The following is a 114,447-nucleotide window of genomic DNA, read 5'->3' as shown; positions in this document are numbered from 1 at the left end:
CCCTCCAGGTCATCACAAAGCATCGAGCTGATCTCCCTGTGCTATGCAGCAGCTTCCCACTAGCCATCCATTTTACATTTGGTAGTGTATATATGTCAGTACTATGTTTAAAGTTTTATACTTAAGGCACACCTCAGTTTGTGCTCTGAGATTCATTTCTGTCACAGTATTTGTTTAGGATATTTCCAAGTGTTTTGCTATGATAAACAACACTTTGGGAAACTTCTTTCCACATACATTTTTTTCAGTTAAGATATGATTATTTCCTTAGATTAAGTTGCTGAACAGACTTGCTGGGTCTAAGGTTTGTGGTATCTATCTATCACCTATTTATACTTTGTTTTTTTATTTTTTAAAATGTCCTTGATATATGTTGGTAAAATCATCTTAAAAGTTGAATAAATTGATCATTCGGGGTTTTTTTCATCATTTTGTTATAAAAGCTGCAAATATAAAGAAAAGTTGAAAGAATCATACAGTGAACACTCATAGCCACCACCTAAATTCTACTATTAACATTTTGCTATGTTTGTTCTATCGCGTGTCTATCCATCTAACCATCCCTCTATCCCATCCATCAATCCATTTTATTTTTCTCACTGAGGTACAATTCTCATATTATAAATTCACCCGTTTAAAGTGTACAATTCAGTGGTTTTTAATGTATTCACAATGTTGTGCAACCATCATCACTATCTAATTCCAAAACATTTTCATCACCCCTAAAAGAAATCTTATACCCATGAAGCAGTCACTCTATGTTGCTATCTACTTCCTGTCTCTATGGATTTGCCTATTCTGGACATTTCATACAAAAGGAATCACAATCTGTGGCCTTTTGAGACTGGCTCCTTTCACTTAGCACGGTGTTTCCAAGGTTCTTCATTGTTGCATGACTCAGTATGTTGTTCTTTTTATGGCTGAATGATATTCCATTGTATGGATATATACCACCTGTATTTATCCATTTATTGGTTGACAGACATTTATGTTTTTTCCATTTTTTAGCTATTATGTATAGTGCTCCTGTGAACATTCATGTACGAGTTTTTGTATGGACATATGTTTTCAATTTTCTTAAGTATATACCTTAGGAGTGGAATTGCTGAGTCGTATGATAACTCTGTGTTTAATATTTTGAAGAATGTTTTTCCATGGTGACTGTACCACATTACATTTCCAACAGCAATACATGAGGGTTCTAATTTTTCCACATACTTGCAAATACTTGTTATTGTCTGTCTTTTTTTTTTCATTATACTTATCCTAGGAGGTGTGAAGTGATATTTTATCGTGGTTTTCATTTGCATTTCCCTATTGAAAAATGATGCTGAACATCTTTTCATGTTCTTATTAGGCACTTGTATATTTTCTTTGAAGAAAAGTCTACTTAAATTCTTTGTCCGTCATCTTATTTTTTTGATATTGCAATGTAAGCTGCAGATAGTATACTTTAAAGACTTCAATATGCATATTATTACCTATAGTTCAATATTTGTTTATGGCTTTTTCATTTTTAGGAAAAATTTACATACAATATGTTAAAAACAACAGTCCTCAAATGGAGTCATTTAGGCTAAAACCCATGTCACTAAACCGAGATAGATATAGTTTCAGCATCTCCCAGAAACGGAATCTTCAACCAGTCAATCAGGAATCACTTGATCAGCACTAGTTAGGTAATCGGCCTGCTAGACTCCTGCCATCCCCTAAAGAAAAGTGATCTTGCAGTAACCAACCTGCTTTTTTGCCTAGTATAACTTCCTTGTTCCCACTCCCTTCTGCTTATAAAAGTCTTTCATTTTGTACAGCTCCTCGGAGCTCCTTTCTGTCTGCTAGATTGGATGCTGCCTGATTCATGAATCATTGAATAAAGCCAATAAGATCTTTAAAATTTACTCAGTTGAATTTTGTTTTTTAACAGGTGAAATGCACTAATTCTAAGTGTAACATTTGATGAGTTTTGACAATGCATGAACCCAAATCTCTATCACTCCAGAAAGTTCCTTCAAACTCTTCCCCCGTAAATCCCTTCTCCCATCCCCAAAGGCAATCACTGCTCTGACTATATTCATCAAATATTAGTTTAGCCTGCTCTAGAACTAAAAAAAGAATCACTAGAATCATACATTATATACTCTTGTGTAATACTCCTTTCACTCAGCATAATGTTTTTTAAATTAATTCAGGTTGTTGCATGTATCAGAATTTATTCATTTTTTTTTCTAAGCAGTTTCTTTTTTTTTCTTCTTTTCTGTATGCGGGCATCTCAGTGTTGTGGCCTCTCCCATTGCGGAGCACAGGCTCCAGACGCGCAGGCTCAGCGGCCATGGCTCACGGGCCTAGCCACTCCGCGGCATGTGGGATCCTCCCAGACCGGGGCACGAACCCACGTCCCCTGCATCGGCAGGCGGACTCTCAATTACTGCGCCACCAGGGAAGCCCTAAGCAGTTTCTACTGTGTGAATATACCACAGCTTGTTTATCCATTTTTCTATTGATGGGCATTTTAGGTTGTTGCCTATTTGGGGCTATTATGAGTAAAGCTGCTTAGGACATTATCTTAGTCTTTTTGTGGACATATATTTGCATTTCTCTAGGGTACATAGCCAGGAGTGAAATTGTTGGGTCATAGGGTCATTATGAAACTGCCAAAACTTTTTTCCCAAGAGACTGTACCATTTCACACTCCCTTAAGCAATGTTTGGGAGTCCTGGTTGTTCCATGCCCTCGCCAACGTTTAGTGTTGTCAATTTAAAAAATTGTACCCATTATATGCCCATACAGGGTGTATAATCCTATCTCACTGTGGTTTCAATTCTCATTTCTCTGATGACTAATTATGTTATTTATGTGATTATTTGCCATTTGAATATCTTCCTTTATGAAATGATTGCCCAAAAGTTTGTTAACTGTATAGCGTTTTAATATATGTAAGGGTTGTATGCCCTTCAAGGTAGTAAAATTTTAAAAAGAACACAGAATTCTGAGAATTCAGACACATATATCTGAAGAGCCAAGGAAATGCAAAATGCATTTGGCATGAGGGGCCCATCTAGGTGGGATGTCAGAGTTCTGCAGATTGATTTAAGAATTAGGTCCTGATAGAACTCACACACAGGGAAGTGTGCTAAGTGACTAGAGTGCCATTATGACTTCATAGACTCTGGGCACTTTTGCCTTTATAGAAAAAAGATATTAAAATTTGTATTTTACTACTGCATTGGAATAAAGATGAATATAATCCACGCTTGATTTGATATATATTCATTACTGTTATACTAATATTTTTCTTCTGATTTTAAAAGATATTAAAATTAGAATATATTTGTGGGCACCTAAAAGTATTGTAGGTCCTAGACACTGTGCCACTCAGCTTAATGGATAATTCAGCCCTGTTGTTCATCGCCCCTTCCTTAAATTATGGCATAAAACACCACAGTGATTACAGATGGGAACTCAGCCTAGGCTGGGATTGTAAGAAAAGCTGGTCAGGTTGCAACTTCTGGTTGTTCTGCAACCTCTCAAGCATCTGAGAAGATAATTCCCTAAGAGTGTGGAATGACATCTTCTTTTCCTTGGTGGGTAAGCACCTCTCAAGCTCAGAAAGCATTAAGTATAGGAGTTTAGGAAAATCACACCTATACATGAATATCTTTGGGTTAAAGAAATTGTACATATTTGATATTTAAGTGTTTAAGGGAATTTGGCCTCTTTTCTTAGTATTTTAGCTTTGTAACTCCCAGTTAAATGTATAACTGAGCAACTGATTTAGCTCCTGATTTTAAGTTGAGGTGTTATATAAATTTAATTTATTAGATTTTAACTCACCTAAGAACATAGGAAGGTTTTGTTTGTTTAAACAGTACGTGAAAGGTAAATCCAATATGTTAAAAGTATAAATATAGTTGGAAATATTTAAGGGAATCTACTCCCTTTAAAAATCCATCTTTAAGGTGAGTGTTAAAATTGTCTAGAAATATAAAGAGAATTATATGTTTTAAAAAAACTGTGACTTCTTGTGTGGTGAATCGGGAGATTGGGATTGACATATATACGCTAATATGTATAAAATGGATAACTAATAAGAACCTGCTGTATAAATAAATAAATAAATAAAATTCAAAAACAAACTGTGACTTCTTAAAAGCTTAGGAAATAATCAGGTTTTAAATAAATGAGATACTAATTTTTTAAATGAAAATACCTTTCTGTGCACAGAAACTACCCATGAGGACATTAAAAAAAAAAAAAACGTGTTGACAATATATATTGCCACAGTGGAGGAAACTTGCTTTAGATGAGTGGTGAGGAGAACAGGTTGTATAAAGCGGGGGATGCCGGGAACACAGTGAGAATAAGAGCCTGCTCCTTTTACCCAGATCTCAGACTTGCCATTCTGGGGGCTTAGTCCTAAGCTCAAACATGTATCTATGAAGGCATATGTGCTAGATAATGACACCCCAATATCAAAGCCTCGTATCAATCAATTTGTATGGTCACCCTCCCACAAAACACACTTTAAATCTTTCCATCATTACCCGATCTCTCAAATATGACTTCCACCTTGGCCCAGACTGTCTGCTTTTGCTTATTTTTCTGCTTATTAATCTAGCTATTTATTCTACCCAGATTCTTCTTTGTACTCCCTGGGTGCAAATTAGAGCTTTTGGAAGCAGCCTCAAATTTTTCAGTCACTAGGGTCCTATTTACCCTCACTTCTCAGAATAATAATTCCTCAAATGGTGCCCTGGTGGCCTGAATAAATGGAGGCCCCTTCCACATGGCCTAATTTGCATCCTGAGCATGATTTAGCCACCCAGCAACATCTAGGATTCTGTTTCTATTTATCTCATTAGTTAACTTTCTACTTACTTTGATAACTATTCTCAGAGTAGCCATACCACACTGCTTGGATAAGAGAAATATTAAAGCCACAGAGCTAATCTGGGTCATTTTAAGTTGCCGTATGTGAATACACATTCATATGCAAAGAGTATCATTTTTTAAAAGTGAAGCATGATATTCCTATATGCGGGCAGTTTAAGAGTTACATCAATTCCACATTAAAGCTACAAAGTCCTTGTTCCCTGGGACATTGTCATGTACATACGACAGTGTGTTTATCTGCTCTCCATCCTCCAAGAGCTTCTCCTCCCACCCATCCACAGCGTTGATTCTGTGCAGTAAATTTGTCCTGTGTGATGGCCACTGTTTCCCGCCACAGTTGATTGACCAAGGATGGGAATGTAAACTAAACGTGGTCATTCTGGGAAATTAAGACTTAGAGAGCCAGGAAAGTGTCTACTGGTCTGCAGACGAGAGGTCCTAGGAACGAGGTTCTGAAGCTATGGCTGTGGGGCAACCATCCTGCACCACACATCTGTAGAGACCAAGGACTCTGTTTGCAGAGTGAGAGAGAGAGAGAGATGCAGAAGTGCTGAGCAAAGCAAAGGTAGATATGCGCTATGCAGCATGGGAGAGACACAGAGCAGCTGTCTGATAGCTTTCTAGCCCCTGGTTCCGTCCCTTATGAACCTGAGGGCACATCCCGTCCTTGGAGTCTGTAAAGTGACCCTGCATTTTATAACAAATCCCCCCCCATTCACCCTACATTACTCTGCTTGGGTTTCTCTTACTTGTAACACAAAGAACTTTGACTAAGAAATAAAGGCCACTTACTGGGACTTCCTTGGTGGCACAGTGGTTAAGAGTCCATCTGCCAATGCAGGGGACACGGATTCGAGCCCTAGTGCCAGAAGATCACACATGCCGCGGAGCAACTAAACCCGTGCACCACAGCTACTGAGCCTATGCTCTAGAGCCCATGAGCCACAACTACTGAGCCCATGAGCCACAACTACTGAGCCTGCGCTCTAGAGCCTGTGCTCCGGAACAAGAGAAGCCACCGCAATGAGAAGCCCGTGCACCGCAATGAAGAGTAGTCCCCGCTTGCCGCAACCAAGACCCAACGCAGCCAAAAATAAATAAATAAATAAATAAATAAATAAATAAATAAATAAAAAAGAAAGAAAGAAAAGTCACTTACTAAATAGTAGTCACAGAATCTGAATATCATTGTAAAATTAACTTATTTGGTTAATTCAATCTTAAATGAAAGAGGTGTCACGGTTTCACCAGTTTAATTAGGTTCTACTGTGTAAGGATTTCCATTCTCAGCTTAAAGTAAATATGTGTGAATTCTGTAATACACCCTGTTCAACAGCTCAGTTCAGACCTTTAACAGACATTTGATGAGCATATAATAGATTGTGCCAGTATTAGGGATACAAGATGAATAAGAATGGTCTTTTTCTTCTAGAGGAGTGTCCAACACAGAGGGACTGTCAATAAATATAAGTTCCCTTCCTTCCCCTTCTCTGCTGTCGGCTCCATGGGGAGGTGGGGCGTGATCAGCAACCCACCTTGGATCAGCTCCAACCATCCTTGGAGTCTGATCCAGCAGAAAAGCATTGAGCAGGACACCGGGTTTCAGGCTGGGCTTTACCCAAACTAACACAGCTCTGTGACACCTTCTCCTAAGCCAGTTTTCCTGTTCATTTTCACAACTGTAAATGGGAAAAGGGAGACTGAGAAAGGGGCTCCCGTGGGTAGATCACTCAAGATTCAGTTGTGGGAAACAGATGCCACTCCATGTACACTACGCTGGGCCTCTGCAATGAATCTCAAAAGCATGTTGCAGAATTGGCCCACCAGGGAATCAGAGGCTGAAGCAGGACCCATTGACTTCAAGGACACACTTCCCCTGCCTTGATCCATGACCAACTGCCTCAGGACACCTAGGAAGCTAATGATGGACACCAGACCCAGGCTGTAGAAAACCCAGGGCAGTACTTGGCAGAGAAAGTCAGTTACATAGCAGGAAGGTGGCCTGCACTGCACTTCCACCTTCAAAATAACCACAACAAAGATGATAATAGAGCTAACATTTATTGATACTATGTGCCAGACTAAGCAGTTTATAGGATTTAATTCACTAGTTCTCGTAACAAACCTAGAGGTAGATGCTGTTATTTCTATTTTACAGACAAGGAAGCTGAGGTAGAGAGAGTAAGCATCTCCTGGTCACGCAGGTAGTAGTAACAGTAGAGGTGCGCATGCATTTTATGGTGTAACCTCTTTCATGTCTAGGACCCTAGTTGCAAAGAAGTCTAGGAAGCAAAGCATGATTTTTGTTTTCCCACCTCTGGAGCTTTCACGATCACACTGCAAGGCAGTCAGGCTATGCTGCTTCGATGTCCACGACATCCATGCCTCTGAGACAGCTGCAGACCCAGGGCTGAACTTGGTAAAAATGCTGCAGCAACAGTAATTCAGTGCAAATTGATTCAATACACCTAATCTCTTTGTCATCTGTTACCCTAAAATTATCTCACCACAAAACCCTAGCAAAGCAATACAGACAGCTTCTAGATTGTATCTGACCTGCATTCCTGTTTGAATAAGGCTTAAATTAGTGTGTTGCTTGTGTTTATTTCACTGATACAAAATTACAGCCTTAAGTTTGGTGCTTCAGATTTACACATTTTTTTGGCAAAATATGAAGTGTTTTTCTTTAAAAACAAGCAGACCAACTCTGAATAATGATTACAAGCTCATTGGGTGTCAACAATTCCCCTTTATTTTTCAGAACCAAAGTCAAAAGTCATCTCTTTTGTGAGGATTTCCATTCTGGCTTTGCATACTTTTATTAATTGTATTATTTTCTGTAAAATACCTGTACGTGTATGCGTTAGTTTGCTAGGGCTGTTGTAAAAAAGTACAACAGACTGGGTGGCTTAAACAACAGAAGTATATTTTCTCACTATTCTGGAGGCTAGAAGCCCAAGATCAAGGTGTTGACAGTGATGGTTTCTATTGAGGCCTCTCTCCTTGGCTTGTAGACCGCTGGCTGTCTTCTCCCTGTGCCTTCAGGTGTCCTTCCCTTTGTATGTCTGTGTCCTAATCTCCTCTTCTTATAAAAACACCACTCATGTTGGATGAAGGTCCATCCTAATGGCCTCATTTTACCTTAATTACCTTTTCAAAGGCTCTATCTCCAAATATAGTCATATTCTGAGGAGGAGTTAGGGCTTCAACATTTGAGTTTAGCCGGACACAATTCAGTCCATAACAAATCCTTTGCCAACTAAACTATTTTGCTCTCAGCATTTTTCATACCAAATACATTTTTTTTCCAAATCTAATTTTATTCTTCCATGTAAGGGATAAAACATTTTATGTAGTCAAATATGCCCATCTTTCCTCCAATTCTTCAATTACAGTTTATTTTTTGTTCCATTTATTTATATAACTTTAAAGTATCTTGAGCTTATTCAAGTGAGAACCTAGTTGTTATTCCTCTAAATTTTAAACTAATTATCCCACCATCACCTTCTGAATATGCCTTCCTTTACTCAGTTGAGTAATAATAACTAAATAAATAATAATAACAAATGAATAGTAAAATAAATAATAAATAAAGTTGTATTTTTATGTAACTCTGTTGTTTTGCACCCAAGACCTGTATATAGGTTCAAACCTTCATCAGAATGAATGGCAGAATGCTTCTTTATGTTTTCAGTCGGCACATCCCTCTGTCTGTCTGGAGGCAGCTGAGGATGGTCATTTGCAAGTGGCCCTACTTCCCTCCTTGCCTGGTCTCCTCTGCTGCCCCCCTGGGGTCCAGACTCCACCTCACTTCACTGCTAGCTGCTGGGGTTGGTGGAGCCATTTGCTCTTGGCATCTGAGACAGGTAGGATGGATTTTTTTCCCCATTGTCCTGGAGGGCGATGCATCTTTACAACCTTCAGAGATCTGATGGGTACGGAGGCTTGAAATAGCCGTTCTGTTGAGTGCAAGAGGGAGTTGATCAGAGAAATGCAGTGTGATTTCTGGGCAGGGCTGAGACCATTTGAGGTTGGTGATCATGAATTTAGAGTGGAAACCAGCAACTCCATCCTGTGCATCTCTTCAGTGGGGACTGGAGAGCTTTGAATTCTTTTGTGTGGGGATTGAAAACAAGCGGAGTGGAGAGGTTGAAATCAGAGGAGAGATGGAGACAGTGGACAAGAGAGAAAATACTTCACCCTCTTTGAGGAGAGAGGAGAGGAAAGGGAGTGTGCATGTACATGTGTGTACGTTTGTGTGTGTGTGTGTGTGTGTGTGTCGGGCAGGGGGCATGTGCAGAAACTGAGGGAGTCCCTGCCTGACATGTCACAGTGCCCTCCTTCTGACAGGGGCAGCTGAAATGGGAGGATACCTCTCTCCCATCCCTTTGCAACCAGGACCAGGTCATATGTTCCAGGCTCCCTCCATCTGATGCTGACCTGGGACTTTGAATCTGGAACAAGCAGCTGTTCTTTGCAACTGCTGTGATGTTCTGCTGAGGTGGCAACAGTGTCTGGTGTCACAGTGTCTCTCCCAATTGTTGCGGCTAAAAGATGACTTTATATACTTTCTTTTTTGTTCCCCAGAGCTGCCTTGGTTCCAGCTAATTTTCCAAGTCTGGTCCTCAGGCCTGAAGCCAATATCGTAACCCCCCACTATCCTTCTGTTATAATAGTCAGTGTCAGTTTCTGTTACCTGCAACCAAGAACCCTGACTGTTGCTTGGGGGTGGGCTTTGGAACTAAGCACAAGTTTTCATCTCAGCCCTGGTACTAGCTTTGCAGCCTTGAGCAAGACACTTAAGCATTCTAAGCCCCAATTTCTCTCATTTTGTAAAATAAGAATATGTATCTTACAGAGTTGTTGTTAGATCAAATGAAACAATAAGTGTAAAATAGCCTCAAAAATACCTACATTTCGGTAAGGCCTTGATGAAGAACAGTTGTTTTTTCACAACGTGCTTTTATGTGTGTAATCTCACATGACCTTCATACAAGGCACGGTAGAAATCCCCATTTCACAGATTTGGAAACTGAGTTTCAGAGGGGCAAGGTGACACCCTCGAGCTCACACAAGGAGTGAGTGAATCTGAGGTTTGAGTCCAGGTTTTCTGATTTGTGGACCAGCTGTCTAAGAGCCCTGGCTGCAGGCTTGTAGATGGATAGGAGAGTTTCATTGGGTGTTCATGGAGACCTTTGGGCAAAGGTAATTTGGGGCTAGGAATTTGGAACTTAGGACAAGCAAGAGGCATTGTAATCCTACGATTATAGTGAAGAGGGGGAGAGTGAGTTCTATCTGGTGTGCACCAGCTCAGAGGGTAAAAAGTCACAAATAGAAGGTATGGAGTAGCGCACAGAGAAAAGAATCGGCGTCTTTACAAAGCCTGAGAATAAATAAATAAGACAATGGGACTGCTTGACAGAATCAGGCATTTCAAAGAGGTCAAACAGAATGAGGACTGAGAACAGGCCATTTAACGCAGCTACCGAGACGTCACTGGTGTCCAAAGACTCCTCAATGTTCCCTAGTTTACTCACCAGACTTATCTATACCATCAGATCAACAAACATTTTTTTTAATTGAAGTATAGGTGATTTACAATGTTTCCAGTGTACAGCAAAGTGATTCAGTCATACATGTATATTTACATATTCTTTTTAAACGGACATTTTAAAACATTTGTTTCATTCACAAAAGTAGACAGAAATAAATAGAATAACATCAGTGACATCTTTCATTAAATATACTGTATTATGGTTTTCATTAATTACCATTAATCTTCTAAATATTAATGTTCCCAGAAATGGAAGAATATAATAATAATAATTTCTAAAATCACTCCATTTGCTGATTTTCAGTACATTTTTCTATTGGTCCCTGGAAAAAAATGAATAGCTTTTCTGATACATGTAAGTGCACAATGAAAACATTTTAAAAAGCCAGCTATACAGGTAATGTAAATCTATCTCCTAGTATCTAGAAATAGGAAGTATGTAATACCAATGAGCAGTTTGGATTTTTTTTGCAAGGTTCAGGAATACAAATGAGCGCCGAGACTGACAGGTTCACTCAGCTCTAAAGTCATAAGTTAAAGACTGAGTGCAGTATTTGCAATTGAGTTTGGAGGTCAATCAACACAGACAAGCAAGAGGATGTTAAAAAAAAAACCCTTCTCTGGTGCTTCGCATTGTCTCCTCTATATCTTCTGGGGATAATAATGACACTAGTTTCTCTTTATGACTATGAAAAAGACATTATTTGGAGAATATAGTGTTATTCTATTTTCTTTTGCTAGTTTTAGAAAATCTATTTTCAAATATATTTTAATATAAAATATAAATATATTTTTACGAGAATGTATTACTCCCATGTTTGCATCATCAAAATTTACTATCTTTGGGCTTTGTTTAAGGCCAAAAGAGACATTGGCTACTTTGACAGCCTTAGACTCCAGGAAAGCCATCAACATCGCGGCCTTTGAGACCAAACACAGCAACCTAACTTCTTCGTTTTCTTCAATACAGTTCAAGCAGCCATCACTGTTAGGTCTGGTAGAATTTGGCTGTTTGGCTTCAACCCTACTTTTCCCAGCACCTCCAAAGGGCCTGGCTTTCAGGGCTGTGCCAGACGGTTTTCTTGTACTGTTTACCGTGCCACTTCTGCTCCTGTGGGTGGCTCAGAGCTTCCTAGCAGTGGGAAGACTGCAACACTGGCCCATCCTGCCAGCACTGCAGGCCTGAGCAAAAAGGCGAGGTAACGCAGGCTCTTTTGTGAATTTGAGGGTAAATATTATAAACACTCAGAAAGAACAGAGAGGGCTTCCCTAGTGGCGCAGTGGTTAAGAATCCGCCTGCCAATGCAGGGGGCACGGGTTCGAGCCCTGGTCTGGGAAGATCCCACATGTCACAAAGCAACTAAGCCCGTGTGTCATAATTACTGAGGCTGCGCTCTAGAGCCCATGCACCACAACGAAGAGTAGCCCCCGCTCACCTCAACTAGAGAAAGCCCGCGTGCAGCAACAAAGACGCAATGCAGCCAAAAATAAATAAATAAATAAATAAATTTTAAAAGAAAAGGGATGGAGAAAAAGAAGAAAAGCCCAGGAAGGTTTAGTGTCCAAATGTGATCTTAGTGTGTGTGTGAGTTATCAATTTACTGCCCATCAGCTCGAAAGCTACAGTTATCTGTTCTGTGATAATGGGCTCGACCCTTGCATCACTTCTCGTTTGCAGAGTGCGCATTGTTAGGCTTTGTCAAGAAAAGACACACGGGAGGGACGCGCAGGAGGAAGGGGCTGCTCCTGGTTCTGGTTCTTCCATTTTATTTCCCCCAGTTACACATATTTGCTCACTCAGGCAGAAGCTGCCCGGACTGCAAAAGGCTTCCTGTGGTGGAGATGGCTGTGGGACCCAGATCCGCTTTGCCATCAGGTGCGCCCGCCCCCTGCTTGCTGGCAGTGGTGGCCGATAACACCCCACACTTGCTGCCTTCACCAGAGCATTGCCCTCGGCCACATAGGGCTGCCTCAGCCTGCCCAGGAGGCTCTGCTATCCTCTCACCTGCCCCTGAGCTGTCCAGTGACTGGCTGATGAAGGAGGGTACAAACGGCCTCAAAACGACGAATCCTGTGTTGCCATCTGTGCTCCCGAGCTGCTCTGTGGGATTAGACTGAGCTAGGCTCCAGTGGAGACCACATGCTTGCCTCGCTTTATTCCCCTCTCCTGCCCGGCTCCCCTCACTCTGCCTCTCCTGAGAGCGTTGCCCCCATACAGCAATTGTACGTGAATTCGCAACTGAGGTTCTGCTTCTGGAGAACCCTACAAAAGACCCACCTCCAAAGGGAGGTCAGCCTGATACCATTCACAGCCTGCAAGAGCTGAACAGGATGGAGGCTCCCTGAGGGCAGGATCATGCCAAAGAGGAAACTGAGAGAAGACAGATGTGGGATCCCAGCCCTGTTCCTTATGCCAAACTCAGCAGGGGGAAGAGTGAGTAAGGGGTGGAGAAGGCAGGAGTATTCAGGAATGTTAGAATTTCAGTGCTCCCTCCTTCCACGGGAAGAGGAGACCAGGTGTGAGGAAGAAGCATCAACACCAACGTCATCAAACTATTATTTATTATTATTATTATTATTGGCCTCGCCAGGCGGTTTGCGAGATTTTAATTCCCTGACCAGGGATTGAACCCCAGCGTGGCATTGAAAGCGCCGAGCCCTAACTGCTGGACCGCCAGGGAATCCCCAAACTATTATTTTTTAAATGTTACACTGTTGTATTCGTTTCCTAGGGCTGCTGTAACTGAGTACCCCAGACTGCATGGCTTAAACCACCATAAATTTATTCTCACAATTCTGGAGGCTAGAAGTCAGAACTCAAGGTGTAGCAGGGCAATCCTTGGATTTCAGACGCATCATTCCAACGCCTCTGTCACAGCGTTCTCCCCCTGTGTCGTCACATCATCTTCTTATGAGGACATCAGTGATACTGGACTTAGGGCCCAGCCTTCTCCACTATGACCTCGTCTTAACTAGTTACTTCTGCAATAACCTATTTCCAGATGAGGTCACATTCTGAGGTACTGCAGTTAGGACTTTAGCATATCTTTTTGGAGGACACAGTTCAACCTGTAACAACTGTATAGGTCAAATAAGATGCACATGAAGGCCAGATTCAGCCAGAAGGCTGTCAGCCAGCTGACAGGTACAGGTGTTCCTCCTCCGTGTTACTACAGCACCTGCCTGTGTGTGCAGGGTACCCGTCTCTAGCACAGCACCTGGTACACTGTACAATAATCTTCACTCTGCTTTGATTTCCTCTTACACTGCAATGCCTTGAAGGCAGGAATAATTTATTATTTGCATCCTCAGCACCAGTATGAAACCTGCCACATAGGATTCACTCACCAAATGTTTGTTGAATAGAAGAAGAATGGTTCTAAGACCCTCTAATATTACACTTTGGCTCAGATCATTGGGCCCATTACTTAACTTCTCTTAGTCTCTAGTTTGCTATTTTGTAAAATGGGATTAATCAAATCCAACCGGGTAGAACTTCTGTGAGTAAAGAACCCAGCCCAGTGCCATGATTCAGAAAGGGTTGGCGTACATCCTTTTGCTGCTTTTCCATTTCTGAAGGTGTGGGGACCCACTCAGAATGCTCAGAGTCGTTCTAAAGATTATTTTAGGCTGAAGACATTTGAGATTTAACAGATGTAGAAAGAAGCCTTCTCCAAGCTTCCCCTTATCTGACTAAAAGAAGAAACTTCTGAGAAATGAGGCTGCCCTAAAATCTTTCTTTGGCTGCATAAACAAACAGCACAAACTTTCTTATCTCCCATTTGATTTTTCTCCTAAAAATCCATTTGTCTGTCCTAAAGAAATATATTTGTTCTTCCCATAGAATCTGTTAGATATACAAGCCTCTAACTTTAACCACTTAACTAGACAGCTGCTTCTTTTATTGGCTTCTATGTGTATACCAATAAACCTTTTTTCTCCTGTTAATTGTCTGTCAGTTTAATTCACAAGCCCCAGGCACTAAACATAAGAGGGTAGTGAAAAAAACCTTTTCCTTCCCTATAAAGGCTTTGGAAAAGAGCTATTTTTTCATTTGTGGCTGTGTGGCTTGACTATGTATAAATGCAAACATCCCAGCATATTATCTTAACAAGGATGGACGATTCTGCCAAAATAAGTGTGATCATTATTACTCTCATCAGCTTCTAGCAACTGCTAGATAATGTCTTTTTTTTAACATCTTTATTGGAGTATAATTGCTTTAAAATGGTGCGTTCGTTTCTACTTTATAACAAAGTGAATCAGCTATACATATATGTATATCCCCATATCTCCTCCCTCTTGCATCTCCCTCCCACCCTCCCTATCCCACCCCTCTAGGTGGTCGCAAAGCAGGGAACTGATCTCCCTGTGCTATGCGGCTGCTTCCCACTAGCTATCTATTTTACATTTGGTAGTGTATATATGTCCATGCCACTCTCTCACTTCGTCCCAGCTTACCCTTCCCCCTCACCATGTCCTCAAGTCCATTCTCTACGTCTGCGTCTTTATTCCTGTCCTGCCCCTAGGTTCTTCAGAACCATTTTTTTTTCTTTTTCTTTTAGATTCCATATATATGTGTTAGCATACGGCATTTGTTTTTCCCTTTCTGACTTACTTCACTCTGTATGACAGACACTAGGTCCATCCACCTCACTACAAATAACTCAATTTTGTTTCTTTTTATGGCTGAGTAATATTGCATTGTATATATGTGCCACATCTTCTTTATCCATTCATCTGTCGATGGACACTTAGGTTGCTTCCATGTCCTGGCCATTGTAAATAGAGCTGCAATGAACATTGTGGTACATGACTCTTTTTGCATTATGGTTTTTCTCAGGGTATATGCCCAGTAGTGGGATTGCTGGGTCGTATGGTAGTTCTATTTTTAGTTTTTTAAGGAAACTCCATACTGTTCTCCATAGTGGCTGTATCAATTTACATTCCCACCAACAGTGCAAGAGGGTTCCCTTTTCTCTACACCCTCTCCAGCATTTATTGTTTCTAGATTTTTTGATGATGGGCTGGACCATGTCTGAACCACAGATGTCCACAGTGACACCTCTCTCCTTTACACAGGACTAATAGGCAGCACATTCACTAACAGTGTTAAAATGTAGATGCTTGCAAGGGAAAAAGAAAAGAATACATACCAGCATGAGTTATTTCTGGATGAGACCATTTTTAAATTTCCTTTTTTGGGCTTTATTTTCTAAATTTTCAGCAATGAATATTAGTATTATAATTTTGAAAAGCTATTTTCTCCACAATAAATATTTAAAAAACAAAAGTAAGTGATCGGGACTTCCCTGGTGGGCCAGTGGTTAAGACTCCGTGATTCCACTGTAGGGGGCACGGGTTCGATCCCTGGTCAGGGAAATAAGATCCCACATGCTTCGTGATGCAGCCAAAAAAAAAAAAATGATAGTAAAATTTTATAAATAAATAAAAACAAAAATAAATGATTAAACATGTAAGATAGGCAATGTCCTCTAGATCACTCTTGTTTGCTGGTTTTTTATTGTTGTTTTGTTTTGTTTTTGTTTTACCTTCTACCCAGATTTGACATTGTTTTTTAAGCATTTACTGCATATTCAGCACTCCTCACTCTTTGGATAGTTACATTAGTAGTAGAAGGTAAAGTCATTTCCTCTGGGATTTTGCAGTCTATGCAGAGGTTCAACATTTACCTCCCAAATCTGAAACTAGAGCTCATTTAACTTTATTTTATTTTTTTTTTTGCAAAAAAATACGCCAGCTAATCACTACTTCTTTCTAGAGCTCAGCTATGGGAATTATTTTTATTAAGTATAGTTCCTATTAATAAAGAAAAGGAGAAATTTTAAAAAGAAATGAATAGAATGATTTCTTGGAAAGGAATATGAAACAGTAAAACTTCCTTTTGAAACAAAGGTGATTGTAAGACCACATATAAGTTATTTGAAAATAATACTAACATTATAATTTGGTTAAGGACAGCTTATAAGAACATTTAAACAACAGAGAACTTAATCTTGAATTGAATCAAGATGAAAAGAAAATCACAATGAATTGGTGTGAAATATCCTTATTAGAAAACCACGGAGAAATGTGTACGTCCACATGTCTGAGTTTTAAATAGTTTGCCCTTTAATCTCACTAATCAATTGGCATTTATTGGGGAAATATAATTAAAAACAAAATATCTTCACAGCCCAGAAAATCCGTCTACAAAGAAAAGGAAGAAAACAATTGTTATTATTGAATAAGCATCAACCAGAATGCGATTCACATGTCGGGCCATCCGCTAAGAGATGGAGACCGAAAGTCACCTCACATTCACAGCAGAGAGGGTGCAGCCCAGGGTGTTAGGTTGGGTTTGCAATTTGCAGTCAGGGACAGCTGACGTTAGGCCCACCTCCTCCTGGGAAAGTGGGAGATGGGGTGATATCTTCCTTGATGCAACTTTCTTAGATACGGCTCCCAGGTTGGGAAATACTCCCGAGTTGTGAGACCAAGAAGAGGTTTATCTTAGCCATTAAAAGGATTTACATACAAAGTGTAGTGGAAAAACTGAGGACATGGAAAGGAGACGTGACCAATAGACCAGAACCCCTCTGCAAGGCAAGGGGCTGGCACCCCTTGGCAAACCGAGGGCGGGCGAATAAGCCAGGACTGCAGGCAGTCCTGGATACTTTGGGCACTGATCCATGAAATGACCTCAGTATAATCAGAATACAAGGAAATGTCCGTGTGCTACTTTAGTATAATCAGAATGATGGGAACACAAGGAGATGTCCTTGTGCTGCTTATGAGCTCAAGGACGAAGCACCGGCGTGTCTTCAAGAAAGCCCATTGTTGCTTGTATAATAAATAAAAGCATATGTTGCTGCTTTGGCATTTCTGGAATGTTAAGAAAACTAAGTCTTAAGATGTAAACATAGATAATGCTTAAATAAAAGCTACCACTGCAGGACAGATGGCGCTGTTTTGCCTGAGCGAGCGGCAGCCCTCTACTGCTGTGCTTCGGCACAGTTCATCTCGAGTGATGAGCTTGCTTTCGGAAACCCTGTCATAAGATAAACTGCAACAACAAAGCAAGAAATTTTTAAAGAAAAGGGAAAGTAGGGGGGTCTTTCCAGCAAGAATTAAGCCTCTTATTTGCCTTCACACATACTATGGGGTAATTTACCAACTCAATTTACATCCAGTAATGAGCAAAATTAAATAAATAAATAATTCAGTAATTCTGGTTTATAGTTTTTCCTTTCTTGGCAAAACAGAAGAAATACACTCTTTTCTGATTGCCCGGACCAGGGTTTTTAAAGTGTGGCACTATTAACATTTGGGGGGCCAGATAATTTTTTGTGGTAGGAACTGTCCTGTGCACTCTAGAATGTTTAGCAGCATCCATCCGTGGCCTCTACCCACTAGATGCCAGTAGGACATCCCCTCCCTCCAACCTATGACAACTAAAAATGTCTCCAGACAGTGGCAAATGTCCCAGGTGGCGTGGGGATGAAAACCATCCTCCATTGAAAAGTCCTGGCCTAGACAAATTATCAAGACACACAGCCCAGATAGTTGAGCCCAGACTGGGCTGGGATGCCAATTGAAGCCTTCTGCTCTCACTCCATGAGCCACACCTGTCTGATTCATGTTGCAGTAATGTTTGCTGTGGGCTGAGCACTGCAATTCTTAGAGGAACTTAGAGTCAGTCCTCTTAGTGGAAGACATCTCTGACCAGCCCAGAGTCAACCTCTTTTTTTTTTTTAATTAAAGTAAAAACAACACCTTAATTGTCTTTCTCAGTTAGTCCAGGGAGGGGGGTTATGACCCAAACCATTGTAGCTTTAGGGGTTGTCTCCTATCCAAGGCCTAGTCAATTGCTTATCCTTCTAGCCACCATGAAAAAGTGTGAAAGAGGAATTCTTTTTCTTAGCTGTGAGGATGAGCCTGACTGAGAATGGAAGCAATTCAGGGGAAAGCAGAATTAAGATAAAAGGAGACAGTATCCTGGGGAGAAATTTTGAGTCCTGGATCTAGCCATGCCTGAAGGCATCTTCTGAATTGTTTGTTTATGTGAGCCATCAAAGACATGGATTCAGTAAGCAGGTGGCACACAGCACTCACAGACTCTCCATGCTTTCCTCTTTTCCCAAATGAATCAGGGAGGTGGAGGTGGAAGAGCTTGGGTTCTTAACATCCTCTTCTAATCTAGCTCAGAAGTGTGCTTCTATCTCTGCTCTGAAGTTCCTCTCCTAATCACTTTTGTAATAGTTATTTACACAGATGGCTTCTCTCTGCTACTGAGCTACATGTTTCTTAAGGACAAGATCCTATCAGATTCACCTTTACATCCCCTGCAGCACACAGCTGCCCCTCAGTAGAAAGTACAGATTGTGTAAAGCAACTTCAGCAGGTACCAAACTCTGTGATCAACATGTCTCTTAAATTGATGGCCTTCTGGTTTCCACAGTAAGATTAGAGGGAAATTTTCAGCAGTGTTCAGATTCCGGAAGCTGGGCCTGTTTATTCCCCCTTAGCCCTCTGGACTCCATCTTTCCTTTCTGTCTGTCTTCCTTACTCATAGTTATGGACAGACACAATGGCCAAACAGCTCAGTTGTCACTTTCTTTGCCAGCCAGTCCATGTTTCTTTGCATTTGAGAGACCTCCACCATGCATGAAAACTATCAATATAATTTTATGTTGGTTTATAAGTAACATCAAATTGACGTGCTTAAATAAAATACCCAAATAACACTTGGAAGCCTCTTAACTCACAGTATGGATGTGACAAGTGGCCCCAGAAAAAAGGAATAGAGCTCATTCTTTTCCAAACAATTTGAGTTACCTATGGAACTGTTACCAACCAGGGTTCTTGGCCTTCCCCAATCAATAGAAATTGATAAGAGGCTGGACAAGACATTCAGGCGAGGCTTTAGTGGGGCCCCTGCTGCAGCAGTGGGGAGCGAGAACAAACAACAGTTTCCCTTGCTTGCTAGCTCCCTGGGGGAGGGGTGAGGCAAGCTTCTTTCTTATATGGGGTGTGAGTAGGGGTGTGTCCAGGGGTCAGGCCAGAGGGGTGGCTTAGGTGTTTTACCCACCCCTTAGGTGGTGTTGTGTGCAGGGGGCATGAGAAGTACCTTGCTTTTGCTCCCAACACCCTGTTTTTGCTCCAGGCTCTTCAAAAGCGGCAGTTGGGTTTTTTGGTCTCTTTGCATTTTTGGGGTCCAGAATTTGGCATGCATGCAGTTGCTTTTAGTCCCATAGAGTTTCTTTGTATTTTGTTGCTCAAGGAGAGGTGTGTCCAGGTCCAAGCACTGCAGCACTGCAGCAAAGGGTCCCAGGTCCCAGGCTGTCTCAGAACAATTCCCTACAGTTCCAGCAGAGGCCAGTCAGGGCACCTGTTTCCAGGAGTAGAATTCAAGCTTGTCATTCAACAGAGATCACTGAAGTTCACTGTGGAGGAGCAGAAATCTGGGATGGGATGCCTTGATCTTAGCCTGCTTGGTGGCCTGCCTCAGACACAGGAACCCAATTGACCACTGTGTATGAATGAAACCACTAGCCATTATGAATCAGGAACATGCCAAGTATGCATTTGGAATAAATAATGGGAAAGATGCTTTCTCTCTGCTGAATTGACAAGAAAGAGGTTTCAGCAGCATCTGCTAGAATCTGCTCATTTCGCAGGAAAAGATAACAAAAAGGTCACCACAAGTCAGCCTCCACCGGAAGTACGCAGTGCCCTTGGTAACAGAAGGGCAGACGCAGCCACAGCCGAGCTTGTTCTTCTGCATGTGGGACCATTTGGTGAGGCAGCACATCATGCTCACCTTTTTCTATGTGTGGATTCATGTCCTCCTTATGTGCTTCTCTCAAGAACTTTCAGCTTCTCCTGCAAGAACACGTGTTCCTCCAGTGAACATCTTGGCAAAGGTGAGTCTTTTTGGCAGCGGGGCCATTAACGATAGTAGGTGCCGGCGTAAATCTAGGAAGCCAGGGCACAGGGGAAGGCTATGACCCAATTACTGACAGCTGTTAGAGCCTCGTTTCTCTGCATTTTAGTTTCCCCAGCAGAGTGGCACAGACACCACCATCATTAACATTTAATTTTGATTTAGTACATCTGCACAGGCTGGAACAACTAAAGTGCAGCCTGTTGCCTATAAAAGTTCAAGCCCCCTTGAGGTCGTTCTGGACCGCACCTGCTCAAACCCAAGTGGTTGGCAGACAAAGCTTTTCAAGGTCGCTCCAGTTTCTGAAGGCTTCCTTCTGCTGCAGGAGTTCTGAAAGGTGAACTTAAGAGCTATGTGAAGAGCTGGAATAACTCATGCAAAACCCCCTTCCTACTCCTCTGTGATCACGCTGAGAAAAAGAACCAAGAACTAATATTAAAGACCAAGGTCTAGGTTTCATAACGTAGATTGAAGGAAACCAAATATCAATCTTAGTGATGGCATGTTTTAAAGTGAGCTAAGTGGTGCATGTGGAACAAACCTTGGAAAGTGACGAAGATTCTCTTCTTGACCAAACTTTAAACAGGCTCATCTGAGCCCTCTTTTCGACCAGGCCTTAACTCTGGCCTAGAAAAACTGAAGCCTCTCAGCACAAATGATTCCGTCCCCCCACCCCCCGCCCAGTCCCAAGCCCCCACTAAAAGATTTGAACAAACACTAACATAGCTCCTAACAGCTCAAGGCTGCACCCCTAGGATGACTCTACTCCCCCCTTAAACTGTCTGCCTGAGAAAACTGCCAGGAGGATTACTGTTTGTTCCAGCCCAAACCTGGTAATAGACAGGCCTCTGCACAGCCCCCATTCCCGTTTAGTAGGCTCTGGGGGGCTTGCTCTGACTTACACCACTACCTCCTGTCATACAGATACTAGAAGCTTGCTTCTCCTCTGGATAAGCACCAATCAATAAACCCAGTCTCTGCTGGAGGGCCCGCTCTTTCCCCTCCTGTCCCCCATTCTTCCTTGAAAACGCCCATCACCTCTGCACTTAGTACTGAATAAAGTCTATCCTTAACGCTTTACCTAGTGTCCAGCTTATGTTTGACAAAGCTCAGATCTACATTTTCTATCTGTCCTCGGCAGCGAGGACTAGACAGACAGATCACAGTGCTAACAAGGCCAAGCTTATGAACTTGATCTCCATATGGCTCTGTCCATATTGTGGTCACACGTGTCCACCCGTCAGGTGTTTCACCAGGGCCTTTCATTGATCACAAGGTGAACCAGATGAGCACATAGAGATGGCTCAGCACAAATCATTTGCTGCTGCTTTTTTGGTTCCTCATTACTGCTTTAAGAGTGCAAATATACAGATGGTGCTTGCAGCCTTCACTCTGTATAGCTCAGCTAGAAGAGAACCTTCCTGTTGTCGATCATGTTCTCCCCTCTCCCACCCACCCTTCTCCCTCTGTCTCAGACATTCCCATCACCTCCCACTTCTGTCTCTAGTGCCTATAAGCATTTATCTTTTGTACACTGTGCTTCATGATGTAACCATCAGTGGCTCATGGTTCATGTATTTATGCTTTACTGCTCCTAAAAGCAACAAGAACCAAATATTCCCTCTTGTTTTCCACCAGCGTCTAGCATCAGGCTAAGCACATCAAAACTATTCACTAAAATGCATGTAAATATTTTCATTGAGCTTTCAGATGACTTTGACAAATTTCAGCAAAATGATATTGAATTCCTTCATCATTTCTAGGATGGGCAGTAGACTCTCAAAGTGCTTACACATTTATAAAGTAAACTAGTGTTACTGTACTTCATGTAGAGTGAGTAGTCTTGTCTGTAGATTTTTTTCCAATTTTCTGTGTGATCATACAGTAATACTATATTTAACTACAAAGAAGGATCGTTTAGCATGCAGCATTACAATAGCTAGTTCTTTATACTTACATTGCAGTTAGCCTACATTTTCCTAGTTTTATACATATCTCTTTATCATGATAACATACTTTTATGCCCCTTTGAAGACAGAAAACAAGGTCTGGGGAAATATCATAGACTAGATGGCTCATAAAACTCCTCAGAAGTTAGGGATTCAAACTTCCAATCTCTGTGGTAATTGGATCTTTTTTGTTGTCATTTTGTTTTAGTCAACTAGGGATAGGACTTTTTTACTTAAGTTGTTGAAGGGAAAAATAAAAAGAAATCTTTTTACTGGAGAAAATGCAATTAATAAAAATGGTAGGGGTACTTCCCTGGTGGTGTAGTAGTTAAGAATCCACCTGCCAATGCAGGGGACACAGGTTCGAGCCCTGGTCCGGGAAGATCCCACATGCTGCGGAGCAGCTAAGCCCGTGCGCCACAACTACTGAGCCTGCACTCTAGAGCCCACGAGCCACAACTACTGAGCCTGAGCTCTAGAGCCTTCGTGCCACAACTACTGAAGCCTGCACACCTAGAGCCCGTGCTCTGCAACAAGAGAAGTCACCACAATGAGAAGCCCGTGCACCGCAACAAAGAGTAGCCCCTGCTCGCCGCAGCTAGAGAAAGCCTGCACACAGCACAGAAGACCCAACACAGCCAAAAATATACAACAAATATATTTATTTAAAAAAAATGTAGGCATTCACCACAGTTAATTTCTATAGTTTTCAGGAACACAAAATAATCCTGTCAATGGGCCTAACACATTTAACTGAGATTGCTCATATGCTAAGATCCAGAAGGGGTCCTGCAGAATGGTAGCTCCCCAATTGTGTTCCAGGCTATTTTCAGATGTGTTCGTTTCCTATTGCTGCTGTGACAAAGTACCACACATTTAGTGGTTAAAAGCAACACAAATTTATGTTACAGTTCTGGAGATCAGAAGTCTCAAAGGGTCTCAACGCGCTAACAGCTGGTGTCAGCAGAGCTGAGTTCCTTTCTGGAGGCTCTAGGAGAGAATCTGTTCCCTTGCCTTTCTCAGGTTCTAGAGGCTGCCTGCATGCCTTGGCTTGAGGCCCCTTCCATCAGTGTATTAACTTGTGCCGCCAGGTTCACATGTTTTAGCGCAGCCCTTAGACTAAAGCTTCTACTGCCCTCTCTGTGCATATGGATCATTTTGGGGAGGTTTAATCATCTAATACGTTTGGTTCAGCTGGAGCAAAATCACTCATTTCCTCTAAAGTGGTAGTTTTAATTCTAATAGCAAATTTTTTATACATTACAAAAATCCTGAAAGAGATGTATGTAATTCTCCTGAAAGAGAATTATCACATCTTAAGTTTTACTCCAAGTGACCACATATCACTTGGGAAACCACTTATTGAAGAAAAGGATCAAAAGACTATTTTAAAAATGAAAAATGAAGCATGCTAATTCATCACAGCAAATTTGTATTTTTAATCACTTCACAGGATTTTAGGCAGGACGAGGGGCTATTATATTGATACATGCTGTCTGCCATCTTGATCAACTCCTTTCCAAACACACATAGGGTAGCTTATAATGCAAATAAACACAATCAGAGAAAGAATTATCAGCATGACCTAGGTGTGACCTAGGCTCTGTCTCTTATTAATGGAGTGATCCTGGGCAAGCCACACTTTCTTCATTTGTAACATAGGGTAAAAAACATGTATCTCAGATGGCTGTAAGGAAAACAGTGTGGAATTAAAAAGCTGTAGTGATTCTTGTGTGGGAAGGTTCTTACAAATGGAAGCAGAAAGCCCAGGAGAGTCTTACATTAGTCCTTCCTGAAAGGACTGAAGAAATATCAGTTTTGATATTTGTTGAGAGGATAGCTGGGTTTGAAACACTTAAACTTGACCCAAAATTTGATGTACCCAATAGAAAAAAAAAAATCCTTTTTTCTTTTTTGGTGGTGGTTATTTAAGCTTATAATGCAAATCCAAAGAAGCCAGGACATTATAAAGATGTTGGTGAAATTAAACATTCTAGAAATGGGCAAGCTTGAAAAAAATACAAAAAGGAAAATTTTTTTCCTTTTTCCTGGACTTGCTGAAATTTTAATGTCTTGAAGCTTGATACAAAGGAACTGTGGGTACACTCCTTGATGCTTCATGCAGTCAGATGATACCATCAAAAAGTCCACATTCAAATCTTTTCATTTACCTAGAATTTAACTTGGTTTAGGAACATAGGTAGAGATTCAGCTTAATATTTTCCTAAAACATGAGATAGCCACTGTTTGAATTCCATTCACTGAGTTATCCATCTTCTCCACTGTGACTCAAGTGTCACCTGTAGTAGCTACTGATTTCTCTGCCTATCATCCCTCCCCTCCAGCTTCTGAAAAAACTAACACAAAACAAAAACTCTACACCCTGGCCACAGAGGTGGGCAAAGGACCAATTAGACCAATGAGAATCCCTCCCAGCAGCTTCTCTACCTGGAATGGCAGCAGAGAGCTCATTTTGCTTTGATCTTGAAGCTCTTGAGTCAGTCTAGAGTTGCCTGACAAAGAAGAGGTGGCAAGTCCTGAGGTGCTGAGTCTCTGGCTCCAGTTGCTCCAAGGCCAGTTCTATGACTGCTATCGTTTGAGAATGTGGCTACTAAATTTTCTTTTTTGTTTAAGCTAGATATACCTGAGTTTCTATCAATCAAAACTGAAAAACCATGTTTATTATATATTATATATAAGTTCTTAAATGTTTTTGAATCTATTTTTACTCTCCACTCTGTTCCCACTAATCTACTTTTCTCTTCTTCTCTACAGCTGAACTGTTTCAATTTCTTTACGTTTTAATATCTTTCAGGGCTAATCGCCCATCATTACCCTTGGTTACAGCCTTTCAGTTGGATTGACCTAGAGAGACACTGATTGGGGGAGGGGGAGATGGTCCCAGACTGCAGGTACAGGTTTTCTAGTTTCCGTAAAGGTACCCCTCCAACTTGCCATCTCGAATCTTAAACTAATAAGTTGGGATTATTGATCAGTCTCTTATAAACTGGTTAGCAAGAATCAGGGCTCACTTAGAGACTTGCTCACTTGAGCAAACTAACCATACTGGGGTTTCTAGATTTTAAAACACCGAAGGCTTAACTATGGACCTCTGGGGCACACCTCAGTGGCTGTACCCAAGCAGCCAGTAGGTGGGCCAGCTACTCTTTTACAATCTTTTTAGTTGCAATAAATGGAATATGTGCAGTACAGCCCAGGATTCTACCAGGACATTAGGATGCCATACTGTGCCTCATATGGAGGGGTGAGGTGTGACAATGTGATGTCATGCTAGGGACAAAATCAAGCAAGGTGAAAGGGACATTCAGGAAGGACAAAATGGGAAAAATTATACGAAAACAATACTGTATATTGGTTAAGTAAAGAGACTTTAGATTGGGATTGGCTGGGTCTGAATCCCTGCTCTGCCACTAACAGTACGTGACCTTGGGCAAGTTACTCTAATTTTATCGGCACCACTTTTCCAACAGCATTTGCTCACTTTGTGTCTTTATGTCACATTTTGGTAATTCTAACAATATTTCAAACTTTTTCATTATTATTATATTTGTTATGATGATCTGTGATCAGTGATCTTTGATGTTACTACTGCAAAAAGATTACAACTCACTAAAGGCTCAGATGACGGTTAGCACTTTTTAGCAATAAAGTATTTTTTATTAAGATATATACATTGTTTTATTTTAGACATAATGCTACTGCAGACCTAACAGACTACAGTAGAGTGTAAACATAACTTTATATGCATGGGAAAACCAAAAAATTCATGTGACTTGCTTTACTGCAATAATTGCTTTTTTGTGGTGGTCTGGAACCGAACCCACAGTATTTCTGAGGTGTGCCCATATCATAATGGTCTATAATGGTAAGGCACAAAGAACTTAGACTGTGGATCTATTTGCAAAGTTTCCAATGGATGTCTCTCAGATAGGTGAGGAAAACTTTAAACCAGTTCAGTACTTATAAATATTGCTAGTTATTACTTTTTTTCTAGTTTAACCAGTCATCTACATTTGAACTATTAATCTGAAAAGGGAGGGGGGAGAGCCAATATTTAAGTTGTGTTTAAAGAGAATCTTTAAATTATTAATTTGAGTAGAATTCCGTTTTCACAGAGGTTCTTACTTTGTGCGATAAACTGGGGTAGGTGCTGTGTGGATACAAAGATGGTAACAAAGGTCTTGGCCCTCCAGGAGATTTCAAACTAGTCACATTAAAAAAGACATGGGGAAGGAGGAACCAAGACGGTGGAGAAGGACGTGCTCTCACTCCCTCTTGCGAGAACACCAGAATCACAACTAGCTGCTGAACAATCATTGACAGGAAGACACTGGAACTCACCAGAAAAGATACCCCACATCCAAAGACAAAAGAGAAGCCACAATGAGACGGTAGGAGGGGTGCAATCACAGTAAAATCAAATCCCATAACTGGTGGGTGGGTGACCACAGACTGGAGAACACTTATACCACAGAAGTCCACACGCTGGAGTGAAGGTTCTGAGCCCCACGTCAGGCTTCCCAACCTGGGGGTCTGGCAAGAGGAGGAGGAATTCCTAGAGAATCAGACTTTGAAGCCTAGTGGGAATTGATTGCAGGACTTCGACAGGACTGGGGGAAACAGAGACTCCACTCTTGGAGGGCACACACAAAGTAGTGTGCACATCAGGACCCGGGGGGAGGAGCAGTGACCCCAGGCGAGACTGAACCAGACCTACCTGCTAGTGTTGGAGGGTCTCTTGCAGAGGCAGGGGGTGGCTCTGTTTCACCGTGGGGACAAGGACACTGGCAGCAGAAGTTCTGGGAAGTACTCCTTGGTGTGAGCCCTCCCAGGGTCTGTCATTAGCCCCACCAAAGAGCCTAGGTAGGCTCCAGTGTTGGGTTGCCTCAGGCCAAACAACCAACAGGGAGAGAACCCAGCCCCACCCATCAACAGTAAAGTGGATTAAAGTTTTACTGAGTTCTGCCCACCAGAGCAACAGTCAGCTCCACCCACCACCAGTCCCTCCCATTAGGAAACTTGCAAAAGCCTCATAGATAGCCTCATCCACCAGAGGGCACACAGCAGAAGCAAGAAGAACTACAATCCTGCAGCCTGTGGAACAAAAACCACATTCACAGAAAGACAGACAAGATGAAAAGGCAGAGCTATGTACCAGATGAAGGAACAAGATAAAACCCCAGAGAAACAACTAAATGAAGTGGAGATAGGCAACCTTCCAGAAAAAGAATTCAGAATAATGAGGGTGAAGATGATCCAGGACCTTGGAAAAAGAATGGAGGCAAAGATCGAGAAGATGCAAGAAATGTTTAACAAAGACCTAGAAGAATTAAAGAATAAACAAACAGAGATGAGCAATACAATAACTGAAATAAAAACTACACTAGAAGGAATCAATAGCAGAATAACTGAGGCAGAAGAAAGGATAAGTGACCGGGAAGACAGAATGGTGGAATTCACTGCTGCAGAACAGACTAAAGAAAAAAGAATGAAAAGAAATGAAGACAGCCTAAGAGACCTCTGGGAAAACATTAAACACAACAACATTCGCATTATAGGGGTCCCAGAGTTGAAGAGAGAGAGAAAGGACCAGAGAAAATATTTGAAGAGATTATAGTTGAAAACTTAACTTAATGAAAACATGGGAAAGGAAATAGCCACCTAAGTCCAGGAAGAACAGCGAGTCCCATACAGGATAAACCCAAGGAGAAACATGCCGAGACACACAGTAATCAAATTGGCAAAAATTAAAGACAAAGAAAAATTATTGAAAGCAGCAAGGGAAAAATGACAAATAACATACAAGGGAACTCCCATAAGGTTAACAGCTGATTTCTCAGCAGAAACTCTACAAGACAGAAGGGAGTGGCATGATATACTTAAAGTGATGAAATGGCAGAAACTACCACCAAGATTACTCTACCCAGCAAAGATCTCATTCAGATTTGATGGAGAAATCAAAAGCTTTACAGACAAGCAAAAGCTAAGAGAATTCAGCACCACCAAACCAGCTCTACAACAAATGCTAAAGGAACTTCTCTAAGTGGGAAACATAAGAGAGGAAAACCCTCAAAAATTAAAGAAAATGGTCAAAGGAACATACATATCGATAATTACCTTAAATGTGAATGGATTAAATGCTCCAACCAAAAGATACAGGCTTGCTGAATGGACACAAAAACAAGACCCATATATATGCTGTCTACAAGAGACCCACTTCAGCCTTGGGGACACATACAGACTGAAAGTGAGGGGATGCAAAACGATATTCCATGCAAATGGAAATCAAAAGAAAGCTGGAGTAGCTATACTCATATCAGATAAAATAGACTTTTAAAAAAAAGAATGTTACAAGAAAAAAGGAAGGACACTACATAATGATCAAGGGATCATTCCAAGAAGATATAACAATTATAAATATATATGCACCCAACATAGGAGCACCTCAATACATAAGGCAACTGTTAACAGCTATAAAAGAGGAAATCTATAGTAACACAATAATAGTGGGGGACTTTAACACCTCACTTACACCAATGGACAGATCATCCAAAATGAAAATAAATAAGGAAACAGAAGCTTTAAATGACACAACAGACCAGATGGATTTAACTGATATTTATAGGACATTCCATCCCCAAACAGCAGATTACACTCCCTTCTCAAGTGCACACGGAACATTCTCCAGGATAGATTACATCTTGGGTCACAAATCAAGCCTCAGTAAATTTAAGAAAATTGAAATCATATCAAGCATCTTTTGTGACCACAACACTATGAGATTAGAAATGAATTACAGGGGAAAAAAACATAAAAAACACAAACATATGGCGGCTAAACCATATGTTACTAAATAACCAAGAGATCACTGAAGAAATCAAAGAGGAAATCAGAAAATACCTAGAGACAAATGAAAATGAAAACATGACAACACAAAACCTATGGGATGCAGCAAAAGCAGTTCTAAGAAGGAAGTTTATAGCTATACAAGCCTACCTCAAGAAACAAGAAGAATGTCAAATAAACCACCTAACCTTACACCTAAAGGAACTAGAGAAAGAAGAACAAACAAAACCCAAAGTTAGCAGAAGGAAAGAAATCATCAAGATCAGAGCAGAAATAAATGAAATAGAAACAAAGAAAACAATAGCAAAGAGCAATAAAACTAAAAGCTGGTTCTTTGAGAAGATAAACAAAATTGATAAACCATTAGCCAGACTCATCAAGAAAAAGAGAGGACTCAAATCAATAAAATTAGAAATGAAAAAGAAGTTACAACAGACACAGAATACAAAACAGAAATACAAAGAAATACAAAGAAATACACAGAAATACAAAGCATCCTAAGAGACTACTACAAGCAGCTCTATGCCAATAAAATGGACAACCTGGAAGAAACGGACACATTCTTAGAAAGGTATAACCTTCCAAGACTGAACCAGGAAGAAATAGAAAATATGAACAGACCAATCACAAGTCATGAAATTGAAACTGTGATTAAAAATCTTCCAAGAAACAAGAGTCCAGGACCAGATGACTTCACAGGTGAATTCTATCAAACATTTAGAGAAGAGCTAACACCCATCCTTCTCAAACTCTTCCAAAAAATTGTAGAGGAAGGAACACTCCCAAACTCATTCTATGAGGCCACCATCACCCTGATACCAAAAGCAGACAAAGATACTACAAAAAAAGAAAATTACAGACCAATATCACTGATGAATATAAATGCAAAAATCCTCTACAAAATACTAGCAAACAGAATCCAATAACACATTAAAAGGATCATACACCACGATCAAGTGGGATTTATCCCAGGGATGCAAGAATTCTTCAATATATGCAAATCAATCAATGTGATACACCATATTAACAAACTGAAGAATAAAAACCATATGATGATCTCAATAGATGCAGAAAAAGCTTTTGACAAAATTAAACACCCATTTATGATAAAAACTCTCCAGAAAGTTGGCAGAGAGGGAACCTACCTCAACAAAACAAAGGCCATATATGACAAACCCACAGCAAACATCATTCTCAATGCTGAAAAACTGAAAGCATTTCCTCTAAGATCAGGAACTAGACAAGGCTGTCCACTCTCACCACTATTATTCAACATAGTTTTGGAAGTCCTAGCCATGGCAATCAGAGAAGAAAAAGAAATACAAATTGGAAAAGAAGAAGTAAAACTGTCACTGTTTGCAGATGACATGATACTGTACACAGAGAATCCTAAAAATGCCACCAGAAAACTACTAGAGCTAATCAATGAATCTGGTAAAGTTGCAGGATACAAAATTAATGCACAGAAATCTCTTGCATTCCTATACACTAATGATGAAAAATATGAAAGAGAAATTATGGAAACACTCCCATTTACCATTACAACACAAGGAATAAAATACCTAGGAATAAATCTACCTAGGGAGACAAAAGATCTATATGCAGAAAACTATAAGATACTGATGAAAGAAATTAAAGATGATACCAACAGATGGAGAGATATACCATATTCTTGGATTGGAAGAATCAATACTGTGAAAATGACTATACTACCCAAAGCAATCTACAGATTCAATGCAATCCATATCAAATTATCAATGGCATTTTTTACGGAACTAGAACAAAAAATCTTAAAATCTGTATGGAGACACAAAAGACCCCGATTAGCCAAAGCAGTCTTGAGGGAAAAAAAAATGGAGCTGGAGGAATCAGACTCCCTGACTTCAGACTATAGTACAAAGGTACAATAATCAAGACAATATGGTACTGGCACAAAAATAGAAACATAGATCAGTGGAACAAGATAGAAAGCCCAGAGATAAACCCACGCACCTATGGTCAACTAATCTATGACAAAGGAGGCAAAGATATACAATGGAGAAAAGACAGTCTCTTCAATAAGTGGTGCTGGGAAAACTGTACAGCTACATGTAAAAGAATGAAATTAGAACACTCCCTGTCACCATACACAAAAATAAACTCAGAATGGATTAAAGACCTAAATGTAAGACCAGACACCATAAAACTCTTAGAGGAAAACATAGGAAGAACACTCTTTGACATAAATCACAGCAAGATCTTTTTTGATCCACCTCCTAGAGTAATGGAAATAAAAACAAAAATAAACAAATGGGACCTAATGAAACTTCAAAGCTTTTGCACAGCAAAGGAAACCATAAACAAGACAAAAAGACAACCCTCAGAATGGGAGAAAATATTTGCAAATGAATCAACGGACAAAGAATTAATCTTCAAAATATATAAACAGCTCATGCAGCTCAATATTAAAGATACAAACAACCCAATCCAAAAATGGGCAGAAGACCTAAATAGACATTTCTCCAAAGAAGATATACAGATGGCCAAGAAGCACATGAAAAGCTGCTCAACGTCACTAATTATTAGAGAAATGCAAATTAAAACTACAATAAGGTATCACCTCACACCAGTTAGAATGGGCATCATCAGAAAATCTACAAACAACAAATGCTGGAGAGGGTGCGGAGAAAAGGGAACCCTCTGGTACTGTTGGTGGGAATGTAAATGGATACAGCCACTATGGAGAACAGTATGGAGTTCCTTAAAAATCTAAAAATAGAATTACCATATGATCCAGCAATCCCACTACTGGGCATATACCCAGGGAAAACCATAATTCAAAAAGACACATGCACCCCAATATTCACTGCAGCACTATTTACAATAGCCAGGTCATGGAAGCAACCTAAATGCCCATCGACAGATGAATGGATAAAGAAGTTGTGGTACATATATACAATGGAGTATTACTCAGCCATAAAAAGGAATGAAATTGAGTCATTTGTTGAGATGTGGATGGATCTAGAGACTGTCATACCTAGTGAAGTAAGTCAGAAAGAGAAAAATATCGTATATTAATGCATGTATGTGGAACCTAAAAAATGGTACAGATGAACTGATTTGCAGGGCAGAAGTTGATACACAGATGTAGAGAACAAACGTATGGACGCCAAGGGGGGAAAACCACGGTGGGGTGGGGATGGTGGTGTGCTGAATTGGGCGATTGGGATTGACATGTATACACTGATGTGTATAAAACTGATGACTAATAAGAACCTGCACTATAAACAAACAAACAAAAAAACAACTAATACTAAACTTTTTTTGGGTTATTTGTATGGAAATATGTCAATATAAATGTTTCAGACAGTACATGAAATTTCTAAAAATCTTATATGTTCTGGTATAATAAGTCATAATTCTAGTTATTACTTTAAAATGTACATCTCAGAAATAACTAAATTTCCTTGTCAATTGCATTATCATGAACTTTCATCAAATCTTTAACCGTGGTCATTTTTAAGTCTTTTGTCATTTGCAGACAGTTCTGGGTGTACTCTGATGCTTTTGCAAATATATTCCTATAAAAGGGTTTCATGTTCAAGGAATTCATGGAAAAGACTCTAACAAGTACAGGTTTCTGGTAACTGACTATATTGCTGAGCTGAATGAATAAGCATTTTCAGAACTCTAATGGAAGCTGATGAATTCATAAAAGTGCTAACAAAATATTAAGATGAAAAAAAATTAATTACATGGGACTGAGTGAACTGATGAGGATGATTATAATTTTTGTGATTTTCTGTTTGAATAAAAAAAATGGGGATTAAAAGAAAATAAAAATAAAAAAGACATGGGCATAAATGAGGGACTCACAATACTTATAGGAGGGTAAGAACCCATGATGTATGGGGTGGGGAGGAGGTTGAACTTGGACAATTTCTTAGAGGAGATAGTATTCTAGCATTCTTAGTTGAAACTTGAAGTATTTAGTACATTTTAAAGATAATTTCCCATGCATGGGGAATAGCATAAAGCAGTTAGGAAAGAGAGAGTTTGGAAATCCCAGGGAAAATTCTGGGATTTTAAATAGTCCAGTTTGATGAAAGAAATGGGTAAGAGGATAATGAAAGATCTGGCTACAAGGGTAGGCTGGGGATATGTTAAGAAAGTTGGATTTCATTTTGTGGTAAACCCCAGATTTTTGAGCAAAGAAATAATGCATAATTATGTATGCAATTATGGGTGACAGGAATATTCAAACATCATCCACAGTTCTTAATATATAATTAAAATATATTTTTTCACTCATAAATTACAGGGAATCTTTAATAAAACATATGTACAATAAATAATTCACACTTAAAAATGTTCATGTGACAGTTTCATGCCTTTTCAACAGAAGAGGCCACAATACCAGGGAAATCAGAAGGCAGTCTCAATAACTCTTCTACTTCTTCTTGCAAAGCCTCTGCCTTCTCATGCAACAGCAACTACAATAAAAAATCAAGACATGAGGCAAAAACACCGATTTCTAGAGAACTGCTAACATTTTACCACCATCTGTTTGACACCTGAATCCTTACATACCACCAAACTAGACATTAAAACTAATAATGAGATTGAAAAATGGCCACTTAAGAACAAGTGATTACAATTAATGAAGCTAAGACATTTAGTTAAAGCCATTTTAGCTGATCACTGCATTTGGTATACCAAAAATAAGGGAGCTTTAATACTCTCAAAGATTTGTTTTATTGAAGACTCAGCCACTTAAAAATTAACTTTTAATCTATAAAATTTAAGACAATTGTGCAAAAATTTAATTAGTTCTTGAAAATGTTATCCTTTATATATGGATTTTACTATTCCTCAAAGTTTAGTATGCTATCTTTTAAAAGCTTATCAGTGTTTCAAAGAAAAGTTTTATTCAAGCTCCTAAAATTAATATGGCTAATTTCAAAAGAAGCATAATGAGCAAAGAAAGTATTTCTAAACCCAGTGCATAGTGGATGTCAATGAATATTTGCTGAATAACGATTTCTCCCCTTTCTTTAAAAAAGCCAGAAATAAAATATTCGTATTTGTTGCATCTGGGTTTTGAGTATATTGGTGTGAAATATTTGCACTATTTCTCTTATAACATTTTTATGATAAAAAGGTCAGCAAAATCACACAGAGGAAGAAAACCACTCTCTACCAATTTGATATAAAGCATAGCATTATTTAGCACTATATAAAGGAGTCTAAAATGTAATTAGGATGTATATGTATAACTGACACTTTGCTGTACAGCAGAAATGAATACATTGTAAATCAACTATACTCCAATAAAAATTAATTAAAAAAAGGAAATTTCAAATATAAAAAAAAATAAAGCAATGAAGTCAAGGAAAAAAAAATGTAATTAGGTAAGCTTTCCAGTAACTGAGGTAATGGTGACCCTGCAAAATGAATTTGCCAACACATCCTGTAAGCACTCTACAGATCACAAAGGACAATAAGTAAACCATACAAAACTCACATGTCAACATTACTAGAATACAGAGAACACCACCAACATCAAATGACTTGAAGTGTTCTGTTTACCCCTCAGAGGCCAACTAGTAACCTCTGTTACTAATTCTTTTTTTTTTAATTTATTTTATTTTTATTTTTGGCTGTGTTGAGTCTTCATTGCTGACTAATTCTTTATATTAAGCTTTCCTGTTCAAATTACTGTGTGGTTTCTGTTCCTAATGATTAGACCCTGACAGATACAACCAGAAAGTAAGAAAGTACACCAATAATGATGGGGACACGCCAAAAAGACACAGGAGCCAGTCTGCAGGGGCTCTTCCTGGCCAACTCTGAGACCATTTGAGTATCAAAATAAGTATGAACCCATCATTCACTCTGATATAAATAAATGAATTAAAAGATAAATGAGGAAGGAATAGCTTTTCCTCATAGTAAAATGCCAATAAAAAATATAGAGGGAACAATGGAGCTAGAAAATCACCACTTGACAAACATCATAGAAATAACTGAGGCAAAAATCATCAATGAATGCTAAAACAAGTGTGTGAAAGTTTAATGAAGAATAGGATATCTACATAGTCTCAAAGTATCCACTCCAAAAATACTAATAAAAAGGGAAAAATAATAATTTTACAGTGGAAAAGCTTGCCAGATGACACCTCCTTAACCAAATGATCAAAGTCATTATCAGTAATGTGATAAAGTGACATCCTGTGGCTCCTGATCTGATGTACTAAGGACACACAACTTTTTTGTGGCATTCCTGCAAAAACCTGTTTAACCTCAGTATAATCCTAACTGTTTTCCTTACTTCCATCCCCTATTTGCAACCTCTAACCCACTCTTCTACTCAAAATCCTGCAAGGAATATCCATTTTACTCTTTCAAGCTTACTGGAAAAGCAGAAGGGATGGTGGGAAGGAGAGCGTGTACCTCAGTCCATAAGATGGAAGCTATATATTAAGACTGGCTGAGCAATGAGACAGGGGCAGTATGGGTCCTTGGACACACAACTGATTCCTCATATCAGCTGTGAACACTAATAAACCTTTAACATTTAAAGTCACTTATTTTGGCCATCGTTACCGCAGCTCCATTTGTATCCTTAATAACATATAGTGTAACTCTATAGTCCTGCTCTACTACTTACTGACTAGCTGTGTTTCCTTGGGTAAATCAATTTCTTTAAATCTTATTTATTTATTAATAGATTTAATTTATTAATTTATTTATTTATTTTTGGTTGCGCTGGGTCTTCGTTGCTATGCACGGGCTTTCTCTAGTTGCTGAGAGCGGGCGCTACTCTTTGATGTGGTGCGAAGCCTTCTCATTGCGGTGGTTTCTCTTGTTGCCAAGCATGGGCACTAGGTATGCGGGCTTCAGTAGCTGTGGCTTGCGGGCTCAGTAGCTGTGGCTCGTGGGCTCTAGAGTGTAGGCTCAGTAGTTGTGGCGCACAGGCTTAGATGCTCTGCGGCATGCGGGATCTTCCCGGACCAGGGCTCAAACCCGTGTCCCCTGCACTGGCAGGCAGATTCTTAATGACTGCGCCACCAGGGAAGCCCCAATTTTATTTATTTATTTATTCAAATATTTGCTAAATATCTACTATAGGCTGAATACTGTGCTAGGTGCTACAGAAATGGAAATAACTATAACTTCATCCCTATCAACCCAAAGAACTCCTAATCTAATGGAACAAGTTTTAGTGTCTTCATTTGTAAATTGAATGTAACACCAACTCTGCCCACCTCAGAGGATTGTTGTAAAGATCAATCAAAGCAACACAAACAATGTGAGCACTATTCACAAAGTAAGATGGAAATTTACTTTTCAGCCATTTCTGATCTATATATGACAATAGTATAACGATGAAGTTAAAAAAACAAAAACAAAAAACTATGAGATTTCAGACCACAAGGACAGAATTATAGTTGAGATCAAGAAGGAAATAATCCAAACTGTTGTGTAATGGATTTACCCACATGGAGCAGGAGGGTAATGACAAACTGGATTGCATCTAGCGAAGGGTAACCAGTATAGTGAATAGCCTAAAACTAGGTTATTTACTACAGGTGAAAGAAACAGAAAAGAGAAGCCCTTGGAGGCAAGAAGAGCCATTTTCAAGTATGTGAAAAGCTACCAAATGAACAAAGCAACAGTCTAGTTCCACAGGGTAGTACTCTATGATGCCATGGTAGACATTCTAACACAGCCTCATTATATTGGGATGCTCTTTGTAACACTAGGGGTCCAAAAATAGAACTACTTAATTTTTGAGGTTGTAGGCTCCTTGTCAGTGAAGGTGTTGGGGATGCTGAGGAAAGGACTTCTGTGTCAAGAGTAGCGGGAGGCAGAGTTCAGCGAGTTCCAGAGTTCCTCGTACTTCAATGAACTCTTGAAAGCGTCTTTATTTTTTAGGAGATCCTTTTCCTCCTTTTAGCAAACCTTGTATCATAACACGTGTATTATTTTTATCCAAATATTATGAGTATAAACTTTTGCATATATAGTTAAACGTTTTTGCTTTTATATCTAAAGTATAAGGAGATTACACTACAAAATATCATAAAGATTGGGCTTCCCTGATGGCACAGTCGTTAAGAATCCGCCTGCCAATGCAGGCGACGCGGGTTTGAGCCCTGGTCCGTGAAGATCCCACATGCTGTGGGGCAACTAAGCCTGTGCGCCACAACTACTGAGCCTGTGCTCTAGAGCCCGTGAGCCACAACTACTGAAGCCCAGCGCCTAGACCCCGTGCTCCACAGCAAGAGAAGCCACCGCAATGAGAAGCCCGCGCACCGCAAAGAAGAGTAGCTCCCACTCGCCGCAACTAGAGAAAGCCTGCACACAGCAACAAAGACCCAACACAGCCAAAAATTAATTAATTACTTTAAAAAATATATATATATCATAAAAATTAAAAAATAGTTTGCTTACCTTGGCTGATGAAACAATTTGCTTGGCCTGGCGTCTTGATAAATGATCAATTGTTTTTATCAGCACTTCAGGATTTGCATTAGCTAAGTGCATTAGACTTTTATAACCTGCATTGTATAACTGTCTTGCTCGACCCTGAAAAGTATTACAAAAATCATTAGGATCAGAATTTGGGATTAGGAAAAAGTAATTAAGTGTCTTACTGAAGGGAAAAAATTCACTTGCAGAGACAGGAATAAACTAAGATAATAAATACGAAGAGATAACACATCAGAATCCCGAGGAATTTTAAAAGACGCATTTGGGTGGTTCCAATCTGACTGCAAGATAGCTAGTTTTCTGTGTAGCTTAAGTGAGCTGATGTGTGCTGCAATCAGAAATAAGAAACCCATTAGGGCACTTAGGCTAGGGGCATCCCCAATCAAATGTTTTAGTCCAGTACCCCTAAAATGTTCTTACCATCTACTCAGGGGACCTGAGGTAGGGGTGTGTGTCTGCATTCCCAAACAGAACTCCTCTGATTTAAGAACTGAATAACAGAGGATAAACTGAAATCAAGGGTTGGTGAAAAATAGAAAGCTAAGAAACCAGCTGAGGATACTTTCTCCTCACTCCCTTAGAAAACGTAAATGACCCTCACTGCCACCAAGTCACCACCACCTTCAACAAGCACTGTTTAAACTGACAGAAGGTGATTCTTCACTGGAGTAGAGGAAGGAAGGGATGTTAAGAATGACACATATACTTGGGAAGAGTCACCCCATCCCTACTGTTATTTTTTCCCATGAATGTGATTTTTCATCAGAACTTTTTCCAGATTAACAGGGATTTCTGGGAGACCATGGCAGCAATTAATTAAAAAAAAAAAGATTCCCATGATAAATGAACAATAAGGCTATTGTCACTTACCCTGTGACATGACAGTAAAACCTGATTTTTCTGTTAGTTGAAATCATCTCAGGTGGGAAACTGGGAGGCTACTAACCTCTAAAACTCCAGTCACTTCCATGAGAGGGATTAGCTCTGCCTTTACACAGTAAGTCAACTTCTTGGTAAGTTCTACCAAAAGGGCTCTATAAACCCAGAACTCCTCAAGTTCCTGCAGAACACAAAGAAATATGCAGAATTTAAATCTGGTAAGTTATTTCAAAATCTAGTTTGCATGGTAGAGGGCTCAGAGAGGACGCTCCCTTCTGTAAATTCTGGAAGTTGGGTTAAGCCAGAGATGAACAATGACTCCAAGCAAAATTGTTACAAGGAAACATGGCAGAGACTGAGGAATTTGATGGAATGGTTTTAGGATGAGGAAAAAGATAGAAAATTGAAAAATAAACAACTATACCCCAATTAAAAAAGAAAAAGAAGTCAATAAGAAGAGTTCTATTCATTTTTATCAAAACATCAGCAAGTGATTGCATAGTTTTTCTTTCCCAAATGATTGAAAACAATTCCTACCTCTGGAAATTTATCCTGAAGACAAAATACTGAATATGGAAGGATTCAAATACAAGATGATGCTCAGTGCAGCAATATTTAAAATAGTATTAGAAACCATGAGTTGGTAATTCTTAAAGCTGGGTGGGTAAATGGGTATTCATTACATTACCTTGTCTTTTTAAATATAGGGTTGAAATTTTCTGTAATAGTAGTTTGGTTTTTTCTTTTTTTTTTTTTTTTAAGTTTCCTTTCTAACCTTTGGGTATCACTGTGAGCATTTGTGATGCATGGAACAACATTAGCTAGCTACTTTGTGACCTACTACTTTCCTACTAGTAGGAAAGTAGTCAATGCACTAGTATGGCAGCAAAAAAAGAGGAAAAGAAAACCTTGAATAGAACTACTGAATCAATCAATCCTAAACCGCCTTAGCTCTGGCTTTCCTGCTACATAAGATATTCATTTTTCCTTATTGTTTAAATTTCTATGGAATTTTTCTGTTACTTGCAGTTAAAAGTATCTTAACTAATATGATCGGTGTACTATTTTATTCCACTTACATAACTTTTTTTGTTTTTATTTATTTATTTAATTTATTTATTTTTGGCTATGTTGGGTCTTTGTTGCTACACGTGAGTTTTCTCTAGTTGCAGCGAGCAGGGGCTACTCTTCACTACAGTGCATGGGCTTCTCAGTGTGGTGGCTTCTACTGTTGCAGAGCACAGGCTCTAGGCGCACGGGCTTCAGTATTTGCAGCACGCAGGCTCAGGAGTTGTGGCTTGTGGGCTCTAGAGCACAGGCTCAGTAGTTGTGGTACACAGGCTTAGTTGCTCCATGGCATGTGGGATCTTCCCAGACCAGGGATTGAACCCATGTCCCCTGCATTGGCAGGCAGATTCTCAACCACTGAGCCACCAGGGAAGTCCTACATAACTTTTTATAAAGAAAAAAATGCTTTAAAATATTGAAAATACATTCATGAGAGTTGTCGGGTAGACTGACCCTAGGATCAACCATCAAATTATAGTTGCTTTTGAAGTTCAACCTATAGATTCTTTCACTTGAACAATTCTGTAAGGCTCACATCCTTATAGTTCTAAGTAAAACAAAGGGATAGAATTATCATGGAACACCTTTTTAAATATGAAGAACAAACACAGTAAACTTAAGAAAATACATTTTAAAGGCCAGCTTCTCCTTATTATCCATAATGTTTGTGTACTGATTAGCTACCATGTAATTAGGGAATATACGCTAAAATTTAAAAATCAGCATAAATAAAAGGTATTTAAAAGGTAAATTTGCTAAAATAATTATCATTCAATCCAAAGCCAAGTAGTTTTGGATTATTTACTCCATTAGCATATATGATAGAACTAATTGCCCTATACACACACAGAATATGGAGGCTTAAGATAGGGCAAATGAAGTAGATTTTAAGTTTAAAAGTAGAATTCATTGTGGAAAAAATTAAAAAAAAATAAGTACAGAAAAAAAAAGTACAGAAACAAATATTACTATGCCACCCCAAAACAATAAATTTCAATGCAACAAAAATGGCTTATCTTATAAACTCATCAAAAACTGGGTAGAAAACTCTGGTAAGCTTTGTTGTGTTATTTAAGGAAATTCTGAAAGCTTCTTTTAGTAAAGTCTTAAATAAATCGATCTCAAATGCATATGGCCAAAATTAAGTTTTCTTCTTTATTTTATAAAACACACATTTGATGTAGAAACTGACGTAGCTGCTTGACACTGGAAGCAAAAATGGGAAATTACTGTGGTAATCAAAAGAACATGGTACTGAGTAGTCAGGTATCTGCTGGATATTGGTAACATACCAATCAAACACTTTACATAGTTACCACTCAGGAGAAAGACACTCACACAGAATCTACATCAATGGAGAAAAGTTATTTTAAGAGTTGATTCCAGGGACTTCCCTGGTGGTCCAGTGGTTGGGAATCCACCTTTCAATGCAGGCAACGCGGGTTTGATCCCTGATTGAAGAACTAAGATCTCACATGCCACAGGGCAACTAAGCCCTCATGCCGCAACTACTGAGCCCTCATGCCACAACTAGAGAGAAGCCTGTGTGCCACAACAAAGAGCCCACATACTGAAATGAAAGATCCTTCATGGTGCAACTAAGACCCAATGCAACCAAAAATAAAGAAAGAAAGAAAAGAAAAAACAACAACAACAAAAAGAAAGAGTAGAAAAAAAAAGAGTTGATTCCAAATACTTGAAACTATTAATGATAGCTCTAAAAGTAGGGATAACTAAGGACTTCCTACTTGTTCATTATGTTTTAGTTGATTCTGTCATTCTGTAATACCTTTATTACATGCATGTATATAGTATTTTTGTAAGTGGATAAAAACAAAGATATATTTTAAACAAATTTTGAGTGCTTTGTAATAACAGAAGAAACAAGAGAACATATTGACTAACTGGCTTTTGAGTTCAGTAACGGTTAAAACAGAAGATGCACACAGCATATATCATCTATTTAATGGAATTACCTCACAGAAGTGTAACACACAAGAGGAGAATGCGGCAGCTCCAGAGAGAAGGTTTTGTATATATCCTCGAGGCATATTGAATTTTTCAGACACACTCCAAATGTTGGTCTCTTTGAGCAAGGTATAAAGAACGAAAGACAGGTATAGTCTGTTGACAATATTCTTGTCCACCTTCTAGAAAGACACAAATAAGTTTATGTACTGGACCTGCTAAAAAATGTACATTACATTCAAAATGGACAAAAGGTAAAGAGCATGAAGTTGTACCACAGGAGAGCAAGGATAGAATGGTTGCACAGAAATAAATCTAAGTTCTAACAAACGTACTTTAGATGAGTTCAAATTACCGTTTTTCTGAGTGTAAAAAAAGAGATATGCCAAATTGTTCCCAATTTAAAGTTCCTTCTATAGGGAGTGTAGTGAGTTGAATTGTTCCCCAAAAAAGATATGCTCAAGTCTTAACCCCTGGTACCTTTGAATGTGACCTTGTTTGGAAATAGGATCTCTGCAGATGTAATTAGTTAAGGATCTTGAGATGAAATCATCCTGGATATACAGGGGGCCCTTAAGGGCCCATTATTCAATGACTGTCATCCCTTACAAGAGAGACGACACAGAATGACACAGAGTAGGCAATGTGAAAATGGAGGCAGACTTTGGAGGGATACATCTACAAGGATTGCCTGCAACCACCAAAAGCTAGGAGAGAGGCAAGATGGTTTCTTCCTCAGAGCCTCCAGAAGGAACAGCCCTGCCAGCATCTTGATTTCAGATCTCTGGCCTCCTGAACTGTGCCAGAATACATTTCTGTTGTTTTAAGACACCTGGTTTGTGCTAATTTGTTATGGTAGCCTTAGGAAAGAATACAGGAAGGAAAGGAATTGGGGAAACCTTTACATTTACTGTAGTATTTATAGGTGGTATATATATGTGTGACTGTGATTATAAATTAGACAAACGCATTTGTTTAGATAAATATGTTAATAAGTCTAAAAAGTAAACACTAGATTCTATGATTTCCACATGGTCATGGTAAATAATTAATGTTTCCAAAGTTAAAACACTGAAAGAAAAATGCTTCCTGTAGTTGACTATTTCTATTCTGTTATGTGCTTTTGCCTGTGCTGCCTAGTGATTATTTTTTGGGTAAAGCATTTCATAGCTAATATTAAGCTAACTCAGAAACTGAGTAACTCATGCTTAAAATCAGAGGAAAAAAAAGATGAATTTTAAAGAGAAAAAGTAGGTTTAAAATATAAAATTATATCCTTTACTACAGTAAAAGAATGTTTAAGATGAGAACTTAGGGTGGCACATTGAAGGATATAAGAATTACAGATTCTGCATGTTGTACTGGATCACCCTTTTAAAAAGCATTAAGCTGAAAAGCATGATAGCTGAAAAACAAGTAGGAAAAGTTTACCTTTTAATTTCCCAATTTTAGTGCATCTTCATTATTAACTATAAATTGAGTCAATGTAGATTTTGCTTAGAATGTATTTTCTAAGCCAAGAAAAACGATGTGATTATATTACATGGCAAGATAAGCCACATCATGCCAATTTCAAGATTTTTACAAAAAATGTTTAAAGGTCTTTTTCAATGTGAAGACATCAATTAGATTCTAAGTAAACATCATGTTCTGCAGAAGTTTTTTAAAAAGATACTTCTAAAGCACTGAACTAGTAACTAACCCATTTGTAATTAAGACAAATCCATGCCCATACTATTTTAAATATTTAATTATCAATTGAACAAACATTTATTGACTATATTTCATAAAGTGTAACAAAAATAAATTTTGATTCAAGTTTTAAAAGATACATTATTCTAATAAGGTTTTATAAATGTTTATTATTTGGTAATGAGTTGCAAACTAATATGATTTTGTTTTTATTTTATATTTTAGAGTTTGATACAAAAGGCTTGTTTTAAGAAATATCTTTAGTCAACATTTTGAAGGCCTAAACAACATAGCCATTTCTGAGGTAAAAGACCCAATTTAAATATTGACAACATGAATACTGAAGTGATATATATTTATAATTTTATGATACATCAATACAGGGGACAGCTGCACAATTCAATTCAAATATAAGTAAACACCACCTTCCATTTTTCAAAATGAAATCAGTAAAATCTATATAAATTTTAAAGATACAGGGGAAATGGTAGGTAAGATAATTACGTTTCAAGGAAGATTAGATTACCAAAGAAAATGAAAAATGAAAAAAAGTGTATTATGAGGTGGAAGATTATATGAACTTAAGGATTCTGAATGCATGTTTGCCACAGAATTATTTCCACTTCTCTCAAGGTTAGTGTGTACATTCAACACTTGCTTCATGTTTGTTGACTAAACTTTAAAACACAAAAATATAAGATATCACACAAGAGTATTGGCTTTTCCACTTCAACCTTCTAAAATGCTTTATGTACTTCAAGTACATTGGGAGTTCTTTGGGACAACAGCAACAACAAAAACAAAAATCCCAAACTCGTCCTATCTTAGAATCCCTGATACCAAGTAGAATGCTTAATAAAAGGTTTCTAGAAGATTTTTTTCTCCCTTTAACTGCACTTATTTCAGGATTCCATAATACTGTGAAAACATTTTACAAATATTTTACAATTTATATAATTTAAGCCATAATAAGTAGCCTAAGAAAAATAGATAAAATAAGGTTTACCTTTTCCTATGATACTTACATGTGCATGACTATTTTAGAAATACAAAGGTACACAAAAAAAGGGCCATCACACCACCCAGAAATAAATACTGTTTAAAAAAAATACCTAAATTTCTGGTCCTCAGATGTTTTAAATAGTAAAATGGGAATTATATTAAAGAGAAAAAAAGTGAACCAAAAGGATCAAGTCAACAAAGGAGATGATACAACAGCATTAATTTTGTTTTATGAACTTAAGTTATTTAGGAAGGAAAAAAAGACTATGGTACCTTCCTGATAGCTTGACCTGATGCTTTCTTCCCAATAAAGTTCTCAGAGACTCCAAGCAGAACAGCCACATTTTGTTCTGCTGGGCTGAGCTGGCTGAACTACAGAGAAAAAGAGCATAAATATATTGAAAAATTAAATTGTAACTTTAAAAAGTCTGCCATTAATCAAATCCAGTATTTAGTCATATCACACTTTCATTATTATAAAAGATATGAAAAAACCCACATATTTTGTTTACAAATATTGCAAGCTTAAAAGATACAGTATTAAAATATTTGGGTTGGCCAAAAAGTTCGTTCGGGTTTTCCCGTAAGCTGTTACAGAAAAACCCGAACGAACTTTTGGGCCAACCCAATATAACAAACTTTAGTAGAATGACTTAAAGACATGGCCACAAATACTGTGACCATGGACTATGATTTCCATGGACTATGGGCTCATGTTTAATATGGGAGATGTCTGTGGGAAGAGAGAAGAGGGAAAGCTTTTGAAAGTAACTGCATTGTATAATACCACTTAGAAAAACTTAGAGTAACAATTTTAAAAAACGACATTAAAAAGACAGTTAATTTCCTGCAATTAAAAGCTGCATATTGCTTCTGCCTAATATGTGTTCATGCATCTAGCCTGTTCACAGTAAAATCATAATAGACTGTACTCTACCACTTGGTTTTGTAACAAGTATGGCCAGTTCCACCTTGCTACTGTTGATAAAGATGATATTCCTTCTCAGGTATTAACATCACCGGGTTTGGTGTGACATGATGTGACATCACGTGTGACTGTAATAGAGCTTTCATGTAATTAAACTATCAATCATCAGGGATGGCTTTCATGGTTTTCTTTATATTCCAGGCATTATAAAATGTAGTGGTCACCAAATCATACGAGTAAACTACCTTTGGGGAAATGGGACCAGGGATGACCTTTTTTTCTTTTCTGCACCTTTCTTTATTTTTTTGATAATGAACATGTTTATATTTAACAGAAAATATTTAAGTGAAACAAACAAAAAATGTTATTGCCATATTACTACTTTAAAAACTCAAAAACAAAGGGCCCAATTTCAAATATATTTTAATAAAGAAAAAATGTGAATAATCACTTGACAAAAATCAAATCCTGATCCATTATTGTAGCCTGTATTGCAGAATCTTATTGTCTCACCTGCCTGAAGTATATCATCCAATCAGGGTGACACTGAGAAGCCATATCATAGGGAGTTGTTAGGTAAATTAGATGAAGGAGGCTTTCAAGCACAAGTCCTTCAAGACCTTTCTTCAAGTCTCTGTAGAGACTGTCACAATAAGCCAAATCTATAGCGCCTAAAAGAAAGACACAAATAGTTCATCTTTCATAATCACCAAAGGGGGAAGAGGTGACTTTAAAGTAAGTCTAGTTTAGGAGTTAACTACAAAAGTCTTTAAAATCTCTTACTATGTAACTTAACACAACTATTTTGGAGGTCATTTTGATAGTATCCATCAGCATTTAATAAGTACATACCTTCTGACCCAACCCCTCTAATCTTGGGAATCTAACCCAGAGAAACATTTCCACACAATTCCAAAAATACATGAGCAGAGATGCCCAAGCAGCCTTGTTTATAATGGAGAAAAATCAGGAACACAGTAAATGTCCATCAATAGGGGAGTGGTGAAATAAATTATGGTATCCATACTATGGATGACTATTGTAGTAAAAGAAAAATGAGGTAGATTTAAAGGGATTAACATGTGAAGATGCTCATGATATTTTATAAGTGAGAAAAGCAAGCTCTGTGTGTGTGTGTGTGTGTGTATATATACATATATATGTATATGTATATATATATACACATATACACGTATACATAAAAATGTTTGGAAGGATATATGTATCAAATTGTTATGAAATTTACAGATAATGTCTGCAAAAATATATACCAAATTGTTATTCTTGGTAAGATATTATGATTTTATGACTGCTGAGGGAGGGGAGCATGAAGGAGGGATGACCACCCTTTTCTCCATATACCTCTACAGTACTCTAAATTACTTGTTTCAAAACACTTTTCAACTTTTTAAAGTTGAAGTAGTCCAACAGTTTGTAAGATAAGATTAATATTATTAATATGAAATTACAAATCCAACTTAACATTACATAATAATTTCTATTTTTTCCAATGCATTTTCTCAGATTAGTAATGAGATTTAGGTAAACTCTTACCCTTAAAAGAAGCTCGTCCCAACTTTGTAATGTGAAAACTATATTGGAACTCTTCTTCCGACCCATGAATAGTGTCTTTTTGTAGAAGTCCTTTTTCTGTCAAAATAGTATCGTTTTGTAGGAGTCCTTTTTCTGTCAAGTATCTAAGTGATTCGACAGTTATTTCCCAGAGACTTCTTTCTTTCAACAAAATCTTCTGCTGAACACCAAAAAATGTACCACTCATAAAGTGATATATGTCACCGAGATTTGTTGCAATCTGAAACAATTCAGGACATCATTAGAGCATCTTCCCTAATTCAAGGTAACATTTTGAATGAATAATTAATCAAGATGATGACTCATTTCCATACCGCAAAGCTATTTAAATAAAAAACTATTATAAAATCTACATAGTTGCATAAAGGTAATTTTATAACAACATTTTAAAATCAAAAGAAGAAAACAATTTAAGGGAAAAGATAGTTATCATATTCCTACTTTTTTTTTTTTTTTTTTTTAATTTGCGGTACGTGGGCCTCTCACTGCTGTGGCCTCTCCCGTTGCGGAGCACAGGCTCTGGACGCGCAGGCGCAGCGGCCATGGCTCACGGGCCCAGCCGCTCCGCGGCATGTGGGATCTTCCCGGACCGGGGCACAAACCCGTGTCCCCTGCATCGGCAGGTGGACTCTCAACCACTGCGCCACCAGGGAAGCCCCATATTCATACTTTTAATGAAAACATCTACACATTTCTCATTCAAAAACCCCTTAGGTTTTTGAATAATTTTTCACAATACCTCCAAAGCTGTGCTCTCTGTTTACTCCTCAATTATCACTAATTCCCACTTAGCCTCCTTCAGAAATCCTTCCTCCACCCCTTTCCAGCCACATGTGAAAACATTCTTTAGCTTTAAAAATTGTATTAAAAAAACAAACAAACATGGAAAACACAACTGAAAGCCTCCACTAAAACAGGATCAGGCAATACTTTCCCTGACATATTACCTAAAAATAGACAGCAGTTTTTTACTGCTTTTTGTCTCTCTCATTCCCATCTCCTTTTCCTGTTCTTTTGCTGCCTTTTTTTCTCCCCACTTACTCAGTATTTAAAACTTATAATGGCAATCATAAGTAATACTTAACTCACCACTTGGTATTCAGATGTAGAGCTGTCTCTGAATTAGAATAATTTATATTAGCCAATTTCAATGAAATCAACAAGTTATACTAAAATATAGTCAATCAATAAGCATATTTTTCTCTCTCACAACTCTGACGATATTTCAACTGGAAAACTTAACTAGTAATTTCATATTAAACCATTATAAGCGATAACAGAAAATAAAATGGAGCACAGACATTTCCTATTGTTTCTCCTTTTAATAAAAATCATTCTTAATATAGTATTCATTCAGGCCAAATTGTACTTTTAAGATACTCAGTTTGTAGATTATCAGCATACTTAGTTTCTATATTGTTTTTTGGTTGGCCGATTACAGTTAACCGTGGGAGTAAACAAACAAACAAAATCCTTTACTTGATCCTTCTGGCGACCAACAGGTTACCTTTCTAGCCCTCTGAAAACTTACAGACATAGTGGTTTAAACCCACTGGTAGAGACTCTGCTTCTGGCTTCTCAAAGCTGGGTTCTTCACTGTTGCCCCAACCTGCAAGTTCAGCCATGACCAACTCCAAAGTCAACCCATTCATTAATTCAAGTGTTTACCAAGTGCCAACCACATGCCAGGCACTGTGCTAGTCACTGGGATTCAGTGATAAATGACAATACATGTGGATCCTGCTGTCACAGGGCTTACATTCCACTGGGGTAAAGTTATTAGCCAAATAATGGCACTAACAAGAATACGACTACAAACTGATAGGTGCTATTAAAGGAAAGAATGTGTTTCTACAAAGCATACAATAGACTGACTGGACTCAGTGGCAAAGAAAGGCTTCCCTGAGGAAGTGGTGGTGAAGTGAAAGTCTGACCGTTAAGTGGGAGTGGGTGAGGGTGAGACTGGAGACGGGGAGGTAAGAAGGGCGAGTCCCAGGCTTACAGAACACTGCAGTAGGAGCAAGTATAGAATGTTTGAGAAATGTAATAGAAGGCCAGTATGTCTGGAGTACAGAGTATACGAAGGCTGGTGAGAGATGAGGATGAAAAGACAGGCAGAGGCCAAATCTACCACAGTAGACCATGATAAGGAATTTGGGCTCAATCCTAACAGCAACGGGAAACAACCAGTGACAAATTTTAAGCAGAAGGGGGTGATACATTCGGATTTTATATTTTGTGAAGATCAGTCTATTGAAGAATTACTTGGAGGGGATGTGGGAAGGCAGGGCAGACAGAGTGAATGCAAAGAGACCAACTGGGAGACCATTACAGTGATCCAGGCAAGACCGCAGTAGTATGCACCAGCGTGTGCAAGCAGCCTACGTAACCTACCTTTTTGCCTTGGATTCTTTTTTTGTGAAAGCACAGTTATATTACTTTATTCAAAGGTATGCAAAGATCAGAGATAAAACATATAAAGTGTCTAGCAGAACATCTGAAACATAGTTGTGAGAAACAATAATTGGAGGCTCCCTGTATCCCATGGCCCAACAACTATTATGATCTCTTATTAATTCCTGGAGTTTCCATCTCTTCCACCAAACCCTGGACCTAGTCTCTCCAGGGATGCCCACCTCTACCTTCTGCCTCCTGACCTCACACTGCCCTTCTTGCCTCTCACCCCTATCCCACCTGGTTGTTCCTGTCCAGAGGACTTGACTTCTGCTTCAGTTCTAACTCTAAAGATTTTCCCACTTCTCCACCCGGTCTGTAATTCCGGCCTCTTTCCACAACTAGAGCCCTGTTGTGAAGCCTTACCCCAAGGAGTAGGAGGAACCCTGATGGCCTGTCCTCCTCAGGACGGGGCCCCATAGTCTCCTATGGGCAGGCTTGAAACAACAGCTGCCTATAGGCTAATCTCCTGAGCTGACTCTGCCTGGACTTCTTGCTGCTGTACTTCAATTGTTAAAACAGAAAACAACGGTTGCATTGCCAGGCCCATAAAACCAGACTTTTGTGGCCAAGTCAGTTCCCCCAGGAGTCCTGTACCTGAGAGCACTGGTCTCAGTGCACAGGGAGTGCACTGAAGTCCCAACTCCCTCCTAATTCCACTGCCTTTTGTGGAGTCCTCACTCATGACATACTCATATTTGTCAGATGTATAAACATTTTCCTCCGCCTTTTCATTTGTTAAGCAGGGTCTTTTGAAGAGAATTTTAAAATAATGATGAAGCCTATTAAATTGATTTTTTTCTTTCATGGTTTACGGTTTTTGTTTCCCACGTAAGAACTCTTTGCCTACCCCAAGGTAACAAAAATTTTTTCCTAGATTTTCTTCTAGAAGTTTTATTTTAGCTTTTAGGTCTAGGTCTATGATCCATTTTGAGTTAATTTTTTTGGACAGTGGGAGGTAAGAGTTGGGGTTAATTTGTCTGTGGTTGTTCCATATTGGTATCTACTTGTTTCAGCACCATTTATTGAAAAAAAAATCCTTTCTCCATTTAAATACCTTGGCACCTTTGTTGAAAATGAATTGATCATATATGGGCCTAATTCTGGACTTACTGATCTATTGGTCTATATGTCAATCTTTGCACCAATATCACACTGTTTTTAATTATTGAAGCTTTACAGTAAGTCTTGAAGTCAAGTTCTTTTACAAAACTATTTTTGGCTATTCTATTCCTTTGCATTACCAAATAAATTCTAGTATCAGTGTGAAATTTCTACAAAAAAACCTGTTGAGATTTTGATTGGGATTGCACTGAATTTATAGGCCAATTTGGGAAGAAGTAACATCTGAACAAAAGTGAGTGTCCCAATTCATGAACATGCTATCTCTCTCCATTTATGTAGGCCTTCTTTAATTTCTCTAAGCAGTGTTTCATAGTTTTCAGTGTATAGGTCTGACACATATTAGTTAAATTTACCCCTAAGTATTTCATGTTTTTTTTGAATTTACTGTAAATGGAATTGTTTTTCCAATTATTTGCAGTAAGTATATAAAAATATAATTGAGTTTTGTACATTGACCTTGTATCCTGTGACACCACTAATTACACTCTGGTTTTTTGGACATTCCTTTGGATTTTTCTTGAATTCAATGCCATCAGCAAATAAGACAGTTTTACTCTTCCTTTCTAAACTGTTTGCTTTATTTTTTCTTCCTGTCTTATTGTATTGGGTACAAGTTCTGACATATGTTGATTAGTAGAGTGAGAGCAGATTTCTTTTCCTGATCTTAGGGGAAAAAACATTTAGTTTTTCACCATTAAGTGTGATGTTACCTGTAGTTTCCTTTTTTTTTAAAATAAACAACCTTTATCAGATTGAAGAAGTTCTTTTCTACTCCTAGTATGTTGAGCTTTTATCATGAATGTTGAGTTCTGTCAAATGGATAATTATCAATATACTGATGAACTTTGAATGTTAAACCAACTTTGCATTATTGGAATAAATTCTGATTGATCATGGTATATTGTTCTAATAATGTATTGTTGTATTACTAGTACTTTGATATGGTTTTTTTTTTTTTTTTTTGCAGCACGTGGGCCTCTCACTGCTGTGGCCTCTCCTGCCGTGGAGCACAGGCTCCGGATGCGCAGGCCCAGCGGCCACGGCCCACGGGCCCAGCCACTCCGCGGCATGTGGGATCCTCCCGGACCGAGGCACGAACCCGCGCCCCCTGCATCGGCAGGCGGACTCTCAACCACTGCGCCACTAGGTAAGCCCTGCTATGGGTTTTTATATGTATGTTTACCAGAGACATTGGCTTGTAGTTTTCTCTTCTTGTAATATCTTCGTCTGGTTTTGGTATCAGCATAATGCTGGTCTCATAAGATAAGATGAGCAGTGTTCCATCTTCCTCTACTTTCTGAAAGAATGTGTGTATGACTGATATTATTTCTCCTTTAAATGTTTGTTAGAACTCACCAGTGAAGTCAGTTGGGCCTAGAGTTTTCTTTGTGGGAAAGTTCTAAATTATAAATTCAATTTCTTTAATAAATATAGGACTATTCAGATTTTTTATTTCTTCAGTCAATTTCGGGAATTGTGTCTTTCAAGAATTTTCCCCATTGGACTTCCCTGGTGTTGCAGTGGTTAAGAATCTGCCTGCCAATGCAGGGGACGTGGGTTCAAGCCCTGGTTCTGGGAAGATCCCACATGCTGTAGAGCAACTAAGCCTGTGCACCACAACTACTGAGCCTGTGCTCTAGAGCCCGCAAGCCACAACTACTGAACCCACATGCCACAAATACTGAAGCACGCATGCCTAGAGCCCGTGCTCCACAAGAGAAGCCACAGCAATTAGAAGCCTGAGCACCTCAATGAAGAGTAGCCTCTGCTCGCCGCAACTAGAGAAAGCCCACGCACAGCAACGAAGACCCAACACAGCCAAAATTAAATAAATAAAATAAGTAAATTAAAAAAAAAAAAGAATTTCCCCCATTTCATCCAAGTTGTTGAATTCATTTTTCAGTATTCAAGGATACAGCTATTCAAGGGTAATTCCTTACTACCTTTACTATCTCTGGGATATCCAGTGATGACCTTCCTTTCATTCCTGATATTGGTAATTTATGCGACTCTCTTTTCCTTCTGATCAATTCAATCAATAATCTTACTGATCTTTTCAAAGAACTAGCTTATGGTTTCATTAATATTTTCTCTTGTCTATTTTTTGTCATTGATTTCTGCTTTTATCTGTTATCATTTCCTTCCTTCTACTTACTTTGGGGCTTTTTGTTTTGTTTTGTTTTAGCTTCCTAAGGTGAAACTTAGATCACTGACTTTGGATCTTCCTTGAATTTTAATAAGCATTTAAAGCTATAAATGTCCCCTTAAGCACTTCTTTAGCTGCCTGCCACTAATTCTGATATATGTTTTCATCTTCATTCCATTCAAGATATTTTCTAATTTCCCTTGTGATTTCTACTTTGACCATAAAAGTATGCTGTTTAATTTCCAAATATTTGGGTATTTTCCTGATACCTTTCTATTATTTATTCATTTTTAAATACTTATTTATTTATTTGGCTGCATTGGGTCTCAGTTGCAGTGTGAGGGCTTAGCTGCCCCGAGGCATGTGGGATCTTAGTTTCCCGACCAGGGATCGAACCTGTGTCCCTTGCACTGGAAGGTGGATTCTTAACCACTGGACCACCAGAGAAATCCCTACCTTTCTATTATTGATGTATACTATAATTTTGTTGTCATTAGATACCATTCTTTATATGATTTCAATCCTTTAACTTTACTGATACTTATTTTATGGCCCAGAATATGGCCTATTTTGGTGAGTTTTCAAGTGCACTTAGTGAATGTTCCACATTCACAATGGCATTCTGGAAAGAGTACAGGCCAGCAAGGCAGGAACCTGAATTATAATCTCATCTAAACAGAACACACTGAATGACCTTAAACCAATCACGAATTCTCTGTTACCTTATTCAATATATAAATGTAATAAGACTCAATGATCTTCATGATCTCTTTCCCTTCTTTATTAATTCCTTGGCAACCCTCCAATTGCAGGTCTTTATTACATTATACATGGATTACTACAGTTGCTTTCAAACTAGCCTTGCAATACTTCTGCATACTATTATTCCCATTTTACAGATAAGACAACTGAGTGAGGTTTAAGAGAGCGTTAGTAATTTACACAGGATAACAAGAGACAGAGCTGTGACCCAGACACAGATATGTGTGATATCAGAGCCCCTGCTTGAAACGACCACAGAACACTTTGACTATTACTCCACTGACAAGTGACTGTGTCACAACTCTTGAGTCTACATTTAAGCACTCTCTCCTGTCTTCCCCAATCTACAGCACACACTCTGCCCCAACTTTTTCCACCCAACCTTCTACTCTTTGGTATCTTCAGCCCTACTCTACAGCTATAATATCTATTGACTGTTACCCCACATCATCTTAAAGTTTCTCATCTTTCATTCTATTTTAAGTACCTGGAATGGCTCATTCCTTCCCTCTGCTTATCTAAAACCTCTATCTCCTTCAATACCCAGCATTAATTCCTTTTCTTTCTTGTAGCCTTTCACTCTTGTAAATGGCCAGGGGATACTGCAACGTTACACCATTCATCCGCAAGGTAATCAAAACCTGTCTCATATCTTTTATTTATCAATTAAATTTTGGATTTTCCCTTAAACCATTCAGGTTGATGAAGAGAGACTACATGATAGGTTAAGAACATTGGTTTTATCATTAAAGAAAGCTGAATTCAAACCCTGGCTTTGCCACTTTCGGGCTGAGTGATTTGGGCACAAAGTTAAAATTTACTTAAGGATAACCCTAAAAAAAAGGTTTAGCTCAAGAGATATCCTAAAAAAGAGCGCCAATTTCTAATCTTAGGAAAAAAAGAGTGTTTTCCCATTATGCCCCACCCAACTATTTTTTTTATTTTAATTTTCTGCCTGATAAAGGCTATACTGATCTGACAAATGTTTATGGTCACAGGACTACAATGAACCTTATTCTTAACAGTGGCAGAGATGCAGGATTATCCCACATCAGGACCCATGTCTTTAGAGCTCCTTCTATCCCCCATAGTATACACCAAAGTTTCTTACTTGTAATGGATGCCCAGTTATGATTTGTTGATTTTTCACATTCTTTATAATTCAAAGGATTAAAAATGCACATATAAATCCAGACTCAGATTTATCATGTCACAGACTGTTCTTTTCCACATTAGATTAGAAGTTAACATTTTTTTCATACCTTGTAGTTTTCAAAACTTTTTAACTTCCATTATCTCAGGTAACAGCAATAAGATATAAAAATATTAAAAAATACCTTCAAACCAATCAAAGAGAGAAACAAAGTATGGATTCCCTTGGTGAATTCTTGAACAAGTTGGCTATAACAGTTTTCCAATGGTCTGCTTATTAACTCCAATACCTACAAGAGTTAAAGCATTATTATAAAAAATAAATTTATGTTTTGCATTACTATAAAAAATAAATGGTGTTCCATATAAATTTTATATTTTGCATAGATTGTGTGAAGGCTGGGGGAGATAAAAAACATAAAGACAAAAAAATAAGAATTTAGCAGGTGTTCTCATGAAAATGGAAGAAGATAAATAAGGAAAATACTTTTCATTGTTTGCCTGAAATAGAAAAGTATTTGAACTACTCTTTCTAATTCTTAATCATGGGAGAGAAGGAAACATTAGTTAAAGGAATATTAATAATTAATTTTTAAAAGACAATCTCATAAAAAGGCTAGACCAAAGTCCAAGAAAAGACAACAAAATGACCAACCATCCACCAGATTATTACCTGTTGCTTGTCTTTTTCTTGCAATATAAGAATACTCTCCCCAGTAGAATCTATTCCAGCACGGCCAGCCCTGCCAATCATCTGTTTATATTGATTCTTCTTTAAAAATTCTTTAGCAACATAGGGGGCTCTTAAAATAACTCTATGGAATTGATAAAATTAATTAAAAGTGGTATTCCATCTATAGCAATAGCTTCTATTTTTTAAAGTTTTCATTATATTTATGTGATATTAAATTTAGTAACATATTAACTCAAAATAATAGGCAACTACTGTTTACCAAGAATCTATGATGTCCTAGGCTCTTTATGTACATTATTTATAATCTTACAAAACTCTTGGTGATAACATTCTTTCTTACTTATTTATAAAGGAGTTAACTAAAGCATATATATACGTTAAGTCATTTAGCAAAACTCACAAAATTAGTAATTACCAGAACCATAACTTGAACTTAAGTCTGCTTAGCTGTAAAACATATGGTCAATCCACTAGAGCAATAATCTCAAAATAGTTTTGATTTGATACTCCATAAATGAAAAATCTGACCATGGACCACCAACATATGCATATTCATTTATGAGCTTACAATACTGTCAACATAAAATTGTAGATTTCATCTGATTTTGACCTACAAATATGGTGATTTCAATCCTGTTCACATATACAGAAGTTTGTAGCCAGCTTTCCTATTCAAAGGTGAGAGAAAACCTGTCATTTACCTAAAACAATCAGCCTACCTCTTTATTTATAAATCTCAATGGACAGCCAAGATTACCAAATACATGAAGAAAACCAATGACATAAAAGAAAAACAATGAGAGCATACAGAAAAAATGTCTGACAGAAGCAGATAATATGCAGAACAGAAAAGAACTTTAAAAAATTCTAATTAGTATCCACAGAAAATTCTAAAGGGTACTGTATTCACACTATGAGAGCAGACTCTTATAAAGAAAGGACAATAAAAGAGAGTTCTTAGAAATTAAAAAGAATTAATTAATTTAAACAATTTAATAGAACAACTGAATAATGAATGAAACACAGTTAACGGAATACAATTAAAAACTGATTTTGTTATATAGAAAGTAAAGATGGGCTTCCCTGGTGACGCAGTGGTTGGGAGTCCACCTGCCGATGCAGGGGACGCGGGTTTGTGTCCCGGTCCGGGAGGATCCCACATGCCGCGGTGCGGCTGGGCCCGTGGGCCATGGCCACTGGGCCTGTGCGTCCAGAGCCTGTGCTCTGCAGCGGGAGGGGCCGCAGCGGTGAGAGGCCCGCATACCGCAAAAAAAAAAAAAAGAAAGTAAAGGTGAAGAAATCACATAGCTCATATAGATTGAAAAATGTGTAAGAACAATTAAGAGATGCAAGCTCAATTTAAGAGGTTTCAACTGTCTAACTGAAGTTACAAAAGCAGACAACAGAGAAAACAGAAGAAAAGAAATAATAAAATAACTGAAAAAATTACTCTAAGATGAATAAAGGCATAAAACTTTAGACTGAAAGCATGTACCAAAGGGCTAAGCCCTATGAATAAGAAGTAGCTAAACTGGGAGAGTTAGGATTGCAGAATTAGATTTCTCAGTTTCTTCAGTTTCAAACCTTGGCTTTGAAACTCATTTGTTGGCCGTGAAGTTGGGTAAGTTACTTCATTATTCAGTGCCTCAGTTTTCCCTTCTATAAAATGTGGATAATAAAATACGACCTTTCTCACAGAGCTGTTGTAAGGATCTATTAAGTCAACGCATGTAAAGCTGTTATGACATGAGTGAGGGCATGTAATAACTGTAATTATTATTATACACTATGACAAAATGTTAAGGTTAAAGAGAAAAGTCTAAAAGCTTCTGGAAAGGGAAAAACAGCACGCCTATGCAAAAACAAAAATGACCAACACTAGCGCCTAAAAGACATGGAAGAATACTACAAGGGCCCCAAAGAAAAAAAACTGAACCTAGAATTCTGCTCCTAGCAAGGTGTTCAAGTGTGAGGCTAAAATAAAGACATCTTCAGCTATGCAAAGATTCAAAAATTTTTACTCCCAATGCAGCGTTTAAAAAATAATTACCCAAGGATGGCAAAATAAAAAATGGATCATAGAAGGAAGATGTGAGACACAAGAGGCAGTGGTAGGCACACACACACACACAAAAAGTATAATTTACAGGTAAGTTTAAAGAACTATTGATTATAAGATGAAAGAAAATTTAAAATCTAGAACTAAAATTCCAGGTAAATGCAACAATACATGAGGCAGTGTAGAAAAACACACAAATGCTAAGACTCTTGTTATGTTCAAGCAGAGGATATAGTTATTGATTAATTCTAAAATGACAGAAAAACACAGTTGCGTTTTTTAACAGTTTTACAACTGTTAAAAAATTTAAGAGTAACCATTGAAACAAGAGAAATAGGATACATAACTTCCTTTTTTATTTCAACAATTGTCTGAAAAAATAGAAAACTTAACCAGTGACAGAGTTTGAAAATAAAAGAATAGAAAAAAATATACTTGGCAAAAAATGTAGTCCCAGCATTCAAAATAAAATCACTAAATGAGGAAAACAAGGATGTATTCTATTCATAAAAGGTATAATTCAGCAATAAGATATTTGCAGTAAACCTTTATATACCTAGTTTTGAAATACAAAGCAAGAACTTTTAAAAATGTAAAAAGGAGAAGTTGACAACTCCATCATTACAGTGGGAGACTCTGAAACTGACAAATCAAAGAATCACAAAGAAAAGGGAGGAGCTGATGACTAATAACTGTTATACATTGAGCTATATGAAACTACATACTCAACAGAAAATACATATTTTTTTAAATCTCATGGATGATTTATAAAAACTGACCATTTATTTGAAAAAATGTCACAAATGACAAAGAGTAGAAATCAATTATACTGGTAATAACCAAAAAGATAATCAAGGATCTACTCTTTAAAAAAAGATACTAGACTCAAAAGTCTTTCTGGATGAGTTCTCTAAAGTTTCAAGGAAATCTGTTAAATAAACTCTTTCAGATCATAAAACATGGTCAAAAACTTGCCAACTGTTTCTACACAACCAGGATAATAAACCATAACATCAAAACCAGATAGGGAGAGTAAAAAAGAAAGAAGGAATTCTAACAGCAAGAAATCTGCTAGTGTTATTTTTCATTAAAATATTAAAGTAAATAAACCGAACAATCAACTAAGCAAATGCTGAAAAAAACATTTGATAAATTCTCACCCACTACTGAGAAAGAATAAAACAACAAAAAAAACTGTTGGCAAGCTAGGAACTGGAAAGTTTTGAGACCGGCCAACAATGACTTATATCTTACCTTCGAGCTGGTAGGTTAACACCTGCTGCTAGGGTGGATGTGCAGGTAAAAAGGCAGAGAACTCCTGCGGAGTAGGCCTCTTCCAAGAGCTTCCTTTCATCACTCGTTAAACCACCATGGTGATAAGCAACTCCAAATGGGATGGTGTGCTTTAAAACAGGACACAGGTTGCCATTGCTGATATTCTTCAAGTTCTTAATCACCTCATGTTTTTCTTTCTCTTTGTGTTTCAGATATTCCCTGGGAAAAAGACGTTAGACGTGAACCCTTGATCTTATAGTGACAAAGTACCTAAAATTTTAATTTCAGTAGGTGCATGTAAACATTCTTTTTTTAAAAGAACTTATTACTTTTATTGATATAAATACATAGAATGTTCTTAGAATTTTGATTTTATTTCATTAGCTATTAGGCAATTTCTCTGAACCTTTTTGTGGATCACAGAGCCCTGTGAAAATCTGCTTAAAACTAAGGAAAAAAATATTCACATAAACACAACACTTTGCATATAATTTCAAGGATTCATGGACTTCCTGAAGTTCAATCCTGTACCTCCTATGAATACATGAACTCCAGGTGTAGACCCCTGCTCTAGATGTTACAATTATTTTTTCACAAGAACATATATCTTTAGTGAAGATGATTTGTTTTAAGTCATAAATTTTCTTCTCTGAAGATGAAAACATATATTATTAAATCATATGAATTATATGTAAAACTGTCTAAACTCTAGCATTTTAGAAGCCTCAGTAATATCCTACAATGTCTTCTTACCTAGAAGCACCTATTATTTTAAATTCCCTTCTAGAAAAGAAAAAAAGGAAAGAAAGACTAAGTACAACTAACTACTAACTGACTACAAAGCAACAACTTCTGAATACCAGTAGCAAACAAATATAGTCCAAGATATAAATATAATACACACAGCCCTATGTTGTTTTAGCATGCTTCATGGAAAGCATAGAGAGCTCTGGCTGGTGCTAACTGCACAAGGACAGTCATTTCACACGAAGTTGAGAAATGGGAGGCCAGGAGACAGTGAAGAATTGGGAAGAAAGTGGTCAAGATTCATCAGTGCAAGAACTAGAAGTGGCCGCTGAGTAGGGAGCAGCAGACTTTATGTTACTACTTTCCGGCCAGTGTTTGAGGTCCTGAAAGGGACAAATCCTTCTCAAGGAATTAAGACTGATGGATAATCACCTTATAATTTTAGAGAAGGGAGACATTATTTGTAACTGACCAGATAAGACATAATTATATGGAGAAGGGTTTTGTGGGAGAAGTTGAGATGTGAGCTGGGCCTTGAAGACCAGGTGTTAGAGAGGCAGCAATGAGGGGGCAGGAAAGTGCAGTGTTGGCAGAGGGTAAAGCAGGATTGTAGGCATGGAAATGGCAAGTTCAAGAATAAACAAAGAAGACAAGTAGTTCAGTCTGGATGAAGTGCAGGGTGGATAAAGAAAGGAAGAAATAAGGATGGAAAAGTAAGTTGAGTCATTATCTTAGCATGAATTCTAGGCTAAGAAGCACTGTGGTATCATTTTCAGGGACATTTTTAGGGAAAGTGATATGACCAGAGCTCTGGCAGTTGTCAGCAAATAGTGTTTAAAAGACATCCTTAACTTAGAAGTCAAAGGTGGTAATAGCTATAAAAAAGATAATTTTCCTTGAGATTGAGACAATCACTTGGGAAAAAATCTGCTTCAGTCTTTGCACTTAGACATACAAGCATATTCTAGGTGATTTTACTATACCTGCTTCACATGAAATGTCTGATTAGGAGGCAAATCATTAAGACATAGGCTGATATTCCAGGACTCTCATGAAATTACGTTCTAAGGACAATACTGAGATCAGAAACCATTTAGCCCCAGATTTTACTTCATCTACATGTAAACTATAGAATAATATGAAAAAGTATGCTCTAAACATGACATTTTAGCCAACAGCCACCAAAAAAGGGGGCTAAGCTATACTCAGAACATTCACCTTATGAAAGCAGCAAGTAATATGGAAAATGTATTTTAGAGTAAGTTTTCCTTCAGAAAGAGTTTAAGAAAGTATCAAGTGTCCATAATAATTCATTAACTAAGGGTTCTGGAGAACCAAATTTTTAAGTAATTCAATATTAAACATCAACATTTATGACCCAAATAAACTGTTATCACCAAAAAGCAAAATAAGTCAAGGATATAACTTGACTAATAATAAACCTCACATCTCCCAGTCAAAAGTTTGTCTCTAAATTTCCCCATCACTTAGTGCTACACTACCTTATTCTAAGAAAACAACTGATTTACTGAGAATATCTCAATGATAATTTAATTTCCTTAGGTTTTTATAGTCTACATCACCACTGTAAAGGCAGACTCTGTTACTGAAATCGGAAACTCCTGAGCTTTATCCCGAACATCTGCATCTCTGTACTAGTCAATGAATTTAACTCTATATTAGATCAATCCATGATGACAGCAGGATTGGGAGGGGAGGCGGAGGATGGCTAGATTAGAATCCATAGTACTGGTCTGTGAACAGTGAGATAGCACTGGCTCAGGGGCCAAAAAGAAGTCTGAAAAATATGATAAAAGTACACATGGGACAAAAAGGTACAGAAAAAACTAAACTGTTCATACTTAAGTTCATTTTATACTTATCTCTATGACATAACAGAACCAACATTAACATTTTATAGTATAAAATTACAAACTAATACATTTCTTAATTATTTAGGAAATTCAATTCAAATGTCCACACAACCTAAGTGTGAAGTTTACTAAGAAAACAAAGGCAACAGTACTTAATTAAAAAGAAAGTTAAGCTGAAGATATGATTCATCCACACAGTGATTAGTGATCAGTCCTCTGATCATGTAGGCCAGCAGCTGACCTTGGCTGCATGCTGGACTCTGCCTAGGAGCTTTACAAAATAATGGTGCCTGGGTCCCACTCCCATATATTCTGATTTGTCTTGGATGTAGCTTGGGCACTGAAATTTTAAAAAGGCTCCAAGATGATTCACTGTGCAGCCAAGCCATTATATTAGTCAGCGTTCTCTTACAGGTAGAATTATTCTCTGGCCATTTCACATATGTGAATTTCACAGTTCAACTTTCTTCAAGGTCAGGGCCTTTAGAATCTATTATAACAACTTAGTACAATGTTCTGCAAGAAGTAATTAGTGCTTGCTGAATAAACAGAACATACAGCATGTAAATCATAATAAAAATGAAACAATATTTTTTAAAAGAGTAACATACTTGCTTAAAATTTTGCATATCATTTCTGCTACATTTTCACAGTTCTTCTTAGTGGGACAAAAAACTAAGCAGGAATAATTGGGAATAACTTCTGTCACCAATGCTACCAAGTGATCAGGATCCATCTTTTTCAGAGTATCAGAATACTGCACAACAAGATTTAGGAACAAAGTAGTTAGCAACCATGAAAGCCTTTCATTTTACCAGTGTAAAAGGTAAGTAAAAAGGTAAGCTTTGAAAGGTAAGTAAACCAACCATAATTTTGAACTTCTCATTTAAAATATGATCATTTAAAAGAAAAGATACAACCTATATTAAACAGCAAAATGTTAAGTCCCACTTTTCTCTTGGGTTATTAGGGTTTCATTAGGTGTATTTAGTTTTAAATAAAGGAAGTGAAAATAGTTAATGTTATTAATAACCCCACTGCACACCCGTCTCCACTGAAGCAGAAAAAGTCCACAGAGAGAAACACAGATTGATCCTAATAATAGTCAAAGAACTGCATAAATAAGCTAAACCTCCTGCTTTACTAACAGTTTTCAAAAACATAGATTCAATCATACTACAGGACATATTTTCAGAAATAAAAAATATATTTATCAAGCAGATGCAAAGAACTCAAAGAACATGAAGAAAAATGTAAAGTTATTTAAAATCTCCTCACTTCCTTCGACTTTACTGAAAACTAATTAAGATACAAATTTAGAATAACATACCTTTATAGAATTCTAAAACTGTTGTAAAATCCCTTTCTTCCTTTCAATGTCCTTCACATAAATCACAGAACATTAACATAGTATACATTAACATTTTCATACACCAGTATCTGAGCTATACAGCCCACAAATATTTCTTCTTGTTTTGCTGTTGTTGCTGAATGAATAAACATTTATGGGAGAGGTCTCCAAACGTTCTTGGTTCCTGGAGCCCCAAGGTCAAAAGAAATAACTAACAGTTCTGATTCTTAGGTAGTTAGGTCCAAACAACTTAATAAGTATGTATTTCCTCACAAATTAGTAGCCATCTAAATAAATAATACACATCAACTGAATAAAATTTTTTTTATTTCATTCTTAAATAACCATCAGAGCCCACTAACAGGATGTGCACACAACTGGGCCCTGCAGTCTTTCAAATCTTAGAAATCCTCATTTCCTGTCCCACATTGATTTTCACATGGTATTTGCTTACAGTAAGTGCAAAAACAACCCCCAACTTCACAAAGATACAATATCGTAGAAAGTAATGTAGTGTGATCTAATGTTGACATAGGAAACTGCCTATCTTGAACCAGTAGTTTGTGTGGTGTCCAAGAGTTGTCAAGCATCAGCTGTTTCTCTGAAACAACTAAACTACCCCATGGTACCCATGCAACTCTTTTGTGGTGCCCCAGGGAAGCCGGGCACAAAGTCTGGGAACCTCACCTTTAGGGATTATCAAGGTTACCTTATAGTTAAGGAGACGTGAAAAAGTCATGCCATTCTCAGCTTTGCTGTCAACCTCATATATTGTGTCCTTTATTTTCAGATATTCTTTTAATTCAACCTCGAATTAAAAGGACATTTGCAATTAATATCACATGTAAATTCCTTTTTCCAGAGTATCAAAGTTTGTAAAATATGTTGTAAAAAGGAAAGATATACAAAAATTTTAGCTTTTCTAAGGTATGTAGAATGCTTCAACTTAAAAGTTACTTCTTTCCCATTTAAGTTTATTTTTCCCTTTAAATCAAAACAGGGATTAATATCCTTGAAGAAATACTTATGAATTGAATAGCCACATACCTAAAAGAAAATCAGATACTTGTATGTGTCACAAGAGGAAGTATAAATGAGTCAAGTGTTCAGACTCTATCTTTTATTAAGGAGTTATTTATGGTATTCCTCAAGATTTATAGCTTCATTAGTCATCAGTTTTAATCTAAAACTGACCAAATTATTAATTTAACTATTTGTAGACAAAAAAAGCTTGTAAATACAGCTCATTGAATTTTTAAAAGAACAGCATCTAATTTGACAATTAAGGTCAGAAAATGTCTCTTGAAAATTCTCATATTTGGTGCAAATGTAAAAACACTAAATTTCAAATTAAAATTTGGTGATTCTAAAAAAATTATTTTCTGAAAACCTATTTAGACACAGAAACTTCAAACAGAGTATATGTACATTATAAGTTACTTTCGAATAACTATGAACTACATTTATTTACTTTCTTTCTTTTAGGAATACTATTATTGGGGAGTTTAAATTTAAATCCATGTGAAGTCTTAACTTATTTTAAAAAAGCATTAAAACTACCAAAGCATAAATATTTGAAAATATTTTAACTTTTAAGATAATTTTTTTTATGTGCCAATAACTTGAAACATGAGTCACTAAATTCTCACTGAATGAAAAAATTTACCTTACAGAATATAAAGTAGAAAAGCAGAATGGGTCTGAAAAATTCCATTCAATAAATATTCATTGAAGGCCCATGGGTCACGTACTGTTCCAGGTGTTCCCCATACAGTACTGACCCAAGCCAAGATCCCTGACCTCTACACACAAACTTGCTACCGTTTAGCCATGGTGAGTGGCATTATGTTCCTTCACTACTCTTAGAATTTTTATACAGTACATTTGCTACTTTTCTTTCTAAATAGAAGATGATACATAACAAACCAAACCTTAGGTACATACTGGTCTAAACTGACTCGTGTAATATTCTGCTTGCAGGAACTCTTGTAGGTCTTCAACATTGTTTAATGTTGCACTCATACCGATAATTTGAGTTGTTTCTAAAAAAAAAAAACCCAAAGTATTGATGAAAATGTGTTACTTAGTATATCATAACAATAATTTTAGCAACCTTTCAGTGTTCTTATTCTTCCTGAGTGATTTGAGAAAGAGGGGACAGGTAAGAAAAATATCAACACAGTTGACCCTTGAACAACACGAGGGTTAGGGGTACCAGCCTGCTTCGCAGTCGAAAATCCATGTAAAACTTATAGTCGGTCCTCCATATCCTCAGTTCTGCATCCCTGGATTCAACCAACCACAGATCATGTGGTACTGTAGTACTTACTATTGAAAAAAATCCACATATAAGTGGACCCATGCAGTTCAAACCTGTGTTGTTCAACGGTCAACTGTATAATACCAGAGTATTAATCTGGCAGATGATATTACTCAGAAGAGAGGTATAAGCTGGTAACACAGATTGGGAGCCATCAAACACAAGGAGCCCTTGAAGTCATGAGTATGGATGAGAATTAGCAGAAATTGTATGAAGTAAGAAACAAGAGAAGAGTCTAAGATGAATCTGTGGTAACACCAATGTACATGATGAATACGCTTAGAAAGCAGTGTCACAAAGGAGAACAAAAGGAGAAACTAAAGAGATTCCTTTCATTCAAATATCTATTAAGTGTAAGGCACTGGTGACAAAAGGACAAATAAGTATACAGCAGTAGCAAACACATGTCCATTATGTGCAGGTACTATGCTAGATGCTGTACAAAGACTGACTCGTGCTATCTTCACAGCAATTCAGTGAGGAAGGTTCTATTACTATCATCCATTTTTGATGCATAAGGAAAAAGAGGCACAGTTCCTATAACTTGCCCAAGGTCACAGACAAAGTTAAAAGTGAGCCAGGATTTGAATCCAGCTCCAGAGTCTGCCCTTAGCCATTATGCTATGCTATCTCTCAATGCTAACACATGATCAGTCTTACAGACAGACAGTAGGGAAACCAAGACAGAATGATGTTTAAGCATCCAAAGGAAAAATGAATGATAAATAATCAAATGCTGAAGAGAAATTAAGACAAGGACAGTCAGTGTACACTGGATTTGACAAGTAGATGATCATTTTCCCCTCTTCCTCTGCTTTATATTTTTCCATAGAATTTGTCACCATCTGACACACTGTATGTTTTCTTGTTTATCTGCTTATTATCTGTTCACTTTCACTAAAATATAGGTTTGATAAAGGCAGGGCCTGATGCACAGGGGGTACTAAATAAATTTTTTTTAATAAATGATTATAAAGTGCTACAACCTGCCTAAATACCACTGTTATCAAAATTTTAAAAATAATTCTTAAGATCTGATCTTTATGATTAATAATTTTCCGTATATAAACTATTAACAATATACAACAACTAATAAGCTATTGCAATAGTATATCAAAAAATAATAGAGAAGATATTTAGAATATTTCATATACATTTAAAGACTATCTGATGTTGTAAAATAGCTCCTTAAAGTGACTATTTATATACAATGTTTTCTTGGTATGATGATCATACTGATGGTGGCAACAACAGCAAACCCTTATTGTGCTACGTGCTAGGCATGGCTGAATGCGTCCGTTACATGTGTTAACTCATATAATCCTCACAATAATCCCATCTGGTTGGTACCATTATTATCCCCATTTTACAGATGAAGAAAGAACGGTTGAGTCACATGCCTAAGCACACATAGCTAGTAAGTGGAGGATACTGATAGGGGACATCCTCAAATGTTAACTTCATTTATCTTCACAATTCTACTCACTCATCCATTCTTCCAACAAAAATTTATAAGCTTACTTTAGACATAAAAAACTAAGGCAGAAAGCTTAAGTACCTTACTCTAGGTTACATAATCTAGCTAGTGACAGAATTAAGTCTTTTATAGGTCTCTTGATTATAAATCAATTAGTGACCACATTTGAAAGAATACTTACTGCTAGTGTAGAGGATTTTTGCTAGAGTCATTTCCAGTATAGCCCCACGGCTTCCTTCACCAATCATGTGCAACTTCGAGATTTAAAAAAAAAAAGGGAGAAAAGTAAATCTGCATAAAATACCTAAATAAAACAAGCATACATTGGATGAAATGAAGAAGCCATCTTTGCTTTATAACTCAAACATTTTCGTTATGGCAACTAGAGTACATATACATTATTTCACTGGTATTTTAAGTTAATGAGGTTGTCCCGAGTACAACATTCTGGCATCTGGAATTCATAAATACTATTATAAAACTGAACATATATACATATATTCACTCTTCAAGAAACACTTGACACAAAACTGAATTTAAGACTACCATGCATGGGGGCTTCCCCGGTGGCGCAGTGGTTAAGAATCCGCCTGCCAATGCAGGGGACACAGGTTCGAGCCCTGGTCCAGGAAGATCCCACATGCCGCGGAGCAACCATGCCTGTGCACCACAACTACTGAGCCTGTGCTCTAGAGCCCACGAGCCACAACTACTGAGCCCATGAGCCACAACTACTGAGTCCACGAGCCACAACTACTGAGCCCGTGAGCCACAACTACTGAGTCCACGAGCCACAACTACTGAGCCCACATGCCACAACTACTGAAACCCATGCACCTAGAGCCCGTGCTCCACAACAAGCGAAACCACAGCAATGAGAAGCCCGTGCACCACAATGAAGAGTAGCCCCTACTCGCCGCAAATAGAGAAAGTCCGCGCGCAGCAACGAAGACCCAATGCAGCCAAAAATAAATAAAACAGATACAACATTAAAGAAATAAAAAATGTTTTAAAAAGAAGATTACCATGCATGAAATGTCTTTATCTGTGTTATCTATATATTAAAATAAATTACTTATTTTCATAAAGGTATTAAGCAGATCCACATAATAAATGTTAGTATAATAAAAATGTTGATAAATTAATAAATGGAGTAACCAACCTCATCTACAACAACCAGACCCAGACTGTTAATCCTTTCGGTTTCAATCAAAGAGTTCACCAGACTATGTCCTTTTTCAATAGTGGCAATATATAGTGATTTCTTTTCCCTTCTTTTAATTGGAGGAAATTTTCCTTTGCTTCCAGCATATTCTTCAACAAAGAAACCCAGTTCTACACCAAAACTTGACAAACCTGAAATCTAGAATATTAGTTAAAATAAACAAAAAATATCAGATAAGAACCCTAATTGTTAAGTGTTCACAGGGATTTAAAAAATCTAAAATAGTGTTTAATACTGACAATGGGAACAAGGTCACAGATAATACATACCTACATATATATAAGAAATGTCATAATTACTGTATTAATCTTTGCAAATAAATGCCACTTTTAAACTAGATAATATAAATATAAATTTTAAGTGTCTCCTCTGATGTTAAAAAAATCAGAATAACTCATTTATTTTGATAAAATAATTGGTTAGTTTCTGCTTGAAAAAGCAGGCTAAATATCAATACAACATGTAAAATGGAGTTTAATCCACAGGTTTAGAAAAAAATAAAACCCCTTCTGAAACAGAAGAGATTTTCGATTAAGTACTCCACACTGTATTTGCACATCCTAAAAATAATAATTCTCCATCATTAATAGAGATACCTTTTCTCAGTCAATAAAAAGTTGTTACATTTATGCTAGTTTTTATATCTGAATGTCGAAATTACATTAGCAAATACCACTTGTTAAAAAAAAAATCACACCTTTTCTTGAACAATTGCCACATATGGTAGGATCATTAAAACATCTTTTCGCCGGCAAAGCAGTTCTTGCAGCATTAAAATCTCAGCCACGAGGGTTTTTCCACCACTTGTTGGCAAGGAATATATTAAATTCTTTCTTTCTTGCACAGAATTCAATGTTAAGCAAGCATGTTGCCATTCTGTGGAATTGAAAAAAAAAAGCCTTATTTTCCCCTTCTACAATCTCAAAAGTTTTCTAAGAAGATAGAATCAAATCTTACCCTGTGTAGCATCTTCTCATAGTGATAAATGTAACTATATATCAATGTTAATTGTCAAAATCCCCAACGCATGGTGTGCATTCTAGTTCAGGCCTGGTCAGTGAGGTGGGCAACTAGCCCACCTATTTGCCCACTGCAGGCTGAGGTCTAAGATTCCACAGGGCAGACAGCACCTGCTGGACAAGAGATGTCACCTGGGACATGGAGGGGCTAACGGGCACTTCAAGGATCTGTGTGAATTCTAAGGCCTTCCTCTTATGTTCTGCAAGGATACTGTGTGAGCTTCCCTTGCTCATTCACCCAAATACCATCTTAGAGAGAAACAGGGCGAGGAGGAATAAAATTTATGAGGTTTTACACAAAGTAAGAAAGACTATTCAACCAGCTCTCACAGGGAGCTGAAGTTTGAATGGCCTGAATACCACCTTAAACTGATTGATGAGACTGTTTAAACCATAAAAGACTAGGATCATTAACTAGGACATCCAGGATTTCTACAACTTAGCAAGGTGGAATGTATGAAAAGGATCACATCAGATCCGAAACAATGTGAAAACTAGTATAACTACTCTGTAGGAAAATCTGACAATGTGGATCATCAAAAGTCTTCAAACTATGCATCATTTTTATCCCTAGAAAAATGGGCAAAAGATATGACAAGACATTCACACCAGGGAGAAATGCAAATAGCTAATAAATACACGAAAAGATGCTCTATTGTTACCTATTAGGTTGGCAAAATAAAAAATGTTAAACAGCTACCAAAAAAAAAGCCCCCACACATAAAATCCAGAGTTTACTAGACTGGACATGAACAGGCATTTCTGTGTGTGGCTGACGAAAGCATAAACTGCTACAATTTTTTGGAAAGCAATCTAGCAGCATCAAAAATAAAACTGCACACTGCCTTTGATCTAGCAGTATTGCTTGTAGAACCCTACACCTACAGAAATAAAAGCAAGGGTATATGTGCAAGATGTTCACCATAGCATTGTTTATATATAACAAAGAGCCATCAAGGGGTAAAGACTGAATTATTGCACAATCATATGATGTAATTCTTTGCAGCCTGAAATATTTGCAGATGACTATGTATTTTTACTTTAAAAGTATCTCAATATTTTACAGGCCAAGAAAATACAGCCATTATATTGTAATAACTTTATTTACTTATTTTTTTATCTTTTGGTTGTGCTGTGCTGCATGTGGGATCTTAGTTCCCTGACCAGGGATCGAACCTGTGCCCCCTACAGTGGAAGCATGGAGTCTTAACTACTGGACTGCCAGGGAAGTCCCCTGTAATAACTTTAAATGGAGTATAATCTATAAAAATACTGAATCACTATGTTGTACACCTGAAACTAATATTGTAAATCAACTATGCTTAAATAAAAAAATTTCAAAAATATTTAAATAAATTGAATGTTTAATACTTAAATATTAAAAAATACTTCAGACTAGTATCACCCACTAGTTATCAAACTGCAGATGTTTGTGTGAAAACACAACTTGACCATATCCACATTTTATCCAACTCAGACTTTTAAAGTATAAAATGACCAAAATAATGAATATTTAGGAATAACATCTTCACACACTAAAAAAAAAAAAAAAAAATTACATTAACTTAGTTCCCAACATTTCTATAAAACAAATTAAGCATAATTCTACACTTAAGAGGCAAAAATAAGTTTAAGGTTGAAGTTCTCTAGCTCAGTAGCTCTCAAACGTCCCACACATCAGAATAACCTGGAGGACTTACTAAAGCAGATTGTTAGGTCCCACCCCAAGGTTCTGATTCAGGAGGGCTAGGGTGGAGCCTGGGAATGTGCATTTCAACAAATTTCCAGGTGATGCTGCAGTAGGAACTGCACTTTGAGAAGCATTGTTTTAGCTCAATGAAAAGTAGCACATATATTTATGCTTTAACTTGGTCATCCTTAAGCCAGATTTACAAATAAAAAGAGATTTTAAAAAGTTATTTACTGGGACTTCCCTGGTGGTCCAGTGGTTAAGAATCCGCCTTCCAATGCAGGGGACGCGGGTTCGATCCCCGGTCCGGAACTAAGATTCCACATGCCACAGGGCAAACTAGGCCAGCGTGCTGCAACTAGAGAGAAGCCCACATGCCACAACGAAAGATCCCGCATGCTGCCAACGAAGATCCTGAGTGCCGCAGATTAAGGCCCAACGCAGCCAAAAAAAAATAGTTATTTACTGAAGTTCTTACTTAGAAGCAATCAATATAACTACTGACAGTCATTACCAACGTCTAACTTGGCATGTCCTTGACACAGAACTGGAAAAACAACTATTATTATTATCCCTTTTTAACAGAGCAGGAACTAAGGCTCAGAGTGCAAAACCTGTGTTTAAGTGACATGGCCAGAATTCATAACTAGGCTGACAAACCCCAGCAGTTGAGAACCTACCAGAGTGTACCAGGCACAGTGCCAGTTACATAAGAAAAAGATGAGTTAGATAGAGCCCTGTCCTCAGGGTACTCATTCTGGCAGGAGATGCAGATTAGACAAAAAACAAGGTGCTAGGAGAAAAGCAGAGGGAAAAAAGTTAACATCTACTTCAAGGGCAATATACACCTGTAGCTCTTAAACTGCAAACCTTGCAATTTAGAATTTGTTAGACTCTTGTAGAGCCTTATATTAGACTTTGTTTCCTGTAGTCCTATTTCTCCAACCTGATTGTCTTCTCCCGAGATGCGAACTCATGTTTTCATGTGGTTCATAAGATACTAACTTAGGAGTTTCAGAAATAATTTTGAAGTAATTGGATGATAGGCTGCTCTTCAGGGATGGAAGCAAGTGTCCTTTCTGTCTAAAATGACACATATTTGAAATATATGCAAGGACCCAGGATTTTTGAAAAACGTTACAAGACAAATGAATTATTATCACTATTTCTTTGCACTTAAATCCTAACGTTAGTTGTCCTTAAAAATGTTTAGTTTTCATCAAACTAAACAGTTCAGTCAGTTTTACAAATACTGACTTCTTTCACTCAAGACATATTAGTAGTCAATGGAATTTCAGCAACTAAGTTTTGGTAGTAAAGTAAGAGCCAGCTAAGGAAGCATTAGCTAAGAAAACTGAGCAGCAGCTAGACAACCAGAGGAAAAAAACCAAGAGTGGAATGCCAAGAAGTCAATAAATGGGTGTTTCAAGAAGAGTTTGGTCAATTTTGTCAGGTAAGCAACTGTCAAAGAAGGTAAGAACTAAAAGTATCACTGAGTTGCAACACCCTAGTCATTATATCTTAAGTGACAGCACAGAACCCAGAGTTGGAGTGGACTGGGAATTATCTGAAGTGAGGAAAGGGAGGCAGCAAGGATAACACGTTGGAGAAGTGTGACCACGAAGGGAAGGAAAGAAGTTCAATAGTAGCAGGATAGGAATGGAAGGCTCAGAGAGGACTGATGTTTTGATTTGTTTTAAGGGGAGAAATATGACGATGGAAGCATCGGTTTTCTTTTGATTTGCATCAATATTACAGTGATGATGGTAAATTTTTTTCATTCCAGCAAAAAGCATTACCATATAATTTTTCAATTCCCTTGAACTGAACATAAAGGTCTCTCACTTTGCTGGGTAATGAATAAAAAGGACCAAGGTCATCTAATGATGACTCAATTGTTTTCTTAGCAACATTAATTTCTTCAGATAGAAGAGTCTCTTTGAGCTGTTTAGTCCTAGAAAATACTGGTGTTTGAGCCTTGGCATTTCCAGTCATGGTATTTTTTAGATGATCTTTAAGACTTTTTCTCCTATTCGCATCTGAACTAGTTCTGACTTTGGAAGAGGATTCATCAGTTTGCTGTGGTTGCTCTACGTTATTAATGGGCAATTCCTCGTTCACAGTCTTGTGAGAGGATGAGTTCCAATCCCTCTCTTCAGTAGATGGATCACCCAAATCATTTGAAGAGTTATATAAATTTTCAAAGAATAAAACCTGTGAAGAAGGTATATCATACAAAACATCAGCTTCAGGATCAATAGGGACATCTTCATGCCCACTCTGGTTCTTCGTGTGCTCATCTATTTTTAATTCAGTACAGTCGCCTACAGTAGTAATGCTGAGTGTGTTGTGTTTAATGCTTTCTGAACAAAGATCTTCAGTGGCATGGTCTGTAGCATGTTTCCTATGTTCAGGAAGTTGCAAATATTTTTGTTCCAGGTCATCAACTTGAGCTAAAAAAGAGTTTTCAGCAAAGCTATCATAGTCACCAAACATGTCCTCTTCACTGTCAATATTCTGGAAAGAAGACAAAAAGATTTATGGTCAATTCTAGCTTCATTAAGAATAAAAGTTCCAGCTGAGGGCTCTATCAAGCATATAATTATATGGTCACTTATGGATCACAGACCTAAATGTAAATCAGCCTATAAAATAGATACTATCATCCCATTTTACAGATCAAGAAATGGAGGCCCAGAGAGGTTAAGTGACTGGCATAAACTGTCCTCCTAGTGATGCTGGGATCCTAATTCTTAAGCTAGTGCTAAATCCTTTAAAATGGCAGCAAGACCGATAACCATCTACTGGAAGCGGAGAAGTTTCTGATAACCGCAGTGCTGTTTCACCTCCGATACTCCATTCTGCAGAGACTGGCCTGTAATAAAATCATGCTTGTACCACTGGACACTCCAAGGAGATTGTTCTTAGAAATCTGGAATTGAAAGGGAGTGTCTGACTTGGTATGGTCTATAAACAGAAGAGATGGAATTTGGAGGTAGCAATATAGGGGAGTGATTAAGAACCCAAGATTTGGAGTAGCAAATGTAGTTTCTTAACTTCTCAGGGCCAGATTTCTGTTGTAAAATCTAGATAACGTAAATAGTTTAACAAAGTACCCAGCACATAATAGGTCTGCAATAAATGGTAGATTTTTAGTACAAGGAGCAGCAGAAACTTGGAAGTCTAGGTTTGCGTCTGGTCATGCCACTTACTTGCTGCATGTACAACTTCTGTCTCGGGGTTTCATATCTATATAATAATGGGGCTAACAGTGCAACACCTCACAGGTGAGGATTAACAGCGATAACAAAGACGAGGTAAGCCCACGAAGGCTAGTAGATAATTGGTCAATTGTTTGCACCTGGGAAGGGAACTGCCAAACTTCTTGGCGTTCCAACCACGCCTTCTTCAGCTGGTCTCCCGCGCCTCTTTCAGTGAGCATGCGCAGTGGGAGACCTGGCTTTGTATCATCAACCCACAGGCAGGAAATGGAACGTGGAACTCAGGGGAATTTGAGAGGTGACGGGGCTGTACCTCGACCGGCTGCACGTCCATGGTTTTTCGCCGCCGGCTCCCAGCCACCGTCTCCTCGTCCTCGTCCTCCTTCTCCTCATCGCCGGGCTTAAGCTCGGCCGCGGTGAGGGCGGCAAAAACGCTCTCCAAGCTACGACGGTTCCTTTTGCGGACCGACACCCGCCGGCGGATGCGGGAACAACCTTCATCCATGGCAGGGGCTGGGGGCCCTGCCCGGATGTCGTTCTGCGTGACCCAGCTGCCAAACCCCAGTGAAGGGGTGCGCGCAGCAACAGGGGGAAGGTAGCAACAGGCGGAAACTGCGCTCGCCTTTCCATTCACCTTTGGGAAGGATCACAAACCAATTGTCAGGGCTTTGGGACCGGAAGCGGAAGCACAGACGTAGGAGCCCGCCCTCTCTTCGTCCAATCTTGCGGCGCAGCAAGAGGGAGAGGAGGCGAACGGGAAGGTACTGCGCAGGTGTATAGAAATCCCCACCTGCTCATTCCTTGGATTCCCAGCGCTCGCCTTCGGAACCTTTGAACCGAGTGCTTGGGCTAACAGGGGAAGCATACCGGAAGTGGCTTGTCCAGACGATTTGGAAAAAGGAAAGGAAGAGGAGGAGCAACGAACCATGGCAGCTATGGTAGCCCTTTGCAGTGGGCTAGGAAGGAGAGCGTTAAAGCACTTCGTAACGGCTGCTGTCTGCCTCACAGATTCTGGGGCTCATGCAGGTAAAGTCTCCATATCCTAGGTTCCTTTATAGCATTGCAGCCGTTTGGCTTAGCCCTAATTAGGTCGGTGGAGTCGTCACTGTTAGCTAAAGGACTCCGGTGTCTAGGCAGTTTTCTCCAAGGTAAATGGGAATCTGTAGTGGCCCGTGACTAGTATTTTAAAGCTGAAGAGGGCGTGAAATATAGCCCAGTACTTTTTTTTTTTTAAACGTAAGAGGAGAGTGATGGGGTGATTCTTAAAAAGAGGCAGGGACTTGCCCAAGATCTTCGGGTAGACTTGGTAAGGAAGGAGCATTTTCAGTCACCTAGCAGCAAATTCCAGATGTCTGAGGGCCCAGATCTGGGCGAAATTGTGACATGGGCCCTGGAATCTATCATTTCTGCACTTTTATCTACTTTGTGCTTGTCTGTAAAAATCTTTTCACTTTCCTTTGGTATGACAATGCCTTTCAGTTTGCATTAAAATCTGTCTCTTCCCATGGAGAGAAGGGAATATAAATTTCCGGAACAGGGAGGTTATATGGGTGGAGATATATATGCCCTTTTCCCAAAGCCCCAGAAAGCACATTTATCCTAAGTCTAACTCTGCCTCAAATCTGAAGACTTTTAACCTTCATTTAACCTTGTTAATATAATGAACATAAAACCTTTCTTTTCTGTTAGGTCCCTTAATTCATCTCGCCTCCACAGAAGCAAAATCTTTCCTTAGCTGCTCAGCTAACAAAAATAATTAGTTCGTCGCTGTTTCTGTTTAATTGCAGTGCTGTGGAGAAGTTGTTCACAATATAAACAGGTAACCAGCAATGAGGACCTGGTAAGAATTTTTTTCTTACTTGTAATAAAGCATTTGCAAATACGACCAAGTTCTTATGTCTTTGCTATTTGAATAGAGTTCAGCTGAAGGACAAAAACAATTAAGATGATAATCATTAGTCTGTGTTGGAAAATTATAATTTATTGAGTAGTTACTTAAGTGAATTTTGAAGTAAGAGAATCCCTAGATTCCTAGCAAGAAGCATGGCTTCTGTAACACCATATTTTGCTTCCTAGATATGTGCTTTGGGAATTTAAAAAGGTAGTTTTGGTGCATGCAGTAATTGCAGAAAACCTAACAAAGGGATTGTACAAAGTTTACATATACCTTGGCTCTCTTCCTCATTTCAAATTCAATTCTGTCTTCCTCCTATTCATCACTTTGGCTGGGTGGCGGCTGCTTTAATCAATGCGGGATCAAAATTAAAGTTTTATACCAGGACATTAAGTACAGTCTCTTCTAAACTGTAGATGTATTTTTATGGGTTTCAAGTACTATCATTGGGCTTGGGCAGTATAGGTTTTCTTGCTACATGCAAAGATAATTTGACACTAATCAGACCATATAAAGCACTTTGCACAGTGTAGAGAAGGAACACAGTCATTACAGGTAAGCTGAATGTAAATTGGATTAAGAACATTTGAGGAGTTGGAAAAAAACAGAAGAACCCCTCTAGTCCCTCTGAGCGTCCATCTCGGTCATCTAATTCACACCATAGTCAAGAGAGTAAAGGAAATTACTAGAGCTCCTCTTTAGGTCATTAAACCCACTAAGACTAATGAAAGCTATGGGCTCTCCCAGAAAAAGGCACACAGTCCCATTTATTTGAAAATTTGCATACAACTACAGCGGTTCAGGGACTTCCATAGCCCTTTCTACATTAAGAATCTATACTGGAGACACCTAAACTGATTTTAGGAGGGAGGCCTTTGTGATAGAAGCATTAGAGGCAGTAGTGAACAAAGAAAAACGAAAAATGCTGACAGAAACTTACAAAACAGTCTGGGGCCATAAAATTGTAGTCAAAGAACCTGATAGTATTACGCTAAGCCTTGTCTTTTTTTATCTTATTTATTATTTTTGGCTGCATTGGCTTTTTTTGTTGTTGCATGCAGGCTTTCTGTAGTTGCTGCAAGCGGGGTCTACTCTTTGTTGCGGTGTGCGGGCTTCTCATTGCGGTGGCTTCTCTTGTTGCGGAGCACGGGCACGCGGGCTCAGTAGTTGTGGCTCGCAGGCTCAGTAGTTGTGGCGCACGGGGTAGTTGCTCCACGGCATGTGGGCTCTTTCCTGGACCAGGGCTCGAATCCGTGTCCCCTGCATTGGCAGGCGGATTCTTAACCACTGTGCCACCAGGGAAGTCCTGCATTGTCTTTTTACAAGAGAAATAGTGATAAAACATCTGAAGAAATATGGGGATGGATTTAGGGATTATAATTTAAGAATTGCATATGGTATCTGTTGTGCTTAAGTTTTTCTTGATTTAAATCTGAGAGTTTTTAGTCACCTACAGTCTGGACAAAGCATTTGAGGAGAGAATCATTTATCGAAGATTTGAATTTTTTTCCCCCTCCCATAAGCCCTTTTTTCTCCAAAGATTGTATTTTATCCCAGAATCCTCCTCCATGACTTAATTCCTCCTTAGCCAAACTTAAACAAGACACTTGCACAAAATATGTTTGAGTACACTGAAACCTTTAAAATAGTGAATCTTTTTCTGAAATACTCGATTTTTCCTTTACAAGCCTAGCTGTTGTATTCTCTTTCACAGTAAAAAGGTACAACTAATCCCTTGGAGAGATTTAAATGTGGTAACCTAAGATTTTAAGTTTCTTCGATTCAAAGTTAATACAAACTATATTATCATATATTTTTTTCCTTTAGCCTGTTCCAATGGAAAATCCTTATAAGGAGCCTCTGAAAAAATGTATCTTGTGTGGAAAACGTGTAGATTATAAGAATGTACAGGTGAGATCTGGTTTTACTTCACTATGATACTTGATTTTGGGATTTTGGCTCCTTTATTAATACAATAGAGAAGCAAGTCAGTTTTTATAACAGGCTTTGTGTAGGGTGACTGTTTTAGCGACTTCATAATTTCAGATCTCGTTATACTTCTACGTATTGATACAAGGCATCTCTTTTATTCAAATAAGAGCCCCTTGGCTGTCCCTCATTTACTGTTAATTCAGCTTAGCATTCCTCTTTTTTCTTTGCCCAAAATGTCTTTACAGTAGCTCGCTGTGGCAGTGATTCTCAGTTGGTGGAGTTCAGTAGTTTGGGAAAAGCTCCTCTGGTGAAGTTGATCTCTGTACCTCACCACCAATATCGCTATTTCAAATGTAATTTTATCTGTTGTCGAGCACTCAGCAAATTAAAAGTGGCAAATTTAGGGGAGAGAATGGTGCTGGAGCTAAGTATACTGACAGTAGTATAAAGTGATAGCTGCCTTGGTGGGAGAAAAGCCAAGGAATTTTAAAATGCAACGTATTAGGATTATGCATAGTGCCTAGAATGATGCCTGGTACATAGAAAGTGCTAAAGAATTTAAATTAATAAAACCTAAATAACAGCAAACGGCCTGATGTACCTGTGCATCTTGAAGACCTCATTGTAGTCTGATATTATGTGATAGCCTATCATGATAGATGAAGTGTTTTGTACCTTGTTATAAAAGCAACAGTATTTGAGAAAAGTTATCTGTGGAAAAGTCAAGAGAACAGCTTTAGCACTAAAAGAATACGCTCATTAATCCGTTGTATAGACTTTTTGACACACTGGATAAGAGATGTCAACTTTAGTGATTACTTTAGTTATTTAAAAAGATGACCTATTAATAGAATGAACATAATTCAGTGTTTTTATTCATATTTTTGAAGTTTGTCTGAAATGTATTAATAAACCTTTACATAACTTGAAGGTGTGGCATAAGGTTTTTTTTAATTTACCATTCAAGATTGAATAACAAGTGTATTAATGTAAATTTTTTTTCTTTTCAAATATAACTCAAAACAGCTTTTATCCCAGTTTATTTCTCCATTTACTGGATGCATTTATGGAAGGCACATAACAGGTATTTTGTTTTCTATATATTATAGCAACTTAAATGTAGGTAAGAACTTATATAAAGCTACTTCTGTTATTTAAGGAAACTGGCAGATTTTCAAATAGTGCTACAAATTACTATGACACCAGTTACTATGGCTAGTTTGAGAAAGCCTCTTTTTAGGCCAAAGGATAATTATTTTGCATGTCTTCTTATACTCAGTTAACTATAGGCTGACAATATGTAGAAAACTTGGGCTTAAAAAAAATTGCTTTGCTGTTTGGGAGTATACTATAATCATCCCCAGCCTATTATTTAAACCAGGGGCCTGTTGCCTATAGGCCAAATCGGATCTGCCACTTGTTTTTGTAGATAGCTTAGTTTCCATAGTGTCTGAGCTACAACAGCAGAATTGAGTAATGATGATAGAGACTGTATGGCCCACAAAGCCTAAGATAGTTACTATCTGGCTGTTTACAGGTTTTCCAGTCCTTCCATGACATAGACATTAGTTATGCATTTTGATTACTGGCATTTTTTACAAATAAGAAAGCAATTTCTTTTATAGGTCTTTGTGGGAAGAAACAAAAAGAAATCACAAAAGCAATTAAGAGAGCTCAAATAATGGGTAAGAGCATCTGAAAAACTGAATTATGCTAACCAAAATTTTGCTCATTATCTTTTGTGAAGAACTTTCATTATCTCTTTACAGGGTTTATGCCAGTTACATACAAGGATCCTGCATATCTCAAAGACCCTAAAGTTTGTAACATCAAATACAGGGAATAAATTCTATAAAGTTATCATCAATAAATTTATTTTATAGTTGTGTGGTATTAATACTGGCTCAAACTATAAGATTTAATAACCTTTGAGTAGAGAACTGATAGGCTAAATCTTATCAAACTATAAAGTATTATGTTTTTAATTCTTAATAATTTGAAATTATATGAGGAAAAAGTGTTTCAAGTGTGAAGTTTCCTCTCCATATCAGAATGTTCATTAAGTAAATCAGATTATTTAAAATGTTAATACTTGTTATATTTTACATACATATGAATTAAAAAAAGGTACTATGGGATTTTCACTTATATCTGGCCCCCAAATAGCTCATACAGCATACCACTGATAATGAGATGTTAAACATGGAAGGGATGACGTGTATTGGGATTTTACTTTAGGCCCAGATTCTGTGTTGTAAATAGTATTGTAGGGATATGGGTGCGGGAAAGTGGAATGCTTATATAATGTACAAATCCCACATGATAGGGTGTGGATTTGAAATTGCTAAGGAAGATTTTCTAACACGTAAATAATTATGCCTGGCTAGGACTATGGGTCTTCCCTCTGTAGAGATGTTATGTGGGGATGAACAGTGGTGCTCTCTGTCACAGGACCTAACACTTACTCCTGGACTAGTCTATCATGAACTGGTAGTGTCCTGTAAATAAACTGATCCATAGGCAATCTGTTGTATCATCTTCTCTTACTCCAGTGATACAAACTGATCGCCAAAAGATGGAGAATAACTGAGAAAAAATGTCCTACAAGGATTCTTTTCCTCCTTTTCATTTAGTACCCTGAAAGTTGGGACATCAAACTTAATTATTTTAACATTAGGGTTCAGAATGAACCCCATTTCCTCTCCTGCCCTGTGCTTCTTATGTAACTAGTAAAGCAATCCCAACAGCAACTCATTATTTGCACAAATCATCCCTGGTATTATGTGGGCTTCATAAACACCCCATGGTAACTAATGCATGTTAACACATAGATAAAAGATGATAGTTTTTGATACTAGCTATGAATTTGCTCTATCATTTAGGAAATAAGTGATGGAAGAGCAGTGGTCAACATGTGGGTTCAGCATTTCACCCAGTGAGTAAAGCATGAAGGCGTCATGTGATGTGTATGCTTTATGGGAAATTCTGTTATGGAAAGGATAAATAGAAAAAACAAACAGTAAAAGCTCTCTTAACCAACCTCCACTTAACCAACTCACTGGATTAAACAGGGGCTTTACATCCTCCTTAAAAATCACACGGAAGCCCATGACTCTTAACCTGTTGAGTTCTACATTACCAAGAGTCATCTATTTTGTTCCCAGACCTTATCAGTTGTATTTTTGTAGTGATGAATATGAGCATTAAAAATAAAGTTTCAGTTGCAGTGAAAACCAAGTAAAGGCTCTGAGAAGACTTGATAAAGATAACTAGCTTTTTAAAAAAAATAGTTGTCAAATTAGGTGTGGTTAGGACAAATAAGATTGGGAATGGAAAATGAAAAAACCTAGTAGCATTTTGTACTTAGGTTGCTTTGCAAATTTCTTTAAAGAAACTAAAATTGGGGATTATATAGGGTAAGTAATGGGTTTGATTTACATAGGAACTCCAACACATTCGTAAAAAAGTTCCTGGCCCTGCAACAAAAGTTTGACGAATGTATACTTCTGCTTTATGTTAAAGTGAAATCTCTGATAGACACCTTATTTATGTATCATTTGAGTCCCACTTAACTGGCCTTTTCACCTAACTAACCAACTGCTGATCCCAAACATTGCATTACCAGGCTTTGTTCTGTACTCAAATTCTGAACTGACTCAATTTAAAGTACTTTATAAAATAAATGAACTAGAACTTACCTATGTGTTATTGCAAAGAGCTGAACATAGTAAAAACAATAGGCATGTTTGGCTTTACCCTTCTTCTGATGAAAAATCTCCTTTTGGCCTAAAAGAATCAAAAGGTAGGAGACTGTGGGTATTCACCAGAACCGTTCATTTTCTCAATCTCTTCATCTGTTTCTGGGCTGCTCACTGTGGATGCCTTTTCTTGGTTACTACTATCAGTATCTGTTTTAGATGGTTGGTTCTGTATCTCTAACAGCCGTGACTTCTTGAATTGCCATCCACCATCTGTACCTGAAGCTTTACGCTTAATCATTTGCAGCGCACTACCAGCTGGACTAGCTTCAGGAATGTCAGTATATTCCACCATTAGGGTCAGGTTGTCTACCACATTGAGATGGTGGTTTGTATTACAGCTACTTTTAGAAATATGTCTATTTTTCAAGGAGATAACACATGAATGAAGAAATTCACAATCGGGAAAAAAGGTCTGTAAAGCTTGACAAAGAAAAATGTTCTCCTGAGGGTCTTTCTGGACATTCTTCTCTCCTAAAGAAACAAACAAATATTTCAACATACAGTATTTATACTACAAAGGTTTTATAGTTATCTATTTGTTAGTAAAGTCAGAGACCTTAAAGAATCATATTGAATTATCTAAATTAAGAGAAATGATAATCCCAAATTTATATGCCACAATATCCTCAGAGAAAATTAAAGTTGTTATATTTTTTAAAATCAAGGTAGTATATCTATAGTAGTACCATGTTCTCTGTTCAGTGGGATTTAAGAGTATTAATGAAAGTTATTTTTAATCCTAAAGTGAACAAATTGATCAGTTAGTGCAAGCAGCTCATCCATAATTCCAATCAGTGAGAATTTTTCTTCAAAGCACAGAAAGTAGTGATATGTGAACTTTTTACTTACGTGTTGCTTGAATCTGTGCTTGCTTTCTTTTTTTAATTTCTCGTTTTAATCTGTTTATATCCTTTAGTAGTTTCTCTACTGCTCTCTCACTGTGTTCTACTTTACTGCATGTACTCTGGAAAATAAAGTAATTTAACAGCATAGATAAAGTTCCAAATTGTAATACTACAATCTACGTTCACAAATAATATAAAATCCTTCATGGTGTATAACATCAAATATTTTCCTTTATAAAAATTTTATTTTATTTTGCTATTTTCTGGAGGAACTCACCAACAAGCATTTGTATGGTGCTTCATAGGTTACAAAATGCTTTCCAGATGTATTAACTTCCTATTTATACAAAGTTTTATCATTCAAGTTATTTCCTAGATAATACACAGAAATAAAAAACAAAAATATTTAACTGCTTCAAAACAAAAAATACTGTACTATTTTGAGATGCATACTTATTGCAAACATTTAAGAAACTGCCAATAACAAAGTGACTTTCACTATTACAAAAGAAAACTACTGAAGATTTTAATTCCCGTAAAACTACTTTTGAAAAGCAGAATGGCCTTATGTGTCATCAGTTTTTAAGTACTAATACCCTTTGACTCAGTGATTTCATTTTGGGAATATATCTTGGATCAGTAACAAAAATTTATATAACATGATGTTTCTTAGAATAGTGTCAAATCAGAAGTAACTAATTTCCAATTACAGTGTAATGGGTTGTTAGAGCCAGTTTTAGTGGATACTTCATGGAACATCTGCCCAGCCTATTTCTCATGAACTTGTTCATCCTGCCGTAAGAGTTCACCAGTAACCCTTTCACCAACTTTCACCCTAGCTGACCCAAGCAGAGATAATTACAATAGCCAATTGGCAAATCCTAATCTCTTGAATAGAAGAGATTAAATGCAGAAGCTATAGGTTAGCTCTTTGGTCAGCCAGTGGGTGAATAAACAGCAAGATCTGTAAATACTATGAAGGAAACAAACAGGCAGACACAAAGGGAGAGAGTTAGTTTTTTTGTTTGTTTGTTTTTTGGCCACTCAGTGCAGCTTGTGGGATCTCAGTTCCCTGACCAGGGATTGAACCCTGGCCATGGCAGTGAAAGCGCCAAATCCTAACCACCACCAGGGAACTCCCAGGAGTTAAAGTTCTGATGGCATTCAAGCTCCTGGTTCCAGTTCCTTCCTAGAGCTCAGTGGCCTTCTGCCCACAGTTCCTCTCACATACCTCTACATTCCCTAATTTAGCCCAAGTTGGTACTTTTTTTTTTAAGTTAATTTATTTATTTTTGGCTGCGTTCGGTCTTCATTACTGCGTGCAGGCTTTCTCTAGTTGCAGCGAGCAGGGGCTACTCTTTGTTGCAGAGCACAGGCTCTAGGTGCGCAGGCTTCAGTAGTTGTGACACGCAGGCGAACTAGTTTTGGCTCGCGGGCTCTAGAGCGCAGGCTCAGTAGTTGTGGTTCACAGGCTTATCTGCTCTGCGGCATGTGGGATCTTCCTGGACCAGGACTCGAACCCATGTCCCCTGCACTGGCAGTCAGATTCTTAACCACTGTGCCACCAGGAAAGTCCCCAAGTTGGTACTTTTCACATTAGAGTTCTAATATACTGCTCTAAGAAATATACTGCTATTAAAAAGAACTAAAATGTGGAAAGTGTTTAATTGTACATCAAATAAAAATCATGACACAAATTTCTATGTCCCCATCACTGTCAACAATGTAAAAGCATGTATACATTAGGGGGAAACTGGAGAAAATTGGAAAGTGCAAAGAGTTAAGTTACAATGGTAGGATTCTGGATGTTTTCCTATTTTCTAAAATTCCTGTATTATATTAAAAAACAATGTGCAATATTATCAGTGTGTAAAATGCATTAACCCCATTTCTCTTAGTGTGCTCTATTGGTGAGTATGGTGGCCATGGAATATACTACTCAGATCTCCATTTGCAGGAAGCAGAGTTGACTGACAGTTCCAGGTGCCATCTTTTTGGGTCCACTACTGTGCTTGTGCTTAGATCATGCTTCCCCTAGGTTGCTCTTAGCCACCGACTGAGCACAGTGAGGATATCAGTATAATTCTATTCCTGTAGGATGCCTTTGCTCAAAGACTCTCCATCAGCCTGGCTGAAATTTTTCAGGCCTTGCAGTCTAAAGCTCTTCCTACCCAATCATTCTCCTTTCCCTGTCTCCTTCCTCAGGTGTCAAACTTACATTGCAAGTCTCCCTGCCACTCCTGCTCCCTCCCCTCAAGGGACCTGAATGGACACAATGAGGTAGAACTTAGTACTGTTGTAGACTTTTTTGTTCCCAAATATTTGCTCCCTTTTTTATCCTGTAAAAGGGTTATATCTCCCTGCCTATTGCCATGACATCCTCTGGCCAATGAAATGTGAGTGGAAGTGACAGGCCAGCTCTGAGCAGAAATTCTAAGAGCTGTTGTGAATTTACACCAGCTTTCCTGCTCTTTTCCCTTTGTCATGAGAAGAGCATGTCCCACAGATGGGCTGGATCCTAGAATGAACATGACATTTAGAACAGGAGCAGAGCTGCAGCCAAGATATAATGTGAGTGAGACAAAACTTTTGTTTTCGTAGCCCACCAAGATGGAGGCCTTTGTTACTGAAGCTAAACTAATAAAAAATTTATGTCTAATCAACTGTCAGGTTATCCATAAACATATATTCAGTGAGCAATGTGATATGAACTCTATAGGTGATCTTTAAATGTTTTTTTAACTTACCTTTAATTCCTCTTGTAAAGAAGCATACAGTTCATTTATCTTATGTACCTCCTTTAAAGATCCATCTTCTTTAAAAAATTTAGAGCTGTAAAATATTATCATTTCCTCAGGCAAATGTACAGAACTCATTTAATGATACAATGAAAAATTTATTTGTAGTTGAGGAACAATAGATGATTCTTTTTACTGGCTTTGTAGGGACCATGATTTTGTCAACCTACTTATTTACAGAATAAGTAAAACCAACCAGAAAACCTAGTTATCTATCTTCACCTCAGCAAACTTTTTAGCCTCCTAAGTACTATTTCCAGGACTCAGAAAAGAGGTTCAATGAAAACAGATAAAGACTGAAGGGGGGGTGGTTCTTTCTTGGCAATAGGATCAGTCAATTATTTTACTGAGTTTAAGTCATCATTGATTGAAAGAGGCAACATTATTTTATATACCACGAAGAAAAAAGAAAAACAATTCTAAGGCATGTTTTGCAAAAATCCCAATTTGAGATAAATGTAAAACTGTGTCTTAGTATCAATGAAATGTGGTATTCAATTTCTATAAGACACTGTTAAGCACTGTGGGAACACAAAAATAAATGAAATCTAGTCCATTATTCTCATAAAGTTTACACTTAGTAAGTATCCTGTAGTACCAGTGTTGTTATTTCTGACATTAATTATTCCCTTATTGCCCACAAAAAAGTTATAGCTCAGCAGTCTACAGTGTGAGTAAGTCTTGGCTAAAGCCTCATTTTTTGTCTTTATTTCATATCCAATCTAATTTCTTGCCTTTAATCTGAACTGCTGCCTTAGAAAATTACTATTTTGAGGCTAGCTCCTTATTTTTAGAATAAATATGTTAAAATATGTAGGCTATACAACAATGCCCCTCTCTTTTGTATTTTATAAATGGACAGGTGCTAGAAGGAGATACTGAGAAATTAAAAGTCTGGTTTACTTGAGTAATGTCATTAGTCAGTTTTCCTTTCATTTTTATTCTTGTGTAATAAAAAAAATTAACTTCAAAAAATGAATAGGAGTTAAGTTTAGTGGGGAAGCAGTTGAGGAATCTCACCTGTGTGTTTTTACTGCTCGACTAAAACCAGTGGACATACAGGAATCAGATACAGTTTTATAACCCAGTTGTTCAGACATGCCCAAATTGGCCACCACTAAAGGTATCCTATGAAAAAGCCTGAAGAAATAAAATTTTTAAAAATAAATTTAAAATAAAGTGAAAGATTAGCATCTACTTATTAGTATATAGACTACCTTTCCCCTACAAGATTAAAAAACAAAACCCCATTCCTTACTACTTATCCATGACAGAATTTACTGACTTGAGGCAAATAGCTTTTAAAAACTGTGAAATGTGCATAGTGTAAGATAACTGTGAAAAAATACTTTAATGGTTATTTTAACTGATCACCACATGTAAAAATAAAGGCAGTATTGTTGCGATTCATCCTATCTTTCGTGAATGATAAAACTACTCTTCCTTGGTACTCTTTTTTTTTTTTTTTTTTTTTTGCTGTACGTGGGCCTCTCACTGTTGTGGCCCAGCCGCTCCACGGCATGTGGGATCTTCCTGGACCGGGGCACGAACCCGTGTCCCCTGCATCGGCAGGCAGACTCTCAACCACTGTGCCACCAGGGAAGCCCCCTTGGTACTCTTTTAACTTCATTCTCATACTCCATGAAAATGTTGTCTATATAACCTGTGGGGAGTCCTATTAACTCATTTTGGTGGATCCTCAAGAACCACCCTGCTTCCTGGCAGAGGTTAGAGAAAAGCTGCTCAGGTATGCAGGCTTCAGTTCTACATTATATTCCTTAGCAACCAATACCTAAAGCATGCATATTTTTTCCACCTTATGGTAAATAAGAGCAAATCCTCAGTGCCAGAAACACAAGTCATCATTCCATACTGGGCTTCTAATTTCCTTATCTGACCTTCATTCTCCCATATAAAGAACCGATGGTAAGAAAGGCTAAAAAGGGTTATTGTGACAATCTAATGCAACAATATACGAAAATAGTTGGTAAGCCATAAAAAGTACAATAAAAATATTGAGTACATTTTTCTGTTAGCTGAAAACAGCCAGTGACTGGCCAACATTTACCCTTTCTGAGGTTTGTATAAGGCATGCTCCAGCCGATGAGTAGAGCAGCTTTCTGTTATTATACTCGGTGTTAATAACAGAAAAACAAGTTCCTGGCTTGAAAGATGCTGCTGTAAGTTTTTGTGAAGCAGTCTCTCTCTGAATGTCATGATCTGGTCTGAATGACGTCGGAATTTATACCAACCAACCACATCCTGAAAGAAAATATAGAAAAACATCAGGCGAATACCTTAATGGTTACAGTTATTATGTATCTTACTGTCATAATCAAGCAGTAAAACTGGAAACCTTAAAAGTGACTTTCTTGGGCTTCCCTAGTGGCGCAGTGGTTGAGAGTCCGCCTGCAAAGCAGGGGACACGGGTTTGTGCCCCGGTCCGGGAAGATCCCACATGCTGCGGAGCGGCTGGGCCCGTGAGCCATGGCCGCTGAGCCTGCACGTCCAGAGCCTGTGCTCCGCAATGGGAGAGGCCACAACAGTGAGAGGCCCGCGTACCGCAAAAAAAATAATAATAATAAAATAAATAAATAAACTTTTTAAAAAATGGCTTTCTTGGGACTTCCCTGGTGGTGCAGTGGTTGGGAATCTGCCTGCCAGTGCAAATGCAGGGGATGGGTTCGAGCCCTGGTCCGGGAAGATCCCACATGCCGCGGGGCAGCTAAGCCCGTGCGCCACAACTACTGAGCCTGTGCTCTAGAGCCCGGGAGCCACAACTACTGAGCCCACGTGCCACAAACACTGAAGCCTACGCACCTAGAGCCCACGCTCCTCAACAAGAGAAGCCACCGCAATGAGAAGCCTGCGCACTGCAATGAAGGGTAGCCTCTGCTCGCATCAACTAGAGAAAGCCCCCGTGCAGTGATGAAGACCCAAACAGCCAAAAATAAATAAATAATAAAATTTTTAAAAAAATTTAAAAAAATGGCTTTCTTAATATTTACCAAGATTTGGGGCCTATATTAAACAAAACGTACACTTAAGAATACACTTTACCTTTTATAAAGCATGCAAACTGACTTGCAGTTAAATTACTTTCCATTTACTTACCAGGCTACAATTTTATTCAATACAGATTAAAGAAAATAAATTCTTAACTTCCTCTAGTTTCTCTTAATGGCATTTACTGTCTTAACATTTTTAACCCTTAGTCAAAATTTAAATGAAGAAAACACCAATGAAAACTAGTTAACTTCCTGTATGGATACTTGGTTTGCTAAGTAAGTAAACTGAACCCAATAGCTTTTAATTGAAATTTATATGGGAATGTTATCACCTACCCCACAGAGCTGGTTCCAAGATTAAGATCATATTAAAGGGTTTTGTAAACTATAACACGCTAAACAAATGTGTTGTTAGTATTTTTTATTTATCTTTGGCTGCATTGGGTTTTTGTTGCTGCGCGTGGGCTTTCTCTAGTTGCGGCAAGCGGGGGCTACTCTTCGTTAGGGTGTGCGGGCTTCTCATTGCAGTGGCTTCTCTTGTTGCAGAGCACGGGCTCTAGGCACGTGGGCTTTAGTAGTTGCAGCACACGGGCTCAGTAGTTGTGGCTCACGGGCTCTACAGCGCAGGCTCAGTAGTTGTGGCGCATGGGCTTAGTTGCCCTGCGGCATGTGGGATCTTCCCGGGCCAGGGCTCGAACCCGTGTCCCCTGCATTGGCAGGCAGATTCTTAACCACTGCGCCACCAGGGAAGTCCCTCAAAAAGTTTTAAGAGGAAAAAAGTACCAAGAAAAAATGTATTTGGAAAAAAAAAACTATTTTGATCATTCAGCAAGTTTTAACTGAACCCCAAGTGGGCTACAGAGGATCCAGATTAGGTGCTGTATAGGAAATCATCCCTGCACTAGGAAAAATAGTAACTTGTAGCTAAGTAAAAGAACAGCAATGGATTAAGTCCTAGAGTACGTGAGATCAATGTAAATCAGAGTAGTCAAGAGGATGAGAACAAGATGAAGATTTTTAATGACTAGCTTTGCTTTCAGGGAAACCCCTTTGAGTTTCTGGAAAGAACAAGCCTTTCCTCACCTGCTTTACATAGGACATTGTGAAGACAAATGCTGCTTTAAAGTTCTGTCAAAGTATTACATGTTTTTACGAGCTGAAAATAATACATATAATATGAAAAAAAGAAAGGTAAATCAGGGAATACCTTTTTGACACTTGATAATATTTTCTTCAGCGCTCGCTCATTTACTTCACCAGAAGAATTATAAAAGCTGTAAAAGCCAAAATTAAAGGCATTTCAAATAAGCTAAAAATATGAATGATTTTATTAGCACTTTTAATTGTAGTTACTCCTAGCCTAACTACCCAACCAAAATCCATATACTTATTGCCTGTTAGATGAAGTTCTAAATTAAATAGGAGAGAAAGTTCTCAAATTAACAGACTTAAAGTGCTAGAAATATGCGGTCCATAAGCAATGAAAAAGGAAAAGGAGTGGAGGAACTTTAAAGGATAAGTTTGTGTAACACTTTTTTTTTAACGTAAAACAAAACAAACTCTCCATTAAATACAGGTATTTGTTAAGTTCACATAGCTAGTTCACAATTTATTCATTAAAACTTTTTTTACAATAATGATACATACAAAAGAATGTAATGTGAGTAATGAAGCAGCACAATACCATAAAGACAATTTATTCATTGCTAATTCCAAAAGCTATCCTTTTCTTTTATAAATTTATTCTATGATTTTATTTATTGTTTCTGGCTGCATTGAGTCTTCATTGCTGCACGCGGTCTTTCTCTAGTTGCGGCGAGTGGGGGCTACTCTTCGTTGCAGTGCGCAGGCTTCTCATTGCGGTGGCTTCTCTTGTTGTGGAGCATGGGCTCTAGGCGCGTGGGCTTCAGTAGCTGTGGCATGTGGGCTCAGTACTTGTGGTTCGTGGGCTCTAGAGCGCAGGCTCAGTAGTTGTGGCTCATGGGCTTAGCTGCTCCGTGGCATGTGGGATCTTCCCGGACCAGGGCTCGAACCCGTGTCCCCTGCATTGGCAGGCGGATTCTCAACCACTGCGCCACCAGGGAAGCCCTCCAAAAGCTATTCTTAAATTAAGAGAAGTACTTTAGGAGTTGGGTTTTTTTTGTTTTGGGGGGCTGGGGGGGTGGAGGATAGGTATTGGTTTAGTTTAGTGACTTCTGTTCTGTAGTTGGAATGTCAAAGATTTAGGGAGAATTGAAAAATAATTCTAAAAGATTCTAAAGCATTTACTTTCAACTTTCTTTCCCCTCCAGGGATTACAAATAATATTCTCTTTTTTAACATTCATCAAGATCAACAATATTCTTTTCTATGATGTATTATCTATTATGCAAAATCTCTGACAAATACTATTCATTATAATAGGTTTTTACTGGTAATTCTAATCTACACACTGAAAAAATTTAGTTACATAAAACTGGAAAAAACATATCCTAATAGGCAATATATTTTTTCTTTTTAACTTACAAAGTGTTCCACCTACCAAAGGGGGATAATTCAGCTCATCGAACAGATCCTTCCATCTTACCTATTTATTCCAACATGAAAAATCTAAATACAAGAGTTTATTCCTGTGTTTCTCTAGGATGGTCCACTCCTGAGCTCCTCAAACTGGGACATAATGCAATACACCAGGGTATATAAAACAACAGGATAAAAGTGTATGTCTTCTGTGCAAGCACTGATTTTTATGTGAAGCTTCTGGGAAGGGGGACAGTTTTTTTTTTTGTAGAAATAGATATACTGTACAGTAGAATTCATGTTAAACTGCGCAATTTTTTTAAAGTGACTTTAAGTTTTAGGCTTCAATGGGCTGTTTTCCAAATTCCCCCTAGATTTCTGAGATAAGGGAAACAGTGTATTTCAGTGGCAAACTTTGCAACCAATGTATCAGAGCAGGATTGACAAACTTTTTCTATAAAGGGCCAGATAGTAAATACCTTAGGCTTTGCTGGACAGTCTCTGTTACATATTCCTCCATTGTTCTTTTTTTTTTTTTAACTCTTAAAAAATATATTAACTATTCATAGAGGTCCATATAAAAACAGGCCATGGGGCTGTACTCTGCCACCCTCTGTATCAGAAACATAAACCTGGTTATTAAAGCTTATCCAGCTCGGATTCCATGAAGTATGGTATCAGAAGACTTTGTTTTTAACATGTTCCATCTACATCATTTAAAAGAGTTGCCCCCAACCTTTTTGGCACCAGGGACGGGTTTCGTGGAAGATGGTTTTTCCATGGATGGGGGTGGGGGGTGATGGTTCAGGTGGTAATGCGAGCGATGGGGAGCGGCAGATGAAGCTCTGTTCACTCACCCACCGCACACCGGTACCAGTCCAGGGCCCAGGGGTTGGGGACCCCTGATTTAAAACAAGAAAGAAACAGCATAGTATGCTGTTGGATTAGAGCTCAAGAAATCCGGATTCTACTAATTTTACCCTACCACTAACCAGTTCTTCCCCCCATCCCCTAATTTTGTAAAGCTAAAAGGCTGAGGGACTTCCTTCAGCAGTGCAGTAGTTAAGAATCCACCTGCCAGTGCAGGGGACACAGGTTCGATCCCTGGTCCGGGAAGATCCCACATGCCGTGGAGCAACTAAGCCCGTGCGCCACACTACTGAGCCTGCGTTCTAGAGCCCGCGAGCCACAACTGCTGAAGCCTGCGTGCCCTAGAGGCCGCTCACCACAACTACTGAGCCCATGTGCCACAACTACTGAAGCCCGTGTGCCTAGAGCCCGTGCTCTGCAACAAGAGAAGCTGCTGCAGTGAGAAGCTCACGCACTACAATGAAGAGTAGCCCCCACTCACCGCAACTAGAGAAAGCCCATGTGCAGCAACGAAGACCCAACGCAGCCAATAAATAAATAAATAAATAAATAAATAAAAGGCCTAGGTATGGGTTTCTCATCACTGGATCAGATGGCTTCCTCGGCTCTAAGACTCATATTAAGTTGGTCTAATTATTTAAGGTAGTTGCCAGAAGGTATTGAATCACCTTTTTTTTTTTTTACTTTCCCTCCTTAATCCATTGCTGGCCCAGAGTCCCTCAAGAAAGTACTATTTATGAGTCTCCACCAAGAGTCCCTCATTCAAAAGGTATTTTTTATACGCATTGTCTATTAGGCAATATAGGAGCTGTGCCCCTTTCTGGTACAGCAGTTTAAGACCACACTAAGCCTTCTGTCACACCTACCAATGGTGTTTCTCACCTTAACACTATGTTCCATGGCAACTCTTACACAACCTTAGAAATGGTACATACAGTGTGACTGTAAGACAGTAATGCTGATTTTTCATGTATGGTTTATATAAATCATAAAGCTATTTCACCAAAACTACACCGTGTTGTTTATGGTTACAGTTGTTTGCTTTATGAAACATCATTGATTTATATACTTTTCTATGTAAATACCTCAATTAAAAGTTTTTAACAATATCATAGCCTATCAGGGCTAAGAGTACTACTACTATCTGTAGGACTATGAGTACAAGTTTCCACCCTGGAAAAGTAATAGGAAGCGGGTTAGATAAAGAACCTAACCAGTTAATAGACAAAAGATAACATTAAAAAATATAAGTGAAGAAACAGATGATAAAATAAACTGGAATAAAAAGAAAAAAGGGCTGCTGTTAATGTATGAGAACGTGTTGCTGAGTTTATAATATGCGATGAAGTGACTGGGTGGGAGAAGGAAAAGCAATCCTCAAGGTAAACTGGTACCTGGGAAAGGCAGTGAAGACCAGCTAAAGGAAGCAGATAAATACAGAGAAAGAACTATTAGGGTTGAAATGAACAGGTGAATTTCAGGTACTTAAAAAGAGTCTTTACATTTTAATCTGTACCACCAGGTATAACTAAGATACTTTGTTAGTTTCAAAAATTCACTTGCAGAGAATAATTTTCACAATGGATCATTTACTTGCTCTTACTACTCACCTAAAAAGCTGATAGCATGAAACGTACTTCTGAATGTCTGGAAAAAAAGAATTTTTAGTTATGATTACATTAAGTATCATTTGAATAACATATATTGAGCACTTCATGCCAGGATGTACTTTACCATTATCTCGTTTATTCCTCACAACAAACCTATGAGACAGATGTTATCACTCCTTCCACTTTAAAGATGAGGTAACAGGCAGAGAGATTAAGTTGGTGGAGGCAAAATTCAAACCCTGAACCTCACTCATAACTACTGATAGAATGCTATACTCCTTCTAAATAGGTTTAGTAATGGCCACACAAAAGATTAAGTCACACTTGCTATAGTCATTGAGTTCTGAAATTGTGATGCTGTAATTTTACCCAACTGATAAAAAACAGCTGCTAAAGGAATTCTTTTGTTATTCCAACTGGTTCTTTCATAAAGGATATGTCAATGTTAATTGTAGACTAAAGAAAAAAAGTCCAACATCTCTGAAGAGGTGAGTTTTATTCTCCTGTCAATAGAAATAATACATCTAAATACATCTAACTTCTGGTTGCTGCAGGTGCTGTGCAAACAGATTAAATTCTATCACAAGACATCATTACAAATCATGAAAGTATCAAGATGAATATAATGTTTCCTCTATCATCCCAAACTTTCAGATCCCTCAAGATTCAGTAGGGACGGCTTCCCTGGTGGCGCAGTGGTTGAGAGTCCGCCTGCCGATGCAGGGGACACGGCTTCGTGCCCCAGTCCCGGAGGATCCCACATGCCGCGGAGCAGCTGGGCCCGTGAGCCACGGCCGCTGGGCCTGCACGTCTGGAGCCTGTGGTCTGCAACGGGAGAGGCCACAGCAGTGAGAGGCCCGCGTACCGCCAAAAAAAAAAAAAAAAAAAAAGTCATTTATGGGCTTCCCTGGTGGCGCAGTGGTTGAAAGTCCGCCTGCCAATGCAGGGGACGCAGATTCGTGCCCCGGTCCGGGAAGATCCCACATGCCGCGGAGCGGCTGGGCCCATGAGCCATGGCCGCTGAGCCTGCACGTCCGGAGCCTGTGCTCTGCAACGGGAGAGGCCACAACAGTGAGAGGCCCGCGTATTGCAAAAAAAAAAGATTCAGTAGGGAACAGTGAAAGGAGTGAGACATTCACACAGAAAGTCATCAAGACAATACATATTCTTCTAGGCAGCCCATCTTTATGTGTCCCTGGGTCAACAATCAAATTTTGTCAGATACCATTTACAGGATCACTCTAGCAGTAATCACCTATTTCAGATAATTCCTGTGACTATGATGTTCTCTTCCTTGGGGAGATCCTACCCAGAGTACTAGCAATTTCATTTGTCACCTAAATCAAAGACATCAGTTTGATTATGGAGAATCTGTGAATCTTCATCTAGGTGAGGAAACCCAATATCAAACTGCTGTTGAAGAATCTTTTCAAGTAAACATCTGAAGAATGCAGACATCTTTGCATCTTTGTACAGGCAAAGGCTATCTTTAAGGAGAAAACTACATGAAGTCACCATTTCAATAACTTGATATGTATATAAAGTTATTGGTATTATACTACTATATATATATACTACTATAAAAGTAATTCAGCCTATTAAAAAAATGGAAAAGTTATCATCCTCTTCAGATATTTTCCTTCCAGCAAACATATGTTACCCTCAGATAAATCTCTCTGAACAGAAACAGTCTGTAACTGATAACCGGCCAAACATAATCTGGTGTAGATAAGGCACAGTATAATAAAATGATGAAAATCTCATTAACCAAAGCAATGTAGTAATTTGTAGATCTTGCCACCTGTTTTAAAGTAATCCAACATTTTAAAATAATTTAAGCAAATACTTGAGTGCAACTACAGCACTTGCCAGATACCTTGAAGCTTAGCACTGCTCCTAGCACAGTGGAGTTGCTCGATAAATGGTTGCTTATTTAAACTCCTAAAATATGTCAGATACTTTGGGCAGCACACCAATTACAATTAGGGAAAAAAGACTTCCTAAGGGCTTGCTTTTTACGCTCGTGTGAACAGAAAGAAAAACATTAAGAAAATAAAATTATAAACAATATAAACATGTGTAACACATGACAAAAGGCCAATTTCCTTAAGTTATGATATAGCATTACAAATCAATAAGAAAAAGCAAAACAGCCTAGCAGAAATATAGTCAAAGCATGGAACAGGTGTGTTCTTTTCAAATAAAAAGGTCTCCCCAAAAGTCAAACACATAACCTCATTTGTAATTTAAAAATGCAAATTAGAAAGGGGGAGGGGCAAGATGGGGCAGGGGATTAAAAGGTACAAAGTACTATACATAAAGGAAATAAGCTACAGGGATATATTGTACAGCACAGGGAATATAGTCAATATTTTATAACTTTAAATGAAGTATAATCTATAAAGATATTGAATCACTATGCTGTATACTTGAAACTAATATAATACTGTAAATCAACTATACTTCAAAAAAAAAGAAATGCAAATTAAAATTTTTTTTTCTTCACTTATCAAGTTGGCAAAGATTAAAAGATTTGATAATACCCAATGGTGATAAGGGTAGGGGGACCCTGGTACTTTCACATATTGTAGAGGAGTCTAAGATGACATGACTCTTCCAAAAGGTAATGGCCTACCTCTAGGAATTTTGCTTTCAGATATACTCAAAGGCACAAAGATATATGCACCATAAAATGTGCATTGTTACATTGTTTTGTATTAATAAAAAAATAAAAAGTCATCCATAGCTGGTTAAGTACGTTGTGGTACATTCATACAACGGGAATACGAAGACATCAGAAAGAATGACAAACTATACACATTCATACTACTCTGCACTAACGATATCTTGGAGATATTTATACGTGTATATAGTATGATCCCACTTAGAATATAAAAATATACGTACATTTATATGTGTGTATTATGTGTAGTATTAATGAGTGAAAAAATACTCATGAAACCAAGTCATTGCCACAGAGGTGACTTTAATGGGTGAGTTTAAATTTATATGTTTACTTTATACATATGTACTAAATTTACATATATACTTCAATTTTTACCTTTTTAAAGTAGCAAACAAAAAGTACAGTATGAGTATAAACTGATATAATCTTTCTGGAAAGCAATTTGCTAATACAGATCAAGAACCTTAAAAATGTTCACACCCTTTGACACTGTAACACCATTTCCAGAAATATACCTATAATAGGTGTAGAATATTTATGTACCAAAATGTTCCCTGTAGTATAATTTATGATAATGAAAAACTGGAAACTCTGATTATAATTTATTTATTTAAAGGACAACTAAAATCACATACAGTCATAAGAGTAAGACCATAGAGAATAGAATGCAGTTATAAGAAATAATATTTAGAGGATTATTTACTATGAGAAATTGATCATGACACCAAATTTTTTATAAAGTATACCACCAATTTTGTTTTAAAAAAATATATATATATATGCTTAGGAAAAAAATGCATATGTTAGAGAATCAGAAAACTCCCTATGTATTTTAAAGCTCCGTTTCCCTTTTTCTCTGAAAGAACAGCTGCCACCAGCTGCAGTTGCTTCACCACCCACTTCTCAAACCCTCTGCAGTCTGGCTTTTTCCCCATTACACTTCTGAAATTATGTAAGGTTTCCAATTATTTAATCACTGAGTTTTTTCAGTTCTCATCTTCCAACTTTTCTGCAGCATTTTACATTTCTGTTGAACCTCTTTTATCTTTTTTCTTGGCCTTGCTTATTATTGGTTCTTTCTTTTGCTGGATCACCTTTCTGCCACTCACATATACACAGGAGCTATTTCATCCTTCTTTCCCCCCAGTAATCTTAATCTGCTTCCTATGTCTCATATTGTTTCTTGCTTTAGACTAGGGCATAGCCATAACTTTAACTGAGAAATGAGTGCAATATATTCCTTTAAAATTTGATTTCTGGGACTTCCCTTGTGGCGCAATGGTTAGGAATCCGTCTGCCAATGCAGGGGACATGGGTTCGAGCCCTGGTCCAGGAAGATCCCACGTGCTGCAGAGCAACTAAGCCCACGTGCCACAGCTACTGAAGCCGGCGCGCCGAGAGCCCGTGTTCCACAACAAGAGAAGCCACCGCAATGAGAGGGCCATGCACACCAACGAAGAGTAGCCCCTGCTGGCTGCAACTAGAGAAAGCCCACACGCAGCCACGAAGACCCAATGCAGCCAAAAATAAATAAATAAATAAAATTAAAAATTTGATTTTAAAAATTCATACCTATTTCTGGTGTTTTTGTTTCTTTGTTTGTTTTAGTTTTTGGCCGCACCACGCGGCACGTGGGATCCTTAGTTCCCTGACCAGGGATGGAACCCGCACCCCCTGCAGTGGAAGCGCAGAGTCTTAACGCTGGACCCAGGGAAGTCCTGATATCTATTTCTTAATAATTTAAAAAGTAACTTATACTGACCCCTTTCAGCATAAACTATCAAAATAGAAGACACAGAAATAAGTGACTCACCAATTGTATAAATAACTTCAAAATCATCCATTTGAGAATCAGTTATGTTGTTCTTCGCTTCACCTTTCACTTCCCCAAGGAGAAAACCTTCCTATAAGGATAAAAATAAGCAGTATATGGAATACACGGATAGAATTTCCAAGTTCAGTCACTTAACTAACCAGTATTTCCCAAGAATTTTACAACACGTACAAGCGTGTGTTACCAGCTGGAGCACACACAAAAGAAAGACTAGGTGCATTCCAGTTTACCTGGGCAACATAACCAGGTTAAAAAACATGAGTAGAAGAGATTGTAAATACCACTGTGACTTTAGCACTCTTGGAAGTATAAAAGGCTTAAAGGCAGAAATGAGAACACAATGTTCAAGGAACAAGGAGTAGAGCAGTTAGCCTGAGAATAGAAGCCTCCCATCTGTAACGAAATCTTAGGTTACTATGAACAGCACCAATAATGGACCATCCTGAATGACTGGCCAAGGAGTCTGGATTAATGGCACATGCTTCTGGGAGTCAGTGGAGGCTTCTGAGCTATGAAATGACACAGGATGGGCTTTTAGATTAAGCATGTGCACAATATCAAAGACCTGTAATTCAATATTAGAGTCTGCTGTATAAAAGAGGAGCTCTGAGCCCCGGTTCTTTTTAAAATGCAGGCATTTTGCCACCATAGCAGTGATCTCTTTGAGTTTCAGAGAATTCACTTATTTCTCTTGGCACATTTAGAAACCCAATGAGCTTGACAATGAATTTTTTACAGTCTTTATAACTTCTTTAGTTAAAAATGCTTTAAGAAATGTTTTTTTTTTCATTAAAAGAAAAACACAAAAGTAATGTTTCCACAATGTGAGTCTTTGCTGGAATCAAAGGGGAACAATACAGAACTCTACTCTCTAGCGTTCTATACAAACCCCTGGAAAAGAGACAATGCAAGTACAGCTCTCCATCAAACCACCTTTTAAGGACTTTAGGAAAAAGATCTAAGGAACAGAGTCCTCTCTAACACTACGGTACTTTGCAAGTGCTAATCCTTTAAGCTACAGAGGACTTACAGTCCCACTCTGGTTATGTTTACACTAAGGTATTCCACAGTAATTTCTACAGCCACACACATTTTAAATCATCATATAATTGCTCTTTGCTACGTGTTAATCTACAAGCGTATTTAAAATTGCATACATGAAAGATAGCAATTCCAGCCTTATTAGGACTACGCCAAAAAACTATTTTGGATAAGGCAAGCCTTTATTATAAAGTGAAGGGCACAAAATTTAGCAGAAATCACTAGGTTTTATTCAGTATGATATTCTCTAAACCGTATTAGCAAGTTACTACACACTTACTCTAGGACACTACTTCTCAGACTCAAAGTTTTACAGTGTTTTTTAATTTCATAAAAATGAAAGTTTTTAAAAATAGGTACTGTATTTTTTTTTAAAAAAAACTACTTCACCTAGAGGTTTTGAACCTAGGCGAAAGTGTGAAATAAGCATTTAAATATCTAATATTTCAGGATAAACTTAAATGTTTAAATTACAACCGAAATTATCCGACAAGGAACTAGCTCAGGCCTTACAAGCTAATAAATTTGATACCAACGCAAACAAAAGTCAGCTATCCAATATACGAAATTAATCTTCTTCATCTACTAAGATTCCCCCCAAAATAGCCACTGGATGCATCATTTCTCATTCCTTTACAAGTCTTCCATTTCAACAAACGTGCACAGTAGCTGCTCTGAAGGGGAAAATTGAGTTCTTTGCGAAAACCGCTGTCGGTAGTTAGGAGAAAGTTAACCGGCAACCTTCCCAGCGAGCGGTAGCGGGAGAGCGCTATGTGAACCTTCTATTTCTTCACAACCAAAATGAACCAGAAAAGGGGGACTACTGAAAAAGAGAAATGAAGGTGTGCGAGACACTCCGAGCAGGGCGCGGAAATAAACACTGGTTGCGAGAGGGAGGGCTAACTCTGGAAAAGGCTCACCCCCGGAGGCACCTCCGGGGCCGCCCGGGAGCGGGAGAAGGCAGCCCCGACTGCACAGAGCCGGCGCGGCGGCGGCGTCGGGAGCCCGCGTGCGGTACCCGGGCAGCGGTGGCCGGGACGGCGCCCGCGCGCGCGCGCGCGCGCGCGGGTCCTTTTCTGAGGTGACGCCAGAGCCCGCCCCGATCCTCGGCTCACCGTGTCCGAGTCGGTGTTGAGGTGCTGGAAGACGAGCGCGCCCAGCACAAAGCCAGAGAGCACCGCCGACGTGCTCTCACCCTCCATGCTTCCGCCGCCGCCGCCGCCCCCGCGCTGCTCAAGCTGACAGGGCTCGGCGCGGGCCGCACGGGGCGGGGTCCTCGGCAGCGCGTCGGCGAGGCGGCGAGGCGGGGCCGAGCGAGGAGGCGGGATGTGCGCCGGCGCATTGGCCGCGGCTCGCTCCCCCGAGGGGCGGGGTTGGTGGGGAGTCGCTGGGGCTCTCTGGTGCGGAGCTGGCAGCTCTGACGAGGGCTCTGGTTCGTCCCTCTCGGTGTTGGGCACCTCTGCCCAGCGCCAGGCCACGGACAGCGCTTTTGGTGGCTAGCTGCTACTGAGGGACCCTGGCATATGTGCAAAAGTGGAATAAATGAACACTTCTGACAGAATAGAGGCATTGCCTAGTGGCATAATATCACAATGGAAATGCCACGTTTGGAGTTTTCAGAGTGTCAGATGCTGCCCATTACTCATTGAAACTTCTGGAATACTAACGACCGTTTCAGAGAATGTCTTTTCTAGATCTCTCCAGCGATGTCCCGTCCCATGCAGTGGGGAGGAGGGGAACGGGTTTCTTTGAGAGTTTGCTTGCTTTTAGAAAATTGAGGACTCAGTTCAAAGAATATACAGACTTTTTAACATTGTTCTGACAATTTAATGATAGGTGTAAACGTACTGTGATGGATCATTTGATATAAACGTAAGGGGAATAGGAAGACCAGGGCTTGCCAATTTTCCACACACTGTATATAAAGCTATGGTTTTTAAATGAAAGCCAGCAAAATATCAGACTGAATTGAATTGATATTACATATTTCTGGGTTTTGTTGTGTAGCAGCCATATTTCACTAACACACTGAAGACATGTGTAGAATTAAAGATTATGTGTTTATTACCTAAAATTGTTTCGTGCTGTCGTTTCAGCATAATCACTGTTAATATGAAGAGATTTTCACGTAATTTGTGTTTTATGGATAGTAATGATCTAAAGGATTAAAAAATAAAAAACGTTAGTCCAAGAGAGTGGAAGTAAACCCTCACATGTAAGGTCAAAAGTTTTTTGTTTTTTTGTTTTTGCGGTACGTGGGCCTCTCACTGTTGTGTTCTCTCCCTTTGCGGAGCACAGGCTCCGGACGCGCAGGCCCAGCGGCCATGGCTCATCAGACCAGCCGCTCCGCGGCATGTGGGATCTTCCCGGACCGGGGCACGAACCTGTGTCCCCTGCATCGGCAGGCGGACCCTCAACCACTGCGCCACCAGGGAAGCCCAGGTCAAAAGATTTTTGACATGGTTGCCAAGACAATTCACTGGGGAAGGACAGGCTTTTCAACAAATGCAAAAGAATGAAGTTAGATCCTTAACTTATGCCATATATAACAATCAGCTCAAAATGGATAAAAGAGCTAAATGTAAGACCTAAAACGATAACATTCTTAGAAGAAAACACTGGGGAAAACTTCATGACACTGGATTTGGCAATGATTTCTTGCATGTGACACCAAAAGCAAAGACAAAGGAAAAAATAGACAAATTCTACTTCATCAAATTAAAAACTTTTGTCCATCACAGGACACTATCAAGAGAGTGAAAAGGCAACCTACAGAATGGGAGAAATATTTGCAAACCATATGCAAAATATATATAAAGAGCTACAACTCAACGACAACAGAAAAAAAAACAGTTAAAAAATGAACAAACATCTTCTTGAATATACATTTCTCTAAAGAAGCTATACAGAAGGCCAATAAGTACATGAAAAGATATCAATACTTAACATCACTAATCATTAGGGAAATGCAAATCAAACCATAGTGGCATACCACTTCACACCCATTAGGATAGCAATGGTATAATAAAAAATATATTTGGTCTCTGTCCCTGCATCCAGGAACAGAGTTCCTAAAACCCTTAGAGTCTCCAGAGCGATAATTATGTCTTCTGTATGCTAACGTGACTGTTGGGGAAGGAGGGTGGTGGACTAGATAGCTTAAGGATGGGAGTTAGTTTCCAGAAAGACCAAGTCTTGATCAGAGGATTGAAACTTTTAGCCCCACTCCTGACCTCTTAGGTGAGAGGGGCTGGAGATTGAGTTTAAATTGTTGCCAAAATCTCAGCTTCTCTGTGTACCGATGTGGAACAGAAATACGGAGACAGAGGTTTTGGAGGAAGAGAGAGATGGCTTTATTTTTCTGCCAGGCAGAAGGGAAGACACAGCAGGCTAGAGCCTCAAGAACTGTGCCCCCCACCTTAGGGAATTGGAGAAGATTTGTATATGTGGGGCTCACAGTCCAGGGTATATGATAAGGATCAAAGTAGTGAAGGTCTTACATTCTTCTTCTTTCTGCATTATTTCAGAACAGTTGCAGATGGCTTCAGGCAGCCTGGTAATTGGTAATTGGGTCCGTTTGTCTCTGGGTTATAAAGACCTGCTACCTTTTTTCTGAAGTGCAAATGCTACAAGGGGTGATTTGCTACAAGGGAGTGCAGGATGTAATTCACATAGTGTTAAAGAGTAATAGGTTAGTTTTGTGAAGTACAAATCTAGTTACAGACACTACAGATTAGTGACAGTTAAAAAAACAAACAAACAGCAAACCTAGGAGTGATTAACTCTTTCAGGCCAGGTTATGTTTCTTCTCTAGCCTGTTCACTGTTCCCTTTATTTTCCTTGTTCTCAGGAGAGGGAAAACTTCATTTCTATATTTGCTGCAACTGATGGCCAGTGATTTAATCAACCATGCCTAAGCAATGAAACCTCCATTAAAACCACTAAAGAATAGGGTTCCAGATTAAAGACTTGAATGTAAGACCTGAAATCATTAAACTCATAGAAGAAAACATAAGCAGTGCACTCTTTGACATCAATCTTAGCAATATTTTTCTAGATGGTCTCCTTTGGCAAGGGAAACAAGAGCAAAAATAAACAAATGGGACTACGTCAAACTAAAAAGTCCTGCACAGCAAAAGAAAGCATCAACAAAATGAAAAGACAGCCTATCAAATGGGAAAAAAATATTTGCAAATGATATATCTAATAAGGGGTTAATATCCAAAATATATAAAGAACTCACACAACTCAACAACAAAAAGACCCAAACCATCCAATTAAAAAATGGGCAAAGGAGCTAAATAGAAAAATTTCCAAAGAAGACATACAGACAGCTAACAGGCACATGAAAAGATGTTCAACATCACTAATTAATAGGGAAATGCAAATCAAAACCACAATGAGATACCACCTCACACCTGTTAGAATGTCTATTATCAAAAACGCAAGAAATGGGGACTTCCCTCGTGGCACAGTGGTTAAGAAACCGCCTGCCAGTGCAGGGGACACGGGTTCGAGCCCTAGTCCGGGAAGATCCCACACGCCGCGGAGCAACTAAGCCTGTGTGCCACAAACTACTGAGCCTGTGCTCTAGAGCCCCCAAGCCACAAATACTGAGCCCTAGTACCACAACTACTGAAGCCCACGTACCTAGAGCCCGAGCTCCACAACAAAGAGAAGCCACCGCAATGAGAAGCCTGCACACCGCAACGAAGAGTAGCCCCTGCTCGCCGTAACTAGAGGAAGCCCGCGCACAGCAGCAAAGACCCAACGCAGCCAAAAATATAAATAAATAAATAAAATTTAAAAAATAATAAAATAAAATGCACCAAACAAGTCTGCTCTATTTACCCCAGTTTGGAAGAATTTTTTAAAAGCTGGAAAGCAAAGAATACAATGAGAAACCTGAACTGGCATGGCCTGGGGCAAGAGTCAAGCACACAAATCAAGATGAAGATTGACTAAACGGGGCCCCTTGACTGAGGACCCAAAATCTAACGCACAAGAGGAGGTAAAACGTGTCTGGGGATGAGGAAGTCTCTGAGATACCTTGACACAGGAGCCTCATGCACTGTGGCACCAACACCACTTGGTGAAGCTCTAACATGGGCTGCAATTAGATTGAGAGAATACTGTATAGAAATGGAAGAGTTGATATCTTCTTGTTTATATCTTACTGACTTAAAAGTACTTATATGTTAAAGATATTGACCTTATGTCTGTCAAATATTGAAAGTGTTTGCTTTTCCCCAGATGGCTTTTAAATTTTACATGCATTTAAGGTAAATTACTTTTAATACAGAAGCTTTAAAATTTTGTATTTAAAGCTTCTATTCATGCCCTTAATCTTTCTAATGTATCGTGTTTAGGAAGACTTCCCTGTCTTATGATTAGTAACAATTATTTTTGAATTAGCAGGGGACATGTGTTTGAGCCCTGGTCCGGGAAGATCCCACATGCTGCGGAGCAACTAAGCCCGTGCGCCACAACTACTGAGCCTGTGCTCTAGAGCCCGTGAGCCACAACTACTGAGCCCACAAGCCACAACTACTGAAGCCCATGCGCCTAGAGCCCGTGCTCCGCAGCAAGAGAAGCCACTGCAATGAGAAGCCCGCGCACCGCAACTAAGAGTAGCCCCCGCTCGCCACAACTAGAGAAAGCCTGCGTGCGGCCACGGAGACCCAAAGCAGCCAAAAATAAATAAATAATTTTTTTTAAAAAAAGAGGCAATTACTAATTAAGACTAATGCCATTTGCGGAATGGAACCTTAACGGAGATCATTTAACAAAAGTCTAAACACCGGATCCATAAAAACAATAGAATTGCTTTAAAACTGTTTTTTTAATGGTAATTTGTTTCTTTCTTCACTAAAAGGAACTAGTACTCCTTAGAGAAAAGGCTGATTTTGAAAGCTGGAGCAAGAGAAAATACAAGATGAGCCTGAAATATTTATTTGGTGTTGGAAAATAAAGATGGACTCAAAAAATGAGGTAAACATGTCAACCTGACATAAGAGTCAGGTGGAAAGGGCTGATACTGATGAAATCTGAGGCAAAATATCAAAATAAATAACAATAGTAATAAATTATGTCCCATTAAATAGAGTAAAAATCTTTGAGTCCATAGAGATACAAATGAGAGGATGAATAAATAAATGGGGTAAAAGAAAGCTCTTCCTTACAGTTGAATACCAACTAATAAATGTAGAAGGAATCACAAAATTAGAAATTCCCTTTTGGCAACTCTCATCATCATCATCATAATTGATACGGGCAACAGGTACTAAAACTAAAGGGGAAAGTTTGAGCAACAGCCTATTTATGTAGTGTCCAAGTATTTCCACCAAAGATATTTATGAATGACAGGAGGAAAGGTAACTTTACAAACCCCACCTTAATGAAATAATTAAAGTTAACATCACCAGTAAAGAGGCAAATCAACATCAGATGGCTCCTGGTATGAAGCTCTGAGAAGACAACATCAGTTCAGCCATATTCTTGCTAAAAGTGAATTTTCTCATGAGGAAACACCAAACTCAAACCGAAGAACATTTTATAAAATAACTGATCTGTACTTTTTATAAATGTCAATGGCATGAAACACAAAGGATGAGAAAATGTTCTAGATTAAAGAAAACCAGGGGACTTCCGTGGTGGGCAGTTGTTAAGAATCAGCCTGCCAATGCAGGGGACATAGGTTTGATCCCTGGTCTGGGAAGATCCCACATGCCGCGGAGCAACTAAGCCCGTGCGCTACAACTGAGCCTGCGCTCTAGAGCCCACGAGCCACAACTACTGAGCCCACACACCACAACTACTGAAGCCCGCACGCCTAGAGCCCATGCTTTGCAACAAGAGAAGCCACTGCAATGACAAGCCCTCACACCGCAACAAAGAGTAGCCCCCGCTCACGGCAACTCGAGAAAGCCCACATGCAGCAATGAAGACCCAACACAGCCATAAATAAATAAATTTATAAAAAATAAAAAAATAAAGAAAACCAAAGAAACAGGTAACCAAATGCTGCAAGGAATAACCCAAAATGACAGGGACAAATTGGATCAATTGGTGAAAATAATTTTACTAGATTTTATTTTGCCTTCTCTATAATTAACATATGATAACTCAGGAAAACCTGAGTAATAGAGCACCTCTGAAATCTTCACTTCAAGAACTATTTTTAAAAGTTACAAATAGATTTCTTCCAGTTACCCAAATTGCTTAGCTTTGAATACGTTTGAATAAGAGTTTGTAAATTTTCTGGCCAGACTGAAACTTTCCCTGCCATACCCGAAATTTTGCTTAAAAAAAAAAGAAAAAAAAAAAGCATGGATTTTATTTTTCCAATCTGGGGATTCCTTTAATACATTCTATTAATTTAAAAAAAACACCTCATTTTACAGGTGAAATACTTAAAGAACTATACAAGATACTTTCATGAATCAGTGATGTCATTATCCATGTCATTCTGAGTCCCCAAACTCAGAAGATAAGGTGAGATAATCTATTATAAAATCCGAATAGTTTAAAATTTCTAGAAAGCATAATCTCCCTTCAGCCCAAGTTTTACCCCAACATAATGATAATACAATCTTTACCTCAAAATCCCCATAAAGTCCCACCATACGAAATTCTTATAGGAAAGCTTGGCATGACTCCTACTGTGATTGATTCCTCCTACAATATTCCAATCTTACCAAGAATTTTCAAAGTATTATTTCCACAGTAGATGTCCAACAGGTACAAGATATGTTTCCAAAAAGAACATTATCAGACATACCCTTCCTTGATGTACCACCAGGAGATCTAAGAAAACACACCAAGAGAAGTCAGCCTTAGAACATACTAGAAAAGAACATTTTAGATCCTAATTATGTTTCCTAGCACCAATGCATACTCTTGTGGGAATATGCTTCCCAACTGTATTAGTTTGCTAGGGCTACCATAACAAAATACCACAGACTGGGGGCTTAAACAACAGAAATTATTTCCGGTTCTGGAGGCTAACAGTCCAAGATCAAGGTGCCAGCAGGATTATTTTTTTTTTCTGAGGTCTCTCTCCTTAGCTTCCAGATGGAGGCCTTCTTGCTGTGTCTTCTCATGGTCCTTCTTCAGTGCACAAACATCTCTCGTGTATCCAAACTTTCTCTTCTTTTCTAAATACATGTTTTTAAATTTATTTATTAATTAATTATTTATTTATTTTTGGCTGTGTTGGGTCTTCATTGCTGCACACGGGCTTTCTCTAGTTGCAGCGAGCGGGGGCTACTCTTCATTACAGCAAGTGGGCTTCTCATTGTGGTGGCTTCTCTTGTTGCAGAGCATGGGCTCTAGGCCCGTGGGTTTCAGTAGTTGTGGCGCGTGGGCTCAGCAGTTGTGGCTTGCGGGCTCTAGAGCTCAGGCTCAGTAGTTGTGGCGTACGGGCTTAATTGCTCCGCTGCATGTGGAATCTTCCCGGACTAGGGCTCGAACCCGTGTCCCTTGCATTGGCAGGCGGATTCTTAATCACTGCGCCACCAGGGAAGTCCAAACTTTCTCTTCTTGTAAGGACATCAGTCATTTAGATTAGAGCTCACTCTAATGAACTCATTTTAACTTAATTATCTCTTTAAAGACCCTACCTCCAAATAAGGTCACAGTTTGAGGTACTGTTCGTTAGGGCTTCAACATAAGCATTTGGGGGGACACAATTCAATCCATACCGCTAGCCTAATGCAGTTAGAGTTCCAGATATCCAGTTCACTGGAGATCTGCTCCTGACGTTCATTAAATGGTCTCCATAAACAGATGACTTCCAGAAGTAGAAAGCTTTCTCCTGTAAAAAATTAGTAAACAGAAACCTCAATTAAATAAAATTGGGAGACCAGAAGGGGGCGCTCTCACACCCTGAGCCGGCAGCAGAGCTCAGCAAGAAGAAGGACCATTCTTTGCTGGCAAGGACTCAGCAAATGAAAAGCCATGGATGCTTTGTTTACTATCGTCCTCCCAATTTCCATTTCCTCTCTATAAAAGTGTGCTCCTTCCCTTGTTGTTTTGGAACTTGCATGTGGCTTGCCATGGCTGCAGACCACCAAATTGTATTTCTCTGCCGATCCCGAATAAACCCATCTTTGCTGGAGAAATACCTGGCAGTCTGTTTCAGGTCTACATGCCAAACATTTTATGTATCAAGAAGATGGCATCGGATATTGTCAAAGATAAACAAAGTTGGATATTAGTTAAAGTGGTAAAAAAAAAGATTTTATTTAGTAACTACTACCATAGGAGAAAGAGCTGAGCTCCACTCCAATTTGTGCAGAGGTGACTGGGCATTTTCAAGGAAGAATGAGGGAGTAGGAAGGGGGAGTGAGTGGAGGCTTGAGCAGAAGCAGGGAGGTGAAAAATTACCAGAAAAGAGTAAGAGAGTTGGTCAATGTAAATATGATTAAACCTAGACTGTCTGTGCCTGCTAATTGGCATTTCTCCTAGGCTTCTACCCTTCCAAAGAGACTGGGAGACAGAGACACTATCCCTCCCAATGATTACATTTCAAAGGAATAGTTTTCAGGTCCTTGAGAAAGACACTCTTGGAAAAGGGACAAAGGAAGGATTTATAATTGTAAGTACTTTTTAGTAAATGTTCTAAGAAAGGGAAATCAGAGGCCTATCATCCGGTATTGGCTGGAGCAAACAGCAAATTCTTTTGGCAGTCTTCAGCTTTTCAAGACAGAAATTCAACGGGCAGCAGGGTCATCCCAGGGACATGACCTTAATCTGCTAGAAGCCATTTAGTTTGATCAAGTCTCTTAGTGCATGGGTTTGGATGGAGTCTTTTGTGCCAAGAGTTTTTGCAGTTCTCAGTACAAACATCTTTCTCCCACAACCTTTGGATCAAGATCTATGATCTGATGATGGACTTTAAAATCCCTAAATATGATTTTCAAACAATCAAAGTGACTGCAAATCTTTCTAAGAATTGGACTTTCCAACCATTGGACTTTGCAACTATTGGATTAACTGACCCTGGAACCCTCTGGAATATTATCAACTGCAACATATCTACATGGTCAAGTGTGCTCTAGGCCTCCAATAATTAGCTGCTATTACTATTATTTTCCAGAGCCTTAAAGAAACCCAAGAGACATCAAGAATAGAAAGAGACAAGGGAGTAATAATGGAAGCTGTTATCTAATTATTTTCTCACCAAGGCATATAGAAACGATTATGTGACTTATTTAATACAATTCAGGGCATTTGTTCTCCACAATCAGACCAACGAAATTCAGACAGCAACTGATACTTTAAACTGTACATTTTTGTCTCCTGAATGAGAGAATCCCTGGGACAGTTCTTCCTGTGATTACCTCATCAAAATGCAACTTGTAATTTAGACATGATTCTGGTGAACAAGATTTACTGTTTCAGCTGCCAAGGTTTCTCTTAGCTCCAGGAAGCTACCTTGTCCAAGGACCTGCCCTTTCTAGAGTGGCTGACATCTAACTGATCGTGCAGGGGTATAAAGGCCTGGCCATTTTGGCCCAATGAGGGACAACTCTTGTGAGTCATATATGTCCCAGAGCTTCCTATGGATTTGGTTTGGCTGAGGCTTTGCCAGGCTTGCATGACTCTTGGATTTCACCTTCTGCCTAATCCTATTCCCCCACACCACTCCCCAGCCTCCCAGGTGTTGGTGTTACTGAACCAAACTTGAGTCCCCTTACCTGACATGCAGTAAATTTAATCTACTGACACTGGCTTATGGTGAAGGAAGGTGCAGCATTTTTTGCAGGGCACCAAGCAGGGATAATGGAAAGCCAGTGTTCAAAAGACCCAAGCTCCCCGATGGCTTTTAGGAAAGATTGTTTTTTTTTAAATTTATTTGTTTATTTTTGACTGTGTCGGGTCTTAGTTGCGGCACGTGGGATATTTCCTTGTGGAGTTCAGGCTTCTCTCTAGTTGTGGCGTGAGGGCTCAGTAGTTGCGGTGCACGGACTTAGTTGCCCCGTGGCACGTGGGACCTTAGTTCCCCCGACCAGGGATCGAACCCACGTCCCCTGCATTGGAAGGCAGATTCTTAACCACTGGACCACCAGGGAAGTCCCAGGAAAGGATTTTTAAAGGCAACAATGGGTCACAGGGTATCTGATCAGCTTGTGGGCATTCTTCTGATTAATTTGTGGTGAAGTAACAGGGTGATGTTTTGGGAATCTTAACCATTAGTCTTCTGCTTTCCACCAGTCTGTGGTCTACGTGCTTGTGGTCAGCTTGTAGTCACCATCCTCCACAGGGTGGGGGGTCTTATTTTCTGCAGAACAACTCAAAGATATGCCTCAGATTATTATGTCTGTCCCTTCAGGAGGAACTAGGAGTCCTGTGACTCTGCTTTATGACTGAATTGTTGTTTCTTGACTGCTTTTGCTTTGTTTCTGTATTTCCTTGCTTCTCTAATTATTAACTGCTTGAGTCTGCTCTTTGGAACTTGGGGAAGTCCTAGGAGGCTAAAAGTTTTCTACAAACAAGAAGTGGGGCACATGGAGGGGCTTTTGTACCCAAGAAGGCCCCGCAGGGTCCTGCTCGGTTTCATTGGTCCTTAATAAATGCCCTACAGGCAAAATTCCATCTCAGCGGCGGCTTTCAAAGAACACAACATGCACCAGTGGTCAGTTGTACTTTCCAAATATTCAAAATAAACCCATCAGTTGCTCATATTTTATTAAGATGATAAATTACCAGGGGAGGTCTAAGACGCTGCATGTCACTGGTTTGTGCAAGGATTTTTGACCTGACTACAAGTTCTTGAACAAAAATCTGTGATACATAATTTAGCCCTGACTATGATCCAAATTGGCTAGTCCTAGGCTGGCTAAAGAATTGGATATAAAAATAGGTTCAGAATATTTCTTATGATATTGGTGATTGTCACTGCACTTTTTGCCTTTCTCCATTGTTTGACATTCAGGCACTTAATGTTGCTATGAAGTCGTTACCCCAAGGCAATTCCAATTAAAAATACTGTGTCAAAAAAGCAGACCTGGGCTTCGCTGGTGGCGCAGTGGTTGGGAGTCCGCCTGCCGATGCAGGGGACGCGGGTTCGTGCCCTGGTCCGAGGGTCCCACAGGCTGCGGAGCGGCTGGCCCCGTGAGCCATGGCCGCTGAGCCTGCGCGTCCGGAGCCTGTGCTCCGCAACGGGAGAGGCCACAGCAATGAGAGGCCCACGTACCGCAAAAAAAAAAAAAAAAAAAAAAAGCAGCCCTGGGACTTCCCTGGAGGTCCAGTGGTTAAGAATCTGCCTTCCAATGCACGTTATATCCCTGGTCGGGGAACTAAGATCCCACATGCCACGGGGCAACTAAGCCAGTGCACTGCAACTACTGAGCACGTGAGCCACAACTAGAGCCTGCGTGCCGCAACTACAGAGCCCACACGCTCTGGAGTCCGCTTGCCACAGCTACTGAGCCCGCGCCACAACGAAGAGCCCGTGCACCGCGAAGAAGATCCCACGGGCCGCAACTAAGACCGACGCAGCCAAAAATAAAATAAGTAAATAAATATTAAAAAAAAAAAAAAAAGCAGCCCTTATGGACAACTTGGTTCCTTTAGGAGCTGACATTGACCAAAAGGGTGGAACTGAGAATCTCTGGTGAGGAAAGGGGTATAATCCTGGTTTAACAAAGATAGAGGTGCCAACAGAAGAACAAAGGCAGACATTACACACTACAGATAACGCTCTCATGACTTTTCAGAGCAATCATTCTCCTAACGTGATTCCTGGAGCAGCAGCATCTGGGAAGCTGTTAGATATGCAAATTCTCCAGCCCCACCCCAAACCTAAGAAATCAGAAATTCAGGTGGTGGAGCACAGCACTCAGTGTCTCAACAACCTCTCCAAGTGCCTGCCCTAACATTTGAGAGCTGCTATTCAAGACAATCTGCAAGTAACTGAAACTGTTTTCCCTCAGGACTCAGTCAGCATGCCCCAGGGTGGACTCCTAGACAGGTCCTCAAGGATGCTTTCCAGTCAATCAGATGACTTAAGTAAAAAAAATAGAGCCCACTATTCCTAGACTATCTTTTTTCCTCCCATCTTGTCTCCTCCTTTATATATTCTCTTTTTACCTTTGTTTAATTGTAACCAAGAGTAAACTCCTAATATGCTACCTAAGTGAAAGGTCTCTGAATTAGTCCCAAGAAAAGCCAATTATTTCTTAATTTTTCTGAAAGTACCATTTTGAGTCTGAGAGAGCTAAACTGGGATTGCCAGGCTGATGATATAATCTGGACCAGCATGCAAACTCCCAATGGTGAGTCTAGTGTAATTGACATCTGGAGCAAGTATGTTGTTTTTTTTTTAACATTCCTTCCTCTATACAACAAAATTATTTTCAGTAATAATCACAAAATGAAGTAAATAATGATAAAGTCCAGAAAAGAATTGCAAACATTGAAACTTTTTAAAAAATTGAACTGTATGTATAATTATTCTAGGAAAAATAAGTAAACATCAAATTAATAATAAAATAAATATTAGAGTACAGAAAAAGACAAAATAGTAGATTAATACTTTTTAATTCCACTGATGTATTATTTTTTTTTTTGCAATGGGAGAAACTCATATCTACACATTGGTCTATGTAATAATCAATAGTAATATTACAGTTTTTCCACCAGGGACATAAGTAATGAGGATAAGTCTCATTCTGTTTGGAATTCCTATGAAACCCAGGGATTTATGTTCACTACAATATAACAATTTTAGGAACAATGTAAGTTATTGACCTAGTAGTCAAATAAAACCAGCACAAAGAATAACAATAAAAATAGGGAGACACTTTAGCTGTGTTATTAGAATCATGTTAGTTATAGGTTTGATGCTTCAGAGGTATGTGCTTGCTTGCTTAAATTGGGATCCAATAGTATTCATCTCTGTTAAATATCTGTGGCATTTTAAATAGATGAGTTAATGAAAACTCAAATCATTTCAAGGAAAGACTGCATTTTTTTACCTTTCTATTTGCATTTTTAGACATCTATTTTTCTCATAAAAAGGATCATAGCAGGAATATGGAAAGCAATGATTGCACTTGTGACATCAAATTTTGAACAAATATGCATAGAGATAAATGAGTATCATAAAGGAAAAAATAAGTTATCTTAACAGCATATCATTATTTATATAGTTTCTTCAAAATGAATGGAGTGTGTGATGGCCATAGACGTGCTCCAGTCAGGTCTTCCTCAAGAGAACCCACTGCGGGAGCACAGTTGGTGGAAAGCCTCCACCTGCAGCCCCTGTGGATTCTGTGGCCATCCTGCCCCCACCCCCATCCTGACTGCTTCGAATCAATCCATGAGATGTTGGAGGAACTAATGTAGGCCCATTCTTAAGAGATACCAGAGTCCTTCAACTCAAGGACTCCCCGTCAGCCTGGTAAAGATTTTCTTAGCTTGCCCTGCAGCCTGAGACTCCTCCTCCACTGTCTTCCTATCTTCCGTTTCTCGTTCCCAGGTGTCAGAGAGCTGGCATTCTGAAGCCTCTGCCCGCTTACTCTCACTCTCTCTCCCCATTTATCTTTCACGGGCATTTTCCCCAATGTGTCTCTTGCACATTTAATCCTATCTTTGTGTCTGCTTCTCAGCAGAAGGACCCACAAGGACAGAGTACCTGTGTTTTCATACACCTATGAAGGTTTTTCTGAGCCATAAAGATCACAGTTTCAAATTTGTGCCAGTTTAAAAAATAATCTCCAATCACTGATCCAACATGAATATTCATGCTGATCATTTTACAGGTCGAAACAAAATCATTCTCGGGTTTGTTTTTCCAGCTTTATTGAAGTATAATTTAAAAACAAAATTATATAAATTTAAGGTGTACAATGTGATGATTTCATATATATATATATATATATATATATATATATAGTGAAATGATTACCACAATAAAGTTAGTTAATACGTCCATCACCTCACATAGTTGTCATTTTGTGTGTGTGGGGTGAGAACATTTAAGGTTTTCTCTCCTACCAATTTCAAGTATACAATACAGTATTATTAACTATAGTTACCATGTTGTACATTAGATCCCCACACTTATTCATCTTGTAACTCAAAATTTGTACCCTTTGACAAACATCTCCCCATTTTCTCCACCCCTCAACCCTTGAAAACCACCATTCTGCTCTCTGTTTCTCTGAGTTCAACTTTTTTAGATTCTACATATAAGATTCTATACATAAGATCATATGGTATTTGTCTTTCTCTGGAACAAACAGTAAATCTTTTGGCAGTCTTGAACTTTTTTATATAGTAACTCAGTAGGGGCCTGGATGGCCTCAGGGAGTGGGCTTAGGCTGCTAGAAGCCGTGTAAAAGTTTGGTGGAGTTTCCTACGGCAGGGGATTGAATGGCGTATTCAAGTCAAGAGTTTTTTCAGTTCTCAAAAGTTTTAGTCAACCAAGTCCTTATTTCCTAGAGACGCAATGTTGTAAATTGGAATTTCATTCCTGGGAACCCATTTCATACTACAAATATATCAGAACTGAGGAAGAAATGAAGTAGGGAGAAAACAAATGTAAATCTTTGCTTTTATCAACATGAATTAACTAAATACAAAATATGATTCATAACCACAGAAAATGTTTTGAAGCACTTATGAGTGAGGTGTACTGCTAATAGGTTCCCACATCAGTGGCTCTCAAATCACTTAAGAATCACCTAAGATTTATATTTATTGTCAAAAGAATGCCATGTAAAGAGACAGATATGCACACAGGGAGTATGCCCTGTGAACATGAAGGCAGGAATGGGGTGATGCAAATACAAGCCAAATAATGTCAGGTTGCAGGCAAACCACTGTTACAGGAATGGGAACCCCTTCCAGGGCCCGAGAGTGGGCTCTTGTCTAACACTCAGAAATAAATTGTCCGAGGAGACACGCGTACTGACAAAGCAAGAGACGTTATTGGGAAGGGGACCCCAGGCGGAGAGCAGCAGGGTAAGGGAACCCAGGAGAACTGCACTGCCACGTGGCTCACAGTCTCGGGTTTTATGGGAATGGGATTAGTTTCTGGGTTGTCTCTGGCCAATCATTCTGAGTCAGGGTCCTTCCTGGAGGTGCACGCATGGCTCAGCCAACATGGATCCCAGCGGGGAGGATTCTGGGAGGTTGGTAGGACATATGGACTGGCGTCTCCTCTCTCCTTTTGGCCTTTTCCGAATTCTTCTGGCTGGTGGTAGCTTGTTAGCTCCGCGTTCCTTACCAGGACCTCCTGTTCTAAGAGAACTCACGT

General features: G+C 38.6%; 3 protein-coding genes across 14 annotated transcripts; 1 reads left to right on the top strand and 2 right to left on the bottom strand.

Annotated features, from left to right (window-relative positions):
• Nucleotides 1–33,466: 33,466 nt before the first annotated feature.
• HELQ (helicase, POLQ like) lies at nt 33,467–73,909 on the bottom strand. 5 transcript variants are annotated; one of them, XM_060012238.1, is made up of 18 exons: nt 73,716–73,909; nt 71,981–72,698; nt 68,170–68,348; nt 67,410–67,610; nt 66,429–66,501; nt 64,395–64,492; nt 63,160–63,258; nt 61,711–61,856; nt 58,458–58,697; nt 55,124–55,265; nt 54,636–54,740; nt 46,773–47,031; nt 45,732–45,889; nt 44,564–44,662; nt 41,605–41,778; nt 38,628–38,741; nt 37,643–37,777; nt 33,467–33,678 (listed from the first exon to the last, which is right to left on the bottom strand). In XM_060012238.1, exons 1-18 carry the CDS (start codon nt 73,905–73,907, stop codon nt 33,571–33,573), a joined length of 3,240 nt encoding a protein of 1,079 aa, XP_059868221.1. In that variant the 5' UTR covers nt 73,908–73,909; the 3' UTR covers nt 33,467–33,570. The 5 variants fall into 5 exon arrangements, with proteins under 5 accessions (XP_059868221.1, XP_059868222.1, XP_059868223.1 ...); XM_060012239.1 differs by having other exon boundaries at nt 41,605–41,775; XM_060012240.1 differs by having other exon boundaries at nt 46,773–46,968.
• Nucleotides 73,910–73,999: 90 nt separating this feature from the next.
• Nucleotides 74,000–96,842, top strand: MRPS18C (mitochondrial ribosomal protein S18C). Of its 6 annotated transcripts, none has more exons than XM_060012247.1 (6): nt 74,004–74,428; nt 75,190–75,221; nt 77,124–77,207; nt 78,255–78,312; nt 78,854–78,913; nt 78,998–79,110. In XM_060012247.1, exons 1-6 carry the CDS (start codon nt 74,329–74,331, stop codon nt 79,072–79,074), a joined length of 411 nt encoding a protein of 136 aa, XP_059868230.1. In that variant the 5' UTR covers nt 74,004–74,328; the 3' UTR covers nt 79,075–79,110. The 6 variants fall into 6 exon arrangements, with proteins under 6 accessions (XP_059868233.1, XP_059868230.1, XP_059868229.1 ...); XM_060012246.2 differs by lacking the exon at nt 78,998–79,110 and adding an exon at nt 96,612–96,842 and having other exon boundaries at nt 74,105–74,428; nt 75,190–75,242; XM_060012245.1 differs by having other exon boundaries at nt 74,105–74,428; nt 75,190–75,242.
• Nucleotides 75,270–99,480, bottom strand: ABRAXAS1 (abraxas 1, BRCA1 A complex subunit). 3 transcript variants are annotated; one of them, XR_009519511.1, is made up of 10 exons: nt 99,296–99,480; nt 97,119–97,209; nt 92,620–92,656; nt 88,848–88,914; nt 86,701–86,894; nt 85,653–85,772; nt 84,582–84,666; nt 81,839–81,953; nt 80,927–81,460; nt 75,270–76,611 (listed from the first exon to the last, which is right to left on the bottom strand). XR_009519511.1 is itself a non-coding variant. In XM_060012243.1 (9 exons), the coding sequence occupies exons 1-9, from the start codon at nt 99,380–99,382 to the stop codon at nt 81,024–81,026; spliced, it is 1,233 nt and encodes a 410-aa protein (XP_059868226.1). In that variant the 5' UTR covers nt 99,383–99,480; the 3' UTR covers nt 80,316–81,023. The 3 variants fall into 3 exon arrangements, 2 of the variants coding, with proteins under 2 accessions (XP_059868226.1, XP_059868227.1); XM_060012243.1 differs by lacking the exon at nt 75,270–76,611 and having other exon boundaries at nt 80,316–81,460; XM_060012244.1 differs by lacking the exons at nt 75,270–76,611; nt 88,848–88,914; nt 99,296–99,480 and having other exon boundaries at nt 80,316–81,460; nt 97,119–97,169.
• Nucleotides 99,481–114,447: the final 14,967 nt, after the last annotated feature.

This window comes from Delphinus delphis, chromosome 5 (genome assembly GCF_949987515.2).
Source record: "Delphinus delphis chromosome 5, mDelDel1.2, whole genome shotgun sequence".
NCBI classification, from domain to species: Eukaryota; Metazoa; Chordata; class Mammalia; order Artiodactyla; family Delphinidae; genus Delphinus; species Delphinus delphis.
The sequence above is the reverse complement of the archived record's forward strand: the minus strand, read 5'-3'. Positions and strand labels throughout refer to the sequence as shown.

Excerpts from the sequence above, each read along its gene's own strand:
- HELQ (XM_060012238.1), bottom strand. The coding sequence starts at position 73,907 with ATGGATGAAGGTTGTTCCCGCATCCGCCGGCGGGTGTCGGTCCGCAAA. Across the intron at positions 54,741-55,123 it reads AAGAAAAAGACAAGCAACAG|GTATTGGAGTTAATAAGCAG; the intron begins GTAATAATCTGG and ends TAACTCTTGTAG. Across the intron at positions 44,663-45,731 it reads GGATGATATACTTCAGGCAG|TTCAGCCAGCTCAGCCCAGC; the intron begins GTGAGACAATAA and ends TTTTCTCTGTAG.
- MRPS18C (XM_060012245.1), top strand. The coding sequence starts at position 74,329 with ATGGCAGCTATGGTAGCCCTTTGCAGTGGGCTAGGAAGGAGAGCGTTA. Across the intron at positions 74,429-75,189 it reads AGATTCTGGGGCTCATGCAG|TGCTGTGGAGAAGTTGTTCA; the intron begins GTAAAGTCTCCA and ends GTTTAATTGCAG. Across the intron at positions 78,313-78,853 it reads TTATGGAAGGCACATAACAG|GTCTTTGTGGGAAGAAACAA; the intron begins GTATTTTGTTTT and ends TTTCTTTTATAG.
- ABRAXAS1 (XM_060012243.1), bottom strand. The coding sequence starts at position 99,382 with ATGGAGGGTGAGAGCACGTCGGCGGTGCTCTCTGGCTTTGTGCTGGGC. Across the intron at positions 86,895-88,847 it reads TATTATCAAGTGTCAAAAAG|GATGTGGTTGGTTGGTATAA; the intron begins GTATTCCCTGAT and ends ATTTTCTTTCAG. Across the intron at positions 81,954-84,581 it reads CTTTACAAGAGGAATTAAAG|AGTACATGCAGTAAAGTAGA; the intron begins GTAAGTTAAAAA and ends TTTATTTTCCAG.